A 144,179-nucleotide genomic window follows, 5' to 3' on the forward strand; every position below is an offset into this window, starting at 1 on the left:
CGTGGTTACCAATGGCTGGAACGCATCCCTTTGTGTTCTCTGGAGAACGACTATTAATACCTTGAGCCATATGCATGCTTTTAAAAGCTCTCCTGGCCCTGGGAACACCTAGAGTAAACACCTGGAGGGAAGTGTGTAGCTGGTGTGGGCAAACAGCAGGCAGAACAGAGTGACTGAGGAGGTGGCCAGGGCCGAGTCCAAAGCCATGGGCATCTGAGGCAGGTTGGTCTTGAAGGTCATGGAGAAACTGTGTTTCTCTCTACTTAAGATGAGGGACGATTTCCAACAGAGAAGTGAGGCGGCCTGGCAGATGATTCTGAAGGCAGCTCAGGCAGAGCTGAAGCCAGAGGAGTCTGTTAAAGTGCTGGTAGGTGATCCAGAGACTGTGGCTGAACCAGAGGGCTTCCAAAGACAAAGACAAAGAACAGCGATGTCTCGGCAGAGTGTGTATGAGTGAGATACGGAGGATGACTAGGCTAGAGACACAAATTCTGAGCATCACCACAGCATAAAGACAGCTGAACTTGCCAAAGGAGATTAATAGTGAATCAGATGGCCCAGGACTGGGCCCGCAGCCTGCCAACACCCACGGCAACCTCTCAAGCATTTTCCAGGCAGCTTACAGGATAATAAACAATCCTTTGTCCAACTGGACAGAAAGGAATGAAAAATACCACAGTGTTTAGATGATAGTGTTTCATGAAATATTTTCAACATGTTTCTAAAACAAATGTATGTTTGCAGATGGCTATTTTTGTATCTGAGTGATTGTAAACGTTCCAAGTCAATTTACAGCTCTGCTCCATGCTATAGACATAGACGTACAGCTAGTTGTTATGATTTAAAAGTGAAATGTCCCCCAAAGGCTCATGTTCTTGAACTCTTATTTTCCAGCGGTTAGAACTGTCTGGGAAGGTTGTGGGACCTTTATGGGGTGGAGCTTTGCTGGCGGATATAGGTCACTAGGGTTAGGCCTTGAAATTTTATAGCATGTCCAACTTCCTGTTTAATGCTTTCCTACCTATAGATGCAATAGAATCAGCTGTGGTCCCTCCCCCACTGTGGCAACTGAGTGTAACCCCCTTAACTCTAGGCCAAGCTGCTTCATGTCAAGGATTTTATCACAGCGATGAGAAACGAGAAAAATAACTGATACACGTGTCATAAGGCAGGATACACCATTTTTACGCTGGCTTAGAATGGAACAATTGTTTCTGAGCCATGGCAGAGTATCCCTGTGGCTGAGCTCTGCCCTGCCAGGGAAGAGAAGCTGACTAACCCATCATAGCCCGTCCCAGAAAGTAAAACAAATAGGGCAACTTTGGAGAACGAAGTAGAAAGGAAAGAGGCAGAAAGTTTCCAATCGAGAAATGAAGGCAGAGCCAAATGCCTGCTCCCCGCAGCCCCTTGCCCTTGGTTGTGGCTGTGCAGACTAGTTCCACTCGTGAACTTATGCACAAACATCTAGGCTGAGTGTCTTTCTCACAGCATGCACCTTGATCCCAGTAATGAGCCTCCCTTCTTAGCCCTTCCATTTGTGTATCTGTGAGACGATGCTACAGCAATATCCTTGGCTTTGAACTGAGGATTGGATACGCATTTGGGCTCCATCAAATGTTCATTAAATTCTTCTTGAAGAGGGCACAGCTGATGGTCTGTTGTCCCCTGCTGTTTCCTGCCAATGCTCGTCTCTACTGGCTTCAATCTTACTGGTGACACCGTTCAGTCTCTGGGAGAGCCAAGGCCCCTTCTACTCTCTAGAGGAGTCCTGAAATGAGCTGGAGAGGTACCAACAGTGTCTTGAAGAAAGGGGAGACTTTGAAGGAATGAAGGAAGGTAATAAAAGTCACTGGACTGAAGCTGTGACTGTTATCCAAGCCATGCCTCTGCTTTCTAATTATCTCGTTCTCCTCCCCTACATCATGCGGAGGAGATGAAGACAGGCTATCCCTACCAACAACCAGAATGGGAGACAGGAAAATAAAAGCACAGACTGGGTGAACTAGTGGCTCAGAACCAAATGCTGGGGGGAAATGTCTCTTCTTTCCCAAGGGCTTTTTATTTTAACCAAAAAAATAATGGTTTGGGAGCCAAAAAGTTGGATCAGCAGTCAAAAGCACTTGTTGCTCTTCGGGAGGTCCTGGGTTTGGTTCCCACCATCCATACAGTAACTCACAAGCATCTGTAACTCAAGGTCCAGGGGGCTCTGACATGCTCTTCTGGCTTCCAAGAGCACTAGGCATGCCCAGGATACACAGATATACATGTAAACAAAACATCCATACATATAAAATATAATAATAATAATAATTAATAATAATAATTTGAAGAGTTGATTTTGTAAGGCTGGGAGGGCCCCAAAGGCAGTGTGGTCTGGAGGAAGGTAGTTGTATGCCAGGGTTTTGTGTTGCCTTCTCCTCCAGACCACAAGCCACAGGTACACAGGGTATACTGGAAACAAATGATTGCCACTGTCCTATCAAACTGACAGAAATTGGCCCCAAATCTCCAAATGTCTTGTTGTATGAGGCCGCTTGTTCCCAGCTGCTCAGCCCCAATATAAACACACAGGAACTGTATTAATTAAATCACTGCTTGATCTATTAGCTCTAGATTCTTGTTGGCTAGCTCTTATATCTTAATTTAACCCATTTCTATTCATCTGTGTATCGCCATATGGCTGTGGCTTACTAGCAAGGTTCTGGTTCATCTGTCTGCCTTAGCATCTCCTTGGTTCTGCCTTCTTTCTCCCAGCAGTCAGTTTAGTTTTCTCTGCCTAGCTCTCTTCTGCCCTGCTATAGAGCACTAGTTTGTTTTTCACTTCTATTTCATACAACAGCATCCTTGAGTGTGGATGTTTATGCACCTTGCATCCCAAGGGCATCTATCTCACTTATCAAGGGTGGTCCATGCACAGAGCATGCTCAAAATTTCCTGGAGACTGATTCCAGGACAAACCCATAAAGCTCACCCACAATGCTGACAGCAGTCCATGCCTATGGAGACATCATACCAGCCCATCTATGCCCAGGATACATGTAGCAAGCACAAAGTTCAGGGCCCCTTGTTCTTGTTCCTATCAGCACAGTAGATACTCCTAGAATGGGGTAAGATATGACTAGCACCTGTTGGCCACCTGATCTGTCTGTTGTGACACCTGTCATGCCAGGAGCCATCACCCAACACATAAGTGCAGAATAAATACTATTGTTTGTTCCTTAAAACAAAAATAACTGAAGGTCCTCTAACCAGGGTTAGAAAGGTTATGAGATGATATACTGCACTCTATTTGTGTTCAGTTATATATTCTTTAATATATAAATATTAAAGCAAGTCATGACAGTATGTGGGGAATATGGCCGGATGGGCCTAAATGCTCTGGCTATCAGCTGACCTACACTTCATGGACTCTTAGGCGTGGTTCTATTACCTTTACTGTGAATAAACTGTATATACTTATACAAGTCACACTTATAAGTATCATCAAAATAGTCATAGACTTAATTACCTTTCTATTGCTGCGATAAAGTCCCCTCATAAGAGTAACTCAAGGGAGGGTGGGTTTACTTCAGTTTATAGTACCACAGCGATGATATCTGTCATGGCAGGGAAGACATGGAAGGCATGGCTGCAGACACAGCATGCATGGCGGCAGGAGCTGAAGGTGGGCTGGCCACACTGTATGCATACCCAGGAAGCAGGAGTTGAAAGGAAGTAGAGCCAAGCAATAAAGTCTCAAGGAGAACCACACCCCCAGCAACCCATTTCCTTCAGCAAGTTTCCACTTCGCAAAAGCTCAACAACCTTCCAAAAGAGCCTCACTGTGTGGAGAAGTAAGTGTTCAAACACATGCATCTATGAGGGGCACCACATCACATCAGAACACTAATGAGAAAAAGAACATTTTTATCTACATCAGAGTCTATTCAGAATGTCATGTCCCGTTAACACTATTTTTTTAAGCTCTGTGGCAGTTTGAATAAGAATGGCCCTCATAGACTCATAGATTTGACTGCTTAATCACCAGGGAATGGCACTATTAGGTGTGACCCTGTTGAAGGAAAAATGTCACTAGGGGTGGGCTTTGAGGTTTTCGAAGCCCAAGTCAGGTCCATTGTCTCTCAATTTCTCTATATATCTCTCTCTCCCTCTCCCTCTGTCTCTCTGTCTTTCTCTCTCTGTCTCTCTGTCTCTGTCTCTCTGTCTCTGTCTCTCTGTCTCTCTCTCTGTCTCTCTCTCTGTCTCTCTCTCTGTCTCTCTCTCTGTCTCTCTCTCTGTCTCTCTCTCTGTCTCTCTCTCTCTCTCTCTCTCTGTCTCTCTCTCTGTCTCTCTCTATGTCTCTCTCTCTGTCTCTCTCTCTGTCTCTCTCTCTCTCTCTCTCTCTCTCTCTCTCTCTCTCCTCCCTCTCTGTTTCTTCTTGTTGCCTACTGAACTGGATGGAGAACTCTCAGGTATCAGTTCAGGTTGGAAGTTTCCATTGATCCCTCCCCCTCAGAGCTTGGAGAACCATATAGAAGAGGGGGAGGAGGAACTGTAAGAGACATCCAGGCAAAGAATACCGGAAGAGCATGACTCTTAGAATCAACTAAGCAAGGCTCACGGAGACCACAGAGATTGAAGTAACAATCATGGAGCCTGCATGGGTCTGTACTAGGTCCTCTGCATATATATTGTATTTGTTGGCATGGTGTTTTGTGGGAGTGTCATCTCTGACTCTTTTGCCTGATCTTAAGGCCTTTTTCTTCCTACTGGATTTCCTGGCCTAATATTGATGTGAGTGAGGGTTTGTGCCTTGTATTACTATATATACCTTGTTGTGCCATGTTGGGTTGATGTCCCTGGAAGGCCTTCTCTTTGGAAGTTAGGGTGTGTCTGGGGGAGAGGGGCTGTGTGAGTAGATCAAGGAACTGGGAGGGATGGAGGCATCTGTGCTAGCCCCCACTTATGACCTTCCACAGCCCTTTTTTTCATATATATATATATATATGAATATATATATCTTTCATTTTGCTTATGAAACTTAATACACGTTTCCGTCATTTCAAAAAGAAAAAAAAATCTCAAGTATAAAAATGACAGGATCTAGGAGCAATCCATACCTGCGATTTTTTAGCAGGAAAGATGTAATTGGTGCTCAACATATGTGTGATTTCTCTCACTTAAATAGATTTATCAGCTCAATTCAGCAAGCATTTCTTGAGCTTAGAGTGTGCCCCAATCACTGAATCCGGGGCTGAGGATAGATTTACTTCCCCGACCTGACATATCTCACATCCCAATAATGCAGAAAAATATCTAACAAAGAAACCCAGAGGGTCGAATACAAACATCAAAGTGTGTTCAAGTTGCAAGCTCAACCCAATTAAAGAAGAATATTCTAAGAAAGAATTAGAAAATATCTAGAGATGGCTGATGTCTGAGAGAGGCTTAGAAGATAACCAGGGTATCAGGGATGCCTGAGAGCAGGAAGGGGAAGAACATGGACAGAGGGCTCATAACCATACCAGTCAGCAGCAGAACTGTCCCGACTTCAGTACACGTTTCTCAAGGTCAAGACTATCCCCTCTGTGTTGTGAGCATGGGACCATGCTTCTAGAGCCTTCCTGCTGAGTGTCAGCTGAAGACAGTATAAATAATCTTAGCCTTCCACTCGGGATAAGCCTCAGACACAATGCAAACCTGCCTTGGGGGCTGTGAGCAGTGAAATCAGGCCGTGTTGAAGATGGCATGAAGGAGCACGATTGATATTCATCTTCTTCCTTCTTTAAGAAACATTTCTTCCTAAGGACAGTCGAATGTAATTTAACATCTTAAGCAATTTGTTCAAATGAGCTGACTGCCTTGCGGTGCTGTGGGGGGACTCCAGAGGCTACGCTACACAGGAATGGAGCCGCGGAGCCGTCCTGTTGATCAAAAATGAATTAACCAGAGAAGGCCAAGAGTTATGTGATCAGAGAAGATGCTTTCCAGGGAGATGAGATCATTAAGGATGGAGTCTTGGAAAGGGAGGGGAGAGAGAATAAGAGCTGGAGGTTCAGCCCTACCGTGCAACTACAGAGGTATCCGTGCCCATCTGCCGACTGTGTGTGAGGCCTTGGGGGTGCAGGGGCTGTTGAGCTGAAGATGAAAGAGAGAAAAGTTCCTTTTCCTACATTCATGCTCGAATGAAATAAGAAGAATTATAGCGAGAAATAGAAAATAGAGATCAAGCAATTTTTGAGTACCCACTGTATTGTAGCCTTCATGGTGAACCTATCAACAAGCATCATCATGATTCACCGCCCCTGCCATCCCCCCAAGTGTGTGTGTGTGTGTGTGTGTGTATGCATGCATGTGAGTGCACATGTATGTATGTGCTGGTTCATGCACCTGTGCTAAGACTGGAGGAGGTCATCAGGTGTCCTGCTCTGTAACGTCTTACTGCGCTCAGATAGGGTTCGGGTTTCTCACTAGACCTGCAGCTTGGCAGATAACTAGGTTGGCCGGCGAGCTCCTGGAATCCGCCTGTTTGCTAGCAGTGGGGCTACAGACACGGGTGACGGCGCTTTACTTTTAAATTGGTACTCAGGATCTGAACTCAGACTCTCATGCTTGTCCAGAAAGCAGCTTTCTGCCTTGTTGCCTCTGCGGCCCTTACATTCTCTTCAATGATGTAATTTGATTAGCTCCATTTGCCCGACAGGGAAAAGGTTGAATGGATAGAAAGAAGTGCAAAATAAATCACAGACATAGTCCACAGGGATTCAAAGAAGATATTAATTCGTTCATTCATTCATTCATTTCTTCACTCACTTAAACACCTTTCACATCCAGGGGTGGTGATACAAGGCTCTAATGTCAGCACTGGAGAAGCAGGAGAACAATGAGTTTGCATCTAACCTGGGCTTCAGAGTAAGACTTTGTCTCAAATAAGACACTAAAAAGGTATAAGTGTGTAACGCTGAGGAAGGACAAGGGGTGGGCAGAAAGACATGAGACACGGAGGAGGAAAAGAGACCCGAGGGAGGCTACAAGTGGTGGGTCAAAGGTAGTTGGGGAGAACCACAAACCCATATTTTGTTCAAAAGTATCATAAAGATAACTAAGAGCATCTATGCTGATTTTTAAAATGACAAGAATGTGGGAAAGGGACGTTTGGGGAGAAGAGGGTATATAATAGATGGGAGGAAGAGGAGGGGGGTCACAGTAACCAGAATGCTAGGCTGTGTGTTTATATATCTGAGAACAAATTCAGTGCCATGTTTCCGATTAAAGCAAAAGCAATAGCAAAACAGTAGATAGTAGATGGTCTCAAAAGGAGGCAGACGCCATGCCAAAAAAAAGGAAAGAACTGAGGTTGCTAGTATAAACCTAGACACAAACACCCTTCTCCTTCACTGCTGATGTCACACTTGTGAGTACACCCTTCTTCTCATGACACTGCTGATGCCACACTGTGTGCGTACACCCTTCCCCTTCTCCTTCCCTGCTGATGCCACACTGTGTGCGTACACCCTTCTCCAGGCACGTTTGTAACATAACTATTTTATCTAGTGCCATGCTGGAACTGACTTGTACTTGTTTACAAAACCCAATATCCATCTCCTTCCTACTGTGGGTTCACCAACATTCACACTGGTCACTTCAAAACAGTGTGATAGAAATGTTTACACCGTGGAAATCGGCAGACGGGACAGCCCAAGACTGTTTCATTGTATCATGTTTTTTCAAAGACCGTGTTGTCAACTTTGTTGCGTGTTATGGCTACATCATATGCTTCTCGAGGTTTCAGAATTTTCTCTGTAAGCAGAATTGTAACTGTTACATCGTGATCTTTAGGAGTTCTAACTTTCAGGCATTATAGTCAATTATTTCCATTATGAAAAATATTCTAAAGAACATCTTGGTGCAGGAAATGTATCTTTATCTTTCTTCAGCATAGATACCCACACAGCAAATTATTGAGTAGGAACATCATTTGTGGGTTCTTGAAATTTCATGAGAATTTTTTACTTGGCGAAAGAAATAAGATAATAGCGAATCTAGGAGTCCATAGAAACCACAACCGTTTTTATCGTGCAGTTCTGTAGAACGGCACACGAGTCTAGAGAAAGGCAAAATGGCTGCCACACCAATTTGCTGTAAAACAATTGTTTTTACATTGCCTGTGGAGAGAGAAATCCCTGTCCTCTCTTCCCATAGGCCAGGACTTACCCTCCCCACTGCCTCCCCATCCTATAGGTTTAGGGGCCAGAGCCTTATCTAATGAAGACTTTGGGGCTTGAGACTGTCTCCATCTCTGATCTTGAGCTCACCAGGCAGACTACCTGTAACCTGGCAACTCTCAAGAGTAGTAAGCTGCCTTGTAGAGTTGTCATCAGAGAGGCTCCCTCCAGCCGCAGATGGGTGTGGTCATAGAGATCTACAGCCAGACATTACTCGGAGAGAAAGTCTAACCTGCAGGTCTCCATCTGGGCCCTCCCCTCAGAGCTCTGGGAAACCCTCAGAAAGAGGCAGGAAAGATGGTAAGAGTCAGAGGGATGGAGGACACCAGAAGAACGTGGCCCGCTGAATCTACTAAGCAGAGCTCACACGGGCTCAGAGAGTCTGAAGCAGCAAGCACAGGGCCTGTGTGGGTCTGTACCTGGCCCTCTGCATAGATGTTAAGGCTGTCAGCTTGATGCTTTTGTGAGACTTCTAACTGGGGATGAGTGTGTCTATGACTCTTGCCTGCTCTTGGGAGTCTCTCCCCCCTATTGTCTCGCCTTGTCCAAACTCCATATGGAAGCTTTTGCCCTGTCTTCTGTCTTGTTTCATCATGATTAGATATTGTCCCTTGGAGGAAACTGTGGTCAGTATATACCTTATGAGAGAAGAATCCGTTTTCAATTAGAAAAGGAAAAAAAAAGTTGTGAGATAAGCCTGAGCCAGGCTGCAGCGAGGGGCAGAAGGAGCCTAGCACCCCCTGCTTCTCCATACCTGTCACCTCTCATGTTAAAAATGGATCTTCTGGGGCTGGAGAGATGGCTCAGAGATTAAGAGCACTGATTGTTCTTATAGAGGTCCCAAGTTCAATTCCCAGCAACCATATGGTGGCTCGCAGCCATCTGTAATGAGATCCGGTGCCCTCCTCTGGCCTGCAGGCATACATAAGACAGAACACTGTATACAAGATAAATAAATTTAAAATAAATAAATAAATAAATAAATAAATAAATAAATGAAAGAAGGAAAATGGATCTTCATAGTATCCTGAACTTGTGAGCGAGATGAAACATAGTCTTACCAATATATAAACTCCTTTAACTCAGTTAAGTGCTGTTTTAACAAAGCAGCAGGAAACGCAGATAGAACAATGCGTAGGGCCTGGATAAAATGAGAATTTTCTGTAAGTGCCCCCAAATGAAACTACAAGACAATTAACTAATTTACAGCGTAATAAATACGAGCAATGGCAGCCCATTATCTTTAATGTGGAAACAGTTTGTACGAATCAATTAACATAAGTAAAAGAACTAAGGGCTTGAGCACTTGAATATTCTAATGCACTGTCCCACCCCAGGGCATAGACCTCCTGCTAGGAAATTAAGAGAGCACAAGCCTGAGGTAAGTCTTGAGGTCGCAAGGGCTCACCTGGCCAGCTCACCAGTTACCTGGTTATTTAAGGATTGCTTGAGAATGGGACTGGGATTCCCCAGCAATTGTTATCTTCCAAAGAGAACTAAATTCCTCCTTCCACTGATAAGGACATACTTAAAACAACCTGGGACCAAGGACTAAACAGAGTTTCCTACTCAGAAGGACAGAGCAAGGGAAACTAAGGGTATAATAGTCTAAAGATGGTTCTTGCCAAGCGGAACCTCCTCTTTGCCAGAACAGAAGCTCTGTGGACGCTGCCCACCTCTGAGGTTCCTGGGGGGGGAGGGGCAGCTCACATTTTCTTGACACGTTGGCATGTTTCCTGAGATGGCAGGAAACTGGATAGAGGTGAGGAAAGCAGCCAGGGCCTCCTTTGTCCCTGCACGCCAGACTGCTGTCAAGATTCTCAGCTATGTATAGCTCTTAGCGCCTTAGTGTTCCTGCAAGGAAAATTCAGAGCCAGCGAGGAACGCATTTGGATTATAGTGCATTTTGTTATTGTAAATTGCACGGTGCCACTTAGGTGATGTTATCATCAGTCACCGTGGATGAGGAACAACAAAAAGCCATTATCCTTTTCCTGGAGAAACTGAGTCTTTGGGTCCCACTCTGCCTGAGATTAGAAGGGAACCAGTGGGCTGACTTCTTCAGAGCAGGCATAGAAAGGGGATTGGCAAGAGAGAAGCAGGAGGCCAGGCAGCCTTTATAGCAAAGACAGGGTCCCAGGAGCCTTGAGGGGACCTGTCAGTAGTCAGTACCTGCACTGTATCTCTCTCTGTGACTGGCACTTTCTAGCCACTCAAGTCAATTAAGTAGCATTCCAAACACATTTAAAATGTATCAAAAATAGGTGTTCCCAGTCAGTATATGTGATGATCCAATATGGTCCCTCCTTTGGCATATTGAAAGAGAAAAACAAAAAGCAAAGCAAAACTATTGCTTTACCCTTAGCCTGTCAGAAATCAGTAAGCCATTGTTTTTATTTTTTCTTATTTATTGTTTTTATCCTGGAGCTACATACATAACAAAGCTTACCGCATGAACTGTCTCATTGACTGTGACTATTAAAGGTACATTGTAGAAGTGGAATCGTCCCCTCTGCTTTATTTTCCCTCTCAGTCACAGTCCCAGGGCAGGGGTGGGGTGCAGGGAACAGATGGCATAAGGAATTGGGTAGCTGAGAAATTATAATTGATAACTGAATTTAAGAAAAGGAGTGCAGATTCCCCTCAGCTCACAACGGGGCTACATCCTGATGTGCTGTGAGCTGAAATGCAGTTAATGTATTTAACCTACCAGACACCATAGCTTGACTGCACAGTACACGGCCACATTGGGTCGTACCTCCTCGTGAGAGAGAGGCTGAGAACCGTCACTCACTATGCTGCCCAGCATCTCCTAGAGTACTGTATTCCAAGCAAAGATCACACTTCAAGGGTGCGTTCTGTCGAGGGCTTCCTGCTCTGACAGCACCATAGAATCTTTGCCTTACAAAGATTTGTTCAGGTCTAAGAAAACCATCCCAAGCAGGAAACTGCGAGCCACTATAGATAAGGGCAGACCCAGGTCTGTGGAGCAGGCCTCCACGGGGAGCTAGAGCCTGTCACCTCGGGCTATAACTGGCTCCCAGAGATCCAGCAGGTCGCGCATCAGAGAACTAAACCCAGATTTTCTCCTCCTTCCTCCCTCTTCTTTCCTCCCTCCTCCCTCCTGCCAGAGCTAATCACTGAGTGGCCAAAAGCCAAGGAGCCCATTGATGCAATCCATGGAGTGTGGCCTCTGTGGGGTCAGTATATCTAAAGCCAAGAGAAAGGTGTCTCAGGTGAATTCCTTTGGCATACACTACATTATTATGCCTTATTGTGTGGTGTACAAGTAAACGTACAGAAAATTAAAAGAGGTATAATGTAAAAAGATAGGTGTACAAGAGAGTAAGTATTTGTCAGAGAGTTGGAAAACCACCTCATGATCTGCCAACATAAAGCAAACACCCCAAAGCAAGTAATAAGCATTACAGAAATCGCTACCAAGTTTATATGGTGATGATCACATTCCCAGTGGACTCTCGGAAATGAACGGCTCCTGATCTGATCTTCTTGGACCACACCTTCTTAGACCTAGAAGAGCTTGGTCTCTATATTCCTAAAACTCTTATACCTAAAGATTGTTAGATCAGTGTTCCTTTCCTCTCTACAACCCTCTAGCCCTGACCTCATGTGGTGGAGGCTTTTTAATGCAGTCCATCCCGTTCATCAACATCAACCCCCAAACCTAAAATGTCACCTAACTTTCCTGGTCTTTCTTCTGTGTCTCTGCCTTCCATTCTCTCTCTCTCCCACTCCACTCCCCCAACCCCACCAGTGTGTGTGTGGGAGGTTATGAACTTGTGAACCATGGCAGGCTCAAATTAGCATTGAATGTTATAAAGAAATGGGGAAACTGATGCCAGGCAATAGTAGAAATGAGTTGGTTTTTTAAAAAATGGTTTTGGAAGGCTAAGAGAGAAAGCACAAAATACAATTTCCTAAAACCTAAAGGAACCACTGGGGCTCATCTGTTCCAGCAAGCAGCCAGAGTGCCGCTCTCCACGCAAGTATGAGAGGTAGGCCCTCCACAGAGAGACACAGAGAGGTAGGCCCTCCACAGAGAGACACAGAGAGGTAGGCCCTCCACAGAGAGACACAGAGAGGTAGACCCTCCACAGAGAGACACAGAGAGGTAGGCCCTCCACAGAGAGACACAGAGAGGTAGGCCCTCCACAGAGAGACACAGAGAGGTAGGCCCTCCACAGAGAGACACAGAGAGGTAGGCCCTCCACAGAGAGACACAGAGAGGTAGACCCTCCACAGAGAGACACAGAGAGGTAGACCCTCCACAGAGAGACACAGAGAGGTAGACCCTCCACAGAGAGACACAGAGAGGTAAACCTTCCACAGGAAGACACAGAGAGGTAGGCCCTCCTCAGGAAGACGCAATACCACAGGAATGGGAACCATGGAAGCACAGCAGGGAAGAGCAAACCCTTTGGGGCCCCTAGGAGAGGGAGAGCCTCCAGATTGTAGAGCTCAGTGGTCACAGATACTTCCCAGAAGAGGAAGAAATTGGAGAAAACTCTAAGGTTATGTCGGTAGCTGACAAGGACTAAAAGCAATCCCTTTTGTCCAGGCTGGCAGGAGCACAGGAACCAACCATGCGCTCGTTCCTTTATTCTCACAGGAAATTGTAGTACGTGCTCTGTCATCAATGGCTGAGATTGGCTCTCAGCCCTTCTGTCCAGGGGCAGTGTGTTTGAGTTTCCTCCTAGGTTCTAATCGGCTTTCTGCTGCTTTGACAAATACCCAAGAAAACTACACTTAAATAAGGAAACGTTTGTTTTGGCTCATGGTTCTTCCAGTAAGACAAAACATCACAGCAGCAGGAGTATGGAATATAAGGGGATATTCACCTCATAGGGGCTCAGAAGCAAAAGGGAAGGGTGAGAACAGAATACACCCTAACTGGGCATGTCCCGAAAGACTTACTTCATCCAATTAGACTCCACCTCCTAAGGATTTTCTCACCTCCTGCAACACATTAAACTGTGACTCTGGCAATGGATTGATTCATTCATGAGGTCACAGGTACCAAGGCACAAACATCATCCAAAGTCCTTTGTCATACTAGGGTCAGAGCCTTTAACATTCAAGTGGTGGCATGTATTTAAGATCTATACCAACACCCCCCCCCCCACACACACACATACACACAAGCATCCAGCTGAAAAGAAAAAGGCCTCTGGACATGCCAGTCACCAGCTAGAAGCTGGAGCTAATGATCAGGAATCTTGAATCTTGTCTCAAGCACTAACCCAACAACCTTGGAAAATTCAAGAAAGATTCCAGGCAAGTGTTGAAGATGACTTCCCTTCCCCAGACCCCAGTTCCCTCTTAGGTAGAGTCCAGGGAATGGATGAGATGGTCATGAAGGCTCCTTCCATCTCTCTGGGGTTCAGATTTCTTCTTCTGACCCAGATAAGCCATTTCCCCAATTTCTTCTCCAAATAAACATTCGAAGTTTATGTTTCCTTAGTTCCTTGTATCTTATAAATCCCCAACCTGACCTGTCCCCTCTCAGACTTTCAGGAGACCCATGGAACCTGCCTAGAATCCACACTCTGTGCCCCCACCCCCCACACCAGCCTACTGGGCAAGCGTTCCTTGTTTTCTCGTGGCCACTCAGACTCTCTAGCTCAGCATTTGAGCACACATGGCTGAACTAAACCCTTGTTTCTCTGCACATTTCTCTTCCCCAGAAGAAGCATTTGGGCCTTACTCCAAACATCTCAGCAGCCATAGCAATAACTCAAGGCTCTTCGGTGAGACTTTGGGGTTCAGAGAACATAGTCCTGTGGTTGGAAGGTGAGGTCTAGCTAGACATCCTGCAGGGTCCTGAGGTCTCCCACATCATGACTCTTCCCACCTTGGCGCTGATCCTGTCTTCCCTTCATAGACCCTGTCCATCGGCTCTAAACCTAGGCTTCTGCTTAGCCACCACTTGTCCTCCATTTCATTTAGCTAGTAGCCCTGCAATCTCCTCTCTAGCTAGCCTTTGGGTTTCCTCTGACGGAACCTTAGTCTCTGAATGGCAGCTAGTTCATACTCCCGAGCTACTGAATACCGTTATCCCAATTATCTCTGCATCAGATCCTACCTTGGATTCCTAATAAATGTGGACCAGCTACTTTTGATCCTTGCAGCAGACATCCCCAAGAGGGCGGAGCCATGTACACTGCCCAGGACTTCAGAGAACCCTCATGGTTACCCCAGTCTCAAAGGAAAGTTTCAGGTTGACCCACCAAGTCTGACTTCCATCTGCAGAGGACAGGCAGAACCACAGGGCTATATTATCTTAGTGATCCCCCAAAATAAAAAAGGCATTCTCAGATGCCGAGAGTGGAACCATGGCTTGATACTTAAAAGGCATCAGTCGGAGAGGATGTTCCAGGGACGACCTCGGTCGAGTGCTTCCGGGTCTCTCACCCAGAAGCTTAAGCTCACCCGTGCGCCTGCAGTGAACCCTTCTGTTTGGAGATACAGTCTGTTCAAATCTGTGACTTTCCCAAACGACTCCTGGCACTGAGTTCCAGAGTCTAAGGCCAGTAAGGCCCAGGCCATGCAGGGCTGGATGACTTCTGAGGTAGCACGGGGAGGAGCGGACCTGACTACAAGCCGCTTCTGCACCCAGACACCAGGAAGACTGATGTAGAGAAGGCCTCTGTAATAAACTGTTCCTCTTGTCACTCACGGCATGGGGCCAGCTGCTGCCGGCTCTCTCGGCACGGAGGGCACAACTGTGGATTTTAAACTCAGGGAGAGCAGATGGGCGGCCTCTCAGCATCTCAAGGATGGCCGCCAATCTGGGTCTGTGCTGCCATTTGATCTATTTTTTTTTTCCCTCATGATGTTCATATTTTATGACCTGTGAAGGAGCACGGGATCTGAGAACGAGCGCTAGGCCAGAGGACCAGGCTGGGTTGCAGAGCACCATCCTAGCTGTTCAGAACAAACCTCTGACTCTCGCCTACAGAGAGCCCCCATTACTCAGTTGTTGGGTACCCTTGCTGGGGCAGCTCACTGTTCACAAGGCTGGAAGACCAGCAGCAACCCAGGGTCCTGTTGCAGGGACCGTGCAGGGGCACATGGCAATGCGCCTGCGCAGACTGGGGAGCGTTCCGTCCCAGGCAGGCCAGTGATGCACATGGAAGGCCTTCAAGAGGAAGGGTTCCCTCAGCCAAAGGCTGAAGGGTAAGTAAAAAAAAAAAAGAGAGCTTGAACACTTGACTGGCATCCCGTCCCCATCTGCTCAATCAGGCAGGCCCGGGTAGAGCTCTTCATAGACCCACATCAAGAGATAGATCCCACATCAAGGTGAACAAGTGCAGCACAGGGTATCTGGAGATGCTGGCCATGTCCCCAGGTCACTAGTCTGATCCACCCATCTAAGATACTCTATCAAAATACTTTACAGTGCATGTCTTATAAAATATATAAACTTATTTCTTACAGCTCCAGAAACTAAGGCATTTAAAGTCAAAGCAGCGTGAGAATGGGTGTCCAGTAAGAACCCGTTCCATAGATGCTGCCTTCTCGCAGTATCTGTACATGATGGAAGAAGCCAAGCAGCTCCCAGGACCTTTTATAAGGGCATTAATCTCAGTTGCTAGGACTCTGATCTCATGGCTTAAGCACTTTCCAAATGTCTCCTCTCCTAACATGGCCTTGGAGGGAAAGACTCCAACATGCAGAAGTGGGAAATACACAGATTCTAGCCGGTTCCAGGGCTCTAGATGTCATCCTCAATTGCTTGCCAACTGCTGGGAGTATCCTTTGGATCCACAGGAAATAAGTTACCTGACATTTCTGAGCTTTCTGCTCTGTGTAACAGGGGACAATAAAGGATCCCTGGATTAGAGTTCTTAACCACACAAACATCAAGAATTACACAGGCAACACAAACCTGTAATCCTAGTGTTGCGAAGGAGGACGCAGGAAGACCCAGGGACTCCCTGGCCAGCTTTCCCGCCAGAGTGAGGAGCTACAGCCTTTGTGAGAAATCCTGAATTAAAAACGAAGGGGTTGGAGAGATTGGCAGAGATACTTAGCATTGACAAGTGACTGCCATGTGGGTATGTAAAAGCGCCCCCTCTTTCTCTCTCCCCAAAACACACACCACTAAAATGTAAAGCGTACTATAGATAAAAGGATGTATTTTCCAGAGCTGTGGATGTCATTCACTACTTTATCAGTGAACACTGGGTGTGTCCTGTTTATACCATGGATACCGAGAAGAATAAGATATTATTATTATCCTTTAGAGTCTCCACTGTAGGGTAGAGGCAACTGTAGGGAAAGCTGAGCAATAAATCAATAAATTCAGGGCAAATCAAGCCACATAAGGAACAAGAAGAACAAAATTAGTGGTGTTTTGTGGGGCCCCATCTTCTTCGTGGAAACTTCAAAGATTACTGCAGGATAGTGGTGGTTATTATAAGGGCAAGCATTGTGCTATATACTTTGGGGAATGTTACCTGGATCTTTTCAGAAGCCCTCTGTGGTAAAAAATGGAAGGTGGAGGCACCGCAATCTCCCATCTCAGTGATGTACAGAAGTTCCACAGGAATTTCTCTGGGGCAGGTTTACTTGCTTAGCCTGCCAAGGCTGCAAAAACGGGTCATTTCAATGACCCACCCTGATTCTTTCCTCTCATTCTGTGGATTCGCCTTCCTGCTCCTTAAAGAGAATATTCATTTGCTCCTGCGGTTCTGCGCTGAGAGCTTGATTTACAGGAGCCACGAGGAACTACTTGAATATGCTTTGGAGGATGAGTGTTTGGGGGGTGGAGGCGGCCTCATGCCGAGATACCTGTTGGTGAAATAATTCATGCACAGAACGGAGATGAATTATTTTTTTGAAATTAGTATTTTGTTTCATGGAATATTCATCACATTTGAGGCTGTGTTTTGCATACTTTTCCTGTCTTGCTACAGATCCTTTGTGAAGTGGGATTGGTCTTTTGGAACTGTAACCAGAGACTTTTGAGGGCCAGAGACTTTTGCACCCATCCCTTTGGTCATTCGTGCATCCAGTCAACACATGTTGACTGAGCTCCTAGCATGAATGAAGTGCTGGTTCAGTCCTTCATTGCTGAGACAGCTGCTTTCAATTCATAGAGGGAAAGCTGTATGTTGGCTCGTGGTCTCAGAGGTGCTAGTTCTTGGTTGGCTTGCTCTGTATGTTCGGGAGCCTACAGTGAGACAGGGCATCATGAAGCAAGGGTGTGGGTTTAGAAAAGAGATCTGTATCCCACAGTGGCTAAGAGAAGAACAAGCAAAGAGGTAGTAGCTGGTTACACGATATTCCCTATGAGTCAAGCCTTCAGTGATGTACTTCCTCCAGCGAGGCTTCACTTCAGAAATTTTCCAGGACCAAGCCTTAGACATATTTTATGTTCCAACTATATCAGGCCCTGTGGGTAGGTCTTAGTATATGATAATAAACAGGACAGACAGGGCCACGTGCCTGGACAGAACATAAAGTCCCCAGAAAGGAGACAATAAACAAAAAGGCATATTAAGGTGTGATCTTAATTAGTATGTTGCTTATGATTATAGAAATATATCATTAGTTACATATGCAATGGGAAGCAATGTAAGAAGGGAGGGTTTGTCTGGGCTCATAGGTTGAAGGTCCAGTCCATTATTGCAGGGGAGACATGGAGACCAAGGCTGCTTGTTCACATCTGGGCGGGTTCGGAGTATTAGCACTCAGCTAATATTGTCCTTTTCCCCTTGGATTTTCCCTGGGTCCCAGTGTCTCGGGATGGGGCCACCCACATTCAGAATGAGTCTTCCCTCTTTCATTAAATCTCTCTTGGAAAGCCTTCAGAGATAGAGGCAAAGAGGGCCTCATTAACACCCTGAGTGTTTCTTACTACAGTAGATTCATAATTCTTAATACATTATTATTATTGGCATGGCACAAAGGTCCAGTGTACTCTGAGGATGCAGTACATGGGAGCCTAAGCTAATTAAGATTTTAGGATAGCTTTCTTTGGGGATTTTTACTTTGTTGCTAAGCTCTGGAGCAAGTATAGATGGCATGGGGGATGTTCAACTTAGTCATCCTGGAATCCTTGTGTTAGGAAGTCCCCAGAACAAAGGGGCTTCTATTGATAAGGAAGGTAACCAATATGCATGTTGTGTAATCAAGAAGCTGGAAAACAAACAAACCAAATGAAAAGAAAGCAATGTGACTGCCACTAAGCGGGCAAGGTGGGACGGCAGGAGCCCAGTGAGATGTAGCAAGACCCTGTGGGCAGCTCGACTACAAACAGACCTAGCTAGTGTCCCACACCCAAATTCCAGAAGCTTTTCAATGCACAATCTCACCATCACCTCCACCTTCTCTGGAGGATGGTACAACACAGTCTCATACTAAGAGAAGCACTGGACCAGTTAGGGTGCCCACAGCACTGAGAAGCATCACAGACGGACATATGTTTATCCTGGTTTTCCAAAATACGGAAGACTCCCAGATGTGTCAGAAACTGGCATTTCTAAAAGCCTAGTTTAAGGAACTGTGGTTTAGGACACTAAGTTCTTCAGACTTTGGAGGATTTCTGAGGCATTTAGTAGCTGTGGACGAATTATTCCACTTCTTCAAGTCTCAGAGTTCTCACCTACAACATAGCAATCCCAAGAGTTGACTTAGATGTTTTCTATGAGGATTAAATGCAAATCATGTTTAAATTCTTTGTGTCAGTGTCTGGCATTATAGGACAGTTCAATAACAATAGACATTAATCAATACCATTTCTTCCGTATAGTATAAAATAGACTGGACCATGCTTTAGGTCATATTCTCACCATAAACCATTGTGCAAAGAATTTTGCCCTGAAATAAAATTAAATGCCTACAATTAATTAAAAGAAGCCATCGTGTTCTGGTACACTATGGGCAGAAAGATCCACATTTAATTATATCATGATGACAGTTATGAACCCAAAGAATAGAGGGAATATGTTAAAGTTCTAGAGCGAATAAAACACAGCAGACAAAGAACTTAAAATCAAATTAACCTTCACTTTATCAAGAATAAGACCAGTGCCAGGTGTTGGTGGTAAACACCTTTAATCCCAGCACTCTGGAGGCAGAGGCAGGTGGATCTCTGTGAGTTTGAGGCCAGCCTAGTCTACAAGGGCTAGTTCCAGGACAAGCTCCAAAGCTCATAGAAACCCTTTCTCAGAGAAATTAAAAGAAATAAAGAACAAATAAGGCCAGCAATTATATGCAGTTATATGACAAGAGATAGTTGCTTTCAGTAATATCCTGGGGGAAAATCATTTCCAGACTACAGATTCATACCCAGCTGAACTAGCACAGGAGTCTGAAGAATTAAATGAGAAACACAGAAGCTTTTTATTGTAAATGTTTTGAATGTAGCTTTCTTAAGACACTCCCTTAAAGGAAATAATGGGCTGCTGGAGGCAGAGAAACAAAATAACTTTCCAGGAAGGTAGTCAAATGCCTATCGCTTTAACGCCTAAACTGAAACCCCATTTCAAACTGAAAGAGAAGGGCAGGCTGTTATAGAGGGACAATCTCCGTGGAGATTGGAATTGATAGATGGAGATTTCAAAAGAGTTGCCTGTGGGTGAGAGTCGGAGCTCTTGGAACATATGACGAACAACGCACAAAGCCCTGGCTTCCATCTCCAGCACTGTTGAAAGAAGTAAAGGAAAAAAGAAAAAGGAGATATTGTAAGCATATTAACAATTTGGTGATTGTTTTAGTTGGACATTTTTTGCTCTGAAGAGTCAGCATGAGCATGACGACTCTTATTTAAAAAAAAAAAAACATTTAATTGGGGTGGCTCGCTACAGTTTCAGAAGTTCAGTCATTATCCTGACAGGGAGCTTGGCGGCTCGTAGGCAGCCGTGGTGCTGGAGCTGAGAGTGGTAGGTCTTGCAGGCAACAGGAAGCCAACTGACTGGCACACTGAAGGAAGTTTGAGCAAAAGAGACTTCGAAGCCCGCCCCACAGTGACACATTTTCTCCAACAAGGCCACACCTCCTAATAGTGTCATTCCCTTTGGGGCCCATCTTCTTTCAAACCCCCACAGAGATTAATATCAGTAGCAGCATTTTGGAAGATGCAGAGTAAGACCCGAGACTGGTTTCTGCCTTCACACCGTTTCCGTCATAGGTTTAAACACATTTATCACCTACGTGTATCCGTATTGGGTATAGACGCCACAGCTGTTCTTTACCTCCACCATGTGAGATCTTGGGACCAAACTCAAGTCGACAGGCCTGGTGTCAAGTGCTCAGAGGATACTGAGCTGTCTTGCTGGCCCAGGCTTGGGGTTTCCTAAGATAGCATTCTGCATTGTTTGAATATGTACCTATTAGTTTGAGAAAAAAAATGTCAGCCTCTCCTAATAAAAACCATAGATTCATAGTAACCAAAGTTACAATGGTATACAGTTGTGTGTTTGAGTGGCCTGGGCTTAAATGAACCCAAGATACTAGGAGCAGACAGACGCAGTCTGGGTAATGTTGTGGAAGGCCATTGTTTAATGAGCCATTCTCAGGTGGATTCCAACTTCTTCTGTAGAATGAGGACAACATGAATCCCCTCTCCTAGGGCTGTTAGGGAGATAACATGTCAGAATACACACAAGGTCCTTAGCACATTGTGAGCAGTAATAAAGGGCAGCTCTTAAGGAAGGGGGGGTCCAACTTTTGTGAAGCTGGAATTGTGGGAGGGAGCGACATCGGCTCAGGGCCTCCTGAGCGCTGTTGTTTCCGGCAGGCTATCCTCTTAGTGATCACCCACTTAAAGGGACTCTGTCAAGGCTGACAGGCTCAATTTAATATACATTAAAAAGAACTTAGCCTGTTTCCTCTTGTCCAAGCAGACTGTCAGTGCAGGAGCGAGGGTCCGCTTCGTTGCAAGGTTAGGAGACGTGTTCAAGGAAGGCAGCCCCATGCTCCAGCGCCTCCCTAATTGGTCCATTTTGTTTTCGCGGTGTCTGAGCTCTCCTTGGAAAATGCATTTTTGTCACTGAAGGCCTGATCCTGGCAGGTGGAAATTATTCTCTGGGTATAATCAGGCCCTTGCAGACACACTTGCATGGCCCCATCTTCTGAGTACTCAGGTGACTAACAGGGCATTCAAGCCCCAGGGAGCTTTTCCCCCTGGGAGTTTTGTGAGTGCTCCTTTACAAAGGAGACCATGGTGGAGAAGAACGGGCAAACAGAGAGTAGAAATGCCTACATAATAAGTTGTACAATTTGTAGAGAGACAGACTAGCTTCGCTCCAGGTCCTATATGAGTCTCCAAAGATCACTCGGTGTGGCCTTCCAGTATGGTATGAAGCTCCACAGACAGGGAAAAAAGTTACTGGGTGGATCCCAACGTCTCCCCTTCCTAGGCCTGCATGTTTGAACTAGATCCTTGATCCTCCCGACTCTCCACTTTAACATCTATAAAGACAAGATAATTGCTGAGTTCATCCTTGCCTTGTTGAGTTCAAGGTCAGAATCACCAAAGTGGGTCTGTGTGAACAGAAGGTGAAGAAGGAGCAGTGGAACCCAACCAGTCAGAAAGCCAGAGACAGCAAGTCTTCCCCTAACCATGTTTAGTTATGTTTTAGGTATGTCTTCCCCCGAGCAGAAGAGCCAGGTCCTTCTGAGCTAGTGACTGGAGCCCACTGGGGCTCAGCTGGAGGCCCTGGCGATGTTGGCTTCGACCGACACCTCACTGCTAACTTCTCTCCAGCTCTACCATTGCCTGTCTGTGTGTCCCTAGCTCCTAAGGGTGCCCTCTAATTTACAAAGCCATCCCTGCTCCCTTTTCTCTCTGCTTCACCATCAGCTCCACACGCCTTTGTATTTGATCAGTACCCACTACTGTAAAATAGGTGTTTTCCCTGTAGCCAGCAGACCAGAACACGGGAACATGGCCAGCAACCCTAAGTAGGGTCTATGCTCATCTCTCAGCAGCTCCGTTTTGCCCTTCAGAGCTTCACTGCTCAACCTCAGTAGCTCCTGACAACATTTCACTTACAATTACCCTGAAGACAATCTCTTTGCCTGAGTCTCTTGTTTTGCCTTTGTTGTAAAAACCTTGTGGCCACTTCTTGATCAAAGGCTGTTGAAAGTAAGGAAGAAGAAAGAGAAGTGCAGGATGATTCCTGGAGGGATGATGAGAAGGGGATAAGGGAACATGAATTTGGAGGAGCACGAGAAGCCAGAGCCAACGGCAAGAGATCCTAGGAGGAGAGACGGGCACACAGCGCTTTTTGCCTTGCCTGGTATTCTTTGTACCTCGGATTCTGAAGTCTTGGCATGATCCTAGGACATAACACAGCTGTCCCTGCCTTGTACTCAGTTCTGAGATCTGCTCCAATGTGATCATGCCCTTAAACAGGCCCTAATGGCCTCCCCTCCTCACACTGTCCTCATCTGAGACCCAGGAGTGCCACTACCTGCCAGGAAGGGTGTTGTAGGAAACCGTTAGTTTGTTTCCCAGCTTCTAAGACCCGAAATAATCACACAGAAACTGTATTATTTAAAACACTGCTTGGCCCATTAGCTCTAGCTTTTTATTGGCTAACTCTTACATCTTAAATTAATCCATCTCCATTAATCTGTGTATTGCCACAAGGCTGTAGCATATCAGATAAAGTTCCAGCATTTGTTTCAGGCAGGGCTCCATGGCTTCTCCCTGGGTCTGCCTCCTTTCTCCCAGCATTCAGCTTAGTTTTCTCTGTTCTCCTACAGCTCTGCAGTTCCTTTATTTATCAATGATGATCACAGCATCACAAGAGGAGAATCCCACATCAGTAGGGTTGTCTTTAGACTGAAGTCAGTGAATTTCAGACAGCCAAAGCAAGGATATGTAATCCAGGATGGGGTAGGTGTGGGTATAATGGTCACCAAGGTCAGGGACACATAGCTTCCACAGCCCTCCGCCGTCCATCGTCCATCCCACCCATCCTGCTGCAGGGAAACACCAGTATTTGAACCATTTCTCTCAGAAGAGAGGCTTTGCCCCCGCTTCCACCTCTCCTCGTTTGCTTAACTTCTCTTCATTAATTTTGTTGTGTTGTTCAGGAAGCCTATTTAAAAAAAAAAAAGAAAGAAAGAAAAAGGAAGAAAGAAAATCAAGCAGGCTTCCCGATTAGCACTTGAAAGCAGCTGAAAATTCATCAGCCAAACCATCAGAGGAAGTGACAGCCTCCCCAGGGGTTGAGCTTCCAGTGTCTGGGTCTCATCACTGTGGAGTCACAGAGGTGCTGGGGTGTGGGATGCGGTTACCCCGACACAGCCACAGGTGGATGTGGAATCAGTAACAGCAAGTCCACCTGGTCCATCCCACCCTCCAGGAAACCCCTCAGATTCCTAACTCCTGAGTACAATTAAGTACATTAAATCAGCTTCTGTAATTGAGTTCAGTTCAATTTCTCTCTTCAGACTTGGAAAATTATGTGTAAGGAAAGATTCATATGCCTTCCTAATGAGCCCGAGTTGACAGGAGGAAGGAAGACAGAGAGGAAACTTGGGATCCCTCAGCCATGAACCAGTTGCCAGCAATGGTGCTGATCTAATTGCTAAGTTACTATAAGTTTTTGGTATTTTCAAAATCAGCCTAGGCCTGAGAGTATCCACACTCCAGAAATCAGTGACTTCTCCCTTTTGCCTTCATGACTTCTATCCAGACTTCTTGGAGGCCAAGCCCAGGAGTGACTGGTACCCATTTGAGCAGCAGGGCCCTGACATGCAGCGGTGACATCTTTGATCATTGTTTATGATACAGCTCTTTCCGTGGGACACCGTGCGGTTTATGACAGTGAGTTCCTGTTCTCTTCCTTCTCCCAATGGGAGTCAATTACTATGAGTAGGGAGATGGCTCAGCCAGGAAACTGCTTGCCTTAGGCTCCAAAGACCACGCTCATTACCACTCCAGTAAATGATGATCTTCAATGTAAACTATGATCTTCAATGGTGTTTGAACACTGGGCAGCACCAACAGAACCTCAGAAGCATGGAGGAAACAGGAAGAAAGGTCGGATGTTTGTTCCCTGGCTTCTTCTCTACAGGGCCACTTCAAGCTGCTTATTTCTTTTTTTTTTTGGTTTTCCGAGACAGGGTTTCTCTGTGGCTTTGGAGCCTGTCCTGGCACTAGCTCTGTAGACCAGGCTGGTCTCGAACTCACAGAGATCCGCTTTTCTTTCAGCTTCAGATGACAGTTTTTTCCAAAGTCATTGCTACGTGACCCACCTTTTCCAGCTCCAGGGATTATCCCTGACTACATCCATTTGTAGAGGACAAAACAGCTCCATTAACCCGGACCCTGTATGTGGTAATTTGAATGCATTGGGCTCCCATACAGTCATAGGAACTGGCACTATTAGGAGGTGTGGCGCTTTTGGGGGAAGTGTGACCCTGTTGGAGGAGGCTGGATGACACGTGCCTTTAGTCCAAACCCCGAGGCTGAACAGCACCCCGTTCATCTGGACCACACCTTTTATTGGAAGTGAGTCACTGGAGGGGTGGGTTTTGAGGACTGTTCCTCAAGCTTCACTCAGTGTGACTTCCTGTTGCCTACAAGATGTAGGACACTTGGCTGTTTCTCCAGCAACATGCCTGCCTGCATGCCACCATGATCCCTGACATGATGGACTGAACCTCTGAAGTGTGAGCAAGCCACAGTAACAAAATGTTTCCTTTTTAAGAGTTGCAGCGGTCACAGTATCTCTTTACAGCAATAGGAAACCCTAGCTGTGATACTGTATCCCTGCCAAAGGTCCCCCTCCAGCCCACCGCCAAGGTCCCTTTGTTGAACTTTTGTAATACTACTTACTTCAAGTTTCTCACTGGCAAGATTTTATTGGAGCTTTACGCATCCATCTCTTAGTCCCACTTTCTCTAGGTTGCTCTCGGGGGAATATCCATGATGCTGGAGCTGAAGCATCATCCCCTTCAGCTCTCTTAGATTTAGAACCCATAAGAGAAAATTAAACCCCCATCTCCAGGAGCACCCTCACAACTTTCTGTTTCTTTTTACTGATTCAGGGGTGTCACATACCATTCCCTGAGCTTCTCTGTGGCCGGAAAAAGTCTGTCTGCCTGCTACTCGCTAGATAAATAGTTCCCATGGCAGGGGATGTAGTAAACAAATTTAGGGGTGGGGATTACAGGATAAAGGAAAAAAGCTAAGTGAAAGTCACTCCCCCAGATCATCCAGTTGAACGGCTCTCTGACTTCAAGTTCTAAGACATGACCAAGGATGACCTTGGCATCTGCACGGGAGGCAGCAGAGTGGGATCCCTGGATGCTAGGAGAGCAGAGAGTTGCTGTGGCAACCATGGATGGAAACAATGACTAAGCCTCCGAAGGGAAGGGAATCCATCAGTGTCTGAGGAAGCCCCACTAATGCAGGGGGAGCTCAGCTTTAAGACATGGGCATTAATCCAAACAATATATAGGTTACTACGTAGAACCCCCAAATTGTGTTGGGATTACACAGCTTCTTATGTGACCCACATCCCCATACAAGCTTGACTCATCCAGTACTAGCATGTAGAGGGTACTTTTTGGGGAAAACTAACATGTGAGGGTCATACAGTGTGTTATCATTACCTGTTCTCTCGCACACTGACCACCCTAACTTGTGCCCCATGCACCTCAAGAACCTCTGAAGTAAATATTACAGTATACAGATCACACAGGACTCATTGGAGTTCACACAGGACTCATTGGAGAAAGAAGTACATAGAAGATACAGAAATGGGAGGAAAATAGGGAATGGGACCATAAGAGAATTGGAGGGAGGTCATGGAAGAAAGACATGATCTATTAATCTAGATCTATCTCTATAGCTATATCATCTATATTTATATAGATATATTTTATGCATACTATATAGTATTTGTATACTATATAGTATATATAGCATTATATATATAAATATACCTTTCAGAGAATAGAACTTATAATTTTTAAAATGAAATGTTATTTAGAAAGACTGAGAGAATATGGGGATGAAGAATAATAATCGAATGCTGTCCAAGATCCTTCCTTAAAATGTTGTGCAATCCTTCAAATGCTAAGGCACAGATGGTCCGTGTGAGGGACCAACAGACATGGAGAGGTGAGCGTGCCTTGATCCAGGAAAACATTCTCAAAGATGATTATGTGGTTTCAGACTATCACCCACTGCCAGGCACCGTCTTTTTCCAGATTTCACATACAGGGTTCTGCTGATTTGGTTGCTGGTAGAGCTAAAAGTTTGTGACCTTTAGGCAAACTTATAGAACCAAGGGCTCAGCTGAGGTCCACCCAGAATGTTCCCAATTTCAAAAGAAAAAACAGCTCCTTTCTTCTCCTTAGTTCATAGTGTCTGCTGTCTTTTTATTTATAATCACACGATCATTATGAAAAATTGAAAATACCCAAGCAAATTTCACTCCCACTGAGAGTTCAGCCACTGTTGACATATTAGAAAGTTTGTTCCCAGGATGGTTCTTAAGCATTTATACTTTTTACATAATGTTATTGGTAATTTTTTTCCAAAAAATTTGTTCTGCCTGATTTTGCTGAACATTGCACCATGAGCATCTAACCGTGCCATGAAAATGCCTTCATAAACATCAGCTTAAATTGCTACAGAGTGTTCTATGCTAGACGGATGAGTCAGGATTTACATAACCAATCCCAGATCGGGCATTTAGGTTATTGCCAATATTCATTATTATAGTAAGCAGCTCAGTGATGGACACGCTTGTGCAGAAACGGACTTTGTCTTCTGATCTGGTTCCGAGGACAGGGAAAGAGGAGAATTAGTGTGTCAAGGGATATGGACAGTTTTCAGGATGCTACTATTCAAGAGTGGGTGATTTTCTAAATGTGTTGCTCTAAGACGGACTCCATCAAAGAGCCAGAGGAGACTGTTCCTCTACAGTAGACACTTTGCTACTCCCTCTGGTTTTTCTAACACACTGGGTCACCAGGTCAAGCCTTCCAGTTTGTGCTAACCTCTTAGCAGTAGAAATCGGATCGCAAAAGTTGGTTGTCACTCTGAGCTTAGCATAAGACATAAGAAGAGAAGGAGGAAAGGAAGGTGGGAGGGAGGGAAGGAGGAAAGGAGGGAGGGAGGGAAAAGAAGGGAGGGAGATGGGGAAGAAAGGAAGAAAAGGAGGGAGGAAAGGAGGGAGGGAGGGAAAGAAGGGAGGGAGAGAAGAAGGGAGGAAGGGGGGAGGGAGATGGGGAAGAAAGAAAGAAAAGGAGGGAGGGGGAGGGAGGGAGGACAGAGGACACATTCAGAGGATTCCCACAGCAGTACATTGCTATGCACATTGGAAATGGTCTGGCCAGGCTGGTGAGAGGGCTGAGTAGCTAAAAATGTTTTCTATGTAAGCCTGAAAACCCGAATCTAAGTCCCAGAACCTAATAACCTAGTGTTCAAGGAAAGAACCTGCATACATAGCAAGGGAAAATCTCATGATTGTGAAAAGATAGCTACAGAGTTGGACTAAATCTTTGCTAGCTATAAATTATCTCATTGCTGCTTCATAACAGAAACTTTGCTACTATTATGAATTGTAATGTGCATATCTGATATGCAGGGCTTATATATAAATGGATAATAAGCTAATATTTCTCAAAAGAAGAAATACAATAGGCCAATAAATATTTAAAAGCTATTCATTTGTTTTCTCGAGACAAGGTTTCTCTTTGTAGCCCTAGCTATGCTGGAATTTGCTCTGTAGACCAGGCTGGCTTTGAACTCACAGAAAGCTGCCTGCCTCTGCCTCCAGAGTGCTGGGATTAACAGTGCACCACCACCGCCTGGCTTTATTCATCATCCTTAAACCATCACAGAAATGCCGATAAAAGTACATTGAGAATCTATAGCACCCCATAAGAATGGCTGTCGTTGAGAAAAGAAAGGCCAGCGAGAATGTGAGAAACGAGATTTTCTATTCACTACTAGGAGGAACTTGGAGGACCATAAACTTTTGTAGCTGCTATGGAAATCAGTACGGAGGTGTCCCACAAAACGAAAAATAGAGCTGCCATGTGACCCAACCTTCTCACTCCCAGCGGAAGGACCCCAAGTCAGTATGCCGCAGAGATACTTTTTTATCCATGCCTTTTGCTGCTCTTTTCCCTAGCTAAAATCTGGAGCCAGCCTAGCTGTCCATTAACAGATGAATGAATAAAGAAAACATGCTACATACATATGACAGAATTTTAATCAGTCATTTATAAAAAGTCGTGACATCCGTAGGGGAACGAATGACAGTGGAGCCATCATTCCAAGCAAAACAAACAGGCTGAGAAAGATAAACATTGCATGTTTTCTCCCATTCAGATGCAGAGTCTAGAATGAAATCCGCGCGCGTGCGTGCGTGCGTGCGTGTGTGTGTGTGTGTGTGTGTGTGTGTGTCTGTGTGTCCGTGTGTGTTAAAAGTAAAAAGGGGGACAATCAGAAGGACAGAGATTTTAGGGATGAGAGAGGAGGGGAGATAGAAGGCACTAGGATATTTGTGACTTGAAAACAGAAGAAGGGACTATTTGATCAGCAAGATGGGAGGGAGGGGGAATGACAGAGAGGGAAGCATATTAACATATACGTATGAACCTGTTTAATCAGAACTTCGTATCCTAACTTAAAAATTAATTGGAAATTGATTTGTTCTTTGTTTGTTTGTTTGTTTGTTTTAAAAAAAAATACAGTGTAGACAGCTCGGAATACTGACTTCCAGACAGGGAGGCCAAGATGACTTCCTGTTGAATAAGGATCAAGGGGAAACAAATCCCCTTAGACATTTAGAAAATGATTGAATAGACCTTCCAAGGACCTGGATCAAGTATTTCTATGAAGCATGACAGAGTTCAAGTTCAGGCATAAGCCTGCAAAGGTGAACTCTATAAAGATATTTGATTCCAAGACTCACGTCTGGGAAGCACAGCCAAGAGACATAGGGCTTGGAGAGGTGGGCTGCTGAGTCACAGGCTGGTTTCAGGCAGCCAGTTCAGTTGAAGAAAAGACGGGAGGAAAGTGTCCAAGGCTAGCTGAGGCTTTGGGAAGAGACAGGGTGGAACAGACTCCCATGAAGAGTTCATATGTTCTAAGAGTCTGCCGTGGGCGTGAGCTTGAGGGTGGAGTGGGACCAATCAAAACCCAAATCTGCATCAGGAATTAAAAATGGTGGAGAGAGAGACCCACAGTCCGTTTGAGACCGTAAGACCCGTGGAAATTAGCTGCAGGGGACTCTCTGCCCATGCTATAGATGAAGAAGAATGAGGTCTCCAAGCCATATTGTGAAATGTCTTTTTTTTTTAAGATTTATTTATTTATTATGTATACAACATTTTGCCTCCATATATGGCCACACTCCAGAAGAGGGCACCAGATCTCATTACAGATAGTTGTGAGCCACCATGTGGTTGCTGGGAATTGAACTCAGGACCTCTGGAAGAGCAGCCAGTGCTCTTAACCACTGAGCCATCTCTCCAGCCCTGTGAAATGTCTTTATCTAGGAGCCATGTTGAATCCTAGTTCTAGTCTGATACCTTTTCTACATTGCTTCCGTGTGGTGGAGTATCAGAATACACCTCCAGAGAAATCTGATGGAAGTGTTTTTCTCAACAAAGTTCCTCTCTTCCCATGTGACTTCAGCTTGGGTCAAATTTACCAAAGATATAAAGACCAATGAGCAGACCCCAAACCGTCGGTCCTCCCTCGAGGGCCATCTCCACGGGCGTGGGCGTTTGAGGCCACTGACACATTGCATCCACTTAGCTTCTGTGTCAGTTTCTCCATCTTTACACTGGACAGGGTACCGCTTTTTCCCTGTGTTTCTTGGGGGTCGTTGTAAGGGTGGCTGACATCACGTGTATGAGAGCTCTTTGTGAATGCCCAAACAAATAAGCCGGGCGTGTGTTTGAGTTCCGAGGTTCGGGGAGGGTAGTAAGCTTCTATTGAGAACTGAACGGATGGGCTGAGGCACACATAGCTCCTGGCTCTCCAGGGTCCTTCATACTGTCCATAGAGGGGAAGCTGGGGTATTGCTCAGTTCAAAGGGTGCTTGCCTGCCCTGCATGAGTTCTTGGGTTGAGCCCCAGCACCAAATACACCGCTCATGGTGCCACACACACTTACTTTGTAGCCAAAGACAATCTCGATCTCCTGGTCCCCTGCCTCTTTCTCTCGAGTGTCAGGTTTGCTGGTGTGCACCTCCACACTCTGCTTTGCACTGTGCTGGGCACGAGGTCACACCCAAGACCTCATGCATGTTAGGCAAGCATTCTACCAACTGAGGTACAACCTTAGCCACAGAAACTTTTATTTCTTCTCGGGTGTTTCCCACCCCTTGGTGGCACTGGGGCAAATTCCTTGCTTCTCAAGCATTGGCAGCAATCTCAAGCAAAAAATTCCCTCTCCTGGTTTGCAATTCCAGACTCACACTCCGTCTCATCCTTTCCCCATACTCATTCCTCGGGGCCTCACAGGCCTTAGGATAAGTAGCTTGTCATTGAGAAGTGGGAATGCCCAAAACTTAAAGAACAGGGTCCCTCACTGAGCCGGTCCTGCTGTGAACATGCCAGGCTAAGCACAGCATCCTCTGCATGGCAGGGGTTCAAACACTGGAGCTCTCCTGAGTGTACATGAGAGTTCTTCAGAAGGCCTGGCTGGCACGGCGCTCAGACGAGGGAGGGTCAGAGCTCACACCTTGGCCAGACTCTCGCTGGCCATTGACAGTCCCAGCTCCCATCCAAAACAGCCTATCCTCACTCCTAGTAGCCAGTGTTATTGCTAAGGCATAAAGGATAACTCTAAATCAGCTACTGTCCAGATCCCTATCAGGACCATCCGTACACTGAGACTCTAAGCTGCCCACCTACTCCCTTTCTCAGCCCTGCCCTCTCTCTCTCTCCTGGTATCCAGCCCTCTGGTCAAACAGTTGTGAAATGCACCAGCAAACGCAAGGCAGAAACAGATGCCAAATGGAAAAGGAGAAGCCTGTCTCCCCTTCTAAGCGACACCCCTAGTCTTTCACTCAGCGCATGGGCTAAGGTAGTGACTTAGAACTGAAGGAATCTCCTGTCTCCGTAGTCTGCTGGGACAACTTGCAGTTGAGAGATTTGGTCAAGGCTGGGATGTGTGGGTTCTGAGCACCCTCCCTAGAGTGTGATATTTCTTGCCCCTCTTGGTTCTTGTAGCTAATTTCCCCTCTCCTTCCAGTTATCCGAGCAAGTATGCGTGACCTTCCCTCTGTCATCCTCTTCTCAAGGGGAAAAGATCTGGTGTTCAGTACTAACTCAAGGGGCCCTTTGCTTCTGGAAAAAAAAAAAAAAAACAGGAAAGGTACCCACAGGGGCAAAGGCCATCCAGGGAACTTGTTGGACAGGTTCTTGGGAGAACACCTGTAAGACAAAGACTTGGGGGAGTCTGTGAGGTGTAAAGGGTGTTAACAAGCGGAGTGGTGAAGTGAGCCATGTTTTATTGCGGTGTCTGATGTGTAATGAATCTGCTCTGCACCTAAAGCTTTTGAGAGAATTTGCAGCGAGGGGCTGAATTGCTTGTCAATGACTATGAATGTCATTCGGAGCTGAGACACTGAAGTGGGGGTTGAGTTTCAGGCCCCTTACATTCTCGTTCACAAAGCATAACTCATCTGCTGTGTTATTATTCTCACTTCAACTTCTAAAGTGTATAAACTGGGCCAGAAAAGGGTTAGGAGGATTTAAAAAAAATAGTTTACCAAAGAGCTCACAGACTGGAATCCTAACATCAAAAACATCAATACCTTCTCTTTAGGGGCTGGGGAAATGGTTGGTAAAGTGCTTGGTCTGCAAGCATGAAGACCTGAGTTCGATTCCTGGAATTCACGTAGAAAACCAAGACAAGACAAGGCAGTGTGTTTCTGTGACCTCTGTGCTGGTGAGAGAATCCCTGGATGCTCCTGCAGCTTACTTGACTGTCGGTCCAGTCAAACTGAGAAGTTTCAGGTTAACCGACAGACTTTCCTTCTCAAAAAAAAAAAAAAAAAAAAAAAAAAAAATTAAGTATAGGATGTTAGAGAAAGAGTGTAATTGAGGAGGCTATCAGTGTGAACCCCTGGCCTCTACAAGCACGCACACACTACACACATACACACACACACACACACCATGTTCACATACATACATACACATAAAAATCCTGATTTAGATAATGTTATCGCTCTGTGATATTGGAGGAGAGCCGTGGGACACGAGTTATAAATTATTTCGCAATCTGATGCTTCTACGGGTGGTCTAAACCAGTCTCTGCATCCTCAGGATCCATTTGCGTGAGCAGAATTGTGGGAACCCTTGAAGAGGTGCCTGAGGGGCAATTAGTAGCCCTCAGATGGTTGTGCCCTCTCCCTGCCCATGGCTGCTCATAAACAGAGCTGAGAGAGACTGCACATGGTCAAATCAGCCAGACATCTGTATCTGTCAGGATGGCCCAGTGACCTCTTCCAGAGATGCCAGCCTTTGGAAAGGTAGACTCTCAGCTCCCATTGCTAGACACAGGTGCCCAGACCGTGTAGCTCACGCCATTCCACGAATGAAGATTGAGATGAATTGGTGGCAGCTTTGCAAGGAAACAAAGCAATCATGAGCTCCACAGGGCCTCGGCGCTGCGAGGAGCCACTAAAAGCCGAGGTTCTTCCCCAAAACCCCGTTACTGAGGCTGTGTTAATGCCCCTGAGGATGCAGGGTCCAGAACATTCCTGTGGCTTAGCCGGAATGGGCCCACTGGGCTGGAGAACCGTCTAGCGGGGCTTTGTGTCGTCTCCCCATGTGGAGAAACTTCAGAGCTCCTCTGGCTTCATTCACCGCTTCATTTTTTTTTTCTGAATTCATTTCTAGTTCAAATAAAAAAAAAAAAAGCTATGCAGTACGTAGCGCATTTACACAGGAAGTGTGTAAGTGTGTATACCTCGGGTAACAGATTGCTGTTTCTTATTGTTTTTATTTTTGTTCATCTTCTTTTTTCTTGCGTCTCTTGTATGCCGGGAAATTTATTTCATCTCTTTTGATCAAACAATAGCCTTAGGCATCAGGACTTTCATCCCCAATTTGTAGGTGGAGCAAGGAGAGACCACAGTGCATTGGGACCCCTCTCAGGCGTCATAATGCCCCAAGATTGACAAGATAATGGATTCAGTTGGGCCACAGCAGCCTTGTGTGTGACAATACTTCACAGTGCATCCTAGGTACCCCAGCATCCAACTGTAGGGCTGAGGTGACAGAGACCACGAGGCCAGTCCTTGTTCTGTGAAGTTAAATGTGGAAGCAGGGCATTGCCATGGTCCCCACCACGACCGTCTCCACCAAAGGGAAAAACTGTAGAGAAGGGACAGGGCCTCAAGAGAAAGCATGTGGACAGCTCTGCCCCACGCATGACCTTCGCCAAGCGTGAGGGAAAACAGCAATAAATAAATAAATAAATAAATAAATAAATAAATAAATAAATAAATAAGCGAGCAGGGTGCCAGGATATTCCATCATCCATGCCGCACGGAGTCTTCATGGAAGCACACACACACGTGCACACAGGAATAACCCAGGGCAGGATTACTACTGCATTTTACGTGTCTGCCTTGAAGAGGGAAAATGGCTTTCACAAGGTCACGTGCTAAGTAGCAGGGACCGAGGCGCCAATGGTAGTTGTTCATCTGTCCTTGTTCTGTTGTTCTGTCTGTTACAGCCAGGGTCTTTGGTCACATCGCCATCTCTCTGAGAACCCTCCCCCATTTCAGGAAATTCTCCAGCTCTTCCAGTATTCCTGGCTGCGTGTTACATGCTGCCGTTTCCCTTGACCCCTCTCGTGGTAATTTAATGTTTGGCCCCCCGTTGATGGCACTGTTTGGGGACACTATAGAACTTTTGGGACACAGACGCTGCTGCAAGAGGTACGTCACTGGAGTGGATTTTGAGAATTTATAGCCTCGCCCTACTCCCAGTTTGCTCTCTCTCTGCTTCCTGTGTGTGTGGCAGAAACGATCTCTCTGTTCCTGTCACTTACTGCCATACACACTCTCTCTGTGATAGACTCTTTTTCCTCTGGAACCATAAAACAAAGTGAATGCCTTTGCCTATGAAATAAAGTCAGGGTCCTTTATCACAGCAACAGAAGTGGAGCTGTTGGCTATCTAAGTCATCTCCTGGGACTTGTTCTCAGGGCAGGAGCAGTCCGCACACTGGGCTGCTCTCCGTGTTGTGACTTCTGTCTCCTGGTCTTCTGCATGGGGTGATCCACAGCCTTCCCAGTGTCCCTGGGCCATCCGTTCCCTCCCCTTCGGTTGTACTCACTAGCAAGAGCTACTGTGTTCTTGGAGGATGCCCACCCCCCCCATATTTGAGCAGAACTAAAGATGGCTTTTACTCAGGGACATTTTCAGAAACCTATTCTGTGTATCCATGCCCTCTTTCCCTAACATTTATCCGTAGCTAATTGTCCTAACAGTGCCCCTTCCCAAGTAGCTTCTGTTTAGTGAAAGACAAAAGGTTCACAGTACCTGAGTAGTTTCTGACGTTTTAACAGAACACAGGGCAAGTCCTTCATCATCCTGGTTATTCTTCAGCATAGGCTATAGCATTTATGCAGAAAAAAAAAGATATTCTAGGTGTGGAAGCCAAGATGGAGCCAGGGTGTATTGAACTGTACATAGAATCACTGCCACTGCTTTGGAAATGTTATTTCATTTTAATCCTCATGCATTTTAATTAAATAATGTAATGCCTTCATCTCCCATTAGCCTATAAGGAGACTGAAGTACTTGACTGAGTTTAGCTTCTGCAAAGAGTTACATATAAGTCACAAGATTTTTTTTTTTGCTCTTCCAAGTGTCTCATGACCATCTTGAATTTTCTAGACTCCAGATGATTTTCTGCCTTGTGAAGGTCAGAACTGTAATCTCAGTTCCCTTCTTCAAGAAAATTAAAATAATCGGTGTTTCCCATCTCATCTGCTCCTCTGCATCTCTGTTGTTGCGCCCACTGCTGAACAAACATGCCACCTAAAATAGTCACATCTTCACCGTTTCCCATCTGCTTTATTGGTTTCTTTAAATAAAATATTGCTCTGATGAATAATGCCATAGAGTTGTAAATGTGTCCATCACAATTCACGGCTTCAAGTGGCTTCCCAAAGGACTCTGATGGGAAACACAGGCTTGAATGGCTCTCTGAAGTGCCATGAAGTCGCTTGGATATGGTCCACGGTCCACCTCTCAGCCATGACAGATGCCAGTGCCCACACCCCCACTGTCTATTAGGGCTGGCGCTGTCCAAGGACTGAACAAATAGGGCATAGAGTAACCAACTCTGGGCACTTTGCATTCTACTCCAGCCTTCTAACGGAGATGGACAGGTTTGTTCAGTACGTAGTTACCTAAACCAGATAGGAGTGATGAAAAACAAGAGGTCAGTAATTGACACTGTATCACTTACAGGTCTCATTGCTGTAAAACACTTGCCAAAAGCAACTTAAAGTAGGAAGGGTGACTGGGGCTCAGCCTGAGGTTTACCACGGCAGCACAGCTGTAAAGTCCTAGGGGCGGGAGTTTGAGGCCTCTGATCACATTGTATCCAAGGTCAGGAAACAGACAGAGATGGAAGCAGACACTCAGCTTTTTTTCTCCATTTCATTCCGGACAAGACCCTAGCCTATGAAATGACGCTCCCTGCAGATAGGTAGGACCCCAGCCTATGAAATGACGCTCCCTGCAGATAGGACCCCAGCCTATGAAATGACGCTCCCTGCAGATAGGACCCCAGCCTATGAAATGACGCTCCCTGCAGATAGAACCCCAGCCTATGAAATGATGCTTCCTGTGGTTAGGGTAGGACTTCCAACTTTAATCAGCCTGACTTAGAAAGTCGTCAGACATACTCAGAAATTTGTCCTCCAGGTGATTCTAGGTCCTGGTAAAGGACAGGCAATCAGGTGGTTTGGTAGATAAGTAGGAAGGATGAGTAACAGAAGAAGGATAAAAGAATCTGTGACATTCATGGTACCTGTGACTTCAACTGCAGAGTTTTGGGTTGGGTATGGTAGAACACAAATATAATTTCAATCTTTGAGAGACTAGGGCAGTAGAATCAAGGGTTTGAGGCCAAAATGGACTATGTTATGAGTTCCAGGTTTGGCTGAGCCACAGTGAGATCTTCCATAGATAGATAGATAGATAGATAGATAGATAGATAGATAGATAGACAGACAGACCAGTTGCTAAAGTTAGTGTAACAGAAAATCTTGAATATTCACTATGCCCATACCTAATGTACAAGCATGTTGCCAATCAACTTACTCTTGACATAAATCATTGTTACTTCCACATAAATACAGATACAAACACTCACATGTAGAACATAGCATGTATCATGTTATAGCCATACACAGTTCCGTCATCGGAGTTACAAGAGAGCACTCATTTTTTTTCTTTTTTTATATTAATTTATTTATTAAAGATTTCTGTCTCTTCCCCACCGCCGCCTCCGCTTTCCCTCCCCCTCCCCCAATCAAGTCCCCCTCCCTCGTCAGCCCAAAGAGCAATCAGGGTTCCCTGCCCTGTGGGAAGTCCAAGGACCACCCACCTCCATCCAGGTCTAGTAAGGTGAGCATCCAAACTGCCTAGGCTCCCACGAAACCAATAGGTGCAGTAGGATCAAAAACCCATTGCCATTGTTCTTGAGGTCTCAGTAGTCCTCATTGTCCGCTATGTTCAGCGAGACTGGTTTTAACCCAGGCTTTTTAAGACCCAGGCCAGCTGGCCTAGGTGAGTTCCCGATAGAACATCCCCATTGTCTCAGTGTGTGGGTGTACCCCTCGCGGTCCTGAGTTCCTTGCTCGTGCTCTCTCTCCTTCTGCTCCTGATTTGTACCTTGAGATTTCAGTCCGGTGCTCCAATGTGGGTTTCTGTCTCTGTCTCTTGTCTCCTTTCATCGCCTGATGAAGGTTAATGTTCCAGAGGATGCCTATATGTCTTTCTTTGGGTTCTCCTTCTTATTTAGCTTCTCTAAGAACCCGAATTATAGGCTCAATGTCCTTTATTTATGGCTAGAAACCAAATATGAGTGAGTACATCCCATGTTCCTCTTTTTGGGTCTGGCTTACCTCACTCAGGATAGTGTTTTCTATTTCCATCCATTTGCCTGCAAACTTCAAGAAGTCCTTGTTTTTTACTGCTGAGTAGAGAGCACTGATTTTTAATCAGAAACAATGAACATGACCTGAGTGAGACTTCATACTATTGATATTAGAGTAGAAAATTTTACCCACCCTCAAAGAACTGGTGTCAGTGGAAAGAAAAAGAAGAATATTAAAAACTGCCAGCCAGAATGACTCAAGCTTCAAGAGAAGCCATGAGAACTGACCTTATAATGGTAAACAAAAGCTGACCCTGATGCCCACTTTCCAGGGTGAACTTTCTGTCCTTCCTACCTACCTTTCCAAGCGCTTGCCAAGAAGTCCCCATCCTCTGGGTGCTTCCCTCAGAATGAGACCCCTGTGTCTTACTGAAGAGGAAAGGATCATATTGATGACTCTTGCTCCTCCAGTTCCTCCCGTCCCTACGACGACCAGAGGGTTCTGAAGTCTTCCTAGATCACTCGCGGGTTCAGTGTGCCCATGTGCTAACAGCCTTCACAATCGGCCTTCTCCACTCTAAAGGCAATATCACACAGATATTTATTTTTCTTCCATCTTACTGGTCGTTATTTAATATCAGATTCTGTGTATTTCTGACACAAAGGGGATTTTGTGGAATGTGCTACATTCAAATCAATAGTCAGGAAATGGACCGCTACTCCGTCATGATGTGTCGGTAACATTGTACAAGAATGGAAAAATTGATCGTGTCGTCCCAATTAGTTGATAATAGTTTCCACGTTATTAAATGAGGTCAAATTAAAGGCACAATCATCTCAACGCGTATGCCATCAGGTGTCATTTGTCCCTGCCTTAATTTATGGAGCATGTGCTCACAAAATGACAGGCTGAGTCATTCCTACAAACGTGGGCGCTAAATACCATGACGATGCCGCTCTTTCTCGTCTGTGTTCCCCGCCCATCCTTCACAGCCCTGGGACTGTTCTAGATCAACATTCTGCCAAGTGTAGCGCCCAGGGTCACAGCACTTTCTGGGAACTCATCAGAAGTCCAAATCCTTAAACAACTGCATCCGATGAGTGATGTGTGCTCTGAAGACCTTCGAGGAGGTGCTGGTGTGTGCTAACCTTTGAGGTCAGCGCCTCAGAGTGATTAGATCTTGGGACACTGTTCCATTCTAACTGCAGGCATTCATAGAAAGTACTGAGGCCAGGCCATAATTGGACACTGAAGGAACACTCACACAAAGGCAGGCAACAGCTCATCCTTAAGGAACCAGTAGCCCAGAAAATTTGTAAATACGCCTAACTAAGCCGAGAGGTAGAATAGAGGAGCCTTGGGCTACTGGACCAGAACTTTGCAATAGAATTAATTACCTCTGAGGATTTTACAAATTATTTATCCTCAAGAGTAGATTCAGAGGCCTGGGACAGATTCTAACAATCTCTCCTTACTTGAGAACGCAGTGCCATGACAAAGTATGCGTGTCTGAAGCAAGACTGGGCTGTGCTCTGTGTCAGCTCTGTGTCCTCAGGTAGCTGGACTCCCTGGTCCTGTTCCAGGACATCACAGTGCTGTAGCCATGAGTAAGGTCTTTCAGTTTTTGCCCCTCACTCAGTCTTCTGTCTAGAGAGTAGCGCAGTTCCATAAATGTGCTCTTAGGGTTAAGTTGGTGCTATGGGAATAGGGCATGGGCCAGTGCTGTAGCATAGATAGATTTGTGTTGATAATGATAGCCTCAAACTAAAAGTAAAATAATAACACTCAGATTATAGTGCTGTTGGGACAATATTAGACAATAGAATGCACAGATAAGAAATGTTTCCATTTCTACCATAGGGTGTACTGCGCATTAATTTTCCTCCTATGTGCACATCATCCTCTGAAAAAATGCAGCAAGGAGAAATGATGAATCAAAGAGCTCCAGGTGATTGATCAAAGAGTTTAGGTATCCCAATACCTCCCACTGACATGGTCCAACAGATGTCTTCACCGCTCTGTGTTACTCCTCAGCCTCCACGGGGCTTTTGACTTCCAGACGTGCTTGGTGTACCATCTCCTGGGCTTTAAGGACTCAATGCCAAGTCTTTCATTTGGGAGAATCATCTCCAAAGCACCGTGCACGTGGCTTATCTAGAAATATTGATAGAAAACAGGTTCCGACTCAGTAATCACTAGGTGGATCTTGAAGGTCGACATTTAAAATGAGCTTCCGAAGGCTGCTCGCACGTACATTGCTTAGCAGAATCCGCAGCGTCCTCCAGACTTCCACATGTAGCATCTACAAGTAACAGCCACATGTCCTCAGACTGTCCTAAGTTATTCTGGATTTTAGGGGCAACCTCCTAAAGGGGAAACAGCACGCTGGAAGAAGCCCTGAACTGAGAGACAGGCATAGCTTCCAGGTTTCAAATTCTGCATTGTCTGCCTGCAAGCCCAGTGACCTTAAGAAAAATATTTTTGAGGGTCCTCAGTATTTCCTGACTATACCTCTTTGACAGGGTGTTGTGAAAACCAGGTGAGATACTCTCCATGAGAGCACGGAAGAACAGATGTCACAGAAAAAGTTAAAGATCATTGTTGAGCATCCTGCCCACGAGTAACCTGGTTCCTTGCTACCCTTGGACCCAAGGGCCAGAGTATAATCCCCCTTTATTCCTTTCTCACATCATGGTCTCACATTCTTGGGTTTAGACATTTCTGAGTTGATCAACATAAAGGAGACTCTACCAAGAAAGCAGAAGAAGGTATATTATAAAGGGATCAGTTGGTGCCACTCCTTAGCCCAGATCTGCCCTGCCGACTGCTTTTTATAAAGTTTTATTGAAAGGCAAGCATAGTCACACCTATTTGTTACACGTTGCTTAAGCCCACTTTTATTCCCCAAAGTCAGAGTTTAAGAATTGTGCCAGAAACCACACCACCTACCAAAGCCGTCTGAACCTAAGTTTGCCCATCCTGGCATCTAGGACAATTAAGATCTGGAATGCTGATTGGAAGCACAGCTTCAGAAATAGCTATCAAAGCCATAGAGAGGAACTGAGCTCTACTCAGAAAGATGCAGCAGCCAGTTGCCGAGCAGAAGTCTTACTGGGCATGCTGACTTCATGGTGCTCCAACCTTGCCTGTGCTCCAAACGAATGTCCACAAGGATCTCTGCTATAGCCACACACAAAATCAAATGCCTCCCCCCCACCCATGACTCATCTTTCCCAGCAATACAGACAGAAAAAGCTTAGTAGTGCCCTGTAGCATCCTTGCGCAGGGGTAGCTTAATAAGGAAACCTAAATCACATCTGAGTCTCCCTCCTGCCATCAGCATTCTGGGAAACAGACCTTGTAGCTTTCAGTCTAGAGCACAGTAATGTGTGACAACAGGTGATTCACACTGACATTGGGCAAAGTAGTGCCCACTACAGCCTTTGTCTTAGTGCAGGGCTCTGTAACAAATTGCAATAGACCGGGGAGACTGTTTGAAAGAAGACAGTTGTTTTTCCCAGTTCTGGGGATAAGGAATCCGAGATCAAGGTGCAAGCAGATCCAGTGTGTGGTAAAGACACTCACAGGGGGTTGAGAGAGCCGTTTTTACCTTGTAGCTACACATGGTGGCTGATCAGTATGTGGTAAAGACACTCAAAGTGGTTGATACAGCCACCTTTTCCTCGTGGCCACACACAGTGGGGAGAAGAGAAGGGTGATGTTCTCCTGTCCCATCCTATAAAGCCCCTGCTCCAGCCAAAGGATTCCACATTCAGAAGACCCTTCCTTCCGGGATCATCTCAGTAAACACTGGGATTTCAACTGAAACACTTGGAAGGATACAAGCCTTAGTCCATAACAGTTCCCAGTCAGACACAGGTTCTGTCTTTCCTCCTCGGGTTCTCTGAATGTTCCAAACGGGGCCTCATCATAACAACCCCAAGCTTCTTTGGGTGTCCATCCCAACAGCACCTACAAGGGCTCCGGGTCAAGATGAAGCAATCAGTAAAAACTGAACGCACTCTCCAAAGAAGCTCTTCAGAATGAGCCACTGAGGCAGTGGTGTGTACAGATGCAAACACATCTGCACAGATATAAAGGACCAGCTAGGGTCACTACCACAGCCAGGTGCCACGAGAATAGCAAGCTCTGTGGGTATCGCGGGAGTGCTTTGAGAAGGGCATGGCTCTTCCCATCGGCCTCGACTCCCAGCTGACTGTTTCTGAGTAAAGTCCATGGTTCCTAGACAACCATTGGGTCCCAAAAGATAATAATGAGATTTTTTTAAAAGCACGTTGACCTGAAACAGCTAGTGTAAAAATCCAGCATTTGTTCAGCCCAAGGCAGAGTTAGAGGAGGCCTGGGGGCTCCAGCGCCATGTGACAGCCTGGCTTTGAACACAGATTAGTGCGAGAACCTGTGTCCCATAGATGACATGAATTCCCACAGCGACCCCTCCTGAGCTGGCACCAGCCTGTCCACCTGCCTCGGGCTGTAGCTGTCCCTCCCCAGGGCCCCAGCAGCTCCCCCATCGTCCCTCAGCTTCCCTCCGACAACGGGAAAGATGATGGAGAGGAGATGGGTGCAGCCGGGGAAGAAGAAACAACGTGGAATGTGGAGACTGGGCACTTATCAGCCCAACAGGACCCAGGATAGAAGAGTAATCACCCGAAAGCGCTTATCACACTCTCCGCCAGGGAAAGGCTGGGAAAATCCTGTCTTCCCTCATGGAAAAGTTGTCGGATTATTACAACAGAATCTCGTTTGCTCTGTTCCCTATACACTCAGGACACACGCTCGCTGGAGGCCACTGGGAGTTGGTCTTAAGAATTATGTTTGAAAACTTTAACCAGCACGTTCTTCACAATTAATACAAATGATACACATATACAAGCCACCAGCCATCATGATGATGACTGTCCTCCCTTGGCCATACGCTAGGTGTGTGTCGGCTTGTGGTATTTCCCTTTATAATACATCATGCTATGTTGAACATGGCCCTGTCATCTCCAACATTTGGATGAGGAGACCAAGGCTTGGGCAAGTACTCAAAGTCACACAAATAAATGGACAGACTAAGATCCAAACCCAACTTGGTCTTTGCCCATGAGTCATTTGAATAGCTCAAAACGTTCAGAGAAGATGACCTTCTAGCCTTTTAAATTATGTTTATGTGCTTGTGTGTAGAGGTCAGGGGGCGTCTCATGAGAGTTGGTACTCTCCTTCCAGCATGGAGGTCCTGGGAATTGAGCTCAGGCCGGCTTGTTGATAAGTGCCAATTCCTGAAGCATCTTGTCGCCCCGATCCCTCCGAGCTTCTTAAGAAAACTAAAGGAAGCTAATGCAGGCTTCACAGTGCAGGTCAAGGGAAATGTTTTATCTAACTTCTAAGTTACAATTCAACCAGAGGAAAGGAGAGTCCAGGGGTGAACCCTGAGAACCAATCAGAGGGGAAGGACCAGCCTAAGATGGGACAGAAGCTGCCACCTGTGGAGCCCCCAGCGGGAAGGTACCTTCCACACCCATTCCTGTCTTGGAACCATCAGAACTGTGCTAGAAAGGCACGAATAGCAATGTGATGTTTAATTTATACATTCAGCTCTTTGTCCCCGTGAAGCAATCTGTCTCCTTTAATTGTGCAAAGTATTCCTGATCAGATGTATTCAAAGTGACGTTGTGTTGAAAGAAAGCTGGCCGGAAATTTTTCTTAACTTTCTGTTATTAAACCTGTCTAAGCTTTACTAGGAGAAAAAAAAAGTTGCACAAAGGTGCCCATGGAGCCGGGAGGCAGGCCCGGGATGCTTTCTCAGACCCGCCTCCTTTCATCAGAACGAGGAAACTGAGATCAGTGTGTGCCCTCTCTGAGTTCTGCCCTCATCTTCACTCACAGGTACATCCATACAGAAACATACACAAACACATAACTTAAAAATAATAAAAATAGGTCAATTTAAAATAAAACACTTAAAAATAAGAATATGCTTGACAATCTCTTTCCCTCAAACTTTCCAGGACTGCCATAATGAAAGACCAAGGACTAGGTCATTTAATTGACAGACATGTATGCCCTTCAATTTCAGAAGCTAGAAGTCTAAAATTAAAGAATCAAAAGTATTGGTGTCTTCAGCAGCTGCTCTCCTTGTTTACAGATGACATCTTCTCCCTTGTCTTTCCAGGGTCCTTCTTCTGTGGTTTTCTGTCTTCATCTTCCTCTTGTAAAGAACTCTGTTGTGTGAGACTACAGCTCATCTTAAAGACCCCGACTAAATTACTGTTTTAAACATTTACCCCTAAATTTCCAACTGCGGTCACACTCTAAGCCACCGGGCTAGAGTTCTGCATGTGCTCCATGAGGTGGGGCTGAGAGACTCACTTCATCCCGTAGTGCCTGGTGGATCTTCTTGGTACAGTCTACCAAGCTGAGCCTCCTCTACCAGCACCATGCTAAACACAGTTTGTGCAGCATCGGTTTCCTTCCCGTTCACCCCAGCAGTCTTCCGAACACTGGAGATGCAAAAGGCTCGTAAGGGTCTTCCAAAGAAACGGAGATAAAAGAGCTACCTGTCTTAGGACCTTTCTAGCACTCCACCCGCCAGTTTCATGAAGCCTTTTACAATCACAGCCGCATTTTCTTATAGTTTGAGGAATTTCCCTCTTGTGCATCCTCCAAGCAGAAAATAATAATCATCTCATATGTTCAGTATGGACAATGTCGTGGAAACTGCAGGAAAAGGCATGGAACCATGATGGAAATGCTATCCCGAGGGATCCGTGCCCAGATCCCAGCATAAAGGGTCCTGATGGCAATGAGAGCTTCACACATCTCAATTGTGAAATGCCGACTCCTCTGGGGAAGCCAGTTGTCAGTCCTCTCCCTGATGTGTTCAGAGAGGAGTCTCAGAGCGTGCCTGCATGCACGCACGCACACGCACGCACACGCAAACTTCCAAAGCTTTGCCAGAAATGAGACAAAGATGCAAGGGAAAGATGCCCCTGGGAGCCTGAGAAAAGGATGCTCATGAACTGTTAGCCTACCCAGCCATCAGCACCACTTAGAGGAGAATCCAGACTGCAAACATCCCTGAGTTGCCCCTGAAAGGTTTCAGAGCCCAGAGAAGGCTTGGTAGGCATCCTTGCTTCTCTTCCTGTTGGGGAGTATCCCCGGCCACATTTTATAACTGTCCTGTCCACACACATAAAACATTAGCATGACTCCTGGGGGACTTTGGAGAACTGTAAAGTAATTCACTTTTTGTGGCCATACCTGATGCCCTTACCCCGTATCTCTGGGTTTACCCCTTCCCACACCAACTTCACATCTAACTCAGGTACACCCCAGACACATTATGGAATTCCCCCTCTACATCTTTGTCTCTAACTGATCCTTTATCTTTAAATGCCCTTAGTATTATCACAAACCGTCTTTATCTTTAAAAACCTAAGTTAGCCGGGCGGTGGTGGCACATGCCTTTAATCCGGGCACTCGGGAGGCAGAGGCAGGAGGATCTCTGAGAGTCTGAGGCCAGCCTGGTCTACAAGAGCTAGTTCCAGGACAGCTAGGGCTGTTACACGGAGAAACCCTGTCTTGAAAACTTAAGTTAATGCCATGCCTATGATATTGCTCTCAACTCTTCTTGTTTCCCCGAGTAAAAGCAATGGCTTTTGTTTGGTTGGTTGATTGGTTGGTTTTTTTTATCGTGTGCGTCTACAGACTAGATCCCCCATGGTCTAGAGTATATTGAATGAAGGGATTCTGGAGTGACTTCACTGCATTTTAGACACGTCTGTGTTCAATGAAGTAGTATTTTTTACACATCATAGTTGTATCTTAGCAAGGAAGGAGGCTGGGTACATTAATACCAAGGGTATCGGCACTGACTTGATAAATGATGATTTCCTTTATATTTCTAACCTGTGATTTGGTGTGAGCCGAGGAGAAATGTGGATGAGAGAAACTGAGTATCAGCAAGCATTTAGTGTCTGTTCCTCAGAGGTCTAGTTAGAAAATAACAACGACATGTGTTAATGATGGAATGACTACCTATGACCAGGCACAGTGCTTAGAACCTCTGAGGTGAGCTAACTGCTGAACCTTCTTGGAGACCTATTATTTGGCCTCTCACTCCCTAAGAGCCACAGATCTCAATAATCAGGGTGTGGGCCTTTGGACCAATCAGTTTAGGTTCTCCTACTCTCACGGTGGAGTTGTGTGGGGCTACTCAGTTGCTCAGCATATACTTTTCTCCCACTGAAGAATAAGAATAAATGGAGGACCTCCCTTACATGGCTATCATGATCAGTGGATGCAAGAGTATATAAACCAAAACCAGGGAGGTGGTACAAGTAAGAGGCTCAGTGCAAAATCAAAGCTCAAAAGGGAGCCATGTTACAGCCCCGGTCACTGCCCATTCTCTATGTAGCTGACCTAGACAGGGTCCAGTGTACCTGGTCCAGTGTACCTGGTCCAGTGTACCTGACACCAGTACAAACCACATGAGCTCATTCAGTGCCACCTAAGTCTAGCTATTCTCCCCAATCTTTTAAGAGGAGGCAGTACAAAGCTCCAAGGACGATCCCTAATTGTCCTAAAGGAGCATGAGAAGACACCATCCCTTATCCGCCCCGGTGGATAATGTGAATCTCTTTCCAGTCATTCGTAAAGAAAGATTCACCAACACCCCATTATTTCTTTCCAGTTCCTATAACCGAGAGAAGTAAAATGTCAAAGAGGAGATTTATTTTAGTTTTATGCAAACCAAGAACAAAGAAGTCGGGGTGGTTTATAATTAGGGTGATCACAGGACACTCACGCTGGAGAGTCCCAGTTTACCTAAGTTGTCCTGTGCACCTATTAATAGCATTCCTTTTTACTCCCAGGAGTATTCCAGTTAGAACAATAAATTTCATGTCCCCTCTCCAATAATGGAAAAGGTCAGTGCCTTGGAGCGAAGGAGATTTGCACTCAAATCTTAATTCCACCCCTCACTAATTGCACACCTACATTCATTCCTATCACCATCCGGGGCTTCACGTTCCCCTCTGAAATGAATTTCGCATTCTCTGTGTTCCAAAAGTTTGTGAGGATTCATGAAATGAGAGAACTCAAGAAAGCGCTCGACACAAAGTAGATGCTCCATATTCGTGAACTCTCTTCTCCTCTCTCCTCTTCCCCCACTCTCAAACTCTGTTTCATTCAGAAGAACCTGGCTCTGTATTTTCTAGCTCACCAGGTACCTCTTGTAGACTGGTTATAGATTCGTCTAATTAAATTCAGCCCTCGTGGGTAGAAGAAGAAATTCCATCTCCGAAAGGCAATACAAGTATTTCTGCAGATACCTTTAGTGCAGGGAAGCTTAAAATAAGCTATGTAGAATAAATACAGGGGCACGAGAGGTTCAGATTCCATGGAAGGGAGAATGTGAGTCGCATATGAGCCTGACCCTTGACGTTTGAAGCTCAGCAGATGACACACTATTGGCGCTGTCGGGGGTTAGGGAAGTGTGCTTGTTCGTGATTTAGAAAGCAGGGCTTGCTTCAGAAAGCATCGCAGAAAATGATGGACAGGACCCATCTCTCTGGGCAAGACTCTGAAAACCACCTTCTCAAGAAGAAACCTGTCCTTTAGCCACGGCCCACGAGGCATATGTTTGGAACAGGGCTTAATGACTACAGAGAGGCTTAGATTTTATCCTCTCTGGTTGACCTGGGTTCAAACACATGCTCGTGACTTCTAAGAAGTGAGTTCAGTAGGTCATTTAGTGTCCCCATTTGCAGACAGATAATTTTAGATGTCCTACAAAACCATGGCAACTATGCTTAAGCTATTTGACAAGTGGTAGATATTGCCGTCACCATCTCCTTGGCCACCTGCTGTCATTACCACCGTTATCACTAACCCCATCACCACCACAATCAATACTCTTGGTCTGTAGAGGCAAATCCAACCTGTATTCATTGGTCAGCTTTTGTCAGGGCCTGGCTTGGGAGCTAAAAGACCTGAAGCAGAAGACTAACTATATCTGCATCTATAGAAAAGTGGGGTCTCGCAAGGCAGAATTAAACAGCCATAAGGTTCTTGTAGTTCCTGAGATTTCCAGAAAGCATGTGTCCCTGTCTTGAGAAGCCATATCTGTAAGAGTGAGCTGTCTACAGAGCATGACAAACAAGTATCTGGAGGTACAGCCCGCTGCACCCATGGACGAAAGGAACTGACCCATCTGTCTATCCGTTCTTCCAAGGCATCCACACGGTATCCAAGGCCTGCCTCATGCTGCCTCCTCAGAACTGTGTCTCTGATCAAATGTTCCCATGACATGCTCCCTTGCTTTACTTCAGACTCTGATCAGATCCTTTTGCAGGTTCTCTGTCATCCCAAACAGGGTCCCCGTCTTGCAAGCTTCACCTGCCTCCTTCCTTGGCTTCGCTTTCCCCAAGGCTCTCATCATTTCCTGGTGCTTTATACATTTCATTATTTGTACACCTCTACCTGTGAGATGGCAAATGCAATGAAGTTGGAGATTTGTCTTTGTTTTCTCATGACTCTACCTCTAGAAATATATCTGAAATATCAAGAGGTGCAGTTTATTGAGTAGTTCTGAATGAACCTAACCCACCTGCCTCCAGAAAAAAAAGATAATTTTGTCTTAAAAAATAGGCATCCAGGGCAAGGGAGATAAGGGCTTGCTTTCCATTCATGAGGAGCTGAGTTAAGACTCTTAACAGCCATGGGAAAAGGCAGGCACAGTAGCATATACTTGTAACAGTAGTACTGGGGAGGTAGAGACAGGAGCAACGCACTCTGGCTTGCTGGTCAGCCACGTTTGCCAAGCTGGAAAGCTCTGGGTTCAGTGAGAGACCCTTCCTCAGGAAACTCAAGTGGAGAGCAATTAAGGACAACACCTGGCCGCTGTCTGAAGCCTCCACATTTACATCTGCCCACACACGAGTACATGTATACACGCAAAATGCATACACACACACGTACAGAATAGGCATTCTAGAAATAGTCAAGAAAAAACAACCTTGGATAAGAAACAATTAAGTAGTTCTTAGGTGATAGGGAAAGAATTGCCCTAGGATACTTTAGCTATGCCCAGCATGGCCTCATAAAGTGTGCCCCGTCCTGGGCTCCCTTGGCAATTACAGCCTAGGGAATCAAGAAAACCAGTCATCATCAAAGAAGGCCAATTTTTCATTTTTTTTTTAGAAAAAAATACTCTTAGCTCAGTGATTTTCAAACATCTTAACTCAGTAAAATCCAAGAGTCCTAATAAAAACAATTAAATTTGCTTTCTCTTCTGTGTTTAGTTTTGAGTTCAGATGTCGAATGGGCCTGCAAAGTCAGTAGGAACAATCTGGTTGTACTATCGCAACCTTCAATCAGCCTCAGATTCAGCTTTATCTCCCTGTTTTGTGTGGTTTCCTCAGACCGTGGAGCCCCCTGACTTGCACTCTAAGTAGCTGTGGACGGCTCTTTTGTTGGTTGTCTTGCTGTCTCAGGGTGCTCCTCAAATCAGCTGCTCCAGACACTTCAAAGAGGAGAAAAGGGAAAATTTTCTTTTCAATCCTGATTTGCTAATGACCTCTAACAACACCTTGTGAGTTGCTTTTCTTTTCTCGCATGAGTACCAAGGACAGGAAAGGAACATCCAAAAATTACAATAAACATCAAACCCGGTCCTAATTCAATAGCTCCACGCAACAAAACATTTCAAATGCAGCTATTTTTTACCCACTGTCCATTTAGCGAGAATGGGATGAAGCCAAGAATAGAGGCACCTGAGCCTTGCTAGAAATAGACCGCAGAGCCCTCCGCAGCACATTCTGCAGAGCAAGGGTAAAGGAACTCATGGGGGCATCACGCAGAAATCTGACATTGAAAACAAAACACAGGCAGCTGCCACACCGGGGATGCACACACACGAACTTCAGGTGTGCCCAACTGTGGCATCCATCCATCACAGCTCCATTTATCACATACACTGTGCATACACATGTGTGACTCCTCACACTTATTTTTACAAGTCTTTGACTGAGCCAGAATTTGTTTGCCTCCGGGGGCTGGAAGTGGGGGCCAGCTTCCCTCCAGTCCCGCTGGCATCTGTCTCTGCAGTGCTCCTGATCACCGATGCTCACTTTATACATTTCCAAATGCGCAGATTCCAGTTCAAGACCCTTTTCCTTCTTCTATTTCACATGAAAAAAAAAAACTTTTCTAAAATTCTAATGAAGTATTTGTAAGGCCTGTGGCTCCTCTGTGGCATCTTGAGGACTCCATGTGATCCCTCCTTTCAACCTTTCAACAGTGTATCCGTCTTACCATCAAGCTACGTGGTAACAGAGCCCTCCTGTCAGAGCAGTTAACTAGGGTAGGCTCTGAGCTCATGACAACTCAGCTTCACACAGAAAACAGCAATCTCCATGATAGAACCTCAGCCACACCCGGCTGAACATTTTTTAGGAAAATAAAAAGAAGTTCAACACCCAATCACCATCACCTGTTTGCTGCCAGGTTGAAAATGATTTCTTGTATCTGCTTCTTGGGGTTGATACAATGTTTCATTTACAACCACACAGAGCAGGCTTACTTCCTGCTGGAGAACCGCAGAAACCTGAGTCCAGGATGGCTTATGTCTCTCCCGCCTCGTCTCGGACTAGTCTTCTTCATTTACAATTCCTCTTTCAGGAATTCCAAAACGCCTCAGAGGACCAACACGGAACCTTCAGCATCAGGTGTTTGTGATGGGAAGACTTCTCCACACAGGATCAGTTTAGAAAATTTCTGGTCTCAGCTGCTTGACCTCGGACGCGGGACATAAACTCCATGCCCGTAGTTCGATGTCCTTACCTATTAAAGAGATAGTAGTCACCGTTAGGATTGCTCTTGGTATGAAAGAGATTGGATGTCAACTACAGCCATGGCAGGTGACGATGAACCCCCCTTTCTCCTCTGCCCATCCTTGCTTACCACCACCCTATGAGTCAAATGCCTGCTGCTCTTAGTGAACAAGTCATGTTTTTTTTTCTTCCATATCTGAGCCAGGAAAGCGACACAAACATAAGAGTTTCACCACTAAATTTAGAAGTCTGGGTCAGTTTCCCCTCTCACATCTAGAAAATGACATCACACATTGGTCACAATTATCAAGGCTGAGCATGAAGCATCTCCATCCTTATAGAGTTTAGTGTCTTAACACTAGGGACAGGGCAAGGCGTGTGTAGTAGGGCGGGGCTAATGGAGATGCAAATGTAAAAAATGAGGACATATTTATTATACAAGCCCTCTTGCTGCCATTGCTGGCATGTGTCAGGGAGCAGACCCGGGCTGTTTTGTGAGGTCTTCTTCCTTCTTTGCAAACCAAAGGATTCATAACTGTAGTGAGAACTATAAAGGCTCCCCAAGAAGCCATGACATCAGGTTCTCTGGGTTCCGCAAATACTGACTTGCACATCCCGTACTCTGAGGGGCTGGGTCAGCTCACACTGTGCAGTGGGTGTTTCCCCGGTGCTCACTGGCTTATGAATATTTAAAGGTAATAAATGTCACAGTAAGTGTTTAACGATCTTGTTTACATGGAAAAGTCCTTGAGAAGGGGCTCCTGAAGATGAAGCTGATGCCAATTTTCAAAATCTCTTTATTCGCTCAGCCCCTCCCCACTTCCTGGGGACAAGAGGACGTCCTTTAATACAGTAGGGATTGGGGGAGGCAGTCGTCCAACTTGAACATGGCAACAGTGTAAAAATCAGGAGAGGTGTTGGAATTTTTTTCCTTTGGAGTTTTATAGTTATTCGGAATGATATTTTCCCCTACTAATGAAAAGAGGGGACAAAAGAGAGGGCGGGGAGGAGGAAGAGAGGAAAGAAGAAAGGAAGGAGGGAAGGAGGAATGGAGGGAGGGAGGGACGGAGGGAGGGAGGGAGGGACGGAGGGACGGAAGGAAGGGGTCCTCCAAGCCCAACATCTATTGTCTCATCAAATAGCTTTGATCTTGAACACCAAGCCTACATCCTTAGGAGGAACTGCCAAGAGGCCACATGAGAAGGGCCCAGGTCCTCCTTATCTGAGCTTCATGGGAAGGATGTAGAGATCATTCAGTGATGTCTTTCATGGCTACAGGCATTGGGGGGAATATTTTATCTACATGTATGTATGTGAACCACAAGCACACCTGGTGCCACTCAGAAGTCAAAAATGGTGGCAGATCCCCTGGAACCAGAATACAGACAGTCGTGAGCTAGCATGGGGGTTCAGGGAACTGAACCTGGGTCCTCTGCAACAGCACGAAGTGTTCTTAATTACTACGTCATTTCTCCAGTCCTTCTGTCTTCTTGAACTGGAAAGGGTCTCTGAAATAAGAATCAAGAGAGCAAGAATAATGACCAAAGCCAAGCGAGTACTATTTAGACAATAACACTGTAGTTTATAAACATAAAATGCAGTGGCCTGTCTGCATACCATAGTTACACACACACGCACGCACGTACACACACACACACACACACACACACACACCTTGAAACAACTTACCTTACCAATTAATCTTTATTTTCGGTATTTTCTGAAAATCAGATCAGTATGTTCTTAACGTCTGTGTATCTTGTAAAGAAGGCATATCTTGATTGTTGAAAAGGAAATCATGAACCACATATTATACCTCCCTATGACTGTCACGAACTTTCTTTGTTGGCAAAGGAGTGTTGTATTTCCCAGACATCACTGGGTCTCCCCTATCTCTGTGTGGTGCACAGGGTGCTAGGTGCTGATGGGAAGGAGACAAGGTCTCACGTATTCCATCCAGTGGTAATCTCTACTATGTGCTCCACCCGCTCCTAGGCACAGTCTCAGAGGTTGCCTTAGACATAATGAGCTAGAGAGCACATGCAGATTCTTACCTTTGACCTTCCAGAATCCATCTTCTTCTCTGAGTTAGTCCTGCCTTCCAGATCACAGCACATAAAACACCAAACAGGCTGACAAAGGCAAGGTGCATATGCTTAGTTGCCTTAAACCCTTTATTATTATTTTTTTTTATCTCATTTAGCTTCTTTAGCTTTTTGTTTCACACAGATACCTAGCCCACGCTTCCATGGCAGACTCTGCAAGGAAGGTTCTTCTATTTCAGTCTCTGCATTCCCTACAAGTCGTGATTAATCAAAGGGATGGTCCTTCCACTCAGCCCTGTTAATTAGTCGGACATTAGCACAGAAAGCTTCCAAGAGGAGAGCTGTGTGCTCCTGCCCCACAGAGCCTGACTCAGGCCCTCCTGGGGCTACAGAGAATGAGTTCCCTTGCACAGTGAAGCACCCCCATTGATCCAAATGAGGCATCCTGATGGAGCAGGGCTTCTGGCCTCAGAGATAAGAGTCAGCCCCAAAACACCCCGTCCATTTGACACTCTCCCCGGTACAGGCATTCTTATTCCTGTTCTGAAAGGTCCAAGCCAAGAAGTTACTGTCTCTGAAGGTGACCTCCCTAGAAAATGGCCATCTAGAGAAGCAGCCCATGCCTGCTCTCCAGGCAGCTCCCTGTGTGCCTTTTTGCTTCAGCAAGCAGCATAGTGGGTCCTTGGGGACACCAATAAATGGCAACACCCAATCCTTCTTCTCCATGGAAGTATATAGCCTAGCAAAGGAATCCGGGAAAGAGCACAGAAGGAGGAGACACGGTGCAAACTACTATGTAATTAACAGTAGCCCCTTTCGCTTTCTAAGGGAGTGGGGCCTAATGTCATTTATATCTGGGTTATGTCATTCCTAAACTCCTTGTTTGTCCTTGCTAGAATATATAGGGTAGGCAACAATAAAGAATATAAAAAGGTTCCAAAGTCCCTGCCAAATTTTTGTTTCTACTAAAGGATAGGCCTGAAGTAAATGGCCCGTTGTTTAGCAGAACCTGAAGAGGAAAGGCTAGAGGAAGACTAGCAGGGGAGCTGCTGGCTGGAGAGACCCACCAATGCTGTGTGAGCAAAAGGAAAGGGCTTCTCTCCTCATCAGGAGTACCGCAGAACAGTCAACAGAGGAGGGGGAGCCGGCGCAGTCACTCAACACATTAGCCCAAAACTGAATCAGAGGGATGAAGCAAATCGCCTTGTTGTCCTCCATCCTCCTCTCTCTGTTTCTATCTTCAGAGAGCAAGAGTCAGGTGCGGGAAAGAACAGAGGGAAGACATTCGAAGGTCCTACTGCCTAGATTTGAGTTTTCAAGTCAAATTAATTTGAATATCAAAGACATAGAACTTGAAATAGCCTCCAAATTATATATAAAATAAACGAAAGGACATAGCTCTGTTGGCCAAGTGCCTTCCACGCAAGCGTGATGGTGACCTGAGTTTGCGTCCCATAAACCCACCTAGAAATGTAGGCATGGTAGCCTATGTCTGGATTCCTAGCACTGAGGAGACAGAGGCAGGAGGCAGCCTACCCAACCTGAGAGCTCTGGGTTCATTGAGAAGCTCTTGTCTCAAGACATGAAGTAGAGAAATAATTGAGGAAGATGCCAGACATCTGGCCTCCACAATCACACAAATTCAAGAAACCTGCACACCTATATAGATATATATGAACACACTACACACACACACACACACACCAACTAAAATGTGGACCAGGGTAAAGTGTATGCTAAACCAGATGAATAATAACATACTTGTTAGAATGCACAGCTTTGACCTTAACGCAAGAGTCTGTTGGATCATAAAAGACAACAGGATATGAGGCCTAAGAGGGTTGGGCCTTTAACCAGTGTTCTAGGTTGATGAGAAAGATCCCCATACGCTCCTATGTTTAAATCCTTGGTGCCCAGTTGTTAGTAGAACTCTTTGGAATAGCATACAGAGGGGAATCCCACATCACCTGGTCTAAGCTGCCGGGCAGCTGGGAAACAAGTGGTTTTTCCTCCAACAGAATATGTCATCTTAGTGAAACTGCATTTAAAATGTCTAGAACTTCAATAACATAACAATCACAAGTTCTAGGTGAACAAAAATTGGGGGAAGGGTGTGGTTAGAGATGTTGATACAATTCAACTTATAAATAAATTATATTTACATCTTTCAGTACTGTAAAGGTATTGAAAATGATAAAGAGAGATAAACACAGATCTCTTGAGATTGTATCACCCATAGAAATTAGCTCTATGTGGAGCTCTGTCAGTTTCATAAATGAAAAAATAAACAAACAAACAAAAAACCTGAAATTTACAAGTCATACTGGGAAAAGTGACTTTACCTAGGACCCATGTCTTACCTTAGTTCTAGCCTAATGCCTTTTCTTCATTTTTACTGCTAGCCATAGTATTAGAATATTCATTCTCATTTACTTTCTGGCATGGAAAATCAGTCTTTCCAGTCATGTCAGACACTCTGACTGGTTTATAAGAAGAAATAAAATAATCTGTATGCTTGGTGCGTAGCTGTAGTAAGTATATAATGGAGTCAGTATGGTAACTGTTCCTTTTCCGCCTTCCACTCTCTCCAAACTTCATAGCACAAAACAAGATGCATTGGGAATTATCAATATAGGTGAGGGGTAAGGTACATTGACTTCCATCCCCATTTTGCCAAGTGCTTATTGTTAGCAGTACCCTCTACTCTCTTCCTGTTGTATGTGGCTAGGCTCCATTTAATTCTACGACCATTAATTGAACCTTTTCCACGCATCAGACCCTAGCCTAGGCATTGAGAGCAGAGGCAAAGGATTACAAAGTGGAATCAGATAGAGTCCCCGCCATCAGGCAATGTGGAGTCTTGTGGTGTATTAATAGTGAGCTGACATTCAAATCACAGTATGATGGATGCTCCAGAAGAGGGGAAAGTAGAGTGCTTTGACAGGAACGACAGTATGATGGATTCTGCCTGGGGTGCAGGGAAGAGTTTTCACCAAATGCCATTAGAAGGGGAGCCTCCACGAGACACAGGCATGGGGAGGGGGGGTGGAAATAAGTTCCTGGACAGAGAAAAGAGCAGAAGCAAAACACTCTGATGGGAAAGGACATCTGGATGCGAGCTGAAGTCGGTGCTGGCCTGAAGACAGCGAGAGGAGAGGAGGGAGGTGAAAGACTGGGTCCAGGCCACCGTGGAGGCCACTCCTTTCTGTAGAAGAGCAGACGTGTGGGCACATCTCTGTGTCTAGTTCTGCCTGGTTTTATCCCCAGTTCCCCACACATACCAGTGATGTTCTCTAGGAAAGTTACCCAGTCTTCAACCCCGCATTCAGTCTACCATGCGAGGGAAATTCTTCCACTCCTAACTGCTGTGAAGATAAAAGATTATGACAAGCATAACCCCCAATATAATAGACAACTACCTATAGTTTTACAAAATGTGCTTCTGTGTTGTCAGACAGTATTCTTGTTTATTAGTGTTGATCGGGTATACAAGGGGATGTTTGGAGGGGAGGTTGGTTTGGTTTGGTTTGATTTTTCACCAGATGGTCACAGGTCCCTAAAGGTTTAAATCAAGAAATTCTTTTTAGGCCTAGTGATAGAAAGACAATTCTAAATCAAGGGGCGGCTGGGAGGGAAAGCAGGTGGGACCCACGCAGATAGGACAGGGTATGGAAATGAACCAACCTGCTAGAGGACATGGAAGGAAGGCCAACTGGGCATTGAGTGGTGTGGCTGTGAGCTACAGACGCAGAATGGTTGCAGCCCTTGAACCATTCATGAAAGCACAAAACTTGAGACCAAAGAAAATTCTGGAAAGCAAGAGAGAGAGTTCAATTTTAAGTTTCTGCGAAAGATCTGGGGGTGAGGATGCCATGCAAGACATTGGCCCTATGGTTACTGAAACTGCTGTCATCATAGGGTGGGAACATACTACAGGACAGAGGGTCATATCCATCAAGAGTATGCAGAGAACCTGGATGTGGTAGCGCACGTGGGCTACAGCAAGCCTATACTCTAGTCTCTCGACTTTCAGTATAGGTTCCTTCTGCCACGCCATGCTGGCTGGCCCAAGATGCAGAGAGCAAGAAGCCGCCTTGGGAGGGGCTTGACTGACACCCTCTCCTACCTTTCCCAAGGCAGCCTCATTTTTCTCTGTCTGCAGGAATGACCTGGTGACAGCTCCCAGCCAGCTAATGAACCAGCAGCGTTGTCTGCTGTGCCTTCTTAATTTCCCCCAAATGTAAGCTCCCCACACGTGGCCACAACTATAGGCAAAAATGCATCATGCTCTCAGCAAGACGCCCGGAAACCAGGGGGAGAGTGATGGGGGCACCTGGTGTGCAATCTGTGGCTCTGTGTACTTGAGTGGAGTCTTGGGTTATGATTAGGAGAGGAGAATAAACAGGACCACCCGCCCGATATTCCTTCTGATGCCTCCGTAAGTAGGGCAGTCAGGGCACCCTGCCTCTTGAGCTCTCTCTCCGCAGAGTGACCACAAAGCAACCTCATACCCTGCCTGTGCATTCACGGGGATAGGTGCACCTTGGCCTGTGTGTTGTTACATTGGGGTCAACTCACGAATGGATTCATCACTGTTCTTAGTGCAAAGCCCCGGACTGGACTAGACAGCATCAAAGGATAGAAATATAATCAGATGAAACCTCTGCCCCGAGGGCACATTGCAGCTGTTTGGGGAAGACTCCAGGCCTCTGGCAGCAATCTCTCTTGACACATGTGTGCTGTATATGTGACACCTCAACTCCAATATCCAAAAGGCACCTGTGAATGGCACCAAAAGCAACTCATGAGCAGTGCTTTGATACCCACGGATCTGCTTGCCCCATGGTCACCCTCTTCTTGCTGAATGTAAGCTCTCTTAAACTGGTGGCTCTAGCTGATGCATAGATGCTAATCATGACCACTGTCTTCCAGCCTTCCACACTCTCCAATCCCATTGTTTCTCCCTTCAGGGCAGACCCTAAGTCTGCTCCCCAGCTTCTAATCAGTGCCCGTTCTATCTGGAGCACGTGTCCGCTTTCTCCTGTCGCCAGCCAGCTCCCAACTCAGATGATCTGATTAGCCCCACCCTCCAGTCTGCCCTAGTCTGCTCTGCACCTAGTACTCACAGGAGCCTCCTAAGACCTACACAGGTCGTGGTATTCCCTGTTACCATTCTTCAAATCTCCTGGTCCCCCTGTGATGCCCAAAGCAGTCTTTAGATTGTCCGCATACCTTTCTTCCCCCATTCCTCATAGCGTTGGGCTAGGCTGACTGTTATGTCTAATGTAGCCCCCAACATTTACGATACCCTCATCCCACCTGACTGCTTCCAGACCTTTTATCTCTACCTGATCTTATAGATGTTCCTTGTTTATAACCTCCTGCAATTTAACACTGCCCCTGGAAGGAAAGATTCTGTCTCACACACCATTCTGTCACTATCATCTAAATAAGACGAGTCACACAGTGAGCATCCAGTGAACATCTGTTAGAGACGGAGAGAGAAATAGGAGGAGGGAGGGATGGGAGGTGGATGATGTATCCTGGTGACATCACAGCAGCCCGGGGAGGAGAAGGCAAGTATGTTCCCACTGAGCATGTCCCCACAGAACCTAGCAGGACAGTGCAGGTTGTTCACGGTAGCTACACTTAGGCTATTTTTTCTGGTTGAACCATTATCCCTGAGGGTTGTGACTGAGTACTTCTTTTTAAATACGGTTATGTTGATTACTAATCAATATAATTTAAATACTAACTGTAGAATTCTGTAGAATTTCCAGAGAGTTTGCTCATATCAGTTTCTCGTGACAGCCCATGAAACACTGGGAAGGAGAGAGCAAAAAAGCACGTCTTAGTGGCTTCTCATTTCTTGATTGAAGTCACTAAATTGTCCAGAGGTTAAGGACTTAATACAAGCCTCATAGTAAGACATCAGGAAGGCCTGAATCAAAGATCTTCCTTACCATCAGAGATTCACTATGCTGGAAATAACCAAACTGTCACTCTAGAGAGCAACCCAGGGTCCTTGCAACGTTCTAGCAACTGCTTGGGTAGGTAAAATTGCTTATTGCACAAGGAGACTTTGAATAAACTTGACCTCCTGTGACTGAGTGAAGAAATAGCCACCTTCAGCTATCATTTGGAGAGAGCAGGGACACCTGTTTGTCACTTTGCAAGGGTTAATTTTCTTAAACCATGACACCAGGCACTGTGAGGGATAATTTGGTCTCTGCTAGTAAGATGGGACCTGGAATTACTGAAAACCGCTTTTCATTTCTGGATGGAGAAGTCCCTGCACATCTGCCCCAAATCAAAGGAGACCACTTCTCTGAATGAGGGATCTGAGCTCGCGCCCACATGCTGGGCAGAAAGACAATGATAAGAAATTAACTGAAATAATGAAATGCTGTGCAATTAATGGGATTGTTGTGATTTCTATGGAGACACGCCCCCTCTCCAAACATCCAAAGATTATTTAGCTATAGTGTTGATGCTAGAGTTTGGAACAAAGCCTTGCAGGGTTTTAATTGTGGGCAAATCAGCACAGTCCTGTTCACACTTACATAACATTTTTTACATTTTGTTTAAATGGGATAATATACAGTTGTCTGATTTTTTTAAGAGTGACATGATTATACTACTGCTTTTGAAAATGCATCGCTCATACATGAAGTTGATCATGCCCTGTGACGTCTATCCATTCTTTAGAATCTGGCAAAATAAATTCTGCTGTCTTCAAGTCTAGAAGGTTGAGGTTAAAGAGCCCCCGGACAACCTGCTTGAAATTACTTAGTCTTCACATACAAAAGCAGAGCTCAGGGGTACCTTGGTTTCCCCTTTATCAAAGGTAAACTCTCTCCTCTGCCCTTAGAACTTCTCAACAAATGGAACAAGGTTCCCCAAGGTTCCCCGAGGGCCAAAGGAAAGGATGGGCATCCAATGGGGTATTTAAAAGTGTCTAATGCCATGCTCAGCATCTCAAGCAATGAGTGTCTTCACTTTCAAAGTGACCTTCTTCTCAGTGCCCCAGCATTGTGTGGCAGACACTTTAGGAAGATAGCAGAGATGACAGATAGAAATGGACATATCTTCAATAATGGACAATTATGAGAGACAGGCACAATTGAAAGCAATCTCTTGGGGTAAGAATTAGCTAACGTGAAGTCACAGCAAGTGACCGCCGAGTAGTTACTAAGCAATCTTCTGATGGCCCAAATATACAAAAGTTTTGAGCTGACAGTCTCCTAGGCAGACAGTGTTATCATGCCCATCTTATGGATGAGAAAGCTGAGGCCAGGAGAGGCAAAAATCCTGATCCAAAGTGCTGAGCTGGGTTGTCACAGGCTAGGGCATGAAGATGTATGAACCCTGCCTGGAACTGCTGGTGCGTGCCACACCATAGCCTGCTCTGATTGGGCAATCAGAGATTAGTCCCTCCCATTATCTGGGAGTTGCAATGTCACCGAGGAAGGAACACATTCAGAGGTGGAGAAGTGCCGAGAGCCTGATGAATACATTTTCTCCAGATTTCGGGAGATATAAATCTTATTTACACGTGGAGCATTTTCTTATTTCATTAATATTTTATTCATTTATGTGGCATGTATGTGTGTACATGCACATACATATGAATGCATATATGTGTAGGCCAGAGGACAACCTCAACTTCAGTTATTGTCTCAGGAACACTATCTACACACATTGAGGTAGGGACTCATTGGCCAGGAAGAGATTGACCAATTGAGCTCTAATTGACCAATTCTGAGAGATGAACTAGACAGTAAGCCCCAGGGATCTTCCTCTTCCCCCCTCTCCAGCACTGAGATTCCCAGCACATCTCACTGACTGTGCAATCTTATTTAGGTCTTACATAGTTTCCAGGGCCCAAGCTCAGGTCTTCACACTTGCAAAGCAAGCAATTCTCTCAGGGAGCTATCATCTCAATTTCCCCTTTTAGTTGAATTTATTTTTAGCTAATACAGGAAAACAAACAGACAAACAAAAATACACTTATTTACGAGGCACCATGCAATACTTCGAGACACGCATTTTGTATGTTTTTAAAGCGTATTTTCTCCTCAAGCATCATGTCTTTATGGTGGAAACACTCAAATATTTGCTTTGAGAAATACATAGGGCATTATCTCTGGCTGAATGGCGTCCCATTGTGTATCCACACCATACCTTCCCTATCCATTCATCAGTGAAAGAGCAGGGAGGTCATTACCATCTCTTAGCTACTGTGAGCGGTACTATGGTCAACATGGGAGTGCCGATGTCACTTCATGCTGATTTCCTTTCCTTTGGATATGTGCCCAGGAGTGAGATTGCTCTTCATGGAGCAGTTCTGTCTTTCGCTTCTTATTTGCCGTCATTTGCTCATCTCCACCCCCACCAGCGATACGCCAGAGGAGCCTTTTCCTCCACATCCTTGCTAGTGCTTCTCATCGCTTGTTGTTTTGGGCATGCCCATGCTGATGCCTCACTGCACCTTTGACGTGATTTCCATGGAGACAGTGACAGTGACCATTTGTTTTTCATGTAACTGTTGGCTGTTCCTATGTCTGCTTTTCAAAGATGTCCATCCCGCTCTATTCCCCAATCCGTTTTAATTAAATTTGCTCTTTGGCATTTTCACATGTGTATACAATGCTTTCTGATTCCCTTCGCCCCCTACCATCCCTTGTCTTCCTCCTACCCTTCTCACCCCCTCTCCTGCCTACAAGTCCCCTTTTTTTATACCCATGCGTTTCTGTTTCGTTTGGAAACCAAGCGAGTTTACCCGGGGCCATCTGTACGAACGGGGGGGGGGGGGGGGGGGGGGGGGGGGGGGGGGGTTGGAACTCTCCATTGGAGCCCGGTGGGCTCACCAGTGGTTACTCAACCATTGCCCAGATTTTAATTGGGTTATTTCTGGTTTTGTGGTTAGTGTTGCTTTTACTATCAGACTGCTGGAGGTCTTTGCACAGCCTGGGTGAATTAACTCCTTGTCGGGGTCCAGTTTGCAAGTGTTTCTGTCCCATTCTGCAGGCTGCACCGTTGCTCTGCTGATCGCCTCACTGCTGTGAAACATCTCTTTAGTCCACTACCATCTTGTCTACTTTTGCTTCTGTTCCCTATGTTTTGAGGTCCTATTTGAACCGTCGCTCTCTATCCAAGTGTTTCAATGAATTTCCCCTATGTTGTCTTTCAAAGAATTTATTCTCTAGCGCTTTACACTCTGGTCCATTCAAGAGGATTTCATGATGGATGGTGGATAATATCTGAGTCTTGTCCTTCTGCATTTGTGCATCCAGTCTTCCTGGCACCATACCCTGGAAGGGCTGCTCTGAGCTCACCATACACCTTTTCATCCGCATTAAAACGTGACTGACTGTAGCTGTTTCAGCTGATTCGTAGGCTCTCCTCCCTGGTCTGCTGATATTTCTGCTTCAGAGTGGCGTCTTTGCGAAGCTGGTTACTACGGCTTCGTAGTCTATTTTGAAATCAAGTCCTTTTTGCTCAAGATGACTTCGGCTATTTAGCAATTTTCAGTGTTATGAAAATTTTAGGGATTTTTCCCAGTTATGTAAAGAATGTCAGTGATACTGTAATGGGTTTGCGTGGGTCTGCAGATGACTTTAGGTGGCGTGAAGAAGTTAATCCTGATCCGTCCACTCCATGAGCCTGCAGTTCCATGTTCTTGGCTGTGTGTTCTTTTTAGCTTCTTTCATCAAGATTTTGTAGTTTCGTCTTACAGATCTTTAACCTGTTTAATGAGATTGAGCCCTAAAGCATTTGTTTAACTAGTTTGAATGGGGCTGTATTTTGATTTCTGTTTCTTTTTTAATATACTATGGACATATAGCATCACGACTAATTTTTCTGTGATGATTTTGTGTCCTCATACTTTGATAAACTCACTTACTGGCTCTAATAGACTTGGTTGAGTCACATAGTATGGAAATGGTGGCAATTTGGCTTTATTTTTTTCCAGCTTGGATGCTCTTCATGACTTCCTCTTGCTTGATGACTCTGACCGAAGTCATGTTGAGTAGACGTGGAAACACGCGCATTCTTTTGCTGGTCCAAGTGTTGGAAAGCTTTCTGCTTTCCTCATTCAGTCTGGTGCTCCCTGAGGACTTATCGTATATGGCAGCTTTATTATATGAAGTGCATTCGTTCTAGACTTCATTTGTACAGTTATTTTTTAATCATGAAGAGACATTTGAATTTTCTCAAGCACCTTTTCTATATCTGTTTACGTGACTGTAAACTTTAACATATATGTAAAGCTTTTCTGGGCAGAACCTTTGCCATAGAAAGGTAAAGACATCAGGAGTAAAAATGGAAGGGCTTGATATTTTTGGAGCTTCTAGTATACTCAATGTATCTTACGTATATTCATGTCATCTTCATCCAGTGAGGAACTCTGGGGCTCAGAGAAATAAAGCTGCCTGGCCCCAGGTCTTGTCGTTCACAAGTGTTCAACTTCTTTGTTTGCTTGGCCCTAGAGTCCTTGTTCTAACTATGGTAATACACGGCTTCTCTGGTCAGGGTCTCACTCTGAGCTTAGTTAGTTGTTAGTTATATATCAAATGCTTAGGACACTCTCCAGGGCATATAAGCAGATACAGAGCTGGGCTTTAAAAACCCATTCTCTTCTGGGCACAATATGAGCTGACATACCTGACAAGGACTTAGCTCTCTCAGGCTATTCATAAGACACGCCATAACTGGCAAAGACTTCTGCTATATCAGCCTCTACGTATGCAAAGCTATGATTGTCCACACTCCCTCTAACAACAGACCATTCTTATACAACTCACCCCCGTCTTCCCTCCCCCACTGGTAAAATTACAGTCATTAATCTCAATGAAGAGAAATATCAGCCCCTGATTCCCTCACCATGGGCCCCCATTATTCATACTTTACATATCTGGTAGCACTCGATGACAAGTGTAGAAATAAATTACCAGGAGAGGGAAGGATCGGAGTGATGGGCACTGATTTTTTTCTTCTACCTAGGAGGCCAGCCTTGAAAGATTTGCCTACCTGTTGCCTTGCAGAGCCAAGATCTAATGCAAACTCGATTGACTGTCACTCTCCACAAAGAGAACAGATTCCCCGCCTTCATGGTGGTGTGCATCTGTGCGTCCAACCCCCTACAAAGAGCATCTTGTTGGACTTTCTCTGAAACCTTCCAGGGACCCACAAGAATCCACTTCCTGATCCCTCCAGCCAGAGGGACATGCCAAATGTGTGTCTGTGTGTAGTTTGTCCCCACTCTCCTAGGTTCCTGGAGAATTTACACAGGCCTCCCAGTGAGTCAGAATGAGCTCTTCCCTGTGCTGGGCTGTGCAGTCCTGGGTGGTTCAGTCAGTAACACTCCCAGCCAGACATACTTCAGGGGAAGGGTAGGAGAAGGACAGACAAGCGAGATCAAAGAAATGCCTTTCAGGTTGGGTTTCAGTGGACAGACAAGCTCCCCCTGGCTCCCCGCAATTTTGTGCATTCTTGGCTGAGACACCTTTGATAAACATTTTAGCATTTGACCAGACCGCACAGTGTCAATGGAGTGTCGGTTGCCAAGATGGCTGGGAGCAGGCTTGGCAATGGCGTCAAGAGCCAGGGTCACTACACTCTCAAAGCAGGGTTACTGATCTCAGCAATACTGGGTCATAACCTGGCATTTTCTCCTTCACAAAAACAAAATCAAAAACACACACACAAAAAAAGAGAGAGAGAGAGAGAGAGAGAGAGAGAGAGAGAGAGAGAGAGAGAGAGAGAGAAACAGAGACAGAGAAAAAGAGAGAGGGAGAGCTGTGGTTTAATATCTTAAACTACATTAAGTACTTAAGTATTTAAGTTTAAATACTTAAACTAGTATGTGGGAAAAATTTTCATGAATGGCAAAAGTGAGAGGCTCTGGGAAACCATATTAGTATGCAGCAGCCATCCTGCCCTGCGCATCTCCGAGGTCGGTTTTACACATCCTCGTCATCTAGAGTCGGGACTAAACACTGTTTTACAGCAGCGAAGCCTAGCTGGACCTTTAGTAGCCATAGATCCTTTCCCCTCACGACACTCCAGCACTTCTCGTAGCATTTCCATCCCAGAACCGTTCTGGAAGGCCAAAAGAACAAGGGTCTCTAAAACCAAGCCACCCAAGAGACCCAAGTCAAGAGACTGCAGTCCAAGGGAAGGAACAGGCACTTGCGCAAGGGCAGGGGAGCATGGGGATTCAATGTGACATCTCTAAGTTGGCCACTTCCTCCTGCCAATCAGAGCTTCTGAAGCATGTAGGAGCACATTTGGTGCTTCTCTTGTTGCTATGGGAAGCACCACCTGGCAATTGCAAGATGAAGGAGAAAGGGTTGCTTTGCGTCACCATTTGAGGGCAGAGTCCATCATGATACAGGAGTCACAGCACCAGGGACTCTAAGCAGCTGGTCACACTATAGCTGGAGTCGGGAAGAAGAAGGAGACCCATGCTGGTCTCTGGACCCTGCTTGGCTTCTCCTCTGTCATTTGGTTCAAAACTCCAGACATGGAGATGGTATCACTCAATGCTTCGGGGAGGTTCCTCTTCTCAGTCAAACCTTTCTGACAACAGCCTCACAGACTCACCCAGAGCGTATCTCCATAGTGACCCTGAATTGCGTCAAGCTGAGAACCTAGGTTAACCATTATAACCTCCAAGGTTTGGGGGGACAGAATTAAAGGAGTCATTTCTACTTGCCACATGGTAAAGGCTAACACCATCTGTCCCTGACTATGTTACCTATTACTTACTCAGCATATAAAAAGTCCAAGAAAAAGGAAGAAGGAAATTGTCGAGGTCCAGGAAGTCCCTAAGATTTGAGGAGGAGGAGGAGAAATGGTGGATACATGTCTGTCCTCACATGAGTTAGCAATCGAGATTAACTTGTGTCTGTTTCGTTTGAGGTTTTGCTTTGGCTCAGTGTGTCTTGTTTAAGTGTGAAACGTCCTTTGTAAACTCCTACATTTGAACACTTGGTCCCCAGGTGATGGCACTATTCTGGAAGGTTGTGAATCCTTTGGGAAGTGGGGTGTGGCTGGTGGAAGTGGGTCACTAGGGGAAGTCCTTAAGAGTTACAAGCTGGTCCTGCCAGCTTCCAGCAACTTGGAACTCCCTGATCCACGAGGAGGTAAATAATTGCATCACCTGCTCTGTCACTGTGGATGAGGTTAATCCAGCTGCTAGGCTGCTCCCGACTATGATGGGCGGCCCTCTCGGAATCTGTGAGCTGAAATATATCCTTTCCTCCCCTTGTTTCTTCTGCCGGGGGTTTTGTCACGGCTATGAGAAAATGATCAATACAGAAGGCGTTTGGGTTGTCTTGGGGTTTTTCTTTGGCAACTGGTATCTTTTATTCAGTCTTAGTTGCTGATGGGGTGGCAGGGTGTGATGGGGGAGCTAGACAGAGGTGTCAAAAATGAGCAATATAAAAAATTAGCATTAAGAAATGCTTTCAAGTTTCTATGGCGTATTTATACCCAACAGCTCATTGGCCCCTCAAAGCAGTGCGTGGAGCTGGGCCAGACGAGAGCCTCACACACAGCTTCGTACGCAGATGGAGAGAGTGATTCCGTGAGGAACAGGGAAGAGGATCAGGAAATTGGAGATTATGGCACAGTTGTTATATAACATGGCGTATTTAAGAGGTTGTCTGTTAAGCGGCTACCTAAGCTACATGCCAAAGAGACATTTCCTCCAGGGACATGTCTTCCCTGTAATGGGGAACTACAGACAGGAGACCAGCCATTGCCATTGGATGACGGGACGCACAGGGTCAATCGTCGTCATCAAGGAGGTCTCAGGAAGGAAGTAACAGATAACCCCCTAAAGCGGGAATGGGGGTTAGCCAGAAGTGCAGAGAGGTGGAAAGAGGCTTCCCAGACATGGGAAGAAGCTAAGCACAGGCCAGAGGGCAGTCGTGGTCACCAAGTGGAGATTAGAATGGGTTCGGGATCCCTGGCACCGGGGTGAGAGTCCGGGCAGTGAGAAGCAGATCATGACGTAGACAGATGGAAGGACTCGGGTTCAGGTCATTCTGCGTCCCGCAGGTCATCCTAAAGAGATGAGATGCTTTCCTGGGGGTGATGAGGCATCTTAGATCATCCTGGCAGCTGTGTGGAAGATGGAAAAGGTACAGGCCAATGAACAGGTCCAGGGAAATGGTAATAAAAACCCACGCAGGGCAATGGCTACAGAGGTGGAGAGATGGAAGACCCGGACCCGGAACCGGAGTTGTTGTCAGAAATTGGTAGCTGCCTGCACAGGAGAGAGGAACCCTGGGCAGTCTTAAGGCTCCTATTGACTAACAGACAATGTCACCTTGGGAGGCAGCGCTTAGATAGAAATTGAAACTATAATGGATGGAAATTTCACACAGCAAACCTCTAAAGATTCAAAAGACAGAGTTTCGAGTTGCTAGATGCCACTTTTTTTTTTTTTTTAGATTTTATTATTGCAAAAACTCCTATTGGATACTGTTGGATTTTTTTTTTAAAAAAAAGACCCACTCATGAAAATCCACAGGCTCTATAAATTCCTAGTCAGCTTCTTCAGACTTGTGACATGTTTTTAAAATTTGAGAGGGAGAGAGAGAGAAAAAAAAAATAACAGGTGAGGGGAGAATGACATTTTGTGCCAATCACCTCACAAACAACCTGACTTTGCTGATGGGAAAATAGACCTTGAAAAAGCCAGATTCATCAATAGAGCAGAGGTCAAACTCTAGTAAATAAAAGAAAATTGCTATAATTGCTGATAAAATGCAGCTTTTGTCATTTCATTTATGCATTTCAATTGCAATTAGAGTAACAAGGATTTCGAGGGGGAGAAATTTCCATTGCAAACTACTTTTCAGATGGAACAGGCAGGGAGTTTCCGAAATAGCTCAAAGTCTACAAGCCAGGGCCCAGAGGGACAGCCAGGGCCAGGTCGTTATTTCCATAATCTTCAAGTCACAGCTCCAGTGCAGAGGTTTCCTGGGGTGCTAGGAAGACAAGAAGGAGCCTATCAACCAAACTGTGACCCAAAGGATAAGGGGGTGCACTGTCTGTAAGGGAATGTAAAGGCAGCAGAGAACCCAGAAGTCAGAGTGCTCCATCACCCCCATACTCAGGCAATTCTAAACATTATCGGTGATGTAACCGTCTTCCCAGGGGTGCACTCCTGCCATCGTTTCTTCTTGGGAAGCCAGTAGTTCTAAATTCAGGGATGCTTAGGTCAGCTGAGGCTACAGAGTTTGACAGACACCAATTCAGTCACTTATCCACTCACCAGTTCAACAAACATGGTGTCCCCTTCTCTGTGTCATTGGCCTACAGGTAACAAATTGTATTCCTGTTTTATGAGAAACCCAGGATCCAGAAAAGTGAACAGACTAATCATAGGTAGGTAGGTAGGTAGGTAGGTAGATAGATAGATAGATAGATAGATAGATAGATAGATAGATAGAATAAAAATCCAAATCACAGACAAAACCTTAAAGTTGAATCCTAGACTACCTGAATTTCATAACCTATGATTTTTTTTCACCTTATCAGTTCACCAACTATAGCTGGTCCTACCTACGACTTACCCTTTGTTTCCAGGTCGCATAACGCATAGATTCCACTTGACTCTCCCGGGATTCCTTCAGGACCGCCTGGGATGAAAGTTGGTGGGAGAGGCTTGTTTAGGAGCCCAAATATAAGGCTTTAAAAAGAAACAGACCTGCATTTCCCTCAAATTAGTATTTCAGTCCCAACACTTATAATGGGGAGAAGATATTTCTGTGCAAGTGAAAGAAGGGAGAGGGTTAAAAGGAACAACACGGGGGGGGGGGGGATTCTCTTTCCAGTGTATCGAGATTTGACGACCTGATTCTTTATGCTCAAAGATGCATGCAGACAATCCAGCAGAGTCCAGCTGTTCGTGGAAAGACGATGAATTCAATTCCCCAACGTTCACCACAAGGTCAAAGGAACAGCCATGACTGGGTCAAGACCCAGTTAACAAAGCCTGTGGCCCCTTCCTACTCCTCTTCCACTGCACAAGATCACATTCACATAGGTTGCTGGATGGTTTTATGTGAACGTGGTATAAGTTATACTCACTGGAGAGAGCAGGGTCTCAATTGAGAAAATTAAGCCTCCATGAGATTCAGCTTTTCTTAATTAGTGATTATTGGGGGAAGGCTCAGCCCGTTATCAGGGCTGCCATCCCTGGACTGGCGGTCCTGGGTTCTGTAAGAAAACAGACTGAGCAAGCCAGGAGGAGCAAGCCAGTAAGCAGGACTCCTTCATGGCCTCTGCATCAGCTCCTGCTGGTTCCTGCCTCTTTTGAGTTCCTATCCTGACTTCCTGCAATGATGTACTACAAGCCAAAGAAACCCTTTCCTCCCCAACTTACTTTTGTCATGGTAATAGAAGAATCCCTAATCACAATAGAAGAAACCCTAACCAAGACATGAGTAAATTTATAATCCTACTCCTACCCCATCCACATGTTAAAAAACTGAATTATAAAAAATAGTATTTGTGTATTAACTACAGAAATCATATTTCATAAACATAAGCTAATATATAATTGCTATTAGTTGGTATGACCAAATACCTAGACAAACCATTTAAGGCAAAATGATGTACAATAGGCATGATTCTAGCCCATCATGGCAAATGGACATCTCAGTTATGGTAGCTAGAAAGTTCCTCCCCCCTCTCCACCCCTGCTTTTTTATTCTAGCTGGAGTCTGAGCCTGTGGTATGGTACCACCCACACTTAAGGAGGGCTCCTCTTGGATTATCCTCTAAGCAGAGAGAAGTTTTTGTCAAACACTTAAGGAGGGCTCCTCTTGGATTATCCTCTAAGCAGAGAGAAGTTTTTGTCAATCTTTTAGGTATTTCTCAGTCTAATCAAGCTGGTAGCCAGGAATAACCACCACAGACCATCTGTAACATCCTAGAACTTAGAGCTGAGTTAGGTCCATTGCAACTTCTGGCTCATCAGTGAACTGTCGTCTGTGCAAAGAATACCTCAGATACATGATGTGAGTTCTGTCAGACTTAAGCAGCCCCATTCCTGTGGTCTTAATATATGAACACATCACATTTTTTTCATTTGTTTTGGATCTATTGCTGTCTCCACCATTGCCTACGGGTTTCCTTGGTAGAGCATCACGGGGTGTCCTCTTCAACTTGGGTTTCAACCCAAATTACCTGTAGGGGCTCCCTTTAGGGATCCTACCCGAAACGCCTTGCCTAATCTCCAAGACAGTCCTTTAAAATCTTGCTGCCTGCCTTCCTAACTCTCTAACGCATAGATCCTGCGTTTTGCATAGGTACAGAATCAGGACCGTATCGAAAGAGCCAAGGTCTACTACCAGTGTGAACGGGAGCCTCCTTCCCTGCTTGGAACTTGGCCGAGGTTGCCTCTGAGAGCCTGAGGGATAACCCTGGGGAAAGACTTCCTTCCCTAGGTGGATGGGGGGAAAGTACAGTATCCCAGGGATACTCTTTTACCAAGAGAAATCTTCAAAGTGAGCTTTTCATCCTGGAGAGTCTTCTGTGGGCGGGGTCTCAACAATTCCTAGAGTGGCCTTACGGGAATTACCTATTATTTTAGTTTTTGCATGCCACTTAATAATGCTGATTATTCTAACAAGTAAGGCCTCTTTCTCTGCCAGGTTTAGTGTGTGTGTGTGTGTGTGTGTGTGTGTGTGTGTGTGTGTGTGTGTGTGTATGTGTGTGTGTGTTCCCTTTCTGGCTAGCCTTTATATTTTCACATCTTCCCATTCTGCTCCAAGTTCCTAATTTTCACTGTAAGCCTGGCTAAAAACTTCCAGCAGCCTTAACACTACTATATGCTACCTTTCAGTCCTTCAGCCAAGTAAGGTGGACCATCACCTTTGACATGGGCCTCACTCAAATTATCAGGATACTAGGAAAATGGAGACAAATTCTTGATCGTGCAGTAATACAAATGATTCTTATTCCAATCCCCAGAGGAGTCCTTATTCTCATCAGAATCCTCACCAATACAGTCTTTGCTAGCTATGTTACTATTGACATTCTGGTCCTCCAAATCCCCACAAGTATGTTCAACTATTCCCTAGTTACAACATTCTAGGGCCTCTCTAGTCCACATCTCCAAACTCTTACAGATTCCTCCTCCAAGTCTGTCCCAAAGGCCTGAGAATAACATGGTCATATTTAGGCACAGCAATGGCTCCACTATGATATAAATTTCCTATATTTATTTATTTATTTATCTATTTATTCGCTGTGACCAAAATATCCAGCAGAAACCACTTCAGAGAGGAAAGGTTCATTCAGAGACACAGTTTTAGCAGGATCCAATCAATAAGTGTTTTGTCTTACACACTTGAACAAGACATCTTGACAGTGAAATTGTACAACATAAGACAGTTGTTCATTTCTCAGGGGACCATGAAGCAAAGAGCAAAGACAGAATTGTGGACCGGGCAGAGTACCAAAGCCCCCCGCTTAGTGCACTGTTTCCTGCAGTTAGACCCACCTCCCAAAGGTCTTACACACTCCCAAACAGCACCTCCATCTAGAAATAAACACTCAAAGCACAAACCTATGAGGACATTTCATATTTAAACCATACCAACTGCATAAAGGAACAACTGTACATCTATGTAAATTGCCACAGGTTTATAAAGTTGCAATTTACAAAATAGCATTAAATGGTCATGCCAGAACTTAAATAAAGGCCAGCCTTTTGTGTAATACTGAATCTGAGTTGTTACAAATTTAGACTGAAGTACTGTAAATTGAATAATAGCTATGATTTTTAAATGACTCCAAGGAAAGAATTTAAAATAAATAGGACAAAAATTATAATCTAATCAAAGCAGTGAACTATAAAAGGTATCTATTGTCAAAGAATTAGCAAATTTAGAGCAAGATATATATGGTATATATGTGTGTGAGAGTTAAATGTACACACACATATATATACATATACCTGCATATATAAGAAAATGCCCAAAGTAAGCCCTGCTACATCAGTAAACATTAAATGTTGAAGGTTTAAACTCTCAGAGTAAAACACAGAATGTTTTTTAAGATACACTATATATTTCCCATAAGAGACTCATCTTGAACTGAAAGTGAAACAATTGTAAAATATGTATACAAATGACCAACTTTAGCTTCAATAATGTATAGAACAGCTACAGATAGGAAACTTGGCCAATGCTATAAACCAAATATACTTATATAGAATTTACCACTCAGTTACAGCAAAAAATGATTCTTCTCAAGCTCACAGGAAGCAGTCTCCACAGGTTAGGTAATAAAAGAAGTCAATAGAAACTTTAAAAATTGACATTATACAGCTACCACAATAGGAGAAATTTACACAAAAATGACAGAAATTAATATGGGATATCACAATATGTAGATCAAAATTTTGCAATCAGAAGATCAAAGAAGACCCAAGATAAGTTAGAAAATGCTTTGAGATGAATGAAAGTGAAAACATGACACATTAAAACAAAAGTGGACACATAGAAAACAGTAATCAAATGAAAAATCATTTTTAAATGCCTATATTAAAAAACCAAAAACCTCAAATATGTAATTATTGAAGAGCTGATGAAAGAAGGCTCAACTTTACCCAAAGCTACCAGAAGGAAGAAAATATTAAAGATGAAAAGAGAGATAAAATAAAAAACAAAAATATCCAAAACATATTATGGGCAATCAATAAAATAAAGTAATTTTTCTTTGAAAATGTTATCAAAATTGATAGCTCTCTAGCAGTGCTGAGAAAAGAAAAAACTGAAATGGCCAAAATAAGTTTGGAAATTATGAACATTATTACCAATTTTACAAACAAACAAGGATTGTCAAAGAATATTATAAATTTCTACATGCTGATAAGTTGGATAACATATCCAAAATGGCCACGTGCCTAGATAGCACCAAACAAGCAAATCTGACAAAAGAGGAAATGGAGCCTGTGGATAGACCTACAGGTACATGTGTAATTAACAATCAACAAATTTCAAAAAGACCCTGGCATGATAGCAGACACCTACAATCCCTGACTGGGAAGGCTGAGGCAGGAGAATCATGAATGCAGTTTTATCCTAGGCAATATGGTAAGTTCAAGCAAGTCTAGGGCACAAAGCTAGACCCTGTGTGTAAAGGGGGAAGGGGAACCTGGAAGCCAGATGCTTCCCTAATGAATTATGTCAAACATCTAAGGCTGAATTAACACTGTATTTCTCAAGAGTTTTCAAAATTAAAACAGGCTGCAGAATATAATCAGAGGATAATATGCTTGCTGAAGACCCAGGCATGGTAGCGCACAACTTTAATCCCAGCACTTGAAAGGCAGAAGCAGATGGATGGATGAGATCAAGGCCAGCCTGGTCTACAAAATCCAAGACAGTCAGGCTAAGTAGAGAGAGATGCTGTCTTGAAGTAAACCAACCAACCAACCAAAGTGCTTGCTGAACAAGTGTGGGAACATGAGTTTAAATTAAAAGAACCCACACAAAGCAGGAGGATGGGATCCTACAGTGAAATGAAAGATGGAGGAAGGAGAATCATCTCACTCTAGTAAGTCAGGTAGCCTGGCATGTGCAGCAGAAAATAAACAGAGAATAAAGAATAAAAGTAATCAAATAGATTAGCACCAACCCCCAACATTGTCCTCCGACCTGTGTCAGCATGCCGTGGCATGTATGTGCCTGCACTCAAACACATGAATGTGCAAACACACATGCACATCCATCATAAACACATAGAATCAATATAAGAAACCTTAAACAAGCATAAGAACGTCTTTGCTAAGATAAAAAGCACTTAGGATAAATGGATAGCTAGCATCACCTTGATGGTGAACAGTCACACTCCCGAGATTCTGCACATTTTCTCTTGTTCTGCTTAACATAGTATCAGTGTCATGAGATGAGAAACAGGTTTGAAAGGTATCCCGGCAGTAAGGAAGAAGTCAAGCCGTGCCTTTTTGTAGATAGCATCTTATAGAACATCCCGAAGAGACGACTTTAAAGACCTTTATAACCAATGATTTCAGCAAGATTGCAGGATATAAGATCAATATACAAAAATCAATTGCCATTTTTGTACAACTTGCAATAAACGATGAGTTCACGCTGCATCCCAAAATTAGATTAAGAAAGCAATTGCATTTACAAGGCAGTAAAAAATAACAAAATGCATGGGAATGCATTTAACATAGAGCACACTCTGAAAATTGCAAAATTGTTGCTGAAGGAAACCTAAACAGATGGGAAGGCATCCCACACTCACGGATCAGAAGACAATTTTGTTAAGAGTCTATTTCCCCTAAACTGATTTATAGTTTCTGGACGTTCTCAGAGTCCCGACCAGTTTCTTCGTAGAAACCAACAAGCAGATCCTAAAAATGTATATGCATGTAACTAAGAATAGCCAAAATAAGAGAAAAAGAGAGAGAACAAGAACTCACACTCCCTGAAAAGAGAGAGAGAGAGAGAGAGAGAGAGAGAGAGAGAGAGAGAGAGAGAGAGAGAGAACCCACACTCCCTGCTGTCAAAACTTGCCACAAAGTAGGAACAAGCAAGATTGTGGCCCTTTAGCTGAGAGAGGCATACATCAATGAGATATAACCGAGTGTCAGGAATGAGCCAGAAATCCAAAATCCGTGAATTTTCGGCAAGAGTACTAACCTTATTTAATTGGAAAAAAAAATAATATCTCTTCGGGTAACGCTGGAACTACTGGATTAACACATGAAAGTATTTTTAAATGTCGACTTCTACGTTAAAGGGAAATTAATGTGGTCTCCTTATGATCCCTGATTGCCAATGGAGTCTTAAATGTGATAAGTCAAACACAGGGAACAGAGGAAGTAAGAGATGGATTTGACTTGCTCAGTATTAGAGGATGCTATCAAGATAGTGAGAGGGCTAGCTGCCGAATGGGAGAGATTACTTGCAAATCAAGCATTCGATAAGCATTTAGCATCTAGGACATATAAGGAATAACTCAACAAAAATGATTTGACTTTTACAATGTGCGGTGGCCTTGGGAGATGTTTCTTCGGAGAAAGTATGCAAGTGACCCGAAGATCGCGTGCAGAGAGCTCAGCATCACCATTCATTAGGAAATGCAAATCAATGCTGTGATGAGCTCGTGAGCTACATGCTCACTAGAATGTCCATTATTATTAAAGAGAAAAGTGGAAAATGATTTCTGGAGATGGGGAGAATGGGATGAAATGTAAACCTCATACATTGCCAATAGGGAATATGAAATAAGTTAGACATTACGGAAAATAACTTGACACTTTAAGCTGATGGCCATTTTAATAGCCAATCATCCAAATGATTAACAATTGATGAATTAACACAATATTGCCTGCCTGTTCGATGCAATGTGTAGTCTTTCACCATAAAAAGTAGTGGAATATGGGGCTGGAGAGATGACTCAGAGCTTAAGAGCACTGCCTGCTCTTCCAGAGGTCCTGAGTTCAATTCCCAGCAACCGCATGGTGGCCCACAACCATCTACAATGATATTTGATGCCCTCTTTTGGATGCAGGCAGGTAGAACACAGTATCCATAAGAAATAGAAGCAGTAAACTGCTAGTACATTTTACAGCGTGTGTGAGCCTTGAAAACATGGGAAGTGGAAGTATCAGGGATAAGTGATGATCCCGTGATTACAAGTCGATACAACATCCAGAGTCCATAGTGACAGAAAGATTACTGGTTGCTAGGGATGCTGAGTGGGGAGGGAGAACTGATGCTGAATGAATATGAGTTTATTTTAGGTATGATGTAAATGAGCAGCACTGGGAGCGATCTAAAAGCCAGCGACTCTTCCACATGAACATGCTTAAAGTGAGCTGAGCATGTTAGCTCAGTAGTAGAGGGCCCATCTGGACAATGAGCCTAGGGGTGAATGCTGGGTATGAAAGAGACAGTGGGGACGGGAAGGCAGGCAGGAAGGAAGGGAAGACGGAAGGAAGGAGGAAAGGGCTGAGGATGTAGCTCAGCGGGCACTTCCCTAGAATACACAAAGCCCTGGGCTTGATTCCAGGACCACAGAAATCAGGTGTGGTGGTGCACACCTATTTTCCCAGCACTCAGGAGATAGAGGAAGAGGGGACCAGCAGTTCAGATCATTCCTGCTACACAGAGAGTTGAAGATCACCGTGGAATAGATAAGGCTCTAAAGTGGGGAAAGCAAAAAGGAGAAGAAAAAAATATATATTAGTGCAAAGGGTGGGGAGAGAGAACCTTGGAGGAGCAGTCAGGGTGGTTTTGGGTGTATAAATTACATGCCTAGATTGGCTAAAATGTGTCCCCCACAAAACCATAATAAATTAAAAACCAAGGAGAGAGTAAAACAAAATACCTGACAAAAACAAATTTTAAATTTATGAACATTTTAAGACATCAATAATTAAAATTTAAAGCAAAACAGACTACCAGAGTAGTAGCAACAAACGGGGCAAGTTCATGTGCATATGTGTACACATGTGCAAACAAGTATAAATTCTGCGCTTCTCATGAATTAATAAAAATCAACCACAGAGGAAGTCTAGAAACTCAGCCAGAACAAGAAATGCAGATGACATTTCCTTAAAAAAAAAATCAACCCCTAGCAATTAAAATGAAACAATGGGTCTAAAATATTTTCAGCCTCTCAAATTGTTGTTACAATAACAACACTTTAAGTAGCAAACTACAGCGTACATCCTAATCCATTGCTTGTATAAACACAAGCTATTGTAATCTAGATAGGAATTCAACTACTTGTATCAAGAAGACTATTCAGACACTATGCAACAGTACCTAGCATTCAAAAAAGCGGGAGGTGGGAGAAATAGACCTGGGCTTTAAAAAAATAAAAAATAAAAAAAAAAGATTGTTCTCATTGCAATGTTATTTTTTAAAGTATTCATGCACACTGAAAAACATTTCAATAGTGAGTGTTAAAAAGCAAAACAATGAACCCAAATCTGATCTTGTAGTAATAACCATCATTAAAAACAAGGTGACATTTCACTCCATTTCTGAGCTGTAGGCAGAAAATGGGTAGGTGGGGTTGTTTAGAAAGCACTTCATAAACGGAAATAGCTTGGGGCAGAGTCCCTCATAATGCTGTAGCTAGGAAAACAACCTGTTTATATATATGTATACATTGAAAACACATAGACATTGACATTAAGCTGCAGGATTAGTAAACTTCGGACATGATTTAAAAACACTAAGTGATGTTTGCAAGACTGTTTCAAACGCCCAGAACATCAGGTGGCTTGAAGCAACAGCCACTCAGTGACTCACAGTTCCCAGGGTCAGGGGTGGGATGGAGGCTGTCTGGCTGGAACGAATGTCTCTAATCTCATCTCTTGAGCAGTGCAGTGAGAGACTCAAGGACATCCTTTGCTACACAGTGAGTTCTTGACCAGCGTGGGATACATCATACCCTGTTTAAAAAATCAAAAGCTAAAACCAAAACAAACAACAATGAAAAAAACTGGTGTATCAGTTTTGCAGCTTGAGCCTAGGGTCAGAGTATCTGCTGGTGAAATCCTCTTTCTCCTCCAGCTCTTGGCAGACTCAGATCGTCTTATCTGCTCCTGCCTTCTCCCTTGGTTCAAGTCCATGCCCAGTGTTTCCTCCTGCTTGAAAGGACACTGGTCACATCAGCTTATGGTGTGCCCCTAAGGACTCATTTAAGTTCTGTAAAACCCTGTCTCTAAATGGGTCACATTCTGAGAGACTGGAGCCTCTGGCGCCAATTTATCTACTCAGGAGGACAAAATTCAGTAGCAAATATGCAAATAAAATAAGTCTCCTTCCAGGGAGAAATTTTTAAAAGATTCGAAAAGTATGAGTCTGTTTTCTAATATAGTCTTGAGCAGCATTGAATGATTCTTCTCGGTGAAAAATGAGAAAATTAGCACTTCTACAATTTTCCCTCTCTCTCTTTTCCCTCGGGGATGTTAGCAATTTTACTGTGTTGATATTTATAATATTTAAGTTCTCTGGCATAACAGTATAAATTCATATCATTTTTCAACCATGGCTTTCTATTTGTTGAAAGCATTTTATTTAAGAATATTTTGTTTAGATGCTTCTCTTTGTTTTATTTTACTTAAGCTGATTGAATACTAATCGACAGACTTTTTCCAAGGCATTTGTACCGGTAGAATTTTATGTATTGGTTCACCATATGGTGAACTTAATTTCAACAGCAGTGAATGTATTCTTTTAAACACAAAGTTCATATACGTTCTAACCTGTAGCACACGGACCACATGCTCCCTGCTATAGCTGATAGTTAATCTACGTGACCCAACACAGAATCTTAAACTTGTTTAAATATCACAAGGGTTAGGCATGTATGTAGCTAGGTGGTGGAATGCTGGCCAGGGTGATACCCTGGGTTCTACCCTCAACACTGTGTAAATACATAAGCTGGGCATAGTAGATATTTCCATAATCTCAGTTTGTCTATATTTCTACCTGAGAGGAGGAAGCAGGAGGGTCAGAAGCTCAAAGCCCTTTGTAGTGAGTTCTTAGAGAGCCTGTCTCAAAAAGCAAAGCTAAAACAAAGCCAACAAAAGCCAGCAAGACTTCGTCTGGTTCTCCAGCCTCAACTCTGTAAATAACTACATGCTGTTCCCAGCATCATAATGTCGTACATGCTATATAAATCACACATCTCTGTGTTTTAAATAACTTGAAAATACATTATTCCTCCCTTAGACTTGTGTATAAAATATGCAGCCCCCGAAGATCCCACTCTTTTCATGTGGTACCGCAGACACTGCTCCCACTTTGTCTAACTTGGACTGCATCTTCTCTGCGCTCACACTGTGATCCCAGTTAGCTGGCTCACAGCTGAATGGCTTTCTCTGGTCATGAAACCAAACCGGAGTTCTTCTATTTTGCTTTCTGATGTTTGCTTCTTGCTATTTCGTTTGTTACTGTTGTTACTGTTAGTGTATTTATTTGTGTGTGTGTGTGTGTGTATGGTATTGTGTTATATGATGTGCATGTATACATGAGTGAGCGGGTACAGGGACGGGTGTTGTAGGATGTGTATGTGTGTGTGATTGGTGTGTATGTGTGAGTGTGTGTGTGCCTTGGCACACGTGGAGGTCAGAAGACAATTTGGGGGGGGGGGTAATTCTCTCCCACTTTCTTAAGGCAGAGAGCCTTAAGCAAGCAGAGATGGTTGTTTCTGCCCGGCTGCCAATAGCTGGCCTAGTTCTCCCGGCTCTCTGTGGGATGGCTGAAATTACAGATGGACACCGCCACATGGGCTTTTTACATTGGTTCCAGGGGACAAGCTCCGCTTTCCAGCCTCGTCTGTGTAAAAAGCATTTCCACCCACCGAACCATCCCCGGGCCTGAATGATTTTTTTTTCCCTTTGTGTCTCCACAATGAGTGGTCAGGCAAATGGTGCTCAGGGACCGTGTTATCCCCCCCAGCAACACCTCGGGTTCTGCCTTAGGAACCGCCTGCACTGGGCGCGTCTGTGCAGAAGTCTGCATGCAGAAGTCTGAAGTCAGCTTGACCTCTCTCCTTGAACTCAGCCTCTTCTTCCCTGGTTATTGCCAGAGAGATCATGTCTTCATTATTGGAACCTGGTAGGAACAGGCTATCATTCTTACCACCTCCTCTGTTTCCCCGGAGTGTGGTTTGCCCTTTCTCTCCAGCGGACGGCAGGAAAATGTGTCTTCTGTCCCACATGTGACTCCTCAGCAGAGACACCGTGACCCTGATGTTTAAATTGCCCCCTTCACTGAGGACCTTAATCTCTGTTCTTTAAAAGCAGCTTCCACTGTTATTTCAGCAAGCCTTTCTACTATGACAGCAGCGCAATTTTCGACTGCCTAATTTAGTTATTTTTTTGTTTGTAATTTGTTATTTCCATAATAGTGCAGTTTTTTGTCAATTTTCTGAGCGCCGTGAATTCTCCTAATGCTGTGCTGGGTTGGTTGTCTCGTTTCTTGTTGAACCGGTTTTCATGGAGTGTGGGATGCTAATGTTTTCTAGGGCCACACGAAGCAGAAGTTCTCCATATTTTTTGAGATGTATTGTATGCCGAGTCTTTTTTGTTACAATCATCGGCCAGCTCCCAATTAACAGCACAGTTATTATTCATTTTAAAGGCTCAACCGATAGCTTCGGCTTGTTACTAGCTAGCTCTTATAACTTAAACTAAGCCATATTTCTTCTCTGTGCTCTGCCACGTGGGCAGCATGGCAGGTCCACTTGCTTCTCTCTACACTCCTGGCGACTCTGCCCTTGCCCCACTCTTTCAGTTTGCAAGTCCCGTCCAACCTCTAGCTGCTCCGTTATTGGCCAGTCAGCTTTTTATTAACCAATGAGAGCTATGCATATTCCCCGGGCACAAAAGGATGGTTCCACAGCAAAGTATTTCTTCCTACTTAGGTTTTCCTTCGTCTTTTGTAAACGATTTTCTTCTTCTTCTTCCTTCCCTCCTCTTTTTCTTCCTTTCTCTCGTTTCCCTACCATGTTCGTTCCTTTCCTGAGGATGGAACCGCGTGAGAATCACGCTCCCTCAGCCGGCACATGGGTTCTTTGCTTTCTGTTTCCTGGCTCCTTCTTGTAGTATCTGATATTTGTTTTGTCCCTTCTCTGAAATAATGTCTGTAGTTTGGCAAGACTGGAACCTTCTCTAGAGATGGAAAACAACATAGGTGTAACATCTGAGAGATGTGGTGAGCCAGGAGACGATCTGAGCTAGTGAAAGTGCCTTGGGGTTAGTAAGTACAGGCCAAGAGGTCTGTCCCTGGACAGTCTGCTCACGCCATCACAGATGGGCTCACCGCTCCTCTATGTGGCTTCTGACCTGGTGTGGTTAGCTTACCCCGCCGCCAGCAGAGGTGGAATTATTTCCTTGTAGTTCATTACATGAAATGGAAACTCTTTCTTATTGATTTCTAGAAGATTTCGGGGAGGGGAGAGATGAGCAGATTTTCAACTAGCTACTGTTTATTTAGTCAGGAATTAGGATGGACCAATTGTGCAGCTGGCATAGCTAAAGCTGTTCCATGTAATTATTTAAATGAGTGAAGAAGCAAAGAAGATCCAAGTTTTCAATTGCAGAAGCTTGCATCGATAAAGTAGAATAGACCTTTATAGTTGGGCGTTAGTCATGAAAATATGTTTGAATTCAAATGAGAAAATAAAGTTTGCACAATATATTAAACAGAGGATCAAACCATATGTACAATATGATCTACTTATGCTTGGATGACAAATCTAACCAAATAGAATAAATCAGTGTACACAGTTTTAAGTCCTGAAGTCCCCACAGAGTTGATGGCCATTATTCTCAGCAGTTACTTCACCCCTTGAAAGTCTGATTTCAGCCAAAGGGAAACTGCTTGGAGCATTTGAACAAAGGAAATGTGCTTAGAGGATTCCTTCTTGGGAATTGGAGAGATGGCTCAGTGGTTGAGAGCACTAACTGCCCTTCCTGGGGACCTGGTTTCGTGTCCCAGCATCCACATAGTGCTCACAACCACCTGTAACTCTAGTTTGCAGGAATCTAATGCCCTCTTCTGGCCTGCATGGACACCAGACATACATGTGGTATGCTGGCATGCATATAAGCAAAACATCCATAAGTATTCAAATCATGTATTTTTTAGTTAAAAGAGAGAGAGAGAGAGAGAATTCCTTACAAGGTACATAGAAACCTAAGAAGTAGTGACTGGAAGAGTTAATATCAAGAAACAGGGAGCCCCACCTCTGAGATTTAAAACAAAAGGCATCTCACTGGGGGAACTAGAAGAGAAGAAGGGGCCCAGTGGGAATGAGAGGAGGATAGCAGGGGCCATATGGAGGTGCATGTGACCACAGTGCCTATATACCTTCCTGAATATATTAAAGAATACATCTATAAAATCACAACGAGATTCAACACCAATAGAAACAGACAGACAGAATGGAGCACAATGCCCAGTTTGGGGGCCAGGTTCTCTGTGAAAGCGGCCACAGCTAGAAAACACAGTACCCTGCCTTCGGCTGGTGCTACCTTGCCATTGGAAGGCACTACCTTCTCAACCCAGAAGAAGATAGCTCCTGCTACAAGGAATTAAAGAGAAAGGGTTCAGAGGTGGGTGTGGAGGCAAACAGGCTCCAGCCAACACATTTCCCATGAGTCCCAGGTCAGGGCCCATTGGAGAAACACAGGCATAAGGGAGGATCAGGACTTGCCCAGGAAGGGATTAAAAATTTTTGGATTGATGCGGGCCATCACCAGGGGATTATCCAGCCGGAGTTCAGGCAAAGGCTGATGGTGACTCAGAGGCCACGAGAAGGAAGAGGCATTGCTCACTCTGGTTCATACAGTTTACCCATGCCCTGCTCCCACTGACTCATACAGCTTACAGGTGTGCTGTCTGCTCCACGGTCAGGAGTTCCCGCCATCCCTCCTCCACCTACAAACCTCCAGGTCACCGAGCAACCACCGCACGTGGAAAAGTTTCTCAGACAGAGGCTGTGAGAACAAACCCGTGAGGCCTTCCTGGTGCCCCTGAAAATCGTGGCAACCCTAATATTTGGGATCTCTTTGCAATCTGCCTCATCCCCTTTTCTCTTCCCTTTCTTTACAACTGTCGAATGAAGTGTGGGATCATAGCCGCCAAACAGCCTCCTCATTAGCATCAGAACTATAGTCAAAACACATTGTGCTTGGCTGATGCATTTATTTTTATGTAATGGAAATGCCATCAGAGCACAGTTAATCGGAATTGAATTAAATCATAATTGGAGCTCTTGTGCACAAGGAAGAGAAATTATTCTTTATTGTGGCAGATGGAAAATGCACCCGTTGTAATTTACTTTTTAAGCAAAAAGCCGTTTTTACTCAGAGGAGTGCATCCCGGCGGCACCGGATTCCAGTGCCATCAATGTTAAGAATGCCTTGCGTCCGTGGCTCTTCCAGTGGAGAGGAGGGATGAGAAACACGCTTTCATCCGAGGCAAGAGCCTGCCCAGCCATGAGACCTCTGCCCCTCTCTGTGAGAAAAAAGTGTTCCTGCCTGCACACCAAGGAAGTTCTGTAGGCAATGAAATGATGCAATGGATATGCTAGTCTCGAGGTCGCTCAGAGGAGACAGGCGTTTAAAACCAGGTCCCACTGTGGCGCTGTGACTGGTCTATTCTTTCAGCCATGCTTGGCGTGAATAGTGCAGGAAATGTCTTCTAAAATACCCGCGCCTTCCCACACTCACCGCAGTAAGCTCTCCAAAGCCATGCCTGAGACTTTAGGGTTCTCTGGAAGTTCCCTGGGTTCCACCCACACCTGGTCTGAGCACTGCTCGGCTCGCTCTCGACATCCTCCATGGTAAAGAGAGAAACCATGCCCGTGTTGGTTTCCAATGGACCCAAATGAAACCATGTAAGCTTCCTGCTTCCTGGTAGCACTAGAGACTCTTCATATAAAAATATGATGGCTCAAACCCAGATCAAGCAAGTGCAGGCCTGTACATGTGCACCCTTGTATACACACACACACACACACACACACACGACATCCTTCTGGGAAAATCTGTGCCACTAAACCACAGACCTCTTCCTCTGTGCTTCACCTCAGTATCTACAGAAAGATGTTTGACCTCAGCTCTAGAGACTCCATCTACCCAAAATGCTTTATAGATAATTCTTCTCCTCCTTTATCATTTATAAGGAGTGCGTAAGAATCTTGAGCATTACCCTGCAAAGAGGGTCAAAACTGTGTACCAGGGAGTGAACCAAACACGTCCCATAACCCAGAATGGCCCTAGGCAAATGCTGTTCCAGCCCTGTGTTCCCAGACTTCTTAGCCAACATCACACAGAGCAGAAAGAAAATCAATAGCGGCCCCTGACTCCAGGGGCCTCGGAGGCTTTGCAGCTCTGAATTTTGTTCAAGAGCGAGACCAGCCAGAGCTGGCGAAGGATACCATAGGATGTGTTTTTAATTCCACAGCTCTTACTGTCTCTGAATTTGAGCCTCGAACTCAGCCCTCCTTATTTTTCAGGTGAGGACAGTGAGGCTCAGAGAACTCGGTCCACCTGTGGTGCTGCATGTGGTAGAGTCGGGCAGCAACTATGCTGACATTTGCACGTCCCTTCTGTCTTACGGCTCTGTACTCTTCCCTGAGCAGCTCTTACTAACAGGGGGACATGTTGATAAATAAGCTGTTTCGCTTCTCACTGGTAGCTCTGTCATTGGCTTTGAAAGGTCTCAAAGCATAGTGCAGCCTGACCTTGAACTTGAATTTCTTTTGTCATCTTTCAAGTGCTGGGACATGTATGTGTTACACAGTGAAAGTAGGTTATTCAAACAGTCTTGTTACGCAAATATCATAGAAAGCACTTACACAAACTAATATGGCCATAATGTAGGTGAGCCTACATTTTATCAAATGCCTTGAGGCAGCACATACATGACTTCATGTGCACCAAGAACAGAAGAACAGGAAGTACAGCGGGGGGGGGGAAGAGAACCCTCATCAGAAAGGGGCATCCTGTACCCACATTCCAGCCACAGGCACTCACTGTGGGGCAAAGGCCAGAGAAGTTGACAGAGAACCCTTCCTTGGCGAGAACAAGATTCGGAGAAGATCGTGGCTTTAGAGTCCCAGCCCTTTTGGGTATATTCATAGTTCCATTCCCACACTTCCCAGATGTATGTCCTTGGGCAACAGAACTAGCTCCGGGAGGCTGATTACCCATGTACCAAATGTCAGCAATGATAACGTTTGCCTCATAGGCTGTGTAATGGATAGCAAAATATTAGAGTTCTTAGCACAGCGCCTAACATGTAGCAGGTACTCAGTAAGGAATCACTGAAGCATGGGTTAACTGCGTAGAAACAGCAGTGGCAACATTAAAATGCCAAACATAAACATGTTTGGCAGCGGATAGAAGTCCAATAAATCCATCTCCTCCGAAATCAAGACCTGCAGGCTTCTGCATCCTCAACCTCTGCAGGTCTGGAGTCCAGTGCTAGCTGTTCCCTTTCCTAGCAATGTGATTTGAAGGGTCTTGCTGCTGCCTCTCTGGACTCCAGCTTTTCCTTCCCTAAACTTAAGGAGTCAAGTGTTTACCCAAAGACTCCAAGCCAAGCCATCTCAGAGACCCTTGCATCAGCAGCTAAGTTATGGATCCAGCCTGCATTTGAGACGATGGAAGAATGGGTGGGGATATGTAGTACACATGCACAGTGGACATTTGTTCAGCCAGAGAGCAGAACAATTACATCATCCACAAGAAAAATGGGCACAACAGGAGGTAATCATATGAAGAGTCTTAGACCAGTCTCAGAAAGACCAATGCCACATGTTCCTAGATTTCTAGATGGATTTTAAAAACTGTGTGTGTGTCTATGATCTGGAAATAGAACTAAAACTATCTAATAGTACAAAGGGAATTATTAAGAGAGGAAGGAGAAAAAGGAGAAGGAGGTGGAGGGGTATGCAGAGGAATGTGTTCGATGTACATTACATACTTATATAATAACTTTAAAATTAATTTCTAAAGTAAAACATAAGAGGAGAGAGAAGCCACAGGTCTTCGGCCTTTGACACTGAAGTGTCCCCATGTATAACCGGTATCAGTCCACATGTGCCAATGGAGGAGATGGATTTGTATTCTGTATCATTATCTCCAAGCCCCCAACAGTCAGGGGTTGTATCTGCAGTCTGCTGGGGTCCACAGAACTTGTCAGATTGCCGTCTAGCCATGCGTCAGCCGTAATACAACCGTGAAGGGAGGGGTCCTGATGTGAGCCTGTTTGAAACGGTGATTCGGTGGGTGGCCTCTCCCCATCAAAAAGCAAAATCCATGTGTGGTAGGCAGGGAGGGGGGGAAGGCGTGTGGGAATTTTTAAACAAATACATAAAAAGCATTTGAGCTAGCAAATGGATTTCTTAAATCCAGAGTGATTTTTAACGTTTGATGGTAGAGGCTCAATTCCCTGAGCTGATTTCAGTGGCCATGTTTTAAGCACAAATCTCCAAGAGTGTAAAAAATTGTAACCAGACAACAACAAAGTAAACAGGCCTGATTTCTGAGTGAGCTCAAAAATGGTACGACCAGGTCCCACCATCGCACGTGACCTTCAGGTTAATCCTTGAACCCACACTCTCCCGGTGTCCCAACTCCAGCTCCTGCCAGCACCCTTTCCTCTACCTCGGTGACCTGGCTTCAGCCTCTCCCACAGGCCCCTGCCTAAGGCCCTCAACCTCCGAGCTCCTCACCATCTCTGGGGCAGTCAGAAGGGGAGCGACGGAAGTCTCCTTGCTCTGTGGGAAAGGCAGTTCTTCACCCTCTGTGGCGTTTTCGGGGTGGTTTACCAATGAAGTCAGTGATGAGGAGCCAGGGAAGAAACAGAATCCAAGGACGGCAAATTGACCCTGGAGAACAGAGGGGGCCAAGGCTCTGGGGACGTAACTGTACTACAGAGTAATCGCTTCGAAACCGTGAACACCTGATTTGGATCCCCAAGAACCACATACAAAAGAATCCAGCAGAGTGATATAGCTTGCACCCCCAGAACTAAGGAGGCTGATGAACAGTCCTGAGGTGTGGTGGTCTTCCAGCATACTCTTGTTGAGTTCCAGTCAGTCAAAGATCTTATCTCAAAAAAAAAAAATACAAGGGAGATCTTTCCATTTTCTGATATCTACCTGACAGCGGTGAAGCCAGCATAGGACCAAACTAGGCCCTCTGAATGTGGGTGACAGTTGTATGGCTGGGACAGACTGTGGGGCCACTGGCAGTGAGACCAGGATTTATCCCTGCTGCTTGTACTGACCTTTTGGAGCCTGTTCTCTTGGAGGAATACCTTGCTCAGCCTAGATACAGTAGGGAGGGCCTCAGTCCTGCCTCAAAGCAGCATGCTAGACTCTGTTGACTGCCCAAGGGAAGCCTTACCCCTCTAGGAAGAGTGGATGGGGGGGGAGGGGAGGTAGAAGGAGTGAGAACTGGGATTGGTATATAAAATGAGAAAAGATAGTTGCTTTTAAAAAGTAAAATTTTAAAACAAGGTAACCAGAGGCACCTGAGCAATAACAGTATGAGTGTCCTATGCGCACACACATACAGAGAGAGAGAGAGAGAGAGAGAGAGAGAGAGAGAGAGAGAGAGAGAGAGAGAGAAGCAAAGGGAAAAATAATCTGGCCCACTTAGAATTTCGACAAGGCTGGCCTCTTGGGCATTATGTAATTTCTTGAATTGATGTATATGCTGCCTCATTCTAGAAAGAGTTTGGGGAAAGTTACCCAAAAGAGGGCATTCTCTGTGAACTTCAATATAAAAATAAAAAAATATTAAGAAAAGGGACAGCCAAGAGGAGATATAAACAGTTCGTTTAGGTGAGATAAAAAAAAAAATGTGTGGGATGCAAGCCTTAGAACTGGAGCAAGCAGGAAAATGAAAGAACACGACCTCTGGGGCGGGGTTCCCTATGGAAACCCGAGAGCAGGAGGCCCTTCCTATGGAACCCAGTCTCTTCCCATCTGCAGAACAAAGAATTCCCAAAGCCTTAAATCCTCACCTCCTCCGAATTAGGAAGTTCAGTGCAAGCATAAAGTGGTTTCAGGTAGCACTGCTCCCAGGGAGCTAGAGTTAGAAGCAAAGTCTTGATCCTTCAGGGCCACCCAGGGCTGATACTGTGGTATCAAAGCAGTCGGGAGGCAGGATGCACTTGGACCAAAACTTTGTTTCCAACTGGCCCTTCACTGACATATAAACTTAGGTGTAAACAGAGGAAGTTTGCTTGCTTTGCGAGGGAGGGGAAACTCGAGCTTAGATAACATGGAAACAAAACATCTTCAGGTGTTGCTTATACAGGTGACTCATTGAAATATCGAAGTTTAAAAAATAATTACAAAAACTTCACGTTTTATTTCTGCACCTTCAAGAAAAAAATGTGCCATGTCGATATACTTAGTGGCTTCATTCATCTCCTGGTGTATGACTGGCCACCCCTAGAGACATAAGCAATACGGAACAAGCCGTGTTTTGGGCCCCATCTAAGCTTTGTTCTGAAGTCCATACTCTGCTAAGCATGATTCTAGCATAGAACGAGACTTGGGCGCAGGCAGGTAGAACTTCACCACATGCTATCAAGTGGGGTCCCTATCTCTCCCCCATCTCCGTTTGGCTGGGAAAGGCGAATCATTTCCGATGCTGTGTGGTGCTGCCGGATGGTTAGGAGCAATTGCTGCTCTTAGAGAGGACCCAAAGCACCCTCACAACTTCCTGAACTCCAGTTCCGGGGGATTAGACGCCCTCTTATGGCCTCTATGGGTACTACACATGTGAGGCCCTACGTGCCAAAATACAAGCAAAACATACACGTTAAAACAATAAATCTGTAAAAAGAAAAGAAATAGATTCTGTTAGAAAGGTTGGCGATTTGGTTCAGAAATAAGGTAGTTGCCTAGCAAGCACAAAGCCCTGGATGTATGTAGTCCTCAACTCAGGGTGGGGGTGGGTATGCTACCAACAATGAATATGGTAGCCAAACAGCATACAAAATACTCTTGATCACTGAACCACTGCTCCCGTGAGCGTCCTCGTGACCCAGTGGTCTGTGAGCCTTGCATGAGGGTGTGATATAGCTGTTGATTTATGGCTGAGCACTCTATAGACACGGATTCCCTGCCCTTTGACCAGCTGCAACTCAGATACCACTCGAGCGACTGAGAGCTACACTAACCCGTGAATCTTAGAAATCTTACCCTGATAAAACTTTAGTTTTCTTATCGCAAAGCAGTCAGAGTGGGCAAGGAAATTCAGTTTTCAGAGACCCCAGTGTTACCCATCTTGGGGGCAGCACACCCCACCCCTGTGGAGCCTCTAGGCTGAAGAGGTTAAGATCCCAAGGCAGAGGTTTCCAGAAGAGAAGGCAGGAAGTGGCATGCATCTCATCCCCCCCACATCCCTTTGGCTAGATCCAGTCGTGTGAGTACTCCCCGCCACAAGGATTGCTAGGAATTGGCCTGAACTGCGCTGTTGGTGGTCTCTAGCTGTTTGGGACCTTAGCTTGTCTTTGGCGCCGCCTTCCCCTTGCTTTCCAGTTATCCTGCCGGCCTCCGCGGCCCTGATGTCTTTCACCCATCAAGCCGTGCAGCCTACCATGATGACCTTTGGAATGAAACTGATGGGAAAACACAAGCCTAGACCTCGCTGGGTAGCTAGTCCTCGTGGTCCTCGGTTCTTTCTCACCCTGCCAAGCTGTTCTAAGGGCCAGTCACCCTCTGCCTTCGAAGGAATCTCAGAGTAGTGTGCACAGTTATTCTGCCATCATTAATGACGCAGGCACCTCTAGAAGCAGGCACAGGTGGGCGATGAGGAACGGAGGTGCAAATGGAGTTTGCACACACCCTTCCCCTAACAGCAGGTAAACATGCTAATTGTGTGTTAACCGAAGTGACTTCCCAGCTTCACAGCTCTTCATCCTTCTGGCTGAAGGGAGTAAGGCAGGCGGCTTCCAGGACAATAGTCTCATCAGCCATCCTTCCTGAAGTATCTCTCCTCCCCATCAGGACCTGATACCCACCTAGCATCACACTGACCAACTCTGCCCCTGGGCGCAAGTCATATAGCCCTAGCTACTTCCTGACCTGCCTCCGTTTCCTGTCTCTGAGACAGGAAACCAGCCTGACCTCCCAGAGATTTTGTGAGGAATTCGGTAGGAAAATCTGTGAAGCACTTTCTGGGTTAGGGTTCATGATGTGCTTGTGAATTAAGATTCCTAGAAAAAGGCTGTGGCTACAAAGGCTGATGACAGATTGGTATGGAAATACTGGACCGGTGCAGGGCGGGAGCCTGGTTACAATGTATCTTCTGCAATCTTTAGCCCCGCAGTTATCCCTTGCCCACCTCGGTGTTACCTTACATCTCATGATTAACAGATAAACATCCTTTGGAATATATTCACCTAACAAAACCCTAGTTTTTCGCCAAGCAGAGTGCTGGGGATGCTATCAGATTCCATCTGATACCTACAGTAGAGTTCTTTCCATTTTGTTAAAAGCCACCAGCTACTGTCCCCATTGATGTGTTTGTAAAAGGGTCTTGATTTACAGTTTATTTGTGGTTCCTATAAAAAGTTCATGAAAAGCCGGGCGGTGGTGGCGCACGCCTTTAATCCCAGCACTCAGGAGGCAGAGGCAGGCGAATCTCTGTGAGTTCGAGACCAGCCTGGTCTACAAGAGCTAGTGCCAGGACAGGCTCCAAAACCACAGAGAAACCCTGTCTCGAAAAACAAAACAAAACAACAAAAAAAAAAAAGTTCATGAAATTGCTGCCTCACTGGAGCATAGAGCTTGAGGTGCCTACATCTGTTTTTAGATGGCCATGGTCCCTCATATTTGGCCCCAGAATAAATTCCCTTATCCCTTTTGAGGTTCGAGTTGTATTTTTATATCACTGTGCCCCAAATGATTATCAGCATCTCCACACAGCTTGTCTAATTCAAATGGTTCTTCCTGGATACGATGTTAGAAGGCAGAAACAAAAACAAAACAAACAAGAAACTAGCTTCTGTGACTCATGTATCCACCTGCCCCTGACAGAGCATGTGCCAGCATTAGACACTGAGCGATACCCTGTGACCCAAACTTACCCAGAAAGCCCGTCTACATGGCACACCTCACAAACTGTTCTGTGAGCCTGGCTTTCATTGGTTGCTTTTTCGGCTGTCTTCAGACACAACTCCCCTCCTACACAACTATGTCCTGTGTTTGGAGACTGTGATAGCTTTACTGTTGCTATGATAAGATACCCAAACAAAGGCAATGTGAGGGGAAGTCTCCTCTCCCCTCACAGTCCCAGGACAAGGTTCTGTTATAACAGCAACATCACAGCACCTTTATGTCTGGAGCATGTCAGTTCCCAGGGGATGGTGCACAGCCGTGAGGGATGGTGCACAGCAGTGAGGGATGGTGCACAGCAGATGATGATGCTGAATCTTGGTGACGGTGATGATGATGCTGATACGGATAGTTATAGTAACTGTGATGGTGGTGAGGATGATGACAGTGAGTATTAGCAACTAAAAAGACTTCACCTATTTCGTGCTCTGTCTCTATACTTTTAAGAAAAATGCATTGCCTGCTGTGCAAATAACTATGCAAAAATAGACTCATTTAGTATCCCGTCCTAACCCTGCAGCCCAGTCATTATCTCCATTTCGTAAGGGGGGAAATTGGAGCATGCACAGAGAGGTCAGGTCACTTGTCAGAGGCCAGTCACGGGTGTGGCATCCATCTACTCCACATAGCTCCTGCACCTCCATGAACACGGCTAAGACAAACCAGCTCCATTCCTGAGAGTTGCTCAAGGGACATGGTCCTCAGAGTCTGAAAAATTGTTCAAAATAACAGAAGACTGATGAATCCCGGCCCTGCTCAAAAGCTTGCCTTCCATGTAGCCTCGGGCCAAGAGTAATCACCTCACATTTTTGGCTTCGTTCATCTCTAAGCACAAATTTACACTTACCTCCACACAAGGGTGCTGGGAAGATTAATCGGATGCGGCAGAAGTGCTTTTAAGATGAAAAATGTGGATTATTTGCATCATTATTTTAATAGCCTTGGACATTGTTATCCCCAGTCTACACGGATGTGGGGAGCAGGGAAGATGGAGATTGGTGAGCTTCATTTTCTCCAGCCTGGTCCTCTGAGCAGAGCAAAGGAAACACAGTCCCCGAAGGCCTGAGGGTTAGGTGGGTCCTCTCTAGCCCAACCTGAGTGTGCATGCTACCCCAGGGCTAACAGCTACTGCAGCTGTTTAAGAGGCTAGAACCTCAGAACAGCCATTTTACCAAATGATTCCACAGCTGTAAATGAGCAGCCAGGGCCAGACAGAGAGCTTTGCTGTCTCTGTGGATCTAGCCCAGCAAAGGGTCTCTTGTATAGTGGGGCTCAATAAAGGTGTGTTGAAAGAGGGAGTAGGGGAGTAGGTGAGTGAGTGAGTGAGCGAGCGAGTGAGCAAGTGAGCCAGTGTATGAATGAGTAAATAAACAACAACAAACCATGAGTAAACAAGCAACAGCAGGAAGCCGTCCTGTAGAGAAAACACCCAGGAGTCTTTCCTGGTAAAAAAGCAGGCATCATCCTGCTAGAATAGACCCTGAATTCCACAATCCCATCCGGAAGGCAGTCAGAGCCTCACAGAAGCTTTGAGTTCGCCCTTAGTCACAGTCCCAGGATGCTGGGCTCTGATAGATGACTAGCTTTTGCTGTGAGCAATTGGGTTCAGTGGGAGGCAGGCAGACAGGGAAGACAGCATGTAGCTAGACCCTAATGAGGAACACCTCTAAGGGGTGTGTAAGGAAGTCTCTTGCTTCGCTGAGGGAAGTGTGTGGAGGGGGGTTGAGGAGGCTGGTTACTTTTGTGTCAGCAATCCAACCTCGCTCCTGTTAGTACCATGACTACCGTGACTACGGGAAGAAGAGTCAGTATGCCAGTGTGCATGCCCAGTCTGCAGGACAGGGCATTGCTGGCAGGCTGGCCAGCAGAAGCCAACTAAACTTCCAAAGATGACGGGGGTATTGCTTCGCTCCACAGTGAGGCAGAGGCATGCTCTATGCCCAGCAGGGGCAGCAGACAACCTGGAGAGAATTCCAAAGTGCCTTGAATATCATGCTCACATTCAGGAATTTGGACTGCTTCCCGAACTCTGTCCTTGCACGGTTCAATTTACTGTTTCAAGCAAAGTCTTTCTCCTCCTAAGGCTCTCTTTCCTCTGCCAGGCCTGAGGGCATGCTCATAAAATGTAAAATCTGTTTAAATAATTAAACCTGTGGGCAAGAGCCGTGGTCAGGGTGGAGGACACCAGCCCGTGACACTGTAAATCACTGCTAGGGTTGGGACTTGGCATAGCCCAGCTGAGTCGAGGAAGGCGGACGCACAGCCAGCCTGTGGCCTGTGAAGGAACTGCAGAGTCAGCATCTCACACTTGGTTTGGGATGAATTATGGCACTTAGTGGGGAGAATGTGTTCTGACCAGATGATACAAGGCTATGCCACACCTCTGCACCTCTTCAGCACCAGATTGGCTTCTTCTCAGACAAGCAGTAAGGGGTAAGAACAGAAATCTGCATAGGACAGCTTCCTGTTATAAAGGGCCCTTGGGTTCCAGTCAGGCCTAGGCCCTCCCACCCTGGAGGAGCACAAAACCCACCGGAGTTTTGTGGAGAGCAGAGGATACAAAAGAGTGACCAGGCCCAGTGCTGCTTGCCTTCCCCCAGAGACTCCCAACTACTCCCTGCATCCAGATTGAGCTCTGACTGTGTCCTGGGCTCTTCATATACATCATTGAAATCTCTTCTTTTTATCTAAGTTGTTCTGTTTACCAATAAAGACTGGAGAGACAGATGTGGGGGTGAAAACCTGCTAGCTCAGGGAAGCCAAAACACAACCAGCTGATCTTCTTTTTTGGATGAAAATCTAGCATCTATCTTTCCGCCTGCTCCAAACCAAAAAGGACTATAAATCTCTAAGTCCTTCCCTATTCCTTCTTGTGTGTCTTTTTTTTTCCATCTTCCTCTTTCCTCCATGCTCTTTGGCCAATTCCTGTCAGCTAATCTTTGGCTCCACCCCCTGATATCCAAAGTCAACTGTATTAACAGAGGCCCAGAGTTTCACAGTGTGACCCCATATCCCAAAACAGCAATCAGTAGACATGCATATCAAATAGCCCATTCAACCACTCGATGAATCTGAGAAAGTTATTCAGCCTCTCTATGCCTCAATCTCCTCATCTTTAAAATGAGGTCCTTAGGTAGAAATGCAGCTGGGTTGGTAGACGGCTTGCCTGTCATGCATGAAAGCCTGGGTTCAGTCCCAGAACCAAAACCCTGTGAACCAATCAAAGACCTGTAATCCCAGCACAAGAAGTAGAGCCAGAGGATGAAAATTTGTGGGTCATCTTTAGAGGCTGTGCTGGGAGAAATAAAACTGTCTAACAGAGAAGCAGAAATGAAAGAAATTCAAAATGTGATCCCTTAAGCTGAAAAGGTTGTTGTAAGGATTTCATCCATGTCAGTCACTGTATGTCAATCATTTAGAGTCCTTCCTGGTTCATGGGGAGAAACTGCATCAATGCTGATGACCATCCAGTTATCAAATACTTGTTAAATATCTGTATGCCAAGTTCTAGGATGCAAGCCTTTTTCAGAACCTCATTCAGTCATCCACTTGTTAAGTCTTAAGAGCAGCTTCTGGGTCTGGAGAAAGGTCTCATTATGAAGAGCAATTCCTGCTCTTCCAGAGACATGGGGTTCGATTCCCAGTACCCATATAGCAGCTCACGACTGTCTAGAACTCCAGCCCTAGAGGGTACAATCTCTTCTTCTAGTGTCTTTGGGAATCAAGACGACAAGTGGTGCCCAGAAATACCATGTGAGGGATTTCTTCTATATCATCCCTTGACTTGTTCTAGAGACATTTCTGACCTAGGACCTTGAATTCGACGTCAGGTGATGGTCTCGGATCTATTTGATTAGTGCTCACTGTATTTGATGCCAGGGCTGCCATTACAACACGTCACCAACCAGGTGGCTTAAAGAAAGAAGTGGATTTCCTCTTGTCTCTGGAGACTGCACAAAATCAAGGTGTTCTCAGGTTTGGTTTCCTCCAAGTGTTGTAGCGGGAGTCTGTTCAGGTCGCTTCCCTAGCTTCCGGAGATTTGGCATCCATCTTCACCCATGCTCCACCCTGCTCTCTGTCTTCATTTCTGTGCAGGGTTCTCTGTGTGTCTCCATAACCAAACTTGTCCTATTTATAAAAAATCACACCAATTCAGTTAGGACTTGCCCCAAATACCACAATTTTAATCCAACTCTCTCTATAAGACTGTGTGGTCAAATAAAGCCATTCTCCAAGCTACTGGAATTCAAATTCCATTACAAGCCCAACGTAGGGAGTAATGCCACCCATGGGTGGGCATTCTTGTGCACACCTTACAGCCAAGAGTTGTGTCTCCAGGTATCGTGTCTACATAAACATCTGCATTGCCACTGAGAGAGACAGCTACCACCTCCGGAACTCAGCAGCCTTTGTTTCTTCCTGGGTTCCAGTTCAAGGGAACCCTGATTTCCTAGCACTGGGCGTCTAGCAAAGTTAAGAAGCTGGTAAGCTCCGGAGCAGCTCACCGCAGGGAAATGGACAATAATGCCATTAGTTGTTCGGAGGAGCTAAAAATAGCCTGACATTGCCTAGCTGAGGGGGCCGCTGGGTGACACAGCCTGTCCCCAGCACACAGAGCAAGGAGTGCATATAGCAGGCTCTGGCAGAGGATTCATAGGATAAAGTCAGAGGCAAAAAATCACAGAGAAGTTTGCCCTTAATGAGAAATGACCTTCATAACTCCATGTCTCCCCAGAGTTTCCTTCACAGATATTACATTTTTTCATATCTAATTCCATTCCATCTATCTTATCACTATTGTGGAAATGTTAATAAAGATGGTTTTGTTTAGGGCCTTTAATACGGTGTGTATATATACATATATTGGTACTAAAACCTATAAGATGAATTTTCTGCCTCTGCTCTCCGTTCATATTCCCTTTGTTTTGGTGTGTGGGGGTCCTTATTGGTCATCTTAACATTTTTTTAATATCCTGCCGGTTAGGCTGATACCCTGATCCTTTAAAAAAAAAACTCAGGGGCCCCACTGGGGTGCTGGGCATAAGGCTTTCACCCCACCCAGGCTCAGGCCTGAAACCAGGACTTGCCAGAAGCCTTTCTGCCTCATTGTCTTGAGCAGGCATCAGGCATTTGTCCACAGCTCTGAGTCCCCAGGGCGGTCACGCCATGCACTCCCTGGCCATTCCCTCTCAGGTTTGCAGCAACCCTTATGCAGAAGTTGGCATACCTAGCCACTGAGAGCATTTGGTTGTGTTTGGTTGGGTTGTGTCCTATGAGCTCAGCTTTGGCCTCAGCCATCCTGGTGTGCGGTGCCTGGATAGCATCAGCTCAGGCAACTCTCAAGGTCTTCTTCTCTTCTATTCTCTGTCCTCCAGAAGATGGCAATGTCCGTGGTGTAATGTTGCTGTTACAGTGAGGAGGAACAAAATGCCCTCAGCACAGAGAAATGGTAGATTTGGTCAGGGAAAACTCATCTTCATCAGGTACAAGCCCCTCCTTGTTTTTCTTTTTCAGTACACAGCCTAGGCACTAGGGAGATGACCCAGAGTAGGATAAAGAGCTTACTCTGCAAGTATAAGGACTTGAGTTCAAAACTCCAGCAGCCACATGAAAGCCAGACATGGAGCCATGCACAGCTAATCCCAAAACCTTAGAGGTGGAGACAGCGGGAGACCCAGGGCTTGCTAACCACCTGTCTAGGCAAATCGGTGAGCACCAGATTCTGTGAGAAACCTTGACTCAGAGATAAGGTGGGAAGCAATCAAAGACACCCAGCCTTGACCTCTGGCCTCCACACCACAAGCTTGCAAGCTTGTGCACAGGCACATTGATTGCCTGATCTGATAGCACAAGGTAGAGACCAGGAAGTCCCTTAACCCCTAGGGGACAGAAAAAGGAGGCTGAGCCTCCCTCCTGGAACGGCAGGAAGCTGGACCTGGAGGAGATCTGAGATGCTTGCCTGACCAAACATTGGCTTAGAAGGTAGGGGATCACCCACAGTCAACACTAACACAACTTCCTCAGCATCTGCAGGGCCTACGTGACCCCCAGGATTTTCAGATGCCGACTGTATCTCAGCATCACCCGTACTTTAGTTTGTAATGAAGCTCCTCTGTTTAGAGAATGCGACTGAAAAGTTTGCCATTAACACATTGGCAAAGTGTGAACTTTCCTCAAACAAATGAATAAACGTCCCTCTAGCATCTCCTGAGGCCTTCCACCACTGCCCTAAGCAGGGCCACATGAAGACAGCCAAGTCTCCCTCTGGAGGCTTAGTTAGTGTCCCTTTGCGCCACCTACCTGGAACTTTGAGCTTGCAGGCTGCCCCCTTGCCTCCTGGCAGCCTCCCTCAAAGCTCAGACTCTGTCAGGCTGACCTTCCGCAGCATCTTATGTAAAAATAGCTTCCATTCCCCCTCTCACCCTCCCCATCTTTCCTCACCTTCAAAACAGCTATAGGAGGATCCCTTTCTGCATGGTGTCTTTTCTCCACTGTGATATAAGTTCTAGAAGGACCTAACTTGGGGCCTGGTTTGCTTGCTTCCTTATCGCCTGACCCAATAGTATCTGCTTAATAAGCTTTTGTTGAATGAGTAAGTGAATGAATGGATGGATGGATGGATGGGTGGATGGATGGATGGATGGTTGGATGGATGGATGAGTCTGTAATGTATCCAGTTATGTTTTTATAAAACTTTCTTTCCGTGGAAGTGCAGATAGGGGAAAGACCCCTGGGACGGCCTACATCTTGGATGCTTGAAGAAATAGGATCTTATTTCAGTCCTTCCTGGGTGCAGAGCCGGGGAGAGAGATAGTGCTCCAGGACCTGGGACTAATCTAGGCAATTTCCCAGTTGGGGGAAGTAGATGCTATAAGTTGGCCGCCGTGAATGCTCCCAGCAAGCCAAAGAAGCATTCCTCGTGTATGTTTTACACAGTACGAGATGCTCCTTGACCGAAGGATTCTCTGTTCTGTCTGCAACGGCCAGGCTAGAGATTTACAAGTCCCACAAAGCCCCGAGTTCAAAGCTCATCTCAACCACCTCTTGGCCAGAGTGGTTCTCTTTGTTGTCGCCATAGTGAAGGTTTGATCAAATGAAACAGTGTTTATAGGGTGTTGATCACAAGGCCAGGGACAGAGGAAGTTCTCAAAGTGTGGCTCTGGGCTGGATCTCCATGGGAACCCCAGCTCCTCCCCAGCCTGGCCAGGTGACCCTAGAAAGCTGCTTAGCTTCCTGCCACAGTTTTTTCATCCACAAAACGGATGGGCACTGTTCCTGCTTGCTAGGGTCATGGCACCTGCATGAGTTAAAATAGCTAGAGCATGCAAATGGTACCTGACATCCATGCTGGCTATGCCACAATCACATCTCCTAAGCTCAAAGTGGCCTTGCCAGGGACTAACCAGGAAGCTTCCAAATCAGAAATTAGCATTAGAGGCTCTGGGCAGCCTCATGCCAAGTACTTGCTGAACCTCTTTCTCTGTTTCCCTCATGCTAATCTCCATGGTGGATGTTTGTTCCCCAGAAATTAAGAACCTAAAGACCAATTTCCTGGGGACTCTCTTTTGGGGACTATCAGCTTCCCCATTGCAATGTATTAGGGGTCAGGAAGAGACTTTGGATGGGGTCGAGTGACAGCTAAATGTCAAGCTGTCATTAGTGAATTGTGTCAGGGGGAAGTCCCTATGAAATTCCCACAAGAGAAGGCCACTCTTGGGGACACACAGTGAGAGCAGCTAGCACGCAGCAGCAGTACTGCCCTGAGATGCAGGTGTGGCTCACACTTGAGAGGACAGGTGTGCCTGAACGTGATCCAGAAGACAGACCACCAGGAGAAAAGCAAAGCAGGAGTCCCGAGACAGAACTCCAGGTCTACACCAGAAAGGCCACCTTTAAGTATGGGATAGGTAGAAAGGGACAACCCCTGGGCACCACAGAGCCCCTGAGTTGTGGCAGGGTGGCCCATGTGCAGGGTTATCCTATGTATCAGAGTGACTCATACTTTGTCTCGGGGACACTGGAGAGGCCAGGTGGAGGGTGGGAACGCTGCAGTCTGTGAAGTCTGGTACTGGCTCTCAGTTCTTCCTCTCTTCTTCCTTGCATTTCGTGTGTGCACATGAACACACTATCATCCTGACAGCCCTATCCCCTCTGCTGAACCTCTTGGGGTTCAGCATGTAGGGGAATCCCTGTGCATCTGAGCTGCAGACCTGGAACAGAGGAGAGTCAAGACCCAAGTTTAAGGCTCATCACAGCCTTGAACTAGCTGTGTCTAGGAACTAGTAGCCCTTCCCTAGCTGTGTGCCCTTAGGAATCCTGCTGTCTCTCTGAGACTCGATTTCTTCATCTGAAAATGAGCTCGTCTGCTTCATTGAGTGGTTGTGAGGGGTAGGGGAGGCGCAGGGCAAGTGATGGCAGATGGCCCGGCAATGGGAATGATACCGCCAACTTCTAGCAAATGCCCAGTTCTTTCTGCAAACCGCCTCGGTTCCTCGCGCCTTCTCCACTTCCTCACCTTTAGTTTCCAGCCATCCTGGGGTGACAGCCCCTCGTTGCCACTTCACAGAAGGAGAAATAGGACTCAGAGAGGGTGATTTTCTCTTCTAAGTTTGAATAACTAGGGCGAAACAGGAGGCAGGGATCCTGATCCACATTTTCAAGAAAGTGACAGCAAACACTAAAAGAAGGAAATTCTCCTCAGGAAAATGACTTCATAGGTTTCCCTCCCACTTCCAAGGTCCAGATTCTTCACCCATTAAGTAGAAGTGGCATTGGAGCTGAGGAACCCTGGCGCAAGGCGTTGACTTTGAGTAGAGGACTTACTTCAACAGCCCAGTGATTGGCACTCTCTCGGGTGACTGCTCCCTGGAGGGAGAGCTGTACCCATCAGCCAGGCCTAGAAGCCTCATCCTAGAGAGAGAGAGAGAGAGAGAGCAACAACAAAGAGCGGGAGTAGAAAGTCACAGGCAGGGCCCAGCCTTCAGTGGGCAGGCAGCCTTCCAGCTTGGCATTTTCATCTGCTACCTCTGTGCCCAGGCACTAAAAATAGCACACAAGGTCTCTGCAGCCAAGCCAGCTCCCCCAGCAAGGACTTGTGCCCTTTATGGCCAGTGAGCATCTGCTGCCTTCTGACGGCTGTTGACAATTACGGCAGTGGCTTATCTCAGTGGAGCCTGTTTCTGAGCCCAAAAGGAGGTCCCCGGTCCAGCTGAGTGGTCTCCTGGCCAGCGTGGAATGGACAGGACCCTGCCTGCAGGAGGTGGTCCATGAAGGAGTGAGGTAGAGGGACCAGGTCACCAAAGGGATGCAGCTGGAGCCAAGAGGGAGAGAATGAAAGAAGGGATGGAGGACATCCTTTCTTTCAAACGAAGAGCCAGAACAACAGGGCATGGCAGAGGTGGTAGAATACTAACGAACACAGCTGTAACAGCTTCCTGTGTCTGCCTCTTCTGGATGCACAATTAAACAGTGGACAATGGTACTTGGGCCAGGGTAGCAAGTGGAACCGGAACCTATAGCCTTCGAAGGAAGGAGCGTATGCAGTTAACTTCCCATCACTGTGAGAAAACACTAAGATGGTCAGCTTGAGGGGAGGAAAGGTTTATATTTTTCCTCACGGATTCAGATGTTTTAGTCCATGGTCACCTTGGCCAATTGACTTTGGGACTAAGAACAAGATGTACATCATGGCAGAGAGCGAGAAAACGCTCATCTCATGTAACCAGGGAGAAAAGAGAAACAGAAGGACTGGGCTCCCAAAATACACCCCAAGTGACCTCCCTTTTCCCTCTGGTCCTTTACATCACCTCCACAACTTCCCAGTAGCACCAACAGTTGGGAACCAAGTCTTTGACACAAGACTTCGGAACATTCTGAATCTAAACCCTAGCAGAGTAGCCCTTTCTAACTCATGCCTGATCACTGGACACCTCCTGATCAGTCACCTTAGTGTCTGGCATGGTCTTTTTGCTCCTTTATCTCTTGGCTTAGGCTCCCCAGCAGGTCTGCTTTCCCCACAGTGCTCAGGCTGGAGTAGTAATGTCACACTCTGGTTCTGGAGTCATAGAAAGCACTGCTGATGGCTGCAAGACCATGCCAGGCACTTCCCCGGGTGTTCTCTATGATTCAGTAATCCCCCACCTGCAGATGAAGTGGATGCATGCAGGCCCAGGGAAATGACCAAGAGGGACTTCCGCCTGCTTGTCCTGACTTGAAGGCCCTTGCTCTTGACAACTCTAATCCAGAGGCCATCTGCAGTTTCTTAATCTTTGAGGGATTTTTGGATACCCCTAATCTACACCTCAGCCCTGCTCAGATTCTGTAAGCCCTCAGAAGCCATACAAATTCACACCCAGCTTCTTCTGATTGCCCACCCCAGTGGCCTGTAGGTTCCCGTGGTTGACCAAGGAAAGCGGGAGGTACTGGCCATCATCCTGTACTCATATCCTTCCTTGGTCCACTCCCTACTCTTGTCTGCTAGTCCACCCCAGGTGGGAACATGGCTTTGAATACTGATCTTCCCCTAAAGGATGCAAATGATTTTGTGGCAGGTTGGTCAATATTAAGTCTACAGTACAAAGATGCAGATAAGGTAAAAAAGAAAATACAGAGGGTCCCCCCAACCTATGGGAGCCTGATATATCTGACCCATAGGACCCCCCCCCCGATGGGCAGTCTGGTGCCATCACTTTACACCCACCCTTCACCGTTCACCTCTCTAGCCTAGACCACAACCGCACACAGGGTACCTCGGTGTCCTTTTAGCATGGTGCTCATCTTCCTCTGATCCCATGAAATGAAGTGGCCTCCTAGGTATCTTCTTGAATGAATACAGGTTTCCCCACTACCATGGATCCTAGTGACAGCTCTTCAGATGGATTTTATTTCCCCCCTTTGAGACTGACTCCAGTGAAGCAAGCCATCCTCCACCCTCTTCCAAAAGTGAGGACTCAATGTGTTCTTCCCCAGAAGTCAGTGGCAGTATTCACAATCAAGGCTGGAGTTACACAGCTCTCTTTACCACCTCCTACTAGACCCCATTATCCTCATCCAGAAACTGAGAGGACTAGGTAGTCTGTCTCCCTTACACACTGATGATAGCTACCAATGACTCTGGGCCACTGAAAGAATCGAGTACAATGGTACATTGATAGTAGGAAGTAAGTACTGTATAGTAAGCACACTGATAGTTTTGGAGGAAAATCTGCAAGCCTGCAGTGACGAAATATATGTACACAATCTTCTTCCAACTTGAAGATTTTTATATGAGACACGGCCTCACTAAGGAGTCTAGACTAGCCTTGAACTCATGACCCTCCTCTTCCTGCTCCCAAGGACTGGGGTTGCGGGTGTGTATCATCACCTCCACTCCCAACCCTAAGCTTTTCTGAGACTCTGCTTTTGTTCTTTGCTGCATCAACAGAACCTCTGATGGGAGCTGACATGCAGTAGGCACTGGAGGGGTAGGTTGAGAGTAAGCAACAGAATGAAGGAGTAGATGGAAAATGAATAAATAATGAGTGTCCTATACACCAGAAGGACATCATGAATCATCCTCCGTGCGCACTGGTTTGATTTCAATTTCTCGCTAATGACTGTGTATTTTCTTGTTTTCTTGGTGTTGCCGACAGAGGAAAGTACAGTCAGTTCTTCTATCTTACCCCATATGTGTTCTGAAAAAAAAATCACTGAGATATGCAAATTCACAGAATTTAGCAGAAAATGGAGCTAGGGCCCCAACACTCTCAAACTTCTCCAGTGAGGCACAACTTTAAAAATCTCCTATACACCGAATCATAAAAGGTAGCGTCCTTTAAACTATTTTAATGGCTAAACAGAATAATAACCATGGCACTTCAGTTTGGGAAAACCCTACCGCTTGGACCTGCTTGTAGAAACATGAGATGGTCGTTAGAAAGCCAGAGTGCACAAATGTGGATATTAGCATGTGTATTTTTTTTAACTTTTCTCATTACTATAACAAAATAACTGACAAGAAGCAATTTAAGGAGGGAAAGGTTTATTTTTCGCTTACAGTTTTAGGGGGCACATTCCATCCCCCAAAGGAAAAGTGTGGCAACAGGAAGCAGAGACAGGTTGATCACACTGAACCCCCAGTCAGAAAACAGAGAGAACAGGAAGTGAGGCTGGGCTGTGAAACCTCAGGGCCAGCCCTCTGTGACCTACTTCCTCCAGCTTGGATTCACCTCCTCAACATCCCACAACCTTCCAAAACAGTGCCACCTACTGGGGATCAATGTTCAAAGACAGGAGCCTGTGGAGGACACTTCACTTTCTAATCACGATAGCATGTGTGGGAACTAAGTGACTGGATGGTATTTGGATGTGTGTGTGTGTGTGTGCCTTTTGTGTGTGCCCACACACTCTATTTGGCGGTTTTTGGGCATCTAGCTAAGGCTTTTTAGGGTGGAAAGACTTCTCTGGTGTTTATGTTGCTCCTGGTATCAGCTGCCTGAGAACAAAGCCTTGTCTTCAGAACAGTAATTAGAATAGAACCATGGAGAGGTATTTTAATAATTTTAATTTTCCTGTTTGTTAGTACTCTTCCCATGTTCAATTCCTACCAAATACCAGGTCTAACTTACTGGTCCTGGTGGTGTTCCTCTCTCCCACATAACCCTGCTTTCACCAAGACCCTGCTGAGCCCTGGCTCTATGCTAGTCTGGAGCTACAGAGATAAAGTACAGGTGGTCCTTTGCTTCATAAAGCTTACCATCTAAAGCTGCATTTAAATAATGAGCCAGAGGGTCACAGAGTGCCTCAGATGGAAAGTTCCACCCCTGAGCAGGAGCATTTCAAGTTAGGTCATACAGAAATGCTGAGTGCCTCCATGTCGGTGGTCGGCTCTCACCGCCATAAATCCTGCTGGAGGCTACAGCACTGTCTGCTCACTGAGTACTCAGGGGCCATGCCCTGAGGAGTTAGAGAGCTAGGTCAGCAGAAAGAGGAGCCCTTGCTTCCCACCGAAGGCTGAGCTTCTTCTAGGAATGTGTGTGCCAGGATACAGGTGCGTCCCTGTGGAGGACATGTTGGTCTTGCTTGCCTCTAAGTTTGCTGTTTGTCCCAAGGAAGGGCCTTCTTCGTGGATGCTTGACCAAAGCAATGACAGTTCACACACACACACACACACACACACACACACACACACACACACCTTAACATTCTCCAGCAGCTTCTCTTTGATTTTACCAGACCCCCTCCCTGTGGTCTAAACGACACTATAATCTCTGAGTCCCCAGTAACTGTCCAGCCTCACTTGACAGCACCTCTCTCCCTGACTCCACACCCCTCTCCCCCACTCTCCTCTTGCTGAAGACTGGCCACAGAGGCTCTCTTTATTCCCCACGCTCTGGGCCTTGGGACCTGCCCTTCCCTCTGCCTGGAATGTCCTTCTTGGTCCTGGTTCTCTTATCCTTTCTCTTAAGGAGCCTTCCGGGGTTGTTTTCTCAGTGGGACTTCAACTTTATTCTTAGCTGGGATCATAATCTGTAAAAATTACCCCCAACTGCCTTCAGAAAGCAGGAAGTCACTCCCAGAGACTTCCCCAGGTGGGAAGTCTGACGTGGGCAGGGCTGCATTCCAGCCCTAGGCTCAGGGGCAGGGAAGCTCACTTCCTCTGCCCACCCACCATCTAGTATGGGGGGTGGGGAGTGCTTTCCTTCTCTGACCTCTGACCTCTCCCATTTCAGAGCTGTCATTCACAGCTGTTTGACCCCGGTTTCCGTGGATCTACCTTCTTTGTGCTGGAGAGCCTTCTGCACCCTTTTCTAAAGACTCTTTTCATCGCATTGGGCCCACCTGGTTAATCCAGGTTAATTCTCCGTTTCAAAGGCACGACTTAATCACATCTGTGAAGTGTCAGGTAGCTCTCAGAGATTCCAGGGATAAGGATGAGGAGGTCTTTGACGGGAGCCATTATTCAGCCTGTGCAGCCTTCTTTCCCATCCATCCCCTTTCCACGCTAAGCCTCATGAGACAAGGATTTTTTTTTTTATCTCATTCACTGCTGTCTCCCCGGAACCCAGCATAAATCCTAGCACATGGTAAGTGATCAATAAATGTTTACGGAATACAGGGATTGATGGCTGGGAGTTTTAGTGAAGCTGCAACCTATTTTCACTTCCTAAACAGTATACGAATACATTCTAATAAAGGACTGGTGATCGGAATGGACCCGCAGCCTTAAAATTAACTGTGCAACTTGGGCACAAAGTGCTTCAGTTTTCTGATTTTTTTTTTTTGTGGTCATATCTATAAAAGTGAATACAGAAAAAAAAAAGCCCTTAGTTCCAATACTGTAGGTATTAAAGATCATAAAGAAGAAAAGTGCCGGGAAACTATTACCTCCACAGCCAACCTTACTCCTGATGCATAGATTATAGATGAGCAATGCTGTCTAATTAGAAATCACAACAGCAATAACTAATGCAAGGCATGTGTGTGTTCTGTTCTCCCAGGGGCTGACAGGCAGGGCAGGGCACAGGAGCTTCTTCCATTTGAGGAGCCAGAGATGGAGTAGTTGTGGATGCTGGAGACTGCCCTGAATGGCGGTGGCAGGAAGAGCCCAGAATGGGAAGTGATGAGATCGTTCCAGGAACCTCATTCCAATAAATCCCCTAGCACAGTAGAGGCAGAAAAGGGAGACGCTAGAGAAGCCATTTGCAATGACCATCTGGCTTGTTAAAATTGATTAAAGGTAAAAAGAGAAATCGAGATCTATGGCAGTGGCATTAAATTACTCCTCAGACAAGCAAGTCTGTGAGCCGCAGACTCTCCTTGGCTGCGAGAGCCGAAATACCTGAAGACACGATTTCAATTTATAAAGAAAATTCTTTTTAAAACTCCACTAAGAGCCTGCTTCATTGAGAAATGTTGAACATTGCTCAACTGCTTTATTAAATCCCTTTTATTTATGTGTGAGGCAGGGCACTATGGCATTCCGCAAAAAATAAGGCAGGCTTGGCGACACATCCTCACTGGAGAGTCCAGACAGCAAGTACGCAGGCATCTCCAGCCTCTTTCAGTGCTGAAACATTTTACAGTGATTGAGGAGAGGAAAAGAAAAGAAGCCATCGGCTCCGAGGGGAGGCACGCTGGAGCACCGAGCTGAACCCTCTCAGCTCCCTGGCTGTGTGACCTTGCCAAGGAAGGGATATTCCTGACTGCAGGTTCTTCTTCCCTGAAATGACAATCGTCGTGACCACCTCACTGGCAGGGGTGACCTGAGTGGTGACATGAGGTGACAGTTACTTTTGGTGTCACGGAGCTGTCACATCAGGACAATCCGGTGAGTCCCAGCTCTTCAAAGGTTGGCTCGGCAGAGCCTGGTGGAGTCGTTGGTCAAGGCTGATTAGCAATGTCGGTCATAGGCAGGGTTGTGGCAGCAATGGTGCAAAACATTTGTATTTACCCTTCAGAGTTTTTGACTTCTGGAAAGATCTCTACGGTGTTGCGTCACAGCAGCCCCCTCTACACACCACACACACACACACACACACACACACACGCACGCACACACGCACACGCCACTACCACCACCGTCAATCAGCTCTTCAGGCAAAATAATATCTAGTCCTTCTGTGATTTTGGAGCTCTGAATGTATTCCTATGCCATGATGACCATGCTCTGTGACAAGGATCTGTTTATGGGATTTTTCTGCCCCATCCCACCCTGAGGTCCATGAGGACAGAGCCAAGAATGAGTGGGCGAGAGCCTGAAGGAAGCAGCCCTGGTGATTGCGTGACCTCCCGCTTTGCTTGACCTTAGGCAAGGGGTTTCGCTTCCTGGACCCTGGTCCAGGCTTTCCTCATCTGTAAACTGCACTGATAGATCCCCCTTGGCGTCATCACGGATGGTAGCGCATGGTGGGTTTGAGAGCCCTGCGGCTCTCTCGAGGGTCAGAGAGGGAGATGCAGGAGTGCGTGAAGCAAAAGTGGGAAGCCGGGAGCATCAGGACATGGCCAGGGTAAGTGTGGGTGGGTTATCACAGTCCTGGCAGTGAAGCCTTGAAGGAGGGTGGAACAGAGAGTTCTTTCCTACACCCCGCCCTTGCTGTGTAAGCTCCTTTCGCTGGGAGGTGCTCTGATCCAGGCTTGCAGATTGGAGAGAATGCCGACTCAGCTTAGAACAAGGATGATGACTGGCTTGATAGCCAGGCATGAATAACTACCCTTGCTCCTCCTAGCTGCAGTGGAAGTCAGGAGAGTGAGTGGTCTCAGCTGGGAAAGATGGAGAATGAAAGATGGAGGGGAGCTTGGCTTTCAGTGATGGAGGCCTTCCTCCACCGTCACGAGGCAGGCGTGGCCATGACCTGCCACACGGGGGAGCCCAAGAGGCTGAAGTTGAGGGTAACGGATGCTGGAAAGGAGGGAAGGGGGCAGGACCTGAGACCAGGTCATCTGTGTTCTGGGTGAGCTAGGGAGAAGGTACTCTGTGCTGTGGACGGAGATTGAGGCTGTGCTCACTCGACAGCAAGCAGATGGAGAGATGAGAATGAACTGCCTGGAGCGGGAGACAATATGCCACCACCACGGGAAGCTGCTAGACCAGGCCTGGGGGATAAACTCAGCTTTCCCGGCCCTTCCGCAAACAAATCTGAGCAGACTAGAGAGGAAACAGGAGACTTGATAAAGCCCCTTGAAACAGCGATTTATTCCCAAGGACGCCCTAAATCCACACATGAGGGAGAAGCAAGATTGCATTCCCGCTCAGAGCTTCTTTTTAATACTGATGAGTTATAAGAATAGCATTAGCACAACATAAAAATTATGATCATGATAGCAACAATAATAAAAAGGGTTTAAATTTGTACAGCACGCTCTACTTTGCAAAATGCTTTCTCATTCATTAGCTCGTATGCGTCTCATAATAGCCCCCTGAGAAAGGCACGGTGATGGCCGCTATCCATTTTATGGGTGAGGAACATGCTCAGAGATGAAGTGACTGCCTAACGGCTGGTAGGAGATGAGATCTTTACCCCTGAGTACGTGGTTCTTCACCAAGATCCAGAGAGAGGCTTGACCACCCTCGTTCATTGCGCTGAGTTTATCACCAAAAGTTTGGGAGCCATCTGTGATGGAATTTCAAACCCAGCATGGCTTCCACCAGGCCTCCCGCCTACAAGGGCTCATTGGATTTGAGACACATGGCTGAGTACCTCCCCCACCACTGCTCAGAACATAAGCCAAGCCAGCGCCAGGGATTCCAGAATTCGGACCCCTTTCTTAGAAAGCGTTTGAGGGCCGCGCACTGTCTGCTTCAAAGGCCCTTGTGTGATTCACGCTTCAGGAGCAAAGAAGCAGCAAAGTAAAAGATGCCAAAGCGGGAAGATATTCAGAGAGGGACAACAGAGACATGGAGACACAACAGTGAGAAATTTGGGTAAGAAGGGGGCTGGAGAGATGACTCGGAGGTTAAATCTGCTCACTCAGATTTAAGAGTTTTTAAATTTTGAAGAAAGGGCAAGAATGCTGGACAATCTAGAAGCGTGAAAAGGAAGAGAGGAGAAAGCGAGTACCTTGAAAACAAAGCAGAAGAGAAAGACGGTGAGAACAGGGGCCTGGCTTTGAGTAACAAGGAAAGCGTTTGTTTCTAAGAGGCGATTAAACATCTTATTCTTCTGTCCCCAAATGTAAATGTTTCTGTCTCCTCGGGAGTTAATCAGGCTTAAAGCAGTTCTTAAGGGCTTGGTTTAACCGCAACAAAGAATGTGTCCAGTCTGCTGACCTCTGTCGGGTCAGTATGTAAAAGGCAGCGGAGATCAGAGATTAAGGAGCTGCCCTCACCCAGGCGGGGCGGCCCCACCCCCATACCCACCTCCCAGCGGGCAGAAAGCTGCCGCCACTGCTGCGGTGATGCAGGAGCCACTTAAGCTTGCATCCTCTGACTGTCTTCTGTCCCACTGACACCAAAGGAGCCAGAGAGCAGCACAGGGGCTGAATCCCCATTGGTGGGAAGGGTGATGGGCGGGGCATAAACCTCAGGGGCGGAGTCTCCGGGAGCTGCTGGCCCTAGCAGGGCACTGTAGGGGATATATATATATAAAACAGGAATATATTATATATAATAATATATATAATATATATATATAATAGGAACTTCTCTAATCACAAATCCTGCTGCTCCTTCTGTCTACTATTTACTGTATTCGTGGTTTTATTAAAATCCTGTTACATAATATATTCCTCTGATTTTTCTAGCTTAAAACAATTTGTAGGTCAGGAATTTGGGAAGAGCAGCAAAAATGACTAGTTCTCTCCTCCATGACTGGGTCTACCTCTGGGAAAGCAGAGGCTGGGAACAACTGGGAACATCTTTAGGGTTAGGATTAGGGCTAAGGTTAGGGTTAGGGCTAAGGTTAGGGTTAGGGCTAGGGTTAAGATTAGGGTTTTAATTAGCGTTAGGATTCCAGACACACATCTGTGCAGCGGATCCACTTATTGGTTGGAGCAAGGATCTGGAGTCTCCTTCCTGTAGTATGGACTCTCTCATTCCCCCATAGACTTCCTCCAAACTCACCCAGCTTCAAGGAGAAAACAGCCAGAACCCAGAACCTGATGGAGAGGTAGCCAGTTCCCAGTCAAACATGTAAGATTAAAGATGTCACTGTGTGTCTTTGGAAAATGAGCATCTCTGAGAATTGCTGTCCCTTTAAACCGCTACACTTCTATTAAATACATTGTCTCTCTCCTAGGAATGATGTGTGTAGTCTTTAAGGAGAAATTGTGGGGACCATGGAAGAGGGTAAAAGCGGAGGGGGGGAAAGGGAGGGAAGTGGAGAAAAATTCATAGCCCAATAAAAGCAATAAAAAAGGAAAAAGATTATATTTTATAAGATCCATACTTTCCAGGGGCAGAAGTCAGAAAAGATTTATATCTTGAGAGATCAGTGAAGAAATGGAAAGTATGGCTCTTCATGGCTCTACTGGACTGTGGTACTCAAATTTCCTATGGCCCAATCTGCACTTTGAGCCAGAATTTCCTTCAAGCCGACTTGCTGGGTGACCTGCCAGTGACCTGTGCTAGATCCTTCCGTTTCCACAGACAAACTCACAGTGCTCTAAGGCAGGGATTCTGCAGAATTCAATTTTTGTGGCACCTTCAGGCTCTCAAGCATGGTGCCAGGCGACAAGTATTGTAAAACCCCGTGAGGGTCAGTGAAATGGCTCAAAATGTAAAGGCGCTAGCCACCAAGTGGGAAGACCCGAGTTCAATTCCCAAGACCCACAGAGGGGAAGAAAATGACCGATTCCTGCAAGTTGTCCTCTGATCGGTTCACACGTTCCAGAGCACGTATGCACACAAATAAATCAATGCCTTTTTAAGAGCTCCGAGAATGGTGGCACAGTCCCCTAGTGGTGCCAACACTTGAGAGGTGGAGGCAGGAGGACCTCACTGTTTAAAGACAACTTCACCATCATACTGAATTAGAGGCTAGCCTGGGTCACAAAAGATCAGTATGGAGGAAAGTGATCAAACAAAGAAAGTGAAAGAGAGGAAGGGGAGGGAAAGGAGAGAAAGAGGGAGCAGCCAGAGGAAATGGAGAGGAGGGGGAAGGAAAAGAGGTAAAAGGGAAAGTGAAACCATAAAATCAGCTGATGCAAAAACTGAACTGTGTAACCTAGGAATGTAACCACAAAATGGCTCCAAGACTTGTGGGTGTGTGTGTGGGGGGGGTGAGCTGGTGAGAGGTGTGGCTCTATACTTAGTTGATAATAACCCTCTGGCTTCTCCAAGCTACCAGAGAAGCTCATGGACTGTCGGCAGTGTGGGCTATGAATGATGTGGGCTATGGGTCTCTGGTTTAGTGCTGATCCTGCTCCCTATTCTGGCAGGGTGGTCGGGACATGGCTACTGTATCACTGGCCTCAGTTTGAGGGATGAAGGCTTGCCGTTGCTGTCAAGGCAAGAGCAAAAGCAACACTGTGTCCATACCTACCTCAGAAGACCAGCTCAGAAATCCAGACAGCGTGTGTGTGTGTGTGTGTGTGTGTGTGTGTGTGTGTGTGTGTGTGTAGTGTGTGTGAGTGGCATGGGCAGTCTTCACAATCTCTCTAAGACTCAGTCCCCACTGAGGAAAAAGGAAAATCCTGGGAGAGTGACAGATGTCACTGTGTGTGAGCTCTCCCATGTAGGGTCCTCACTGTGCACAGACGGAGACCTCGGTTCCTTTTATGACACAGGGATGCTTCTCATAAAGAACACGGTCAGCCGTCTGCTTCCTTCTGCCAGGGCACATGAGGTTAAATGGCTCAGCGGGCAGGATCAGGAAAGTACTGAAAAAAACGAGACCTTTGCCTGCGACTGATCCTGTGCTGGGAAGTTGTGAAAGGCAGTTGGCTTGGGGGTTTCAGAGCAGGGGCGGCTCTCCTGGTGCGCTTGGGAAAAGGCTCCATGGAAGAGAGCAGATGTCAGTGGCCGCACTAGGCTCCCACTGCCCAGGGCTCCCTGGCTCCTTTTCTGTGTCTTACTATAGAAGCCTTCTTCCTCCTCACCCACAGGTAACCTTGGCCTCTGGCATGAGGCTTTCCACAAGTCCTGCTGATGATGACCACACACTCAGCATCACTAGCTGCACAGACACTGAGAACGGAAGCAAAGCTTTCTGGGTAACGAGCAGCAGTACCAATAATCTGAGCAGGAGAGGCGGGACAGACTATCAACCTTAACACTGTAACTCAAATGTGCCCTGAAGGAGCAGATGTCTTGCTTAGGAGTTAAACCATGGGTCATTTTTTCAATGTTGGGATATTTTATATTATATTATATTTTATATTATATTATATTATACCAAAAAGTATGATTTTCTGTCTCCCCTCCCCCCCATGACTATATGAACTAAAGCTCGTAAATGGCCACCCTGATTGATTGGGATAAGATAGTTCCAGTTCACAGCTGCCGTACCTGTGCACCTGGGCATCGATTAGATCCCCGGTCTGGCTCCCGTCAGGGGTAGTTTGAAATCTGTGACTTGGTTTATCGGCTATGATGTGAGTAGATGTTAGATTTAACCACCTCTCTCTTAGAGTTTTGAATGAATTCCATAACTTCTCTGACCTTCTGCTTTTCTCTTCTCGAAAAGAGATGCAAATTACTTCTCACTCTGTCGGCTGCAGGCAGGGGTTGGGATGGTGCATTTAGTACCGGCACATGTGCATGCAGTGGGCACTCACTGTTTAGAATCGTTGCTGTCATCTCTCCCGAGTTCACCAAGATACCCTGTGAATGGCGTCAGAAAAACGTAGGAGTCAACCTCAGTTAGCCTGTGCCGCAAGAATGGTGCCACCATCGCTGCGAGCAAGAAAGTACAGGGCAAGCCCGTGGAAGGGTGTAGAGGCACCTTGCAGTCCGTTTCTGTTCAACAGAAAGGTCCAGCTATGTACTGGCATAGCTGCCATTTTTCGCATCTCACTTCATAATGTGATCCCCTCATCGGCGCTATGAAATCTGTGCCATTATTGTCTCTATTGCACAGATGAGAAAATTAGACAAGAAGACGGAGTCAGAACCCAAAGCCAAGGGTTCTTTCTTGATGATTGAGGAAACTTCAAGCAGTGTGCTCCCAAGAGGGCATTGGAGCACAGGTCCAACGTGAAGCAAGGGAGATGGGGGCCCCTGCATGGATAGAGTCCTAATCTGAATGCCAGGAACGTCAGGGCCATCCTGGAGTGACCTGGGATGGACCAATGTTGTCCTGCAAGCCACGAGCTTAGTCATGGCTGTCCTGGTAGCTGTTTCTGGCGCCTTTCTTCTGCAGAACAGAAAAAGCAACTGTGCCTTGTTTCTGTTAGAAGATGAAATGGGGGCCAGGTGGTGATGCCGTCCTTTAGTCCCTGCACTAGGGAGGCAGAGGCAGGTGGATCTCTGTGAGTTTGAGGCCAGCCTGGACTACTGAACAAGTTCTAGGACAGCCAGAGCTACACAGAGAAACCCTATCTCAAAAAACAAGAACAAAAACAAAAGATGGAATGAGTTTCTCATGGTGCGCTGGTCCTCCTAGTATATCAAAGTGCCACCAACTGGAGAATTAACAAATAAACACACCCTTTAAGGTTCTGAAAGCTGGAAGGCCAAGGTCAAGGTGGTGATCCAGTCAGTTTCTCCAGGGCTCTCTTCCTGACCTGACTGCAGCCTTCTTTTTCTCTTTCAGGTGGCAGAGACAAGGAGATCTATCTCCTCTTCTCTCCCTCTTACAAAGCCACTAATCTCATCTTATCAATCCCAGCCTCATGGGCTGACCAAATAATTACTTCTCAAATTCCCTATATCCTATTAACATCACCCTTCAGAGTAGGCGATGAGTTTGAGTTTGGAGGAGGCACAGTGCGGCCCATGGGTGTGTGTGCCTCCCTGGTGATAAATGTCAGCATGTGCGCTGACTGATACCCTGGGTAGTACATTGTCATCACATGGGAAGTCCCCACTCTTTCCACCGTCCTATGCTGCCTCCACCTTCTCCTGCACTGCACTGCCAATGGCTTACAAGGAAACCTCAGGCAAATGGAAGGATAGAGGAGAAAGAAAGGGACGAGGGACAGCTGTGTGACTGTGGGGTGGCACACAAGATTTGCCCAGTCAGGTGTCTGCCGCCCTCAGACAACCCACACGGGCTGGCTGCCTGGTGGGAAGGGCTGCGGAGGAATAATACAGCATTAACACCTGCTACTCCCTGGAACCAGAGAGCCTCCCACCTCCTGAGAGGAGCCACCAAGCTCTAGAATGAAGAGAGCACAGGCCTGGCAGCCTTGCCCGTTCCTCAACAGTCTTGGGGAAAGTGCTGTCCCTGCTGACCTGGGCTCTCACTGGCTCATTTGCTCACTTGCTCACCCAGTCACACTCACTCGCTCACTCATGGAAGGCTCTTCCAGTCCTGTCATAGTATAGCACAGGGTATGAGGGAAAGGCAGACCTGGGATTTTACCTCTGTCCCTTCCTCTCCCTAGTCCTGTGACCTTGTCCCAATCACAGACTGACTGAGCCTTGTTCCTGTCAAGGATCAGACTGAATACCTTATGTCTAAACTCATCTCTCGTCCCACGTGATTTTCTCAACCAGAGACACGGCATCCCCATGACCCCCTTGTACTGCAAAGAGCGACTTTGTCCCCAGAAGGGGTAGGGCACTTACTTTTGCTTGCCTTCAGATATTAAGACTCTTTCGTCTTCTGTGTGTTTGAAAGGATGGAGAGTTTCAGTCTGGTTCTCGGACAATGGTGTTTTGAAAGTTTCCGATACCCATGTGCTGTGAGGCATTCTCAAAGCCACCAGGATCCAGCCGGGAAAGCCAGCATAGGCTCATGCCCAGACCTGTGGGGCTTTTTCTTATTTGCTAATTGATGTGCTTAGCCTACTGTGAGCTATACCATCCCCTGGAAGACAGGGCTGGGCTGTGCACAAACCCAGTGGAGCAAACCAGCCAACAGCATCCCTTCGTGGTCTCTACTCCAGTCACAGCCTCCACGCTCCTGCTTACGTCCCTGCTCCGACCTCCCTCCAAGACGGACTATGACTTGTAAATATAAGCCGAACAAACCTTTGCCTCTTCCATGTTGGTTTTTGTCAGTGTTTTATGGTAACAGCAAGCAACTTCCATCACATCACACACTGAAGGAATTAAACAGAGTCGAAGTGGCCTAAAGAAAGGATGTTTATTATAAAGTCTAGTGTTCGCCATGGTGAAAGCTAAATGACATATAAGAGACTCTCTGTGGTTTTGAAATTCATTGAAACATAGAAATCCAGACAAGTCAAATGAGAAAAAATGATTTTTGTTCATTAGGTCAGCATTTATCGGGCATAGACAGTAAACTCCGGCTGGGTCTGGGGACTCCGATAGAACATGCTAACGCTGCAACCCAAGGAAGCCTGCGTGTGCTTAAGAGCCTTGATATTGCAGTAGGTTTAATATCACGGTATTTCACCGTGGGTGAATTTAACTAAGCAGGAAAGGGAACCCAAAGACATGCAGGTCCTAACACCAAGACCTCGAGGGTGGAGGCAGCCACGGCTAAGAACTCTGCAACGCCTCTGCCATCTGGGAAAGCTCTAGGAAACGGATTCACCGGAGCATCTCCTAAGCCGTGCAGTCCTTGCCGAAAACTAGATGTTAGCCAAGAGAGTCCTATTTTGGAAGTAGACACCCTGAAACCATGAGATGATAAATGTCTGTTTCACGGCATCTTTACATGGCTGCTAATTTGTTACAGCAGAAAGAGGAAACTAATTTAAGTCATTGCAGCTAAAATCATCCAGTGAGAAAAGGAAGTGGAGGTGGAGGGACAGCAGAGAACATAGAAAAGGAAGAAGTGTGGACTCGAAGTATCTTAAGTGGGGTGGTCCTTCTGTCCACCTTGTTGGCAAGGTGTGCTCCAGATGCTTTTTTCTATTTTGAGTTTGAGCCACGGCTTTAGTGGAATTTTGGAGATGATTCAACGCTCCGTGCCTTCCCTAACTTCACAATTTGAGCTCTAGACAGGGAACATTCCTCAGCTTCTCTTCTCTTGGCACTGCACCCGTGGACTTTTACGCCAGCCAAGGACTTTACCACTCAGTTACACCCTCAGCCACACTGGCATCATTGCGTCAGGAATGAGAGCCCATTGAGTTTACCAGGGATGAGCTTGAGCTATGAAGTCGTACCTTACCAACTGTGTAGCTTTAGACAAACTTAGCCTCAGTCTCCCCATCTGTGAAATGGAAAAAAACGTAGCAATCCCATACTACTCAGTAAGAAGGTTGCTAGGCAATGTGTGCAGAGAGTGCCTGGTGCACAGTAAACTCCTAATAAATGATTGTAGTTAGCATAGTCTGAATTATTATGGGGATCGTCTCTGCTGCTGGGATAGAATTGCCCTCCTAAGGCTAATTTGCCTCCCAGATAATGTGCCTGCTTCCGGTACCCATTTCTTAGGCTTATTAATAAGTTTCCCAATCTGGGTTGTTAAGTAGGCAAAGTCTTGCAGGGAATAAAGGGGACAAACTGTGGAAAAAGTGGTCCTTGCAGTGAAAAAGGCAGGCATCAGGGATTTCATTATTTTAGAGATGGGACACGCAGGACATACGGAAGGGAAATACACCTTGACAGACGACCTCTGGGAGAGTAGACAGAGGACTTGAACTTGGGCCTCTCAAACCCCTTCTGGTTTCCTCTCCTGCATGCCACAGACTGTGTCTAACTAGAGCAATGCCTCTCCAAATTACCAACTTAGACCACATTCATTGATGATGCTGTCTCAAACCAGGGTAGATACATCCTTGCCCTCTCTTCAGCAGTGTGTAGACCGTCATTCTCCCAAACCTGCTTTCTGAAATACAAACGCCAAGTATTTGAGTACATGCTTATCAAACATGGCGTGGAACTTTGTTTGCTTCACACAGCCAACCTTTCAGCACCCTTCAGTCATTATTCTTCCCCTGCAAAAAGGCATTGTAGTTAAGTCACACGCACCCCAAAATTAAAGAATTGTCTTTTATTAGAAATTAAAGGGGCAGGCTTTCTTTTAGTCAGGAATAGAGTGGACTTCCTTCTGGGATTTGCTCTGTTTCACTTTATCCCCTGAGCTGTCCATACTTGAGATACTGGTTCTGGGCTCCTCAGTGTGAGTTCCTCAGTGTGACCCATCTCTAATCTTTCCTGCTGAAAAAGCGGCGATAATCCTGACTCCCTCCTTCATGGACCAATTGAGTAAACATACTAAGAGATGAATGAGAGGCTGTGACCCTGCCCGCAATGCATTGAGCAATGAGGAAAAGTCTAGACATTTTTTGTTGGTTTTTATGAGAATTATAAATATGATATCCATATTTGCTAAATATTTAATAATAAGGAAGAGTCTGCTGATCATTTCTGATGAATTTGAAATCCTCGCCTCAATCCTTCCTAGTGGATATCATTGTTATCTTTATCATTCTCAGTTTGTAGATTAGCAAACTGAAATTGGGGGGGAGTTCAAAAGCTTGTTCAAGGTCACAGGGTTAGGAAACCGTGAAGTCAGAGCTTGAACCCTCATCAACGCTCTCCAAGCCCAGGCTCCTCTCCCTGCCATACTCCATGAGAGAGACTGCCGTAAACCTCACTCCACAGAACATCTGGACTCATAGGAGAGGAGGGGACGGAGAGCTGCTTTGAAGTCCCAGTTACATTGTGGTTCTGCCAAACACTGGCATGTTCTACAGGTAAACAGTTAAAGGAACAGCGCTGCCCTCCTGCACCTGAGCTTTCCCCCAGGAAGGGGCCACTGAGGCACAATGAGAGAGAGGGTCCTCAAGTCTCATTTTGAAAAGCTCTCTCTGGCAACAATAAGAGTTAGACGTTACTTCTATCAAATACCAGGTTCAAATGAGGTTTTGGTTTTTTTTGGTAAAAAAACAAAGGAGCTTTTATCTCGGAAAGTCTCCTCCTCTGGGCTTCCTTGTGTCTGGTTTGTTCTCTCCTCTTGTAGCTTCAAACGTCCTTGCTTTCCTTTGATTTCCAGGTGTGTTCTCCCTGGTGTCTCACACTGAGCACACCTCGAGTTCAGAGTGTCGTGTCTCCAGCATCAAGCAGGGTGCCCTCTGTGTCACTTGTTCCCGAGTGACTTCTGTTAAATGAACAGCTCCCTTTGACCCCTAATGTAGAATTGTATGCTTTCGCACTTGAATTGGCAAAAGTCGGCACGGTCATTGAAGGGGTTCACATGTGAAAGGTGTGTTCACACACGCTCTCTGTGTCTGTAGCTTTGCTCTTATACTGGTGTTTTCTGCCAACAGTCCAGAAGTTGATTACCCTTGGCCTTCAGGCCACAGCTTCATTGCTGTTCCTCACGTGGTCACTAGTGATCATTCGGTTGCTTGGGTGGAAGGGGCCTTAGATCGGACCTGCTGTTGTTTGCTCCATGTTTGAGCATTTAATTAAATGACAGCTGATGTCTCTTTACTTGGTTATGTAAGGAGAAGCCCATTTCACTTTAGTAAAGTGAAAACAATATGTGTTTATATTTATTGTTTAACCCACGAGACTAATTCTCAGAATTTCTTTTCTTTACAAACACACCTTTTAATGTGTCAAGAGTCATAAGGAGGGAACACAAGTAAACCAGAAGCTCCTGCTAGAGATGAGATGTCCACACAGCTACAGTTGGAGTTGTCAGTTCCTACGCCACTTGCAAGTTCAACTGGGACAATGATAAAGATGCCAGCTTTGCCCCCTTTGGTTCCCTTGCCACCTACGGTCAGTTGTTGTCATCTGTGCCCCATTCTTCCTGCCGCCGTCAGGCTGCGCCCCAGAAACAGCAGTGCTCCTGCAGCCTTAGTAGAGGGGTCAGGAAATGAAACCAGCTTGTAGTCAGCCATTTTTGCTGGGGTTTACTACGGTAGGAAACCCAAACCCCAGGCCATCCTCCTGGTGGGGAATGGACGGTCACACCTCAGACATCTGTCTTTCTCCTGGCACCACTGAGTCCTTCAGGAAGTCTCTTCTGGGCACAGGCGTGCCCCCCCTTCTCAATTCTCCTTGATCTGGTGCGTGTTTGTAGGTCTGACTCAGCTGGCTCAGGATGGTGGCTAAAATGTTAATCTCCCTGCTGGATGCTAGGTCACTGTTCTGGTCCCTACCAAGTCCTTTTGCATCCTTACACTGACCCCCACAGCTACGCCTGACTTAATAAGCCAGCAACAGAACCTGGGTGTCTTCAACAACAGACATTTTTTCTTACTGTTTAAAAGCCTGGAATCCAAAGTTAAGGCACGAGTAGGGTTGCTCTCCTCTGAGGCATGCTGGCCGGCCTGCTAATGGCTGCCCTCTTGCTGATTCTTCACAGTCGTGACTCTCTACAACAGCCCCCGTGTCTTCATCTCTGTGATGTAAGGACACTGGATTGGATTAGGATCCACATCCAAAGGCTCTCATTTTAATTTAAGTACCCTAAGGCTCAATCTTCAAATACAGGGCTGTCAGAAGGTACAGAGCCTAGGACTTCAAGGAGGTAAGGATACAGGTTAGTCCCTGCCACCAGCCTCGCTCATTCTAGCTAGGCTTCAGGTCCTTTGAGTCAACACCATGCCTGTGGTCACGTATATGGAATACAAGTACTGAGCCCAGACTGAGAAATTGGCCCTGTGAGGACAGCCATGGCGCCATGGCCCCTGCCATGTAGTACAAGGAAAGCCATTTGGGTTTGATGACATGTTTTTATGTCCTCACTTCTCCAAGACAGGGTTCCTATATAGCTTTGTAGCCTGTCCTGGAATTAGCTCTTGTAGACCAGGTTGGTCTCAAAGCCAAAAATATTTTAAAATAAAGAAAAAGCTATATATACTATCATGACTATAATGCTTATTATAAATAGCCCTCAGTTAAATTCTGTGTGTACACATGTGATGTGTGCATCATACATCTGTACATGTGTGCAGCTGTGCTTGTATGTACCTGTGCATGTGCACATGTGTTCATGTGTGTGTGTACATATGTACATGTGTGCATTGCATGGGGAGACCAGAAGTCACTGTTGAGTACCTGTCTCTGTTCCTCTCCGGCCAACATATTTGAAACAGGCTCTCTTGCTGGACCTGGAGCTCACTGTTTGGCTAGACTGGCTAGCTCGCAAGAGTCAAGGATCTCCAGAGTCCCACCTGCTTTCAGAAATAGGTTACAGATGTGTGCTACTATGCCCAGCTTTTATGTGGCAGCTGGGAATCTGAGCTTAGTTACTCGAATATGCACAGCAAGTACTCTACCAAATGCTGCTCCCCAGCTCCCAGATTTTTATATATTGTTTTGAAGATTTGGCCTACTTCTGTTCACATTTCAAGTTCCAGTTTGAAAAGACCATAAAGAAGTCAGGACAACAACCCTTCAGACAAACCCCAATTAATAGACTTTTAAAAAATGACCACAGACGATGGACAACCTTCATGAACAAGAGTGTCCTGGCAGACCAAAGCAGAGGTGCCGAACTCACACAAGCCTACATTTAAATCCTGCGCCTCCCAGTAGCTAATTGCATGACGTTGCACAAACTTCTCCCCTCCTTGGTTTCCTGGTTTGTAATAATGTCTGGCTCGTGAGGCCCGTGAAGAGGAGGGAGAGATAACATGCACTCGGCACCTCCCCATGCCCTGCATGGGAGCACAGACTGCTGCAAAGGTGATAGACACTCCCTCTCCTTGCCAAGCAAACCACACACCTGCCAGGCAGATCCCTCCCCGCCCAGCTGGAAGCCCCTCCCAAAGTGGCTGCCAAGCCATGGTCTTGCTCAATTGTTAATAAAATCCACCCTCCCCTTTCGCCCAGTGCAGCGGGTTTGCACAAATGGTGATGGATTTCTTGGCTGATTCCCTTGGCAGGCTGTACATCTGAAGGGCTATTTGACAGTTTCTCTGGGCGTTTCTCCAGGGCCCCCCAAGGGCTAGAAGCCTTTGGGAGATCAACTTCTGCGCTTCTAGTCCCTGGAGACACTCCCTGCGAGCAGCACCTTTAGCCTCTCTCCTTACCCTCTCCACAGAGAAGGGAAAGGGAGACTTGCTGACAGAGGTGTAGGAAAGAAGTTCAGAAGTTTGAAGAGGAAGAAGAAAAAAGATAATCATTTACAGAGTACTACTTTTAATCTGCCAGGCCCTTCACATCAGTGACCTTGCTTAGCTGTCCCAGTCGCTGGGAGAAGAGAGTAGGCAGTGTTCCTCCCATCTTATGTGAGTGAGACATGGTCCCCTGTTCCCAGGCTGGTCTCACACCTCATAGCCAAGGACGATCCTGAACTCTTGACCCTCCTGCCTCCAGCTCCAGTGGTCTACAGATACTATAGGTTTGCACAGCCACTACCCGTTCTTGTGGGTCAGGGCTTTGTGTATGCTAGATAAACACTCTACCCATTGAGCCATATCCTCAGCCCAGTTCATGCCCATTCTGCAGACAGATGAGACAAAGATTCAGAAAGGTTAACTAACTCCTGCAAAGCTACAGTGGGCGGAGAACTTGGTTGTTCAAGGCTGACGCTCTGTTAGACTAAATCCAAGTTCAGCCCTCTTACCCTAGGGGAGGTGGGAGGTCCCTGATATCTCTCTAAAAACTTCCTTCACGTCCCCTTTGCCCCCTGGAATCCATCGTCTTCCTCCTTGTGTTAGAGTCTAGCTCCTTGCCGCTGTGCCTTCCTTTACCCACTTTCTGACCAGGAGTTCATTCTTTTGGTATTGTTGATTTTTGAAATTGTATTTTAATTACAATGTCTGCCCCTTCCGTTTCCTGCCTCCAAACCCTCTCATATACCCATTCATGTCTCCTTCAAAGTCGTGGCCTCTGTTTCATCAATTGCTTGTGCACACATACAATATATACATGTATATATATTTCATCAGTTGCTTTTGCATACATACAATATACACATGTGCATATTGTATACAGATAATACTCCTAAATCTAGCCTGTTGCATTCATATAACATTACTTGTATATATGTTTTCAGGTCTACCAATTGGTGTTTTTCTCTTTTTTTCCCCCCAGCATATAGTTAGTAAGATTTAGGATATATCTTCAAAAGATAAAGAATTACATGAATATGTACATAAACATATGAAAATTTACATTCTTATAAAACCAATCTATGTTTCAGTGAATTTAAAATGATTTACTGGATGGATGGATGGATGGATGGATGGATGGCTGAATAGATGGTTGGATATTGGAACAAAAGTAAATGCTTCATACATGCAAAAATGAATACATGCGTGTTTACTGAGTGTATAGATTACATGAAATGATCAATTGGTGAATAATGAATCGTGATAAGTGATAATACAAATGGGTGTGTCAATCGATGAATGAATAAAATATATCTGAATACTGGAATGGGTGGGAATAGGCAAATTAACCTGTAAACTAATTAGTGCAAGAATGAATGGTGAACACACGAAGATACCGATGGAATCACACATTCGGGAATGAATTAAGAAGGGAGGGAAGGAGCCAACAAATTGGGCCACGAATGCCTTCCCTGTTTTCTCGGACAGTCCCACTCAGAGTATGTCCTACAACGAGAAAGCCTGAGACACCGGAACCACAGCTATACCAGTGGTCAGCCTTACAGGCATAGCTTCGAGTCGGGGGTTGAGTACCACCCACACATAGAGGACGCACACGGCAGGAGTCCCCTATGGCTCTTAAGACCCAGGCATGCATCAAGACAGTGGAAACCAGGGACGCAGCTCCAAAGAACACAGGCTCAGGACCCCTGCTCCCCGTGTCCCTAGTCCCCATTCTTCACAAGCACCCAGCTCCATCCACATCCGGGAGCACAAGCAGGCACCCACAGGCAAGGAAATTAATTCTTTGAATCCAAGAACAGTCGCTTGTAATGAAGAGGCTGCTGCAATATCTTTGCAAGAAGCAGCAACCCACATGTTCGATTACAACAGGTTGAGCCATTCCATGCTCCCCAGTGCCAGGTCTCAGGGAAAGAGAAATGAAAACACCAGCCCTGGAACATGAAGCAAGAACACAGGCTCCCTGATACTCAGCCCTGGGTGGGGAAGGGAAGAGCCCCGCATCTGGAGTCCTCTGCTTGTGGGCCACTGAGAGACATTCTTTCCCTCTCCTTCCTTTGCTCCTCTTCAGACTCTGAGCTTCAGCAGTTTTGAAAGACTGAAACCTCTCTACTCACCCCTGGGACGTCATTCCGCAAGACTGTGGCAAACTAGTATTTCAGGTTCCCTTGGCAACCCTGGTGCCCTGTCTCCTGAGAACTGCGCTTCTCCAGGACCTGAGGAGACCGGACTTGTGGGTAAGAATCTCTACTTATCCGTTTCTCCGCTGTCCCCGCCTCCTGTAGCAGCCGCTTGGATGGGGAGGGGCTGGCTGGGGGGCGCCGGGGAAAGGCTAGGCTTGAAGTTAGGACCGCGCAGAGGAGGAGGAGGACCCTGTGTGTTCCTGGCCCTGGGCGAGAGGGCATGGCATGTAGATTCCTGGGATGGAAATCCGCCTGCTTCTATGCTTCAATCCAGTCATTGCTTCTTCGATGATGCAACTTTCGAGTAATACCTGCCACTGAACCCTGGGTGCCCGGTTAGCCTCAGGCATTTGTCAGTCATTGAGTTAATCATTCCAGTGTGACAGAGGCAGGAAGGAGTTACTCTCCCTGGTGGCTCTGGGGTAGCAGTGGGGGAGCTGATCCAAACAGCCGCTGTGGTGGCAGAGTTGTGGGACAGGGCCTCGTGTGTAGGGTGGTGCCTTGCCTCTCTGCTGGCAGGGGAGGCACATGTATCAGGCATCCGGAAGTCTAGAAAGCAGGCCGCCAACCACCCCACTTTCCACTTTGTTTGGGGGAGGGCTTGGAAGTGGAGGGACCTTGGCCTTGCCGACTAACTCCGAACAGCCGCCTCTGAGAGAGACAGTGATGTGCAAATTACTGATTTTTATTGGACGCTTTGGGGAATCTGGTTGTTTGTCAGGAAATGAAAGAGAATGTTTGTGCTTATAAAATTATATGGAAAATCAATGCGGTGTTAAGTACATTTTGCAGCCGTCTGAGTCGAGGACTGTTCTCCAGCCAATTCTAGCCAACTCCAAGGGGGATGGCGAGGGCCCAGAACGCAGTTAGGGGACTGGACAGAAAGGTCAAGCCTCTGTTTACTACTGCCCCCCTTCTCCCTGGTGTGTGCCCGGTGACATGAAATGACAAAGTGATGAAGGCTGGGCTGGGTTTAAATGTGGTGGTTAACGGTCCACCTCAGCAGCTGCACTTAGCTCCACACTAGGTGACTTGAAGCTTTGGCCTGTTCCTAGTTCCTTTTCTCTGCTTAACTCAGGGACGCCTTCCCCCATAGCATAAGCTTCTGTCACATATGGGGTAACCCCTGGGGGGACTAGAAATTAAGAAAAGCAGGAGGCAGGAGGGGAGAGCAGAGTTGTCTAAAGCATGAGTGGAAACGGCATCTCAGATAGTTTCCGGGTTTCAGGAGCCACTTCCCGTGGGTAGGTGTCTGGTGTGTGACGCTGGTGTTATCCAGCCCTAGGCTTGACACACAGAAGAAACTGGAGATACAGGAACAGTTTGCTGCCGTCTGAGGGAGTGCTTGGCATCGCTTTATGACTGAGGGTCTTTGACGTGAAGGCCTGGCATGGTGCCCAACAAATTGGACAGAGAGCTCTTGGAAGGTGGAGTTTGAAATCTAAGAAGCTAACAACAGGAGTCCCACCTGTGACTACTTCTCTTGTACCAGACAACAACTATAAATATTTTGAAGATATTTAATTGAGAGCCAACACCTATCCCCTATTGCTAGGCGTCTTAGCTGGGGTCATCGTTGTAGATTCCTGGGAATTTCCCTTGTACTAGGTTTCTACCTAACCCCAAAATGCACCCATTTTCTGGTAGCCTCTCTCAGTACTCTCCCCCACTTCCCAGGGATGTCCAAATGCCCCCTCTTAAGCCTTTTTATTACCTAGCCTCTCTGGGTCTGTGGACTGCAGTGTGGCTATCTTTTCCAGCTAATATCGACTTTTAAGTGAGTACGTACCATGTTTGTCTTTCTGGGTCTGGCTTACCTCACTCAGGATGATTTTTTTACATCCATTTGTCTGGAAATTTCATGAAATCTTTGTAATACTCTATTGTGTAAATGCACATATTTTCTTTATCTGTCCTTCAGTTGAGGGGTATCTAGGTTGTTTCCAGGTTCTGGCTATTACGAATAAAGCTGCAGTGACCACAGCTGAGCAAGTGTCCTTGTGGTATGGTGGAGCATTCTTTGTGTATATGCCTAAGAGTGGTTTCGCTGGGCTTTGATTTGCAATGAGAAGCCTCTGAGTTTATTGTTTAGAAACAGTTTCTCTGCAGAGCTAAAGCTGGCTCAGCCTCACTCTGCTCTCCAGACCAGCCTTGAATTCGTTGTGATCCTCCTGACTCATCTTCTTGAGCCTCTTGAGGGCCAGGATGACAGGTATAGTCCACCATGCCCAGCCAAAGAAGCTTCTTTTCTTTAATCAGTTTGATTATCGACCCCCATCTGCACGCATGGACACTTGCGAGTCCCTGTACACACGTGGAAGTCAGAAGACAATTTCTGTGTCTCTGTTTTTCTCCTGCCACCTCTGTGTAAGATATAGGAAACCCAACTCAGGCTGTCATAGCCGCTTCATTCGAGCTGTCTCTCCGGCACCCATGGACGCTTCTTCTGGTGTCCTCTGCCATGCATTCTGTGATGTTAGGATGCAGGGGTCACACAGATTGGTGAAGATGGGCGGCTGAATGGATGGACGAGGAATGTTCTTTTATCTTAGGCTTATGCATCTAGTGGGGTGGGGGTGGGGAATCCTGTGCCAGTACCACCATGTAGGTCCAGGAGATCAAACTTCTGGCTCTCAGCCTTTGCAGCAAGCACCTTTATCCAAAGTCATCTCTCCACCCTGCCGAATTTTTCTAATGTCTCCTACAAGCTGTATGTTACGCAGGCCACGCATCTTTCCTGTGCCTTAGTTTCAGTTTCTTCCTTGGATAACTAGACGCTTCCTTGCTTGCATTTCTTTTGTTGTTGCTTGATAGAGCTGTGCAGGTAATTCAGTGCAGTAGTGCATGTCCTACATGTTGATATCGGCACCTCACACAGCAGATATTCACTCACTACTGATGCTCTACAAGAGGGCAAAGAAGGCAATATGTTTAACAAACTGTCCTGCTGTTCATACTCGAGGGAACTGCCACAAACTAAAGAACAAATTTAAAGTCACTCGTACTTTAGTAGAGTCCAAGGACTCTGCTCTAAAGATACCCGCGGAAAAGCGAAACACGGGGTTCATGTGGTCTCTCCCATCATGCATCAGTTTCGTCATCTGGGAGGTAGGGTACCGACCAAGAACTGTCGGGGAATTAACATGATATGTGCAGCGCACACCTGAGGTACCAATAATGGTAACTGTTAATACGTTAGCGACTATGATCTGAAATTTATGATTTGAAAACAGAAAGATCAAAGAAGCTACAAAGCCCACATCTGTTTTTAGCCTGACCTCCTGGCTATGTGGGCACTGCTTTCCCCGGAAAGCTTTTCCCTATGTGTCTCTTTCATTTACTCGTGTGCATAGCTCATTATTTTCGCAAGCAACGAAGCAGAGATGGCTAGAAAAATCATCTGTATTTTCCTCAAGTATTTGGAGATTCTCGGGCTTTCAGCTGTGTTGCGAGCACAGCCCAAATGTTGCAGCTTGTCTTAGCAATAGAATTCCCTGGCTGTAGAGCATTGGAATTTGAGATAGAAATGTATTTGGTTGACAAGATGTTACTGGCCGTGACTGTGGCCAATTGCAGTCATAGACCCAAAGAACTCTTACACAGTATTTTCTGGCATGAAAGGAAAAACACATGTCCCTTAAAAATAGAGACATGATCCAGGGGTATGGGATGGCATACCCATTTAATACCAGCACTGGAGAAGCAGCAGAGGTAGGTGGATCTCTGTGAGTTCAAGGCCAGCCTGATCTATATAATCAGAACTATATCATTAGTGAGGATCAATCTAGAAATAAATAAGTAAATAAACAGATAGGCAAACATACTCAGCTTTAGTCTCATTTCTGTGGGTGGAAAGGAGTATTTATTATAAGATGTCCGCATTCCATGCCTGGCCCTGGAACCTGAAGGGGGGGGGGGTTGTTAATGTATGATTGAGTCTCAGTTTCAGAGAGAGTTTTAAACGTTTCTAAATCTTGTAGACTATACAGATCAAAGTTTGGGATGAAATAGCATTGTGCTAATTATTTTCTGATTTAAAGGCAATTTATTTGCTTGTCAGTTTTGTTCTGTGGCTTTATGATTCTCTAAAAATGGCCCATTTCTCTGCATGACACAAATAATTCTATCTATCTGTCTGTCTATCTATCTATCTATCTATCTATCTATCTATCTATCTATCTATCTTCTATCTCCTATGTGTGTATGTGTACACGGACAGACACATACACATTTTAAATTGTACTTCCTTTGAATTATGATTGGCTTGCTTCCAATGGAGAGAGATGAAGAAAGAGAGAGAATTAGAGAGAGAAATTATTTCTTCAGGAAAGAAACACATCAATTATCCAAACATATCAGACGTATAAAAATAATCCAAAAGAAAAACAAGTCAATTAAAATTACACCATTCTTACAGGTGAAAATATAACAAAATGTGAACACTAGCTATCTTTGTATTATAGAACTAAAATTTTCTTCTGTTTTCCCATACTTTCTTGATATATATGTATATGTATATATATATATATATTACATTAAACAAAAGTTTTAATATTTTTAGAATTACTATATTGAGAGATAGTGCTTTTCCAGAAAAGCGTGTTTCTCCCCAGTGAGTCACGTAAACTCCCTGTGCATGTCATCGTTCTGATAGCAGATGTGTCCTGCGCACGGTAGCCGACTTCTAGGCAAATGTCACAGTGTCACGCCACATTGTACAAGCTGTCTGTGTGCAGCTCGGTGATGCCGAGCTCGTCTAGTGTGGACAGACTCTGTGAGGCTCCAGGTTCGGTCCCCGGCAGCACAAGAGAACAAATGAGCTCTCAGCCCCGATTGTGTCCGCGGTGTGTTGACAATAGTCAGGGATGCTCCAATGCGCGTGTCTAGCTTCAGTTCCCAGTTAAGACCTAGATCTGACACAGTTTGCTCCCGTGGTTGGTTTACTTCCTTGGAGAGTTTCCCAACACAGGCTGCCACATTTTCATATTGCTGTAATATCATATTCCTTCCTCCCAGAATCACTGTTGCACACTCTAGAGTTTCCTTCTCTTTGGTATATACACTGGTTACGGGATAGTCTTTTAAGCAATTAGGATTATATTATACCTCTGTGCTTGTGTATGCGTATTTATCCATTAAATGTGCTGGGTATTTTCTAATGCCATTCCAAACATTCATTATATTTTTTTGTGAATGTGTAGCAATACACATGTTGTAATTCTCTTTCTGGGAATTTAGCTTCCTATGAACCCAGGTGTCATTCATGTAAACAATGCCAGGATAAACATAACTCACACTTCCTTATTTTCTGAGTATGTGATTTAGAATTAATGGGTCAGAAAGCATCAACACTTTAAAACATTGTAGGGTCACAGAAGCACAAGGCGGAGCGGTCATGGGACAGGTCTGTATGCATCGAGCTGCGAAATGGAGGAACACATCCCACAAGCTTGCAGACACTGGAATTTATCTTTTTTACCTTTGACAAAGAGTTTGCAAGCATTAGTCTGTTCGTATTAATTTAATTTGCATTGCTTTGATGGTTTCTCAGATGAAACTCTTTTTCATGTTCACTGCAGATTCTCTATACTCTTCGTTTTCTGTTCGTGGCCCTTGTCCATTTTTATGCTGATTTTTTTTTCAATTCATGAAAGACTCGCTCCTCCTAATGATATTGTCGCTTCTATTAGAAGGGTCTTCTTCATGCTGCTTGCCTCTCATTTTTTAATGAATTTTCGGGTGTGCAGAAGTTTTGTTTTCTGTAGCCCGTTGACTGAGCTCTCGTGCCACGATTTCTTCCCTTTTCGGTCCTTAGAAATACGCCTGTATCCAGAGAATGCTTGGTGGCCCAAGATGAGACGCAAGAACTTCAGCCAGAGGCTTTCTGCTTCTTGCATCATAAGGACACACAGAGCTCTCTGGCTTCCCGGGGTGCTTGGCAGTCTGAAGCCACAGACAGAGGGGGAAGGAGGCAGCCAGTGTTTGCTAAAACCCCAGGACTGGGAATTTTGAGTATGGGCATGGGGGCTTGTGCAAGTGTGGTTTTAAGTGTTAGTGACTGGTTAGTCCTTTGACAGCATGGGCCTCTGTAAATGCCGGTCCTGAAAAGTCAGCCCACCCGACGACGTCTGTAAGTCTTTCTCCGGTGAGCCCTGGCTGCTGCCTGGAGGTCTCAGGTGGCAGAGAGGGAGCTAAATGATTTTGAATTACATCTTTGCTTTGGGTCACGTCTGATGAAGTCTCTTTTCCCTTTTCATTATATGGTGGTGGTTTTCAGTTTGGAGAGCTGAACGCTGGAAATTCTATACACGGCAGGGAGGGGTGCTGCAATGAACCCCCAAATAGGTCACAGATTGGAGGCGGCTCCATTACCAGTTTCTGGCTGTGTCACCTTGAGCCTCAGTTCCCTTCCCTGTAAAATGGGTATAATAGAAGCCACCATGCATAGATCTTGGAGAGCTGCAGGAAGACCCAGAAAATGACTTTGAAGTATCTTTAGGTTCAAACAACAATAGATTGTGTTTCCCATTTCCTCCTGCTTGCTTACCATGTACCCCCAAAATACAGGAGCTTAATTTTTCCCCATTATAATCAATTTTCATTTTATCCTAAAAAAAGATTTGTTTTCTTCAAATTAATGCTCTTGTAGTATAGGAAAAATCAGGGCGAAAGAGGTAACTCACTTGTTATGGAAGCCAGAGGACCTGAGTTCAAATCCCCAGTCCTTAGATTTTTTTTTTTCAAAGCTAGGCTAGTTGAGTGTGACTAGTCTGTTACCCCAACATTGATCAGCAGAGATGGGCAGATCCCAGGATCTCATTGATAAGCCCGTCTAGCTAAAGCAGCATGCTTTGGGTTCAAAAGACACGCCCTATCTCAGACATAAGGTGGAAAGAGCTAGAGGGAGACACCCAGTCTTCTCCTGGCTTTCACATACGCATGCATGGCTGCATGCACCCGCCACACACCCCAGTCACACCACATATGCACATACCAAAAATAAATAAATAAATAACCATGGCATAATAATTCAGGCATGTCTTACTATCCATTCACTGACTTGACTTATTTTAAAAAGTGAAATTATAAGAAACGCAAATGTCCTGGGGAGTTGGGTATGTCTCCTCATACAGCTGCCAGTGCCCTTACTATGGAGTGTTGTTGGCCCTGCAGTTCACTGACCTGCATATTACCTGAGTAGCGGTGGCGTGGTGGATAAAGAATGACTTTGTTAGGGACGGTGTGCATGATTGATAATTCTCTAAACCAATGCTCACATGAAGGAGAAATTCAGTAAGAATAAAATGATGGGGAAGCAAAGCTGAGACTCTTTCCTGAGTACCCACTAAGCGCCAGGCACTGTGCCAGTCTGTCTGGCAGGAGAGAAGGGCTGTGGGATGGGGCGGGAGGGAGGCAAGAGTTGCCAGAGTCACCAACTCTGATTTCCAGGTCAACCTCATTCGGAAAAGGATATAAAAATGTGAACTTTCCAATGGCCATGTCAGACATAAGGAATCATTAAATCCTCCTGGATCCTTCTAAATGCTAAAGTCGGTGGTTCTCAACCTTCCTGATGCTGGGACCCTTTAACACAGTTCCTCATGTTGCGGTGACTCCAAAATTATTTTATTGCTATCTCATGACTGTGATCTTTCCATGGTTATGAATTGTAATGTAAGTATCTGGCGTGTAGGAGATCTGGTGTGCCGTCCTAGAGGGGTTGCCACCCACAGGTTGAGAACCTCTGCTCTAAGCTCTGGTGTTAGGATCCTGAGGCATTTACAAAATTGACTTACATGGCAGGTAGGAAAGGCAGTGGAATTTAAAAATCAAAAACAAAAGACCCTATGGGTTCTTGTCTAGACGGACAGAGCTGTGATGGTGCAGGGTTCCCAGGGTACCAGAAATGGAGGCAGAGAGAGCAAACGCCCACCTTCCCAGTCCCCTAATCCCAGGAAGAGCCCTGGGATGCCTGCTGCTTCCTTCTCTCACTCTGTGACCTAAGAAAAGTCAACTCTTTCTCTTCCTGCTCTCCTTCCTTTTTCTCCTTCTTTTCTTCTTCCTACCCCCTCGTCTTCCTTCTCTTCAGCCTTCCCTCTTTTTTAAGTTTTCTCTCATGTAAAATGAATAATAACAGGTCCTAGTGGCACACAGCTCGGAACAGCAGGAGGGTTTGAAGGCCCTCGGTAAATCTTTAAGAAGTGGGAGAAGAGCTCTCAGAGCCTTTGCTTTCTCCGAAAGCACCCTTGAAACAGCAAAGTGGGGGTGAAACCTTCAGTGTGCATTGGGCCTGCTGGCCCAGAATTACCCAGGAGCCCTTCCACATCATGCAGACGCCCCTGACGCCTTCCGGTCTGTACGTCACTAATTGGCAAGTGAGGTCAGGTACACCTGACCCATCTTTAGCTGAGGAGGACAAGCAGTACCTGAGAGAGATGGACCCGGCACGAGGGGAAGCGGGGTATGTAAGGAGACAAACAGAGACTTTTTAGAGCCCTGGAAGTCTGGATTGCATTGTCGGCTGTGCCCTCGGCAGTTGGGGATCCTCTGTTGTCTAGAGACTAGGATAATGTATCGTGTATAGGTTTGCTCGTGACATTGTTATATTGGCATACTAAGTTTAAATGGGGCCATCCACACAGATCATGGTTACACACTCATTCACTTAATTTACTTAAAAAAAAAAAAAAACTTCTGTGTGACGGGCTAGGGAGATAGCTCAGTTTTTAAGGGAGTTGGTTTAGCATGTGCCAAGCTCGAGGTTTAGTCCCTAGCACCATATAAATGGGGTGTGGCTTGCACACCTCTAAACACAGCACTGGGAAGGTAGAGGGGGGAAGAGGCCCTCAGCCACGTAGCTCCAGGCTTAGTGAAAAGACCTTGTCTCAGAGAATGAAGGCGAAGAGAAGCAGAGTGAGAAACTGGGCTCCATATTTATGCATGTGCACATGTGAGGTCCCCCACAACATGCACAAGTCCACAGGAACCAATGCAATAAAAATAACACTTAAGGGAATCCTTCATCTTCCGGTCCACGCCTGTGCAGGCCCAGTGGGGTGCACGTTAGAGCAGACCACAGTGATAATCAAGGCCCAGAGTTGTTTGTGATTTGTGTCTTGGCAAATGTTGAACAGACTGAGAAGTACTTATTTCACAAATGCTGAATTGGGGGCAAAACTGAATTTTTTTTTTCTGTAGAAGACTTTTGCCACGTGGAACCTGGTCTAATCAGCCTCACTCTGAAATACATATTTCTTCTGACACACAGCTGCAAATTATGCTCCCACCCTCCCACCCCACCCTCACCCTGAAAAATCTAAGAGTGTAGAAATGCTTCCATATGCTGGAAGTTTCTTTCCCCATTCTTGCCGAGGGAACACAGAGAAAAATGAAGCTGAGTAGCCAGCTTGCATATATGAGTGCATAGTTCTGCAGCGGATGTAGAGGGAGCAGTCCTCGGGGTTGTCCATAAATAACACGCCAAGCCGGAAAGCCTTTGCTCATTGTGTACTCAAGTTTTGCTGCAGAATGGCCTATTAACTGGAATGTAATTATAACCAGCATCGGTTATGGAAATAGTTTAAGACCACAGAGCTCAAAGTTTCCAAATCGGGAAGTACTGAGGCAGGAATTCTGGGCGGTATTACCTGCCAATGTAAGGGTCCTGTAACTCGGCGTCTGCTCTGGCCTGTGTAGACGGGTGTTCTTGAGTGGGCCGCCAAATCCCGCCAGGTTTTCAATAGCATCAGTGAAATGTAAAGATAATAATTAATGTGTCTGTGTTGCAAAACGCACAAGCACCTGAGTAAGCAAAAGTCTTTTGCTCCCTAACACTAAACCGAGGTTGGCGATATTGGTGCTGCCATGGGAAGGCCTCACGGGAATAGTGCCCCTCGAATGCTGTCTGAAGCTAACTTTTGGCCCCATGCATGCCCCAAATTTGCTGGTTCTTAGCTTCAGATATATCCATCTGTAGTGCGGGGTCTCCACCAATGCTGATTTCTTCTCACTTAGATGATGTAGATGGAAGAATCCAGCAAACCACAAGCCATCCCACAAGAACCGTGCCGACATTTGATCTCCGGGGTGTCCTGGATTTGGCATAGGGGTTGGCACACTGTAAACACACCCTAAATGTTTGTGGAATGAAGAAAAAAAAAAAGGAATCGTCTCACATTTCCCATTGCGTCAGGCCTCTGGCAGAGGGGGATGGGCTCTTCCCAAATGGTAGCCTCTGTCCGATGCAGTCAGGCAAGCCGTTTGTTTGTTCGTTCATTCATTCATTTGTTCATTCATTCGTTCATTCGTTCATTCATTTTGGTGTATCTCTAAAGGAACATGGTGCACTCTGGTTTGAAAATGAAGTCGCTGGGGGCAGGGAATACCTTTCTCAGCAAGCCTTGCAGTTCTCCCAGAGACGCACAGCTGCTAGGGTGTACAGCCAAAACCAGAACTCAGGTCAGGTTGACACAATATTTGCCATTTTGTGTTTTGTATACATCCACAACCTGAAGTTCACCCACTATCCATGGACACCCTGGAGCTCGCCACCTTCTCTTATGAGCATGGGGTTCACTGAACACCCAAAGGACACCGTGTGTTGCTGCCAGGGCTCCCCTGCCTGCTCTTGATGGGCAGGGGTTGTAATTCCTCACTCCCCCACATGACTGTAGTTAAGAAGCCATCAGCGGCTCCACACTGAGAAATAATTCCAAGAGGAAATAGTATATTGATATCAAACATCTGAATCATATTTAATATAATTTCCTAATAAAGATTTTGTTGGTGGGGATAAAAGCTACCACACCCTGCCCCTTTCCTCTCAATGTCTCTATGAGCTAGAAAAATCTTCAAGGCTGATGATATTTCCAATTGGATATGTGCAAAGACATCTTATACCAGGCATGGCGGTGGGTATCCATAATGCTAGCTGCTCAGGAAGCTGAGGCAGGGGGATTTAACTCCAGCCTGGGCTACAATGTAAGTTTAAGTTCAGCTTAGGCAACTTAGCAAACAAGACTCTATCTCCAAGTAAAAATAGAAAAAGGCTGGCGATGGACTGTTTGCCTAGCAAAAGCAGATCTGGGCCCAAATAATAACAAAAATAATAATACTCCAATCTGCAAATCATTCCTGGCTCTATCTTAAAGACCTGGGCAAGCAGGTAATCTTGTTTCTCCATTTTACCCCCAGCTTGAGATATCTCTGTTCATCTGTCTATCAAAGCCAAAACATTCTCCTCTCTGCACAGGTCTGCCTGCTTTGCCAGAGCAGCCTGGCGGCCCAAGGGCTTGTGCACGGCCGCTGGCACGGCTTTCTTTTGCAGAAGAGAAGAAAGTTCTCTTCTTGCCACACGGCTTTGCTCTTTGAGACACATGGCATGTAGCAGCCACAGCACTTCAGCTAATTAATGGCGATCTTGGGTAAAGTGCAGAACTCAGCGTAGGATTCTGTGCGCGAGGTAATTGCTGCGGATCTATGTGCAGAGTGTTACTGAAACATGCGGTAATGGGAGTTTTGACAATACCGTGCTTTTAAAGCCTTTTAGGAATACCGTGGGCCTGTCGGCGAGAGAGCAGTGCGAAATGAGAGTTTTTTTAAAAATGCTAATGGGGTGGAGAGTGGAGCTGAGCCTTAACCTTTGTCCAGTAGCACCTTAATCTCTATCCACGCCTCTGCCTTGACCAGATTTCTACATTCATGTCAAAATTTACTCTTGAAGCACGTGCTGGCCATTAGGCATACGGCAGTCCTCAAGACAGACACCCTGACGTCTCCAGAACCACAGGAAAGACTAATGTTGAATAAACAACTATTTGTAACACTGTGTTGCTTGAAATAGGCGAGTGTAGGAGTGGGGCTTGGGATGTTCTTCTGGGAAGATGGCTGAGTTAAGGGTGTCTGCCACCAAGCCTAATAACTCAAGTTGGATCCTTGGGACACAGTTAATAGAGAATAGACTCCTGTGAGCTGTCCTCTGACCTCCATGTGGACTCTGAAGTGTGCACACATGAGCCCAAAGCATGTGCACATACACACAATCTATAAATAAAACAAAACATTTCCTGTAAAGAAAGTGTTCTTTTCTGGGTCTGTTACCAATTCATCTTGGGATGGGTGAGGTAGATACACCTTCTCCGTGTGAAAGGTCCTTCTCTCTTGTCAGCAGAGAGAACTTGATCCCCCAACGTAATAGATACTTTTCTGTAATTAAGAGTTTGTTCTGTGCCTAGCCTCAGTTTCCCCATCTGTGGAGATCTGTAATAGTATATAACTCCTAGGATTGCCTGAGGATTCATTGTAGTACAAAAGCATTTAAAATATCGCCAAAGTCCTGCTGCACAAACTCTAGCTGTAATTGTGCCAGTTAGTGGCGATGCTGAATCTGTGTGTCTGATGCATCTACCTTCTTCATTATGGGACCTTCATTTTTCCACCCATTCATTCTGGCACTCAGCGTCGGACCCAACCCTTTCGTAGATCTCTGGCTCAGGTGCTTTTCCCTGTTGCTGTGATACAGTGCCGTGGCAAAAGCAACCTAGGGGGGGAAGGGCTTATTTTAGCTCCCAGTTCAAGATACAGTCCATGATGTCAGAGAAGTCAAGACAGCTGCAGCTTGAAGTGGTTCGCCGCAATGCATTCAGGGAAGAGAGCGAGGAGTGTGTGCCCAGCTAGCTTTCCCCATTCTGTCCAGCCCAGGGTTTTTCCCGCCTAATTCCTGCCCACAATGAAAATGAATCTATTTTCATTAATCATCATAATCCAGATGACCCACCATGGGCATGCCCACAGGTCCATTTACCAGATGCCTCTAGATTCTGTCAAGTGAACAATGAGAGTGAGCCGCCATTGCATCTAAGTAGCCTTCTTCAAAAAGAACTTAAGATTGGTGAATTCCCATAAACATAATTTACCTACTGCATGCCTGGGTCAAGAAAATTTAAGGTGAAATATTCTAGAAACTTGGCTTATGTGCCTCTGTATAACTTTGTTTCCTTTCTTGGTAAATAACAAGAGAAAAAAAGTACATGTGTCTTTTGGACAATCGTTCGACATGGTCTTTGGCTCTTGTATGTAAATGCGTATTCTCCTTGGGTTCTGTGGACAACACAGAAAATGACTGACATTTCTTTAGATATAGTCATTGTAGTCTTAGAATAGGAAAACAATACCGGGCCTCTCTTGCTTTAATTATGCCAAGCTGCATGCATGAGAGTCACATAACACAATGCAATTTTATGTTGTCAAATGCTTTTCATCTGGAGCTACATCCCCAGCATTCAAGTTAAATAATAAATAACGCAACTCGAGCTGGTGGGGGCGGGGAAGAGGGGAGTTAAATAACAAAAACAAAGGAGAGGGAGAACTGTGAGCATGAAGAGGCGCTCAGCAGACTTCAGAGCCTCCAGTGCCCCGTCCAGATTTGATTGTTTGGCAAGGGTATGGGCAGAGGAATGGGAATGGAGATGCGATTTAGCAATTGGCTTAAACAACGGCTCTGGTTTCACGGTGGTGACATGGTCACACCACGTTTGTCACGCTGCCTTGGAGCTCACGACACACCACACAGGTTTTTCCCTCAGAAGGACGTGCCTCGACAGGCAACGCTGCTCCCCCACCTCCCTGCCCGTATTGTTGGGGACAGTCACAACAACTGTGAGAGTTCTGATGGGCACTGTGGCATCCACCCGTGTCTAAGAGGGAGAGGCCCGGTGTTGTGCTGAGCAGAAGAAACATGTATTGATATTCTCCAGGTGCCAGGTGTTATCACAGACTTCATAAGTGCTCTGGCTTCGTAAACTTTGGTCAGGGGCAATCTACCTGCTGTCTGTCTTCATACAGCCTCAGAGGTGAAGAATGTTTACACTTCCTTTTTTTAAAAACAAATTAATTTTAAAGTTAAGGATAATAAACATAAGAGCATGTAACTTTGGGAGGTACTTCAGTGGGCAGAAGGATTACCTAGCACGCTTGAAGTCCTGAGTTCAATCCCTAAGTAGAGGCATAAAGGGAGGAGGATCAGAAGTTTGAGGCTATCCTTGGCTACTTATGGAGCTCAAGGCCAGCCTGGAAAACATGAAACCCTATCTGAGAAGCAAAGGAGGAAGAAGAAGAAAGAAAATTAAGAAACCACAGGTTTCTGCAAAACCTAACATGCTCCCCTTCTTCCCCAGAAGGCTGCCGAGCCCCCTGGCACAGTAATGCAGCCTGGGCAATAATGTGAGCGTTTTTTATCCCCACTGAGCTATCTGGACCCTGGGTCTTAGAAAGGATAAGTACTTACCTGACAGTATGCAGGTGCCTACCAACCAGAGATCACAAGCACTCATTCTTTCAGGACTGGAGTGAAATAGCCAACTAGTGGGGACCCTGGAGGGCTGGGCCAACGCAGAGGGCACACACCCCTTACAAAAGGTGACTGCAGCTTCCTTGTGCATAGTGAGGCAGGGAACACGGAGTGTAGAAGACTCTTGGGCATACTGATTTCCTTCCCTCCAGATATGTAAAAAATAATAAATGGAGGCTGGGGAGATAGTTCAGTCAATAAAACGCTTTCCACACAAGACCTAAGTGTGGTCCTTGAGAACCCACAGAAAAAGCCAGGCACAGAGAGCCTAGGCTGAGACTCACATATAGTAGCCTTGTATCTGCTGAATTCACAGACACCACCGACTTTGCCTGCCTGGAAGTTGACTCCAGTTGGCTTGCTTTCAGGGTAGTGAACTCCAGGAAAGTTGATCCAGTGGCCAAAGAAAGAGAAAGAAGTCAGAGAGCAGAGGTTATATTTCTAGGTCATAGACTATAGGCAGAAGCTGGCAGAGTTGCTCTTGCAAGGGGACTTCTGAGATCCAGGGTACAGAAAGTGGGAGAATCTTCTACACATTTATATTTAGGTGACATGGCCCAAGCCTGCTGAGGGCCTCAGGGAAATATTTCCACATCTTGAAATGATTTTTATTTTTTAAATTCTTACATGTAGTGTGTATGTGTGTGTGCATGTGCATGTTTGCCACTGCACACATGTGAAAAATCAGAAGACAACTCGTGGGATTCGGTTCTTTCTGTCATATACGGCGCAGGAATCAAACTGAGGTCATTGATCTAGACAACAAGCCCTTTTAGTGCCTGAGCCATCTTTCCGGCCCCACACCTGAGGACTTGTATGTTCAGGAGACCAGCTCAGAATGCCAGTGTTGTGTTCAGAGAAGGGACTAGAATCAGCGTGAACAATAAATGCCAGGTTACCCTTGGCTCCCTCCGAAGGCGATGGCAAGCAGTGGGAATCAGAGCAATGGGAAGACAGTGGTAGAGCCATTCCAAGGTGTCCTGAGCAAGGGTGTGTGAAAGTGGGGATGTCCATGGTCCTGGATACACACATAGGAAGAGATGTTGGGTGCATCACATCACGGTTCTTATGGCCTCATTGGTGCCCTTAGGAAGCAAGGTTCCATGCAATGTGACATCCATCAAGATCACCACGTGAAATGTAGTCCTTCCTCGTGGTAGCATCACAGGTGTCGCCTGGGAGCTAGTTGGATATGCAGACGGCAGCCCCATAGCAGGCCTGCTGAGCATGCGCTATAACAAAACATAACTAATCAAGATGCTCTGTGATTCGTGACAGTGTTAAAGTTTGAGAAGCTCTGGTCTGGTCTGGTCTTACCCCATCACTCTAGGGGTAAACTAGACACTCTAATCGTGTGACCGGCAGTGTCTTTGTTGTGTGATATTGACCTAAAGATTTAACATCTCTGTGCCTCGGTTTGCTCCTTTGTGGAACAACACAGCAAGGGTACACACGTACAGAGATGGCACGCTGCTCAGTTGAGATGGCATAGGAAGCCCCTCGATGCATAACAAGCTCCTGCCAAATATCAACTACCACCACCACCATCGTCTACCCTGTTGTCTTTTATAGGCTAGGAAGTTTCATTACAACATTTAGAAAGGAGGATCCTCTCATTCCCATGTAGGCTGCATCATCTCTAACAATATCCCAATAAGCCTGGTCACAAATACAGCCAGAAATAATAATGTCACAAGTATACGTAACCAACATTTGTAGGTACACTTCACAAAAGGAGAAACTCAGATTACAGACCAGACATTACCTTGGTTGTTCTCACAACTAGAAGACAGACATGGTTATCTGCACTGCAATAATGAGGGCACTGAGGAGGTCCAGCTCATCCACAGCCCAGGAATAGTAGATAGAGCCATAGCGTTACTCAGGAAGAGACTCCAGGTCCCTGGGGGTGAGGGGTGGCAGCAGCTGAGTGAAGTTTCCGCCTTAGTCTCCTACCGCTCATGGGAATGGAACACATGTTCAATTCTTGTTTCTTCTGTAATAACTACTAACTTGAGAAAGAAATGCTAAAAAGACACATAGCCACCAAGGGAAAGGAAGAGCCAAGAAGACAATAGCACTGGAGAACTGCAGTTGGTGAACAAGAACTGATCTGAGATTGTGCATCCTCAGCTCTCTGTATGGAAAGCCTGTGGGTATCTGACTATGGCTGCAGAGCCCCAGGGATCCTGGGAAATGGAAGGCTTGAGGCCTTCCTATCAACAGTGGTCTGGGAGGAGCTAGGAAGGGAAAGGGTGATTGACAGTCTTCAGCTCCACCCCTCTTGAGTTGCACTCTCCTGGGTGCCTGCCTCCTCAACCTGGCCAGAGCATGCTATGACAGAACCTACCAGCAATGGGCATTACTCTGGATAATCTTGGACTATCCAACTCTTTTGGGGTTGATTATGTGTGTACACATCTAGACCATCTAAATATGAGCATCGTCATTAATGCAGACAGGCAAACTAAAAAAACAAAGCAACATTTTAAAAAGTCTCAAAGTTTGTACTCTCCCCCTCAATCTGTATTAAAACATTTTTCTTAATAACCCCAAATTTAGTGCAAAAAAAAAGAGCCTCATTCCATGCATTTGCAAGCAACTCTAGTGATACTCAGTGGATTATTTAAAAAAAAAAAAACCACGAAAATAAGAGGGGACATGTTGGAAAAGACAGGGTTCCAGAGTGACTGGGTGTAGGTAAGGGGGAATTAGGGTTGAATATGGCAATCATCCACTATATACATGTATGGAATTGCCAAAGAATGCATAAACAAACCTCAAAGAGCATAGAGAGTGATGAGAACAGCGTCGATAGAACAGCTCATAAAATAAATTGCTAGCATCCTTTGAGATGCTGCACACATGAAGTAAGGAGGCTATTTAAAGGGAAGCATTCAACCAGCTAAAAGAGGCTCCTGACAATTAAAAACACAACAGCGGGAGTTAAAATGTCAACAGAAGGGTTAGTAGGCAAAACTGACAAAAAAAATCTCCCAAAAGTAGAACAGAAAGACAAGAATATGGAAAATAAGGAGGAGAAGATTGAAAAATGAGAGGCAGTCTGCAAGCCCTAGTATTTGAATATGGCAAATTTTGGAAATGAAGAAAAAAATTATCAGTGAAATAAAGCAAATCTTAGATTTTTCTAGAGTGGAAAAAAACCAGCAACAGCCCAGTACAGTGGATGAAATAAGGCCCACAGTGAGTATCCTGTGACCTCTGAAATAAAGAGCTAGGAAAAGGGGGCAGGAGAGATGGCTCTAACCTTGACCACCTGAGTTAACCCTTGGGAGCCTGGTGGTAGATGGAGTTGGTGGAGAGAGCCAACTCCAGCAGGTTGTGCCTGGCCCCCACCCAGTCACTGTGCATACACACACACACACACACACACACACACACACACAGGAGGGGGGAGAGAGAGAGAACAATAAATACATGCAATATTATTTTTTCAATATGGGAAACTGAAGTGCTCTTAAAAGCTTCCAGAGAAAGGAAAAAGGTAAAAGAATCACATTGTCACAATACAGAACCGGACAAAGAGACAATTAGCACTGGACCCCTTTAACAGCTCATAGAAGAAAGGAGACATGAGGCCATCAACATCATGAGGGCGATAGAGAAATGATTTCTGTCTAGCGTTCTAGGTGCAGTCAGATCCGCTCCTCAGATCCTTGCTTCCATGCAGTCTTTCATGAAGGGGAGAGAAAAGACAAGGATGTGGAGTCCTCAGAGCTGAACAGATCAGATCAGAACTCCCAGGAATGAGGTAAAAGGAGATCCCAAGAGGGCCTAGAACACAGCCAGCCCGCACTGGGACATTGGGACAATGGGAAATGAAGTTCTATTAGGAAAGAAAGAAACAAGTAGAAAAAAATCAAAGAAAATTGATAGGTTATTTTATTGATGGGGTATATGGGCAAGTTTACAGCTTAGGGGATCAAGTAGTATCAATCCCCAAATGTCGAGCAGCCATGAAAAAGCAAAAGGGGACATAAGTGGGGAGAAGACCAAACTTAACACAGGAGAGCTATATGTGTGTGATACAGCTTACCTGGGAGCAATTTGACAAATCCATTGTAATGAAGACACTAACATTTAACTGTTTCCTTATATAAGTTCACGGAGAGGGTAAGGAAAGATGTATCCCTCAACTGTGCTTTTGAAAACTACCAATGGATTTCCTACATATTCTTCAACGGTGTGAAGTCCTCTCAAAAAGTGAAAACAATCAAGATATTTCAAAGGAGGCAGGTTATTTAGAAATGTCGAAATAAAGAGATGACTGAAATGGGAGTTGTTGCCTTTGTCAAGCAGGGTTAGATGGTAACCTGTAGACGAGGGGCTTCTATTTGCACCAGATCCAGGCAGAGTGTTTGACTTTTGAAAACTGTGCTCATGAATAGCTTTGTTAAAAGAAAAAAAAAAAAGACATGAAGTTTAAAATGTCCCTTTTGGCCTGTGTTTGGTCTTCCCTGGTCTTTACTGGTTTAGATCCCATCACTGCCATGAAGTAGTGTCTTTCCCATGCCCCAACCCCAACCTTCTTCCCACCCCACTGTGGGGCAAATCTGAGTAAAGCCCTTGCGGTTTCACAGACATGTCCATCCACCTGCAGGTCCCCCTGAAGAGCCACATCAAGTCATTGGTTGTTGGACTGCTCAGGACAAAGTGCTAGTGGGCTCCTAAGGCAGAGAAGGGGAGCTAGAGAGAGACAGGACAGAGTTCCTCCCCCAGTCCTTGCAAGTTTCTGGAGGAATAACAGAACACCCAAGTTTCTCATGCTGCGTACACATAAGACTGAATTTAAGCAGCATTTATCTTGTGAAATTTTTCTTCAATATCCAGGCATATCTGGGATCCTAATGGTCATTCATACAAATAGGTTTAGTTATGTACTTTAAAAAATATTGGCATTTATGTGAACCCTCAGGTCCCAGACTGAAGGAAGTTCTGGGACAGCATCTTAGCCAACAAGATGGACAGCATAGGTGTTCCCCTACTGTCTAACCACACGATTATGACCACGGCCAAACTGTACAGTGATGACCACTACCCCTCCTTACAGTGATGACCACTGTCTATCCTTACAGGGATGACCACTGAGAGCTCGCTTTATGCATGGGGGAGGACACTAGTCAACAAGTGGGCAGCCCTAATTTCTACAGTGAGTCCTTTTGTTTTCTTGTTTACCATGAACTCACGGAGAGCCACCTGTCTCCGTCTTCAAGGGCTAGCATTAGAGACATGCACCGTCACACCTAGACAGGTTTTCTGACATAAAACAATATTTCTATCCTGACTATCTCACAAATACGTTGAAGCGATCATGGAAGATAATAAATACTTTGTAAATAGGACAGCAGGTAACAGATGTCATAGCTTATCATTATTCTGCCCACGTATAAGATGGGTAGTTTATAATATTGCGATTTATACCATCTGGTTTATTTTGGGGGTTTCTTAGTAATGTTTTTTCTCCTGCCAAAAGAGAAAAATGGGCTCATTGGAGACATTTTGTAAATAATAAAAAATAAAGAAAAAGAAAATAAAATTTATGCTTAATTTCATCATAAAGAGTCATTGCTGCTTCCAGGCGGTGGTGGCTCATGCCTTTAATCCCATCACTTGGGAGGCAGATGCAGGCGGGTCTCTGAGTTCGAGGCCAGCCTGGTCTACAAAGCAAGTTCCAGGACAGCTAGGACTGTTATATAGAGAAATCCTGTCTTGAAAATAAAACCAAAACCAAGTCAACCAACCAAACAACAACAATAACAAAAAAGAATTATTACTGCTAACACTTAACCTCTCTCTTACTGCTCACTGGTTTTTATAATTATATAAAATATAGAGTAACGCTGGGCAGTGGTGGCGCACACTTTTAATCCCAGCACTTGGGAGGCAGAGGCAGGTGATCTCTGTGAGTTTAAGGCCAGCCTGGTCTACAAGAGCTAGTGCCAGGACAGACTCCAAAGCTACAGAGAAACCCTGCCTCTAAAAACCAAAAAATAAAATATATGCATATAGATATGCGTATGTCTGCTATATATCTATAATTATTTACATCAAATGTAAATGTTATTGTTATTTTTGAGAATTATTAAATATTTTCTATGGTATTGTCTATAATGAAAGAAAAGAGACACGGGAACTAGATGAGGTTAAGTAAAACGTGAGCACATCTCGTTTTTTAAGATTTTATGTTGAATTGTGTGTGTGTAGGAAAGCAGAGCAAAGTGTCTATAAGAACCAGAGGGATCTGGTTCCTCAGAGCTGCAATGCCATACACCTGTGAGGTCCCAGCTTGGTTCTAGGTAGGGAACCAAACGAGGGAGGTCCTCTGCAGGAGTACTATGCGCTTTTAACCACAGAGCCAGCTCTGCAGCTCTGCAGGCGCAACAGGTTTGATAGAAATGCATAATGAATTTCCTTTTAAAGATTGCAAATTTCTGGTCATTCCAAATGGGCAAAAGAAGCTAAATTAATGTCATAGTAAATGAAGAATCCATAGTGATAAGACTGAATTCTAAAACTCGCTACTTAAAATTAAGCAACAAATAAATAAATCCCAAGATGGAACAGGTGTCCCCAGTAATTTTAGTTCTATATTTTGATAGATATAAATAATCTCAAGCTGGAACATTTGTTTCATTGGTGTTTGGTTGACTATTTTTTGTTTATTTGGGTTTGTTTTGTTGTTGTTGTTGGTTTCTTTCTTTTTCTTTCTTTTTTTTTTTTTTTGAGACAGGGTCTTGCTCCCATCTAACCCAAGCTGTCCTCAAACTATATTGTCCAGTATACCTTAAACTCAAAATTCTCCTGCCTCAGCCTCAAGAGTGTTGGAGTTGCATGCAGATACCATGGTGTTCAGCTCTGGAACATTATTTGTTATGGAAAGAAAAGAGACTCTAGAAGACTTGGGAATCGATGTGAAAATGTTCATGCTGGCCAAAGACCAGATAATTTGAAAATAAATTTAATTAATACTTTAAGTAAGTGGCAATACACTAGATATGTTTAAATTCATAAGTTCACTAATATTCTTTTCTTATTTACTTGCACTATTTTAATCATGTATGTGGGGGGCTAGGGTGTGTGCACGTGAGTGCAAGTACCCAAGAAGCCAACTTGGAATCCCCTAAACTGGAGTCAAAGACGGCTGAAAGTTGCCCAGTGTGAATGCTACAAACCAAATATAGAGCTTTATATGCTCTTAACCCTGAGCCATCTCTCTAACCCCTCATGAATGGTTCTTAAACACACACACACACACACACACATGCATGTACACATGCATGCACACACACTCAGACAGCCTTGCTTGCTTCTGGGCGATGCTAAGGGTTAACTCATGTTTTGGAGATCTGGCAAGTGGAAGGAAGAATATCAAAAATGGACCCTACCTTTTTAAGATAACCAAGGAGCTCATGAGGGGTCATTTGTCTTTAGAGAAGTATTCTGCTGGAAAGTGAAGAAGAAGTGATGGACGATCACCTCCCTACCACCTCTGGGGCAATGATGGATCTGGTCAATGAACACCAAAGGCTGCTGACATCACCAAGACAGATGGAAGCACCCTCGACCATCTATAAAGCAGTCCTGCCAAAAAAAATTAACTCTGAAGGGGACAAAGCTTCTAGAACGAACTGCAAGCTTATGGGAAAGAAAGAAAAAGAAGAAGAATGTGTTCAAGCATCCCAGAAGAGTACACCAAGTAAATAGATTGTAGAAAACGTTAGGGTAAATCAGCAACAACTAATTTACAAGAGAAGAAACCTAGATGGCAGGAAGCCTGTAGATCAGAAGGAACTTAGGAGGCCCACTGATCAATTACATGTGGGACTTACTTGGATGTTGTAAGAGACTTGGGAAACAGGATCATTTTAACAGCAACTGGGTACTTTGATAATAGTGGTAAATTGCTGTTGTTTTAATATAAAACTTAATATTGTTTAAATAGCCCATAAAAATAGCAATGGCTGCTGAGATATTTGTGGGCAAATGAAAGAGTTTGTTTTCAGAACTTTCAGTTAAAATAGCACAGGAAGAAGTAAGTGAAAGTCGGTCAAGCATGACTGGATGCCCACTAAGGATTACTGCAGCTAGGTGATGGCTGGAGTCAGTTGATCAACTTTGCTTCTGCTTGGAATTCTCTAGAATGCATGAAAGAAAAGTCACAAGAATACTTACTGCACACCCTTCACAAATCCTTCATTAAACATTGTTCTACATCATGACCTGCAGTGGCTCTGTAGAGGTC

The sequence above is a fragment of the Alexandromys fortis genome, unplaced genomic scaffold (assembly GCF_014885135.2).
Source record: "Alexandromys fortis isolate MF-2015 unplaced genomic scaffold, M_Fortis_MF-2015_v1.1 scaffold_77, whole genome shotgun sequence".
Classification (NCBI taxonomy): domain Eukaryota; kingdom Metazoa; phylum Chordata; class Mammalia; order Rodentia; family Cricetidae; genus Alexandromys; species Alexandromys fortis.